We start from the raw sequence: 127,318 nt of genomic DNA on the forward strand, positions 1-127,318 counted from the left end.
TTTTGCGCTCCCCGGCTCTGCCGCTCGTCTTCTTGCGCTTCCTCCCATCGTCAAGAAAGTTGGCGGCAGCCTTCTCCTCGTCGGAGAGGAAAGGGATGAGATGGGCATCCATGAAGCCGGAGCGGATGAGGAGGCGGTTCTGCTGCCGGTTGAGGTCGGTCTTGGTGAGCTTTTCGGCCATGATGAAGCACGGCTCGGTGCCCTTTTCGTTCTCCGCCAAATCCATCACCCAGCAAGGAATGATGCGTGGGCAATGAATTGCATCGACCTTCTTCCCTTTGGACTGCGTCATCTTTCTTGTTTCTTGCGTGGTAGAAGAATTGATGAAGAAGAGCAACGCAAGAAAGAGAAGGGGAGAAAGAACCTTTTCAGAAGGAAAATCGTAAGAGAATATGGGAAGAAAGAGCTTCGCTGGTGTAATATATATATGGAAAGCTGCCACTTCTAGTTCTGTTCGAATTATGAATTCCAGTTGCTATCGAATGAGAGTTCTTTCCGACTCCTACGGGTTCGGAAATCATAAGAGAATATGGGAAGAAAGGCTCCGCTGGTGTAACATATATGGAAAGCTTCTGTTCGAATTATGAATTCGAGTTGCTATCGAAGGATACTTCATTAAATTTCCGAGTCCTACAAGTTCGGGTTATATCCCTCATGACCTCCTTTCGCAATGTCTGCCGTTGGTTTCATGCTATTGCGGCACGAGGAAACGAACTGTGGATGGCTGTGATACGCTGTTGACTTTATAGTATTAGCGGGATTTTCATTGATAGAAGCCTAGTTGCGTCCGCACATTATGGACCATTGACGCACCCAAAGCCCATATAGACCAAAAGTTGGTTGGTCTCAGAGGCAGGCTGGTTCATCTAAAAAGTGTATCGGGGTTGGATTAGGAACAAATCAGGATATTACTGAATCCGTTAAGGCTAAGGAAAGTCCAAGCTCAGCTTTTTCTCTTTGTTAGCCCAGTATTTACCGGATCATCACATTATGTCGTGGAGTTCATCCAATCCTGGCGGTTGTGCCCGTCATAGACGGCCGTGATTGCTAGACCGACCCTGTTCCACATCCTCCCATTATAGTATTATAGGTTTTTCCTGTGGCCTGTGGAGAAGCTCAAACTGGGTGGCCCATATTAGTAATGGAACGTGATGGGCCATCTGATATGAGCCATCTTGCAAGACCCAATTATGATGATCTTTTGGCCCAAGATTCAATTTGGCTTGCGGTTCATGCATAGAACTAAGGATCTTTTGCATGGATACCCTTCTAAATATCAAATTTTAGATGAATACCCTTCCAAAATTGATATTTGTATGTATACCCTCATAAAACTCTGTTATTGTATAAATGCCCCTAATATCACATTATTCTAACGGTATTAAGAAAAATTATATTTATATTAATTAAAAATAAAAAAATTAAAATTATGCTATTGTCTCTGTTTTTTTTTTTTTTTTTTTTAGCATTGAGGGTTTGATTTGTTGAAGTAGCTGAACAGTCTTTGCCTTTTATAGGTAATCCAAGTGGCAGATTTGAGATGGGTCATGCATCCAAGAATTTAGTGCACTTGGTGTGTATATTCCAAGGCAGAAGCTCCATAATTTACATGATCATCAATTCCCGATGCAATGTCTTCCTTGTATCTTTTACCTTTACCAAAGAAGTCCTTTTGCCATTATCATGTTAGATTGATGTCCGTGGGTGTCAAGTTGGATATGGCTTTATCCATGTTGATGCAGGAGGTTGCAGAACTTCAATGTTGGAATCTCTCCAGATAACTAGGTAAACATATATAGCCTTCATTCCATCCACATATTAGACTGAGCTGAATTGGATTCAAAAACAGATGCGAAGTGGACTAATAAAAGATGTAACTGTTTCAAGATGTTCATGAAATGCCTAGCTCTCTAAATGATTATCAAGCCAATCACGCATCAAGCGAAGGTACTGATGCTAGTAATTTAAATTGTCTCACTAAGTACCAAGAGAAGATTTAGTTGTTGCTCATCCAAAATTACCTGTCCTCCTTCGAGACTTTCTTCTATAATCAGCAACCATAGATTAGGTAGAGCACAAAAGAGAGCATGATATTCTATCATTACATTGTTTATTCGAGTTCTATTTACTTTTTAAAAGAAAAACCTAGGCATCAAAATAGTAGCCCATATAGTAAAACTGAGACTACGAATTTAATAAGCTAGTCACAAGGGATTAAAATGCCAACATATGAGATAATGTATTTGATTAATGTCTCCTTGGGGCAAAATATAATGATTGAACTATCAGAATATTGACCTATAAAGAAAAAACAAGATAACTATTTTTCATGTCGAAGTATATAATAAGCGAGTAAAGCTGGAATCATTTAATAAGCGAGTATCTAGATACTTGGATCTTCTTCAATGAGTGTGACATTGAGAACTGATAGCTACCTTTTTCCTGTGAAATATATTTCATGTCATTTCAAGGGGGAAGAAGATTTAGCATCTAGGAGGGAAGGAAGCATACATACCAAAAAATCCATTCTTATAAGTCTCACATGGAAGACCTGATCTTAGCCATTCATATGGTAAAGTGAAAATCTCAAAGTTCCTCATCACCAATCTGGTATATAGCAGCCTCCAGAGGTCGCTGCTAAATGCCACACAGATCTAAAACCTTGACGATGCCACCATGAATCCATGATGTGCTCATGTGCTGCAATACTCCCCGGTGTGTCCACATGGAATGCTAATTCCTAGACTGTATTTAACATCAAAGGAAAAAATTCTGCAAAGAATCCATCAGCTCAAGCCCTAAACGAGTACACTGTCTCACTGGTGATGCAATTGGTTTTTGATCAATGAATTATCAATCATAAGGTGTTAAAAATCTGGTGAACGATTTATCCATTCAACATCCAAAATTTACCCATTTTTAATAGAGTACACAACTACCAATAAACACAACCATAAATAAAACATGTTCAATGAAACTCCAGAATCCACACAAGGCTTATATGGGCAAGTGAAATATGGTTATACACAGAAAACCATCTCATATGACAGATTGGTTAATTTAAGTTGCATCATAATCTTGAGTTCAAGGCTTTCTGAGTCACTTGCATCATAAAGAATGAGTCTTTTGCAGCAAGATAATTTTGGATATTTAATGACCATAACCTGTCCTTTTCATCACCCTGATAAACTCATCAGCATCAACTTCTCCATCGCCTGCATAACAGATGAATATCTCAATTACCTCCAATAATTTACATGGATGAAAAAAATCCAATCAACTGTATAGGACTGGAATTCTACTTGTTACTTGCAGGGGCATTTGTTAGGGAGACCAGCCAATGAAAAGGTTGATCAACATATAAATATGGAGTCACGAGAAAACTTGTTAGTAAGCAAATTCATCAAACTAGAAGAGGAAGCTACAACAGTTTGATGGTGTCAGCCTGTGGCAATATTGAACGGAAGATTTAATTACATTTGCTGCAGGAAATGACATTATCCCCAAAACATTTGAACTAAGTATAATGGTACTGTTAGGGGAAAAACCCTAAGTCATATATCCACAGAGGCGCTCGGCCGAAGAGCGCCGACCGGAAAGCCGCTCGGCCGAAGAGCGCCGACCGGAAAGCTGCTCGGCCAAGGAGTGCCGACCGGAAAGCCGCTCGGCCGAAGAGCGCCGACCGGAAAGCTGCTCGGCCAAAGGATGCCGACCAGGAAGGCGCTCGACTAGAGGGCGTCGACCAGAGCGCGCGCCAAGAGGTGCCCCACCCAAAGCTGCTCGGTTAGAAAGTGCCGACCAAAGACAGCGCCAAGGCGCTCTGCTAGAAGGTGCTCGCCTAAAGGGCGCCGACCAGGAGTACTTGAAGCAACCCCGCCACAGGGCGCCCCATTGGGCGACCAGCTCGGCTCGGCACCCTTGCCGAGCCGATGCCTTAACCAAATGTTCAACCTCCGCCTAAAGTCCAAGGGACTGACAACTCCTACGGCTTGCGACCTGCCACTATCTCCAAGCCATCAAGGCATAAGATCTTCGCAGGTATTCGGCACGACCTGCCATTAATGCACGAGACTCTCTCAAGTCTCCGATGCACTCAGTCATTTAATGAACACGGCCCAAGACGATCTCCGGATCACTGAACCATCAAAACGTATGGCTCTCCCTGACCGCCGGTTCATTCGGTAATAAATGCACTTACCATCCACGGACCCCAGACCCACCACAGCCGGCGGTTCAACCACTCCAACAGGTCCGATCGACCGTGACAACTCCCTGATTCCGGTCTGATCCGGTCCCGTTCTCCATTACGCCATTAATGGGCCAAATCGTGCCCAATTATTACAAAACAGGACAAACCTCCTGTCACTTCCCAGGTAACAAAAATCCTCCTATAAAAGGAAACCTGGGGGGAAAAGGGAGGGAGGACCAAAAAACAAGAGAAAAAATCCGGAGCTGGAGAGAACCCTCCTAGACCGGGGAAAAAAGGAAGAAAACAGCACAGACACAATTGAACACAAGATTCTCTTTGTCTTCTCCACATACTCTCTCCCCTGCTCTCTCCACATACTTGCCCCCTCTGACTTAGGCATCGGAGGGCCGGCGCCGGGGAGCCCGGCCACCGGTTTTCTTTGCAGGACTTGCACACCCCCCCCGCAGCGGAGGACGCAGCCAGCCGGCGACCGCCGTCCGCCCCCTGCAGCAGCGGAGCTCCTCCTTCCCCGGCTTCGCGGCGGCCCCCGGGTCCAATTTCCAGCAACAGTTGGCGCTAGAGGAAGGGCCCGAGTTCGCTACCATGAAGCTAAGAAGCAAAGGGGCTTCCAACGCCTCCCGACGTCCTCCACCAAGCCCAGAATGTTCCGTTCGGAACTCACCACCCCCGGTTGAGCCAGCACCTCAAGTTCGACCGGAACAATTTGATGCCCTGGTGCAGCAAGTGCAGGCGTTGGCTACCGCCGTTCAAAGCTTGCAACCCAGGGGCATCCCAGCAGCACCGCCTCCCCCGGCTCCAGTTCAACCGGGGCCCCCTACAAGCGGGCTTCCTCTTCGAGGTCAGGACTCTCAAGTCCAGGCCTCCCTCTGGAGAGAGCACCCAGTCAGAGATCACGGAGGCTGGCCACAGCCTTCAGAAGCCGAGTCGGTTCCAGGGCAACCTGTATCCGAAGGAACCGCTGTAGCGATCCTCCAGAATGATGAACTCGACAAGAAGGTCGAAAAGCTGGAGCGCCAAATCCAGGCACTCCACGGGAGAAAATCGGGACGTAACGGCGACTTCGAGTTCAATACGAAGTCGCCCTTCTCCCAGGAGATTGAAGATGAACCGGTTCCCCTCCGGTTCAAAATGCCCCAGGTGGAGCCTTACAACGGCAAGGCTGATCCCTTTGACCACCTGGAGAGTTACCGGGTCTTGATGGCCCTACAAGGAGCCTCGGAAGCCATGATGTGCAAGGCTTTCCCGGCGACACTCCGAGGACCAGCCCGGCTTTGGTTCACCGGGCTGAAGCCAAGTACTGTCTCCTCCTTTGAGCAGCTCGGCAGACAGTTTGCCGGCAACTTCGCCGCTAGCCAGCCCCAGCGGCGGACATCCGACTCCCTCCTCGACATCAAACAAAAGGAGGGAGAGTCCTTCAAGGAATATCTGGACCGGTTCACCGCCGCAACATGGGAAGTCCGGGAGCTTGACCAGTCAATCGCCATGTCGGCGCTGAAGACTGGAGCCCGGTCCTACAGATTCCTCTTCTCGATTGAGAAGAATTTTCCAGCGGACCTCACCGAAATGTTCGCTCGGGCGCGGAAGTATGCCAAGGCAGAAGAGGCCGTGGCAGTTAGGCGGGGTGGAACCGAGCAGAATCCCAAGAAAAGACGCCGCGAGGAGCGCGGCCGACCCAGAAGCCCGTCTCCACGACGAGCTAAGAATCCGCCCTGCCCGAAGAGTCCACCCCGGTTGAGAGGACCGCCGCAGCAGAGGTCACTCCGCCCGAGGTTCCCACTGCAGGCCCGTGCACCTGAAGGGAGGTATGAAAAGTATACTCCCCTCAATGCTCCTCGGGCTGAAATCCTCATGGAGATTGAGAATCGGGATTGCATCCGGCTCCCCCCTCCAAAGCCAGACACCAGAATCCGGCGTGATCTCCGGAAGTATTGCCGTTTTCACCGGGATCACGGCCATGATACCGAGGATTGTTATCAGCTCCGAAATGAGATCGAAGCACTCATTCGCCGAGGGGTGCTCGATCGGTTTGTGCAAGGCCGGCGTGAAGGGAAGAAGCCAGCCGAAGGAGCAGCACAGCCTAAAGGTTCCAATGCCAACAGGCCCATCGCCGGCGTCATCAACACTATCCGAGGAGGGACCTCGGCTGGGGAAGCCTCAGGGGAAGGAGCCTCCCCGAAGCGCCCGCGCACCTTTGAAGCCATCTCCTTCTTGGATGACGATCTAGAAGGAGTCGAAACTCCCCATGATGATGCCATGGTCATCTCCATGATCATAAATAAATTTGATGTAAAACGCATCCTAGTTGATAATGGAAGCTCGGCGAATGTTTTGTATTTTGATGCTTATTGTAAAATGGGGATGACAAAAGAACAGCTACGGAGGATGAATGCTCCGCTGGTTGGATTCACTGGGGATTCAGTCCCAGTAGAGGGCGAGATCGACCTTCTGGTCACAGCCGGGCTCGCCCCTCGTGAAAGTACCGTGGGTATGAGCTTCCTTGTGATACGCCTGCCCTCGGTTTACAACGCCATCCTTGGAAGGCCAGGACTCAACGCCCTCCAAGCAGCGGTCTCAACTCACCACCTGCTGATGCGATTCCCCACCAGCCAGGGAGTCGGTGAAGTCCGAGGGGACCAAATGGTGGCAAGGCGATGCTACCTAGCGACCCACGAGGCAAAACGACCAGCCGAGGTGCCCGCCCCAACGACTGACCAGCCCTCAACTGAAGTTATGGAGGCACGGGTCAACCCCCAGAAAGAGCGGGTAGAGCCTGGTGAGTTGTTAATTCAAGTTCCCTTACGAGAGAACTTTCCCGAGCTAACCGTGCAGATCGGCTCTGGCCTTGGCGAAAACGAGAGGAGTCGCCTCGTCGACTTCCTACGGGACAATATGGATGTCTTCGCCTGGTCGCCTGTAGACATGCCGGGGATAGACCCGGAGGTCATGGTCCACCGGCTTCAGGTGAAGCCGACCTGCAAGCCCGTGCGACAAAAGAAGCGAGGCGCCGCCCTGAACGACAACGAGCAGCAGCCGAGGAGGTCGGCAAGCTCCTTGAAGCCGGCTTCATCCGGGAGATATCCTACCCGGAATGGCTCGCCAATGTGGTCCTCGTCAAAAAAGCTAGCGGAAAGTGGCGTATGTGCGTGGACTACACCGACCTGAATAAAGCCTGCCCGAAGGACAGCTTTCCACTTTCCAGCATCGACCAGCTCGTGGACTCTACTTCGGGTCACGAGCTGCTGGCATTCATGGACGCCTTTTCCGGATATAACCAGATCCGCATGGCGCCAGAAGACGAGGAAAAGACAGCCTTCATCACCGACGGGGGAACCTACTGCTACAAAGTGATGCCATTCGGTCTAAAAAATGCCGGGGCGACTTATCAAAGGCTGGTCAGCCGGATCTTCAAAGACCAAATAGGCCGAAACATGGAGGTCTACGTGGATGACATGCTGGTGAAAAGCAAGGCGGCGCAAGACTACATAGCCGACCTCAACGAAGCATTCTCCACACTCCGAAAGTACCAGATAAAGCTCAACCCAGCTAAATGTGCATTCGGGGTCACCTCCGACAAGTTCCTCGGCTTCATCATTACACAACGAGGAATCGAGGCCAATCCAGAGAAGATCCGAGCCCTCCAAAGGATGACGCCTCCCAGGACGGTCAAGGAGGTACAGCGGCTCACGGGCCGAGTGGCAGCCCTCGGGAGGTTTATCTCCCGCTCAGCCGAGCGCTGCCTTCCATTCTTTACAGTCCTCAAGAAGCCGAAGAACTTTTTGTGGTCGGACGAGTGCCAGCAATCTTTTGAAGACCTCAAGCACCTGCTGGCTTCCCCTCCCCTGCTCACGAAGCCTCAACAGGGTGAGCTCCTCTACTTGTATTTAGCTGTCTCCCCTGTTGCGGTAAGCTCGGTCTTGGTCCGAGAGGAGGGCAAACTTCAGAAACCGGTGTATTACACCAGCCGGGTCTTAAGGGATGCCGAGACCCGATACTCCAAGCTTGAGAAGACCGCCTATGCTCTGGTCATCTCGGCCCGGAGAATCCGACCCTACTTCCAAGCTCACACAGTGGCTGTGCTGACTGACCAGCCGATCAAGCAGATCCTGCAGAGATCAGATCGTGCGGGTCGGATCACTAAATGGGCCATTGAGCTCGGGGAATTCGACATTGAGTACCGGCCCAGATAGGCGATCAAAGCACAAGCACTCGCAGACTTTATGGCCGAGTGCACCATACCAGATGAGGTCGAGCCTGAACCCGAGCCACCGCTGGAGTGGACCCCGAGTTTTACATGGGCTCTACATGTCGATGGCTCTTCAAACTCGGGGGGTAGTGGAGCAGGATTTATTCTCACCAGCCCGGAGGGGGTGGTCGCCGAGCAGGCCCTGCGCCTCGAGTTTCCTGCTTCCAATAACATGGCGGAGTATGAAGCGCTCGTCGCCGGGCTTAAGCTAGCCAAAGAGCTAGGAGTGAAGGACTTGAAGGCCTTCAGTGATTCTCAGCTCGTCGTCAACCAAATTGTGGGCGACTTCGAAGCCAGAGACCCGACCATGCAGAAGTATCTCCAGAAGGTACGAGATCTCGCCTCGACCTTGGACTCTTTCCACATTCAACATATTGCCAGGTCGGAGAATCTCAGGGCCGACCAGCTATCAAAGCTGGCGTCCTCTCGCATGAGCGAGCTTCCCAAAGAGGCAGTCCTGGAATATCTCCAAAAGCCCAGCATAGACGAGCCCGAGCAGACCCTCTGCACCGAGCTCGAGCCAAGCTGGATGGATGGACTCATCAGCTATCTGCAAGACGAAACCCTCCCTGCTGATGTACGAGAGGCTCGCCGAATCAAGCGCCTCGCCACCCGGTACATACTATACGAGGGAAAGCTCTATCGGAAATCCTTCACCTCTCCCCTTCTCAGATGCCTTCGCCCAACGGAAGCTAATTATGCCCTGCGCGAAGTCCACGAAGGAATTTGTGGAAACCATCTGGGAGGACAAGCCTTGGCCCATAAAATTCTGCGCCAAGGATATTATTGGCCGACACTCCAGAAGGATGCTATGGATTTCGTCCAAAGATGCGACCGGTGCCAAAGGAACGCCAATGTTCAGCGCCGGCCCTCGGCTCCTTTGACTTCTATTAGCTCCCCTTGGCCTTTTGCCCAGTGAGGAATTGACATCCTCGGGCCATTTCCTTTGGCCACCGGGCAAAGGAAGTTCCTGGTCGTCTCCATCGACTACTTCACTAAGTGGGTGAAAGCTGAGCCCCTCGCCCGGATCACCGAGCAGAAGATGCGGGATTTTGTTTGGAAGTCCATCATTTGCAGATTTGGGCTCCCCCGCATCCTCATCTCTGACAACGGTCGCCAGTTCGACAACATCCATTTCAGAGAGTTCTGCTCCGAGCTTGGCATTGACCACCGCTTCACCTCGGTCGCGCATCCTCAGACAAACGGAGAAACCGAGGTAACAAATCGTACTATTTTGCAGGGTCTCAAAACCAGGCTCGACAAATCCAAAGGACAATGGGTCGAAGACCTATACAATGTCCTGTGGGCTTACCGGACTACGTTCCGCGTCCCCACCGGCGAGACTCCCTTCAACCTGACATATGGGACGGAGGCCGTCATTCCACTAGAGATTGGGCTCCCCTCTCCAAGAGTCGAGCACCACGATGCTAGCTCCAACTCTTCGCAGCTCAGAGGCAACCTCGACCTGATCGAGGAAACAAGGAAGGTCGCCCGAGTGCGTATGGCGAGGTACCAACAAAAGATAGCTCAGTACTACAACGCCAGGGTCAAAGTCAAATCTTTCAGACCAGGGGACCTTGTCCTAAGAAGAGCTGAAACCTCCCGACCAACTGAGCGAGGGAAGCTGGCCCCGAATTGGGAGGGACCATACCGAGTCACGCGCATTCGCCGACCCGGAGCTTATCAATTGGAGTCTCTAGATGGGACTCCTATTCCGCGGAGCTGGAGCTCTGAAAATCTCCGCGTGTACCACCAGTAGAACCCTAAGGGGTCCCTCATTATTCAACCATTAAATTTCATTCTATGAATTTCACTCTATGAATTTCATTTCACGATAAACTGATGGTTTGCGTACTTATTCCGAGCTCACCAATTTTCTTGATTATCTCATGGCATCAGGTTTATTCTTCTTCCCTAACCACGGTTGGGATGCCCTGATACCTCGGGATGATGGAGTACCTGCGTGGACTCCCTAAAGATGTCCATGAGTTTATGGTGCGCTCTCCATCAACGAGCTCGGCTCGTTCTCCTACCCTGGCCACGGTCAGGATGCCCCGAGACGTCGGGATGCCCCGGTTACCGGGAAGCTCGAGGCGTCGAAGACATGAGTAGCGGTCCTCTGACCGGACGAGCTCGGCTCGTGCTCCATCGACTATTGAGTAGCGGTCCTCTCTGACCGGACGAGCTCGGCTCGTGCTCCATCGACCATTGAGTAGCGGTCCTCTCTGACCGGACGAGCTCGGCTCGTGCTCCATCGACTATTGAGTAGCGGTCCTCTCTGACCGGACGAACTCGGCTCGTGCTCCATCGACCATTGAGTAGCGGTCCTCTGACCGGACGAGCTCGGCTCGTGCTCCATTTATTGAGTAGCGGTCCTCTGACCGGACGAGCTCGGCTCGTGCTCCATCGATTGTTGAATAGCGGTCCTCTGACCGGACGAGCTCGGCTCGTGCTCCTACCCCGACCTCGGCCGGGATGCCTCGAGACGTCGAGATGCCCCGGTTCATCGGGATGCCCCGATACGTTGGGATGTTGTCTTTATTGGCCAAACGAGCTCGGCTCATTCTTTACCAGCTTCAACCAACGAGCTCGGCTCGTTCCTTCATCGATGGATTTCTCTGTCGACGCCCTCCAAAAACGGAGTCCGAGCAGAGAAGCGTCTTCAGTCGCCTCGGCGCCAGGACGCACACGGTACAAGGTACCTATTTATTTAATGTCTTTACATTACCTATTATTGGATTTCTCTGTCGACGCTCTCCAAAAACGGAGTCCGAGCAGAGAAGCGTCTTCAGTCGCCTCGGCGCCAGGACGCACACGGTACAAGGTACCTATTTATTTAATATCTTTACATTACCTATTATTGGATTTCTCTGTCGACGCTCTCCAAAAATGGAGTCCGAGCAGAGAAGCGTCTTCAGTCGCCTCGGCGCCAGGACGCACACGGTACAAGGTACCTATTTATTTAATGTCTTTACATTATCTATTATTGGATTTCTCTGTCGACGCTCTCCAAAAACGGAGTCCGAGCAGAGAAGCGTCTTCAGTCGCCTCGGCGCCAGGACGCACACGGTACAAGGTACCTATTTATTTAATGTCTTTACATTACCTATTATTGGATTTCTCTGTCGACGCCCTCCAAAAACGGAGTCCGAGCAGAGAAGCGTCTTCAGTCGCCTCGGCGCCAGGACGCACACGGTACAAGGTACGTATTTATTTAATGTCTTTACATTACCTATTTATGGATTCCTCTGTCGACGCCCTCCAAAAACGGAGTCCGAGCAGAGAAGCGTCTTCAGCCGCCTCGGCGCAAGGACGCATATGGTACAAGATACCCATTCATTTAATGCTTCTACATTGTCTTGGATTTCTCTGCCGATGTCCTCAAAGAACGGACGCCGAGCAGAGGAGCGTCTTCAATCGCCTCGGCGAAGAAGTGCTCATGACACCGACACATTGTTGCAAGTCCGGTGAATCCCCGTCACGGGCTGACGGGTATGCAGTCCATTTGTAAGAAAAGAATCCGGTTCGCCCCGGCAACCCGAGGCTCGGATTCGAAATTCGTCGCATTAAGAAGTCCCAAGTCCTAACGACCGCCCTAGGGCTTAGTCGAATTCTGGACTAGGCTCGGAAAAACGTTCCGAGCCCAAACCCTTGGTATAAGCACAAGCGTTGCTATACCATTAGTCGAAGAACCGAGCAATGGAGCTCGGCAAGCCAAACTCTAACTCAAAACCCTGTGGCGGGAAAAGCTCAGGCCCTAGAGCCCATATCCTCGGAACCTAAAACAGATCCGAGCAGAGAAACTTAGACTACAATAGACGAGTTTCCACACAAATGAATGTTCATTTCAAAAAGCCCGGAGGCCTAGTACAAGAGCTCAGACCCGGCCTTAACAAAGTATAGAGGCCGCTCCGGCTTACAAAAAAGAAAAGAAGATAGGAAAAAGGGGAAAACTACACCAAGGGCTCAGGCCCGGCGACTTCAGGAACAGTTGGCTCCTCTGCGGCCGAGGCCCCCACGGTGGCTTTAGGAGCTGCCTCGGTGACCTCGAGAACGATCTCGCCTTCTTCAGCTTGACCCTCCTGGTCGGTCCCGCCAGAGGTTGGAACCTCTACCTCCGCCTCCGCTTCTGGGTTTTCGACCCCAGCGCCTGGTTGAAGCAGGCTAAGGTCGAAATCTGGGAGAAGTCGCCGCAACTGATTGCGGAAGTCCTTGAAGCCCTGGATGAGACCATTGACGCCTTCCTCTTCCATCAAGTTGCGAAACTCTTCCGATTCACGGAAGAGCTTGACGGCGTCCTGGGCCTGCTCCCGGGCCTCCTTCTCCCGAGCCTCATGGTAGGCGGCCTTCCGCTCCAAAATCTTTATTTCTCTTTCGCGATCCACGAGCAGAGATTGCACGTCAAGTAGACGGATCTCGAGATCTCGGACCTTTATTCGAGCCTCCCCCACCTCCTGCTCGCGTATAGCGAGCGACGATTCGGCCTCCGTCCGGCAGGCCTCCGCGGCGCGCACTTCGGACCTAGTCAAAGAGTGCGCGCCCTTCTCCTCTTCAAGTTCGGCGACCAGAGTCCGAACCTCGTCTTCGGCCGCCCCTAGCTTCGCTTGAAGCACTTTCTGCTCGGCCTCAGACGCGAGGAACTTTGTTTCGGCCTCCTCGCGCCCCCTTTGATGCCTTCGGGCCCGGTCCCGATAGTCCTGGATGATGTGAATCATCGTCTCGGTCTCGTGGAGGCGCTGCAAGAGGGACATGTAAGAAACAGTTTTAAGCCGAAACACAAATTTGCACAGAGATAAAAGCTGACTTACTCGGATGGAAGAGCAAATAGCGGAGTCCATGAACTCGCCGTAGTTCATGGACCGAATTTTGGCCTGGTCGGCCGGGAGCAGCGCGACCCGAAGAACTTCGCGCGCCACTTGTGCATTATCGAGGGCCGAGTCGCCCTCGAAAACAGCCCATCCAGGAGCGTAAGGCACCCGCTCCTGAGGACCCGAAGAACCCGCCAGACCGGCCTCAGCTGGCCTGGGTGCGGCCGACCCCGTTGCTTCTTGGCTATTCCCCGGCTCAGAGCTGGGGAATTGGGGTCGAGTAGACGGCTGACCGGACCGCTGCGTGGTAGAGGTGGGGCGTGCGAGCGCCAGATCTGTTGAGGTCCTCCCTCCCTGGTCGGAATTTGGAGCTTCCCGCCGACCAGGGACTTGCGAAATCGGCACCGGACACGGAAGTGCCATCGTGGCTCCGCCAGAGCCCACGCCCTCTCCCCGACCAGCCTCAGGGCGCACGGGGCGAGAAGCGCGCGCCTCAACTGTTGTGGTCGTCGAGGTCTTCGCCGAGGTCTTTGCTTTCTTCCTCGGCTCGGTCGGTTCTCCTGAGAGTTCGGCCGCCCTCTTCTGGAAGCGGGCGTAAAGGACTTCGCTCTTGGTCACCATTTTTGCGATGTCTGCAAAGATAAGCAAAACTAGAACATTAGAGCAATAAGGAAATAAGTTGCTGCTGTAACTATCCTTACCCTGAGGACGTGCCGAGCTCAAGCCCACGTTCACCAGGGCGTCCTCGCTAATGAGGCCGTTCAGCAAAATTCCGTCCCCAAGGCTGCGGATGGTATCGAAGATCTCCTGCTCACACGGAGAAAGCTGGGGGAGCCTGTTGATGGATTTAAGTTGGGCCGGCCTCCACCTGGGGTCAAACCCCCAGGACCGTTCAGAACCCAGGAAGAAGAATTTCTCCTTCCAACCATGAATGGATGAGGGGGCACCATGAAAAAGTGGCCGACCCACCCGGAGGGCGATGTAGAGCCACTCCCCGTCTCCCGAGTTCGACTTGAAAATAAAAAGTCGCCGGAAGACGTTGACAGAGGTAGGAATCCCCTGTAGTAAACACAGTGACAGGAAACCCATCACTGTCCTCCAAGCGTTTGGAGTGAGTTGCGCCGGAACCAACTGGCATACCGCCAGCAACTCATTCACAAAGCTGTGAAGAGGAAATCGGAGGCCGGCCCAGAGTGACTCCGAGTGCACTCCGATCCGGCCTACCGGAGGATCGGTTACCCGATCCCTTCGCCTGGCGGGTTCCAAACGGAACCCGTGAAGAGGGAAAAACCACTCTTCGGTCATCTCGACCTCCAGGACACTTATGGTGGATACTACTTCGCTAGGCAAAGAACCCATTACAGGAGAGGGAAATCAAAAAGAAGGGGGACCTGGGAAAGATGCCGGAGAAAAGGGACTTCGGTCTGAGGAAGGCTGGGAGAATAGGAAGCTGGAAGCAGAAAGCAATAGAGAGAGAACAGGGGATCGGGGGAGAGTTTATATAGACCTCCCCAACGGCTTGGATCAGCAAAGAAAGCGCTGCATCTTGGTTAGATGATAACACCTGTCGGCCTAAAAGACAGAACGACGCATTTAATTAGGGCTAGCGCTTCGAATGTCGAAGCGCCCCATCGGATCGTGCGGAAAGGCATCCGCAATCGAAGATCGTGCGGCCCCATCATGAGCCCACGACGCGAGGACGCTTCGCAAAAGGTGTCCCAATAATGAGGCTCTTCGGGAAAGAAGAGACGCCGCCTATTAAAGGCACCTCGAAGCGTTCGATAACTCAAAACGCACAGTAAATCAAAATTTTCGGAATTCGTGATGACCCAATTAAAGCTACTTCCCGCGCTCCAGCTGATAGCCAACTGGAGCTCGGAAGTCGGGGGGTAGTGTTAGGGAAAAAACCCTAAGTCATATATCCACAGAGGCGCTCGGCCGAAGAGCGCCGACCGGAAAGCCGCTCGGCCGAAGAGCGCCGACCGGAAAGCTGCTCGGCCAAGGAGTGCCGACCGGAAAGCCGCTCGGCCGAAGAGCACCGACCGGAAAGCTGCTCGGCCAAAGGATGCCGACCAGGAAGGCGCTCGACTAGAGGGCGTCGACCAGAGCGCGCGCCAAGAGGTGCCCCACCCAAAGCTGCTCGGTTAGAAAGTGCCGACCAAAGACAGCGCCAAGGCGCTCTGCTAGAAGGTGCTCGCCTAAAGGGCGCCGACCAGGAGTACTTGAAGCAACCCCGCCACAGGGCGCCCCATTGGGCGACCAGCTCGGCTCGGCACCCTTGCCGAGCCGATGCCTTAACCAAATGTTCAACCTCCGCCTAAAGTCCAAGGGACTGACAACTCCTACGGCTTGCGACCTGCCACTATCTCCAAGCCATCAAGGCATAAGATCTTCGCAGGTATTCGGCACGACCTGCCATTAATGCACGAGACTCTCTCAAGTCTCCGATGCACTCAGTCATTTAATGAACACGGCCCAAGACGATCTCCGGATCACTGAACCATCAGAACGTATGGCTCTCCCTGACCGCCGGTTCATTCGGTAATAAATGCACTTACCATCCACAGACCCCAGGCCCACCACAGCCGGCGGTTCAACCACTCCAACAGGTCCGATCGACCGTGACAACTCCCTGATTCCGGTCTGATCCGGTCCCGTTCTCCATTACGCCATTAATGGGCCAAATCGTGCCCAATTATTACAAAACAGGACAAACCTCCTGTCACTTCCCAGGTAACAAAAATCCTCCTATAAAAGGAAACCTGGGGGAAAAAGGGAGGGAGGACCAAAAAACAAGAGAAAAAATCCGGAGCTGGAGAGAACCCTCCTAGACCGGGGAAAAAAGGAAGAAAACAGCACAGACACAATTGAACACAAGATTCTCTTTGTCTTCTCCACATACTCTCTCCCCTGCTCTCTCCACATACTTGCCCCCTCTGACTTAGGCATCGGAGGGCCGGCGCCGGGGAGCCCGGCCACCGGTTTTCTTTGCAGGACTTGCACACCCCCCCCCGCAGCGGAGGACGCAGCCAGCCGGCGACCGCCGTCCGCCCCCTGCAGCAGCGGAGCTCCTCCTTCCCCGGCTTCGCGGCGGCCCCCGGGTCCAATTTCCAGCAACAGGTACAAACATCAAGATGAGACTCTGAAAATAACAGTAGAAAGGAAACCTTCTCCAAGGAGTTTACAACTAGTAATAATTAAGAAGGCGACAGAGTGGAGTCATTGCAGAAATGACTGCAAGAAACTGGAAGAGGATTTCGGAAATATGGTTAGAAAAGAAGAGATCCCAAAGTGGCAAAACTCAAAAATCTAAATATTTGCAGTAAAGGTGGAGGGCGGAGGGTGGAGGGACAAACTTATATTGAGCCATGTTCTTTCATCTGGATCCTATGTAAATACTGTATAAGTACTATGAAGTTTCCTATTCCCAAGTCAACTGGTGTGGGATGCAAGTGTTCCCAACTAACCACTGCAGTTCCTCTTAATTATACACAGACAGCTATAGAAACTAAAAGTAGAATTATTTTCTCCCCTGTCCATCAACTGGACTTCATCCTCTTAAATGGTGAAACTCTATGAAAGCCATAATAGGAAAAAAATAAGCTGCTGATTTCTAATTAGTTAAGAAAGATGAGATTCTAATAATTATCCCTAAATAAGAATTTCAAGTATCACCAGTATTTGTACAATTTTTCTGACACATTATCTTGGTTATACTTCCTAAAAGTTCCAGGAAATTATTGTATGTGAATATGTTGGTTGCCTGCATAAGAGAGAAATTATTCAATCAAATTTAGTAGGTTTAGAATGATTTAAAAAGATGATATATGAAAGCATGTTATTAACCCTGGAGAATATTCAAGAGTTCCACTGAAGATTCAAAAGGAGAGAGTTCTCACCATTGCGGTCTGCTTCTGTTATCATCTCTCTGATCTCTTCAAGAGTAAAGTTTTCCCCCAAATCTTTAGCAAGACGCTGGATATCAACGGCAGATATCTTTCCCTGGAATATGCCCCAAAAGAGTTACAATAGTCTTTAAAAAATCCCATATACATGTATCCATGCATATGTAGGGGGGGGGGGGTAGGTTGCGAGAGAGAGAGAGAGAGAGAATTTGATATAGCTATATAGATACAAGCAAGGCAGTCACAAACTTTACATTGCTATCTTGGTCAATAATGCAAAAAGCTTTCATCAACTGTTCCCTGAAATCCCTTTCTCCAATCTTGGATGTCATCATGTAAACGAATTCATCAAAATCAATTGAACCACTGCCATCTTTGTCTACATCAGCAATCATCTGACTAACTTGCTGCAATAAAATAAGGGTTCTGTGTCTTAGTTTCAAGTCAGATTTCACTTAGAAGTTCAGGTTTTGAAAGAATTGGAAAACATAAGCATTTAGCCCGAAGAAATTCTTGCAGAAACGATGATTCTCATTTTCTGTCATGCTAATATAATCAAACAACATCTGAATCTAGGGTGCCTCAAAGTTCAGGCTGTTAAGGCCAAGAGTGTTATATTGGGATAGCAATAGTTGACAAAAAGGGTTCAATAACATCTAGATTTTTTGGAGCAGTTGCAGCTTAACCATTGGACCAATAATAAAGCCAAGAATTTTCACATATTAACTTGAAGCATCATTATACTTGCTAATGCTTGACAAGGAGAAGCATGGATCTGGGTAATTTGAACTATACAAAGCTATGCAAGAAAACGAGGAGAGCTTTTTGCCCATTATGAAAGTATGTTTAGCATGTCCTTAAAATATGTCTAGAATCTTACACATCAATACCAATAAAATATTGGAAAGGCCTATATAGTGAACCCCAATTGATTTTAAAGCAGCATTTAGGATGACTTCAGCTTATTTAACATAATTTCGGTTCATTTTCCTCTTTTGACCATGATAAGCAATCACCTAGGAATCTTAAAACTTAAAAAAAGTGAAGCCTTTGAAGACTATAAAGCTCAACCAGGCATCCAGAAGCAAATTAGTACATTTTACAATTTAGGTTCATCAATCAGTAAGATCTATTTGAACTAGGAGTCAAAATTAAATTATATCCAGTATCCTGTCTAACAAGACAACACCTGGCACTTTTTTTCCTTTGCTTCAACCAATAAAGGTAAATGAGAATCATCTATCAAGATGCTATTGGTGGAAGATACGACATATTGTCTACTGTTACATAGTAATCTTCCTGGACATTACAGAGCCGTAGCAATTCGTAAGGTTCTAACTATATCTAATTATCTATCACTCTAATGTTGCTTAACAACTTAGTGGTGGATTCAATATCGCAACTCATCATAATAATCTAAGGAGACTGCAGCCCACAACCTCTCGCAAACACCCTCAGCTATGTACCACAGATCAGAAATGTATAACCTAAAGAGGGGCACGTCAGTAACATACCGAAAATACTAAACATACATCAAGATTGAGTAGCACATAACCATATTCCATTTACCAAATGAACAAGTAATATATCATAAGACAAAATCTGTTTTAACGAAGATATCATACATCGAAATCCTCAGTCCCGTAATTGAATATTGAGGAGATTCTAGGAACCCTTGTTGGTTATCATGTTCAAGATCTAGAAGTTATATAACTATTGTCAATATTGTAGGAAGCTTATATGCTGGGAGTATCATTTCTCATGAAGAGAAACTTTAATTATGATTGTTAAGATCACCTTCTGAAACACTAACAATGGCAAAATAATGATGATCATTTTTCTCTATTGTGATAACAATTTTTGCTGTTGACACTTGTAATTTGCACTTGCTATGTATATGCATCGTCTGAAGGTCCTCTGGACCTGGCTCTATTCCACCTCAACATGATGGCTTTTACTCTTTTAGTGTTTCTATTTTGTTGAATGTTGGTTTATGTATCGGAGGCTAAGCATCATTGCCCTTCCTTATTGAATACAAATCTAAGTTTACAAAGAAATTATATTATTGTGTTCCTTACACATCTCTCCTCAATATTAGGGGTGCATCAAGTGGGAAGACATGCCTTGATTAAGGAAAAGGTAGATCAATGTATTTCATAGGTTTCTGCTGGCACATTGTGAACCATGCACAATGCAGATTGATTTATTTCTCAAAGGGTTCAAGACGAGGTGGCTACCTCTCCCATTTAACAACGTTGCATGAAGTGCAGGCTAGGGTTATCTCTGCTTCTAGCAAAAACCTACTAAGCCACTTATAATTGGAGGTGATCTGAAGAGCATAATCAATTGGATCAAGGAACGGCTTCCTTTTCCACTAATACACATCCATTTAAAAATGGACGACAGATTTATAGAAAGGTGGTTCCTGTGCAAGATATAGAATGGAGGCTAATTGAAGAATAAACCAAAAAGTAATGGAACTTTAAGAAAGTCAAGACAATTGCTTCCTCTTCCCTGACTCTTACATCAAGTTTTCTAACCAAATGTATTTCGTGGTGTTTGCCACAAATATATTGTATTGGCCCACGAATGTCTCTAATTCATTTTTTCCACATGCCCTGAATTGGAACGCATTAGCATACAGTTTATAACTTCCTTTTGTATCTGACAGATTCTCCGCTGTGAATTGATATATCAATGGACAGATAAACGTAAACTAAAGAAAGTTAATTGTATGCCCACATTATAACTTTTTAAAACAACTTTGAACTTCAAGTACAACTTAAAAGGCAAAAAGGAAAAGAGATTTAATGACTTGAAATGAAGAGAAGACTTTTACCTCATCTATCATTTCAAAACCCAAGGCCCTGCAAATAAAATACTATATGAGTATTGTTGCATCACCCTATACAATGAGATAGCATGTAAATTAGTTCAAAAGAATGGGGCCTAAATAGAATAAGAAATTATTACCTCATGGCAACAGTCAGCTCTTTGGCATCAATAGTCCCTATAAAAAAGATCAGAAGGTTATATTACAGTGGACAAGAGAAAGAAGAATGGAAAACAAATTCACAATAATTTAAAGCAAAGTCCATACCAGAACCATCCGTATCAAAGAGTTCAAATGCTTCCCTTATCTCTTGCCTCTTTTGTTGGCTTAAACCATGATGACGTCCTCTTGACTTTTCTCTTCTCGATCCTACCCTAGGATGAACACTTGCCTACATGACCAAGAATCATAAATTTACATTTACTCAATTAAGACAAGGTAAACAAACAAGATCTGCAGATGTTTTAATAACAAAGCTTAACGAGCATTATATAAATCCAAAATCTTTATCTATGTACACAAAGTGTTACCTAGAAGGTGGCATGGGAGCCAAGCTTCCCAGTGTTCCAAGGTGCATGACATTTCAAATTTCAAAAAACCCCAACCTCCATGTGACAAGAATATTTAAAAAAATTATGTTATCAAATATCTAAGTATGTTGAATATGAGACTAAGTTAATTACTCTAGGGTATTTTTCAATAAATCTGCATTTCTCACCCTATCACACTAATGGAAAAGAGGAAAAATACGTGACACATCAATTGGAACACCTGACAAATTAAGCTAATACTGTTTAGCATCTAAATAGTTAAAAACTATAGAATTATAACTTAGATTAAGTTGCCTTTTATTGGAATATTCCAACAAAATGTGTCAAGTTGTCACACTTATGGCTGATGTAAATAGGGTACTCCATTTTTTGGGGTGTCAAGGAGTGTCTTGCTATGAATCATATCCAAAAAACTTGAGAACTGAAGTTTTTAGGTAATATTGTAATTAACATGCTAATATATAATGCAAACTCTCCCAGATGTCTGTTGGAAGCCCTAATTGGGTTCAACTGTACTATCACATGAAATCTCAAATGATTGCAAGGAAGGAGAAGAGGAAAGAAGATAACAGACAGTCTGCAGAAGTCCTGCCATCATGGTAGACAGAGAGAGAGAATTACAAAAGGGGGAAAATTACGGATGCTTCAACTACCTGTTTAATCGATAAGCTCCCTCTCACATTCATTGCACACGACGAAGATCTAATTGTTATAAATTTAAAAATAACCAAAGCATTTCCCAAAGGATATGTCAAAACATTAATATTCGACAAGTAAAATTCTTTTCCAGAAAGATATTTTAATTGACATGAATCAATGAATAGAAAACTTGTTCATCAGTTTTAATAAAGAGCACAATTTCGATTGCTATACATGCCCATCTTATTCTGACAACAAATACCAAATGGATGACTGCAATAGACTTTTAACATGGTTGAAATAGACAAATAGTCCATCGGATTGTAAATGGGGACTGCCATGATAAATTCACCATTTATGCTTCACAAAACATGTTTAAAAATTATTTCACAAAGTTCAATAAATGAGACATTAGTTTGAAAAAAGTTAACTATTCTATGAAGCATCTGCTATTGCTCATTGACATATGGTAGATGCTAAAGATAAAGCAGTCTATGCACTGCTAAATTGCAGAAAACACACCATGACTAGAAGTTCTTGAACACATAGAAGACCTAATATAACAAGTTTCATCGTCTATGGAGGACTTTCTTTTCCTATCTGACTGGTAAATGTAAAGTACTTAAGCAAAAAGGCCGAAATACTTCGTAGAAAAGATTCACATCATGCAATAAGAGGAGCCAGGGCCATCATGGCAGAGTCAGATAGGAGACTGATAACACCAACAGCAGTAGAATTTCATTCTACCCAAAGAAGGCAAGACCATAGAAATCATAAACTACCACAAGCCATTTGCAAAGGAGACAGGTCATAAGGTCTCCCAAATTTGCTGGCATATGTCCCTCGTCAAGAGGAGTGAAAGTCGCATTTTCACCATAGGCATCACGAAATTGGTAAAAAAAAAAAAAAAGTAATTTACTGCTCAAGCTTCCTTCATTGGGATAAGACTACGAAATCCCATGATCAAAAAGACCATCCACCTTGGAAGATAACGTCCAACCAATATTAAGAGATCTTAATGAACCTCCCCATACTTGGAAAGGTATAACACAGTGAAACAACCAGTAAGCATGCATTAGGATCATTTAACCCAAGCTTCTTTGATTGTTGCTGCGGATAAAGCATTAAAACAAGATATGAAGAATAGCACACATATGTAGCCAATACGAACATTTTCCATCAATGGAATTTAACTAAACCTGCAATTGTTATGCATAGGCATAGAATCAAATGTTTGCAGTCTTTATGAGGTTTCCTTGCAATTTTTGATAGTTAGGAAGCATTTATTTTCTCTATAATCATCTAAATTCTAGACAATGTGAACTTTCATATTTGTTTCCATAGTTTATTACTGTTTCTTTCCTTTCTCTGCATTTGATTACGAAGATTTGTTACATATACCAACGCGAAATGCATGAATTGCAACAAGTGAAAAAGAATTGAACTCATAAATACGAAGTATAATCAACTTGTTTTGTTAGGTATGAAGATTATGAACATATTAATCCACCACCCAATGAGCACATTAATCAGCATTACTCGCAGAATTAGCACTAATGGTATATATAAATCTGAGTCCGGACAGATCAAGAAAACTTGGAAACCATAGTTAATGGGTGGAAAGAAAAATAACTTATTAAACAAAATCACGCCTTCTGAATAAATTCAAATTTTATTCAAACCAAGGAAAACCCTAATCCAAAAATTTATACTTTTGTCGAGTAGCTAACATTATAAAATTTAAATACCGAGATCGGTCAAATTCCCAAAACCCAAATCCGGCTAAAAAGGAAAAAAGAATCAAAACATGAGGAAAAAGCAAGGTTAAAACGGAAAGAACGAATGAAAGAAGAGTGATTTGAAGGCGAAAAGGAACAAATGGAAACAACAATTGGACTCGTGGAGAAATCTGAATGTATGAGAAGTCGTGGAGAAACCATTGGAAGATACCATTGGATTGGATTGGATGGGACTCTAGAGATCGTCGACCGGGTTCGCAACTACAACCCAATGGCGTTTCTTCTTGAGATTTATAGCCTCATAGGTTCTTTTATTTTTTGGCACCTGCAGGGCTTGTTCTTTTAAAAGCTGGTTGTTTTCCTTAACGGATTCGGAAAAGGAAAACGGGTCGGGTCATGAAAAGTTGTACCCGTTTTCACATCATACACCCGGTCCACCCTTGAAAAGACCAGACCGGAGCTTACTCATTACCAATCCAAAACACCGTGATTTTAGAGAGCCATCTCGCAGGGTTTCACATAACAACCATTGGAACATTTTTTCGGAGGTCCCTGGTTATGCGAGCCGATCCGTAACTTTATGACTCTCATGCTTGGTTTGTGAAACTCCAATGCTTTTAAGATCCCTTGCAAAGTCTTGGATATCAAGCAGCACTGGAATGTAGGATACAACATCATTGTCATTGTTTGCAACCTAGTTGATTACCATCATTGAGTTATCTTTAAGATGGATCGAGCAACTACAAAACAACGGTATTTGCAGGCTCCCACCACCGCAAAATATAGGAAGGGTCAGATATATACAACCTAATATTTACATATGGACAGGCTGTTTCTATAGTTCAAAAATAGAAAAATAAAGTAGATACCTCTCCATGCTCCACGAAGCTTAGCCGCAGGAACAGAATTAACTAGTAAAGGAGAGGCCACTGAAGACACCATTTGCCTGGATGCCTCCTGCTATAAAGGATCCCAACCAATAAGAGGAGAGTAGGTGGCCTGAGCTATGTTGTAAACCCTAGAGGACCGAGGACCGAAGATATAGAAGAGGAGGTTTAGATGTGTAAGAGAACTCCTGACATGAGATAATAGGCCATCAAACAATCACCCTTGAAGGAGTAGTTCAAGAATTCATAGTGATGCCGGTTGCTGGTGAGCTGGATGGTAAGCTGGATACCACAAGCAACATAGCAGATTAGAGGAGGTAATTAAGTTTCTAATGGAGCTATAGCTTAACTGCAATGCATCAAGAAATGATCCCAGCCACTTCAGATCAAGCTACAACAGAACACTGCCTAATTCAGTCCAAGTGTCGTCTGAGTGAGAGGACATTCAATAAAAACATGTTGAAATATCTTAATCTTTCCACTATACTGACTGCAATAAGTATCAGCTTGCAACCCTGCATGCACAAAGCACAGCAGCAATGGGAAGGCAATCACAAAACAATTTTAAAAGAAAGACTTCGACTTAGGGGCTAACTGGCAGTTTCCAAATCCATAGATAGCCAGGTGAAGAAGAAATAGGAGGACATAGTTGGCAGTAAATTTCTTTAACAAGAACACGCTACAAATGATTAGTGCATTACATAAAAAAAAATTTGCAAGATAATCCACCACAGTATTGAGTTCCTTTTAGCATGTCTTACAGGTGCTTTTGCGTCTTCTTCTTCAAGATGTTACTGCCCGGATTGTTGTTGTCAACTGTCTAGAAGCTGAGACAGGTGTTTTTCTTCTCTCTCTCTTCTGGTGGTTAATTGTCATAGTTAATAGAAAGACTTGTGCCCATTCTGCCGCATTCATCAACTCGATGAACTTCTGCTCCATGGTGCCAGAAGCTGAAAGCATATAACCACAAACCACTAAATGTTCTGAGTTCTTGTTTCGAAGCAAAAGGAGATGGCATTCAGCTGAGAATCTGGATCAGAAATAAAGGCCAGACAGTCATCTGAAATCTTGGTGAATTAGCTAGGATCTCAGATGTAAAATAGTTGCTCTTTGCTTTGTAGACCTGAAAGGCCAGTTAGAGATGAAGCTAAACCAGCACCATGTGAAGATACAGGAAGAAACAAGCTAAATACAAGTCATAGCACAGATTGGCGACATTTTTTTCTCAAAAACATGACATAGATATTGCATATATACATTCTCAATATGCGACTTTTATTTGCCTACTCCGAATCACTCTGCTGTGGCTTCTAAGGTAGGATGAAGCAGGCGAATAACCCTTCAAATGATCAGATACTGATGAGTACATGATACAATAGGAAAACTTACACCCTTGTAAGACTAATGACATTTATTGTAACGAGCCAATATTGCAGCTGGATTTGCTAATGGTGATTGTTATCCATTCAGTATTTCTTCAGAAGCTGTCTTTTGCTAACCACATATTAATAGCCACCTTCACTGCCTGCTGTCTTATATCCTATAAGCTTTTTGAATTGCTTCCACCACTCGGTTTGCAACATCAGGGCCAAATAATCTAGGCAAGTTTGCAGCAAGATCAATTTCAACAGTCTTATTCTTGATCAAAGTGTCTCTTCTGAGCAAATCGGCCCTCTCGGTTTCTCCCAATTGTTTAATACTTCTGGCACATTTATCCAACCAGATTCTCATAATTTCCTTGGCAACACTGTCAAGCTGAACTCGCATAATCTCTTCCATAGCACTCTCTCCCTCTGCTCCACAATTGATTTGAACAGCAACTGCCGTTGGTGATAGGACACTGCGTATGTAAAGAGAGGATGAACGATACGGTAGCACCTGCGGCACATTCTCAAGTTCTTGCCTCACTTTATCCACATTGGTATTCTGGTAGAACTCATCAAGATAGTCAGGGTGTAGAACAAGATCTTTGCGAGGAAGCAAATCCATGAAGAGGATGAGAGAGGTTGGACTGCCTTGTATAAACTCCATAAGAAGGTGAGGTGCATCTGTTGAAGCCTTAAGGAAGGCAAATAGAGTAGTTATATTGAGAGAACCAGATGGGACCTTGCAGTGGAGCCATGATTCTAATATGAAATCAACCTGTACAAAAAGGACACAGTCTTAGCTCAATCCATTTTTTAGGTTCATAAAAAGTCGCTCGAGGTATGGTGACCGTAGTTTATCAAGCAAAGAAAAAATGTTTTCCTTTTAATTTCTTGCATATATGGTGGTGTCTAGAGGGTTCCTAATGAAAATAGAGTAATGTTTACATCCTCCCAGAATCAAATTTAAATTCAACTGTGTGTGTGATGTTAAAAACACAGAAACTCATTCTTCTCTCTGTTTCATACATGAAAATTTCATTCTACTAGGCCTTTGACCAACTTACAGACCACAGTTTAGAGATTTCCAATACCATTTCTTTTTAGAAGAAAATTTCCATTATCATTTCATTGTTAATTTCTTCATGAAAGAATCGTCCTTGGGAATGTGACTTTAATTAGCTACTCTTGTCTCGTGATTTCTGCTTCAGATATAAATGCAGTTCTCTTCATTTAGGAGTGCTCCTTTATCCATTTGTGGTGATGATTTACTTGAAATACATGTTGGATTCAAGGGGAAAAAAAAGATTAGAATGACATTACTATTGCTGCTTCTTTTGAAAGTCGTGTTGTTGCTTTCTCGGAAGGCTGGAAAGAAACACTATTTTTTTTTGGTTCCAGTAGCCTTTTGTTCAATTAACACTTCTCTATCCTTATCCATTAAATGCACTTCGGTTGAGCTAGGGCTTAGAAGTTTCAATTGTCAATTGTAGAAATATAAGGTGACCGAGTTTCATGTGGCCCTTCGCATTGCATATAGGCAAAAAGGAGAGATCCTATGGGCAACTCAACATGAGCGTTGATTGGGTATCTAATGGGTCCCACATGGCCAAATTGTTTCGGACAAATGGTTGTGATATGGTTCTGTCAAGGTTACTCTGGTGGTAAACTTTAAGCACAATATGAGATGGTCCTAAGGTCTGCTAGGTTTTCAATCAGGATTGCTGAACTCAATTATTGACATTCCTCAAGGCATAAGGACACTTAGGTGACTAACAAGGAGACCCACTTAGTCTTTCATGGACTAACAGAGGATTTTCAAGTTTTCATATACAGGTTATACTGGCCATATGTTGGGAGAACAAGATACGCAAGATTTGAAGGTGTATCTTGAAGCCCGCATTTATTAAAGATGGATTAAAAGAAGAAGCTTTTAAGAAAAAAAACTTTATTCGAATCATAGGTCACCCACAATATCAAGAAGAAAGGATCGAAACTTTTCACAAAAGTGTCATTGCTGAATGCAGGTATCTTCGTATTATAGTGTAGCTTGAAAATATTAATATCTTAAAATGAAAATTCTCAAAAGCTGGTTATCTACAGCTCAGTTCAAATTATCATGCGACTAATGGCATCTTTCAAGAGTATCAAATCCAATAAAAGAATGAAGTTGTTAAGCTCTAGTTTTTCACAAAAACTATGCATTTCAAACCACATTACCATTTTGTAAAATGACAACCTAATTAATCCAACGGAACACTTCTCTCACAATTCAGTTGTGTGAGATTGTCCTCCCTATCTAGCTTCAACCAGAATGAGCTTCAGCCTCATTGGGCTTTCTCAGCCACCACTTGTTGGACATTTTTTTACAAAATACAATTAAGAAACATTATGCTCTTCAATGGAGGAATATACCAAGGCAATTCACAATTATCGCTGCTAATTTTCTTCGACTCTTTCTCTTCATGAGCCTTATTATTACTATGCAGCTTCTTCAACCAACATTGGCTTCTACAAGCATACCAATACCCAGAATGTTGTTCATCTCCAGCATAAGAGAACAAATAGGTTGCAAATAACTTGTTGCTTCTTTTGGAGGTTGGAAATTGTATCAAAAGAGTGTCACATATGCATTTAATGCTTTTTTAGAATTTTTCTCAGTTAAAGTGGCTTTTTTTCCAGGTCCCTGATTAACTGATTTTTGATCAAATGGAATGAGTCTGATACTGTCCACCAACTCATGGCAACTTCATATTTGGTCAATAATAATAAGAAGAAGAAGAAGAAGAAGAAGAACGAACCGAGGAGTCCTGACCGCCGGATCGGATATCGAGGGCGCCCCTGGATGCTCCGCCTTGGCCCTGGAAGGAGAGGACGTCGGAAGGGACGACGGAGGGGAGGAGGTGGGGGCCCAGCCGGGCCTCGATCGTGGAGAGCAGATCCACCATCAGATCCCGATGGGGCGGCGGCAGATGCGGGAATCCCATCACCTGCGACGCAGCTGCCGGTTGGTCCATGGAGGCTCGGACCGCGCCGAATCTCTTGACAGAATTAGGAGTTAGAAAAGAAGGCAGGGAAGAAGAAGAAGAAGAAAGAGGGGGCGGGAGATGACGTAAAAAGGGATGGTGGGAAAGAGCCAACATGGATGGATGGATTACTAAAAGAGCGAGGTTCGGTCGTTGCTCGTTTGTGAAGAGATATATGCTAGTGCCGGTCATTCAATGTCGTGTACTACTTGATGGATGGTCATGATCTTGTGGATCATAATTATATGGGGTTGATAAACTAAATACATATTTTGTTTTTTTTGTTCTGCACTTAATTTATGTAATTTCAAAAGGTTTACATATGCTTTTCGCATACTAGATCATTCCCTTGGATCTGATAAATCATAGTCAATGCGTAGCTTTTACGCGTGGCAGCGACGTTCGGAGAGTGACACATATGTTGCAGCTAGATATTTTGAGATGCAAAAAGATCTCGAATGATATAATGATGATGTGGCAAGGCGCTTCATTTTTTTTCTTTTTCAGTCTTTGCTTTTGCTCCAACCTATCTCAGATTCTAAATATGGAATTGCAACCGTAATTTACAATGTCATGTACTTGAGCATTGTCTTAGCAAAAATTAATCATTAGTTGGGTTTGGGTGAAGGATTATGGCAGTTATTTAAGATCAGGATTTGAGTTATAGGATGGATTTTAATTCATATACTCGACAACATGATTCAATTTTATAAATTGTTGAAGATTCTTTTTCTTTTTTTCTTTTTATCAAATTTGTGCTAGCATCTTTTTTCTCTTTCTTAAATTTTTAATACTTTTTTTTTTCCCTTCCATGTATAGTATGCTTCAAGATAAGGGGATGGGGAAGAAATAGTATAAAGTTTTGAAGTTCCAAGAATATCATGTGTCGCCAAGATGAATGATGAGGATGACAATTACCAAAGGGAGTTTGTTCCATGAGAAGGGATAAGCGATTCAAAAAAAGTAAAGCTAATTCAAGTCCCAGAAATTCTATGTGACCCCACCAAAAAGAGTTATGTGGAGTTCAGTTCTAAACATGGTGGTATCAACTTGCTAATCTTGGTCCTTTATAAAGTGTGGTTGCTGTAAAAACAAAAGCATATACATCCTCTGAAAAGAGTATTAGTGCAGAAATTTGTTCCAGTTCTGCAATGTCAACACTTTTACCTTAGTTAACATAAATCTCTATTCTTGTCATATTTGTTAAATTGATTGTTAATTGAAAGGGCCATTCACTTTATACTTCTAGATAGATAACTTCTTAAGAAGGTTCCTGCTCGTTAGCATGAATTTTGACCTTCATGTCAAATTAAGTCCATATATGAAATTAAGCTTTTGGCCGACTGCATAGCCTGGTTAACTTGGAGAAAATATTGGACCAATACCACCATAATCTGTTGTCAGATGTACTCCAATATAACTCTTCAACCCGCAGCTTTAACCCTCTAACTAGATTATGTTTGCATTTTAGAAAGCCTATGCAATCATAAAATATCATACTTTTGCTAGAAAATTGAATCCATTGGCGCAACTTCGTAATCATATATATCATAGCATATCTAAAAGCTCGCACAAAAGAATATGCAGTGCGCAGGTTCCCACACAAGCTGAAAATAAGTTGTTTAGTTACATCCAATTAGTTGTCAAGATATATTCAGGATTACACTTCAGTTATTGGTCCTAGTATCGAAGTACAACGAACATTATAATACATGCATATGGTTCTCTAATGCCACACACACACACACACACAAAAAAAAAACAACTGGATCATCTTAAAATTCAAGAAGATTTATTTTTGTAGGTGTAATCTACAATTACTTGTAATCTACTGCAAACAATACACTAACCAAATCGAAGATGCATTCATTATTACTCGAACACCATCCAATAAAACCGATTAAAGAGTTATAAGTAGATCTGGTAATCCACAACCCGATCTTCCAATCTAATGTGCAACTAACTTGCAACAAGTACATGTTGGTTGATATTAAAGTTCGGAGTTCTGACCTATTTAATCCGGATCGACCCATTTAATAATTGAGTAGGGTTGATACAACTATGCCTATCTCATTTAAGACCTATTTATTTGTAAACATGTTTTTGACCTATCTTAAATACTTTTATTTATGGATTAATATGCATGTCAAATCAGGTTAACATATCATCATAGATCTAAGACAACTAGATCTGATTATCAAACAAGTTAGGCATGTCAGGCCATGTTGCCTTTTGATAGACAGGGCATGTCACATTTTTTCGTTTTTTTAACTCGTTCAAACGGTCAAGTTTGGATTGACGATGGATAAAACATATTATGGCAATGATTAATTATCGAATGCCATCAAGATGTTTGCTGCATGGAGTTTAATCCATCAACGACGCTAGGAATTGATAGATGTATTGGTTGCACAACATGCTTATGATGCTTTTCTTTCTCTTAATCAACTCATAAAGACAGAGTCCAGGAATTTAAAAAAAAAAAAAAAGTGTATTTGCAAACCTTGCCTATGTATATTAACTCCTAGAACAGAAGTTAAATAGTAATCCGTAGCTAACAAGTAGTCATATATCATAGACTAACTTGCACTATCATGTATGCGCGCTTGCTTAGTCACATATAAGGAGGAAAGAAGCATAGCAACCAAGAAACGAGTTTATTATGTTTGTTTATCTGGTTTACAGAGGAGGAGAGAAGAAAGGAAGGTCATTCTTTTCTTATATTCCTTCAAGTTTTGGGGGGGGGGGGGGGGGGCTTATGAGAATTCAGTAACATTGACGCAAGGAGCATGCAACCACTCGAGCCCATTGTCTCAACCTCTTCTTCACTCGTTCTGGGCTTGCACCTTCAAAACCAAAAAGTGCGATATCAGATCATAATCTAGACATCCTCAACACATCTTGCATAAGAATCGTTTGATTGTCGGTAATATTCTGCGGCACACCAAAATTGAAACGATATAAAGAGTTGAGACGTCTGAATAAAGAGATTTTGTTACAGGAAGTTTATATGGCATGCATACACAGGACGATCCATTAGGAGTTTAGTGGCAATATCGGAAAAGTGATGTTCTTGGATTCAACTTTGGTATCAAAAAAGAGTTATTATATGAGGCAAATGAAAGGAGTGGTGCAGCTCACAGGAAAAGTTTTGTTTACAGAGTTGGTTCTTTGTAGCACTTTTTACGAGAGACGTTCAAGAGCCCTCTTAAGGCCTACCATGCTACTCTCATGTCCTTATCTAAATAAATGAAAGAATGCCCGATGTCTCAATTAGATTTATCCATTCTCATAACACGAGTGGTATACTAGTATTCCATAGTCCTCAAAATACAAGAGGAACCCGCCGCAAGGTATAACACATACTTCTCCTCTTGGATATCTTTTTAAGGCTTGGGCTCGTTTATGTAAATTGTCCCTGGACTCTAGATGTTAGTCGTAGTGGAGAAGCTCTCCACTCACTGTAATATATTCCTTTCCGTAAGAGAAATTATAATGATCACCAACAATGCATTTCTCTAGATCGTCTCGGTAATTGGTTCATAAGAATATACTACGGTGATTGTCATGGTGCACGACTGTACTAATGCACGCAATGCAAGATATAGTTTCTGTTTCTCTAATCTCTCTTTATTTTTTTTTATTTTATTTTTATTTTTTTAACACACAGTTGGCATGGGAGTTGGGACCTACCCATCCTCCCCCTTTTCTATTCAAAAAAAAAAAAAAAGGTTATACAAAGATAAATTCTAAAATGCACCATCAATGGTATCAAAAATGCTAGCTAATCCAACAATTTAGATCATCCATGGAAGAGAATTTTAATTTTAACATTTCTTAATTTTAATTTGTACTGCGAATCCCGAATCCGAGATCTATACACCCACGGAGCTCATCGAGGTCCTCGTCCATGATGCTCCGGCCGACCCGGGTGCCCCTCGGATGGACGTGACGAAGGCTCCTCCGGCGAAGCCATGCCTCGTCGCGCTCCGAGTCTCGCGACCGGGATCTCTTCCTGAGAAACGGGAACTTGGGCTTGGGGTTGGCCAGAAGAGGAGGGCTGGGTCCCCCTCCCTCTTGGCCCTGGCGGCCTTGAGGGAGGCGGGAGCCAGGGAGATGGGAACGAGGCTTGGTTTCTATTTCGTTCTTTCTTGAGGGAGGTGGGGAGAGAGAGAGAGAGGGGGGGGGGGGGGGGGGGGGGGAGGGAGTTTTGGGCCGTGCTTTTAAAGGTAAGAGAGAACCTATCAAAAAAAAAAGGTAAGAGAGAAAAAGCTACGTTCATGGCTGGCTCCGTGGTTGGCCCTCGCTATGATCCGCTGTTCCTTCTATGTTCTTTTCCCCGGAGATTACTTAAATAATAACTATATTTGGATATTTATAGATCCCCAACCTGGTTAACCTCCCCACCAACCTTTCTTTACCTTCCACCGCGGAAACGTCATTACCGTAGATTTCTCTACAAATCGTGTTTTATGGAATAAATTTGGAGAAGATAGATACTAGTTTACATTAGACTTGGATAACATACTCACTTGTGAATCCCCGCCTTCTATTCATGCGTTAGCCTTGCTCGAAGATACAACGATTATCCAGATTAGCATGTCTTCTCATAAATCGAGCAAGAATTCAGCATTGGCTCTCTGATTTCAAGAAGTATCCAATATCCAGTGCTGATACAAAAGACACATGGGAGCAATTCACTTGGACTTCGGGGGGGGGGGGGGGGGCGCTAAGGCAGGTGGACCATACTTGACGAGTATGGATACACCCAATAAAATTAAAAAACAGAATACCTCGAAGTGCCTGAAGCAACTCCCCATCATTAGCCCATAAAGTGCTATGAAGTGGCTGGCTACATAAGCAACCACCCAATCCGCAGCCCCATTAGCTTCACGGAACACATGCTTGGCCTGAAAGGGCCTGTCATCCCTCATATAGCTCACATGTCTCGCAGCAAAGGGTGGCGCAACTGGCCTTTAGGGCTCTCCGGATCCAACTAATAACAGTGGTCGAGTCCCCCTCCAGGATAATGGAACTAGCTCGTAAGACACACCAGGCGTGACGAAGGCTCGTCCAAGCGGCCTGCAGTTCCGCACCCGAACCGATGTGTCGAAGAGTTGACTGCCCCTGCAGCTACAATTCTTGCAAACGGATTTCGAATAACAAAACCTGCACCACCCCACGTACCTCCATCTAAGACAGATCCGTCGAAATTGACCTTGAGAAAACTCGGAGATGGAGGCTCTCAGGTGAAAAACACCGTACAGGATACTGCCGAAGCAGAAAGGGAACCCCAGGTGCCCCAAGTTGTCAAGATCCCTTCAACATGTGTGATGAAACTGAGCTCCGCCGCCTGCAAGCGAGCACTCTCCATTACCAGTCTCGGCAACATACTATGCTCACTAAAGGTTCAAGCGTTTCTAGCCAACCAAAGGCTCTCCCCTGCCTCAACACAAACCATACTCGGCCAGAGCCGCAAAAAAAGGGCATCGACCCACGAGTCCACAGCCACGTCAATGCTGCGTCCATCGCCTATCAGCCATCGATATGTACCAACGCAGTAGGTAAATACCTTGCGATCTCTCTCCATAGGAAAAAGCATATGTGCCGGCCTCGGACCGGTACCTCAAGGCCCCCTCTCCCATAGCAGGCTGTCATGGTCTGGCTCCAGAGCCCCTACGGCTCCAAAAGGTACCGGATTGCATGTCAGGCAATGAGCACCTCTCGTCTCTTCTGAAGACATAGAAATCCTAATCCACCCTCACTGAATGGGCGGTAGATGCTCTTCCATGCCACCAAGTGCACCCTCCGACCACCTCCATGCAAGCCCCATAAGAAGAAGCTCCAAAGTAGCCGCTCAATCTTCAGTAGTACTGTCCTCGACACCACCGTGTTCACCATGAGATAGATGGGCATGGAGCCAAGTACAGATCTGATCAGCATCAATCTACTCATCATAAATAGAGACGTTGTTCGCCATCCCTCCAACCAACTCTAGACCAGTTGCACCAGCCCGGTGCACTCAGATACCGGTAGTCTCCTACTCGAGATCGGTACACCCAGGTAGGTCCAGGTCTCGTCCTACTCTAGCATCTCCAGAATCCTCTGGATCCCCCGTCGAACCCCAGACACTGTGCTAGGGCTGAAGGAGATGGTGGACTTTTTGGACGTTTACTTTTTGCCCCGACATAGTACAGTAGTCAGCCAGTACCCTCCTGAGGGCCCAAGTGTTCGCTACCCATGCTCTCATCAAGAGGAGACAGTTATCGGCAAAGAGTAAGTAAGATATCGGCTGGGCTCCTAGAGCTAAGACGTAAGCCTCCAGCTCTCCAATAGTGCCCGCAACAAGATATTAGACCAAATAATAAACAAGTATAGGGATAAAGGGCATCCCTGCCGAAGCCCCATAGTGGATTTGAAGAAGGGGGAGGGAGTGCCGTTGACCAGGATGGAAATCTCGATCCCCGAACGCACCCCATCACCCAAACAATCTAGGTCTCATGAAAACCGAGACTCTCCAAGCCTCGCCAAAGGAAGCTCTACCTAATTCTGTCATAAGCTCGTTCCATGTCCAGCTTGACAGCCATCAGGCTTCGCCGTTTCGGGGCCCGCTGAAGATCCCATATCATTTCTTGGGCCAACATGACATTATCGATGTCACGCCCCCACCTCTGCGAGGCACGTGAGGCACCTAGTGCCCACGTGGGGGCCACATGAGGGGGGAACACGGGGCTCCCCTGTTAGATATTGTCCGGTTCTGGGGCTTCACGCAAGCGTCCTTCACCCCTCCCCGATTTTGTTTTCCATCCAAAACGCGTCTGCAGGATTAGGAGACACCCGCCTCATATGCCCAGGCTCTAGAACAAGTCTTTCCGATGTGGGACTATTGGACCTCACACCCTTCCCACCATCGGACAAGAGCCGTCCTCGGCTCTGATACCAAATGTCACGCCCCCGCCTCTACGAGGCACGTGAAACACCTAGTGCCCACGTGGGGGCCACATGAGGGGGGAACACGGGGCTCCCCTGCCAGATATTGTCCGGTTCTGGGGCTTCACACAAGCGTCCTTCACCCCTCCCCGGTTTTGTTTTCCACCCAAAACGCGTCTGCAGGATTAGGAGACACCTGCCTCATATGCCCAGGCTCTAGAACGAGTCTTTCCAATGTGGGACTATTGGGCCTCACAATCGGAAATGCTCCTACCTCCCACAAAAGCTCCATACTCCTGGCAAATAATACTAGGCAGCAAGGGCTTCATCCGTTCCACTAGTATTCTTGTTACAACTTTACATAAAGTTGTGCATAAGCTGATGGGCCTAAAGTGGCTCGGTTCCGTCGCGTCCTGACACTTCGATATCAGCGTGACAAATGTGGCCTTCCAGTCGTCAGGCATCCCTGTCCAACTGAAGAAACATAGACCCGCCTTGACCACTGCTGTCCGGACGATACCCCAGTATCTTCAAAAAAAAAAGGGTGGAAACCCATCTGGACTAGGAGCTCTATCCTCTCCCAGGGCCCAGAGTGCCTTCCGCACCTCTCCCTCCGTCACCAATCGAACGGGCACAACCGCTAGTCATAGACCATCAATTAATTTTCAATTGAATTTTGAGGAAAAAAATTACTTTGTTACAATAAAAATAAAAAACTATAGAAAAAGATGCTAGCGTGCTTTCATCTACACAACATTAGGCAAAGACATAAATCATGATTCAGGATGGATGCTTATGAGCACTCTTTTCATGCTGTTGTGGCCATTCCCAGTCGGATGTGCATGGATATTATCCCACTTTGGACTTATCAGCACAACGTATAGAGGTAGTTGCCTTTTACGTAACTAGACAACAATAATTATAAGGAGACAGCCATTTTGAACGTGAATCACAAATCATTACTTCTATCACCGCTAGAAATATGAAATCAAACTCAGACAAATAAGTACTTCAAATAAGTATCAGCAAACAACAAAATATTCAAAATGCTTACATAGTAATAGTAACAAATAATAACTCCACCGTCCGCAAGATTACTTACAACTCTGTCATTGCAGAACAACACAACAAATAAATAACCTGATCAGAAACACATTTTGAACTCTAAAACCGATTCAAACTGAAATAACAAACAAAGTCGTGTTCAAAACTCATCCCAATCATCAATGGATAGGGAAGAAAAGATGATCAAAACCCAAAAGTCTTACAAGAAATAAACATCCTTTCAAGAATATCAAAACAAATAATACAACAGGAAGAACAATGAAGAAAATAAACCCAGCTTAATCTCCAAAAGAATATCTTAAAGAGACTACACACCTTTCCAACTCTAATCCTCACAAGACAGTCATAAGATTATGAGATAACATCCATTAACCACACCATTTCTTCTTAATCAATCACATGGATCATAAATTGAGTTCATGTAAAATCTAACTTTTCTGGAATAGTTTTTGGGTTCAAGTCTCCTTACTAAAAGGTATGGTTGCTTTAGGAAAAAAAAATATTTCCTTTCAAGATTTATAACATCTTTCTCCTTTTCGACATTTAAAAAATATAGTGCACTAGACATCCTCAATCAAACAAGAAGGGAAGCTAAATCAAACATTCTTGTTAACCTAATTACCTAAACATCAAATGATTCAAATCCTACGAAACATAGTACATTATACAAGAAAATTACAAAGAAATAACAATATGTTTAATTTAAATTTCATACGCATAATTGGGAGAAACAATCCAATCAAAGATTAAAACTACACAGACCACAACTCAGGGCAAAAACTGAAAAATAAAATGAGAAAAGAAAAACCAAACCTAATTTATGACAATCATAATCACCAAGAGTAGATAATGAAGATTTCAACTTTAGAGGAACAGAAAACAAAAGAAACCCAAAAATAGTAGAATTCGAAACACCAAAAATTACAAACAAAAGAATGACACAAACACCAAGAATTCAGAAAAAGACTGCAAGAATTCTAAAACCAGAAACTTCAGCGTGAAGTGGCAAAAGAAATTGATCGAATTCAGTCAAAACGGTTCAGTGAAAGAACCAAATTATGCAGACTAGAAGTCAGGGCAAAAATTGGAAAAGAACTGATATAAGGAAGACCAAATCGATTTTCTTTAACCCAATTCCTGAAAAACTAATCACAAACGACCATAATCTTGGAAAGAAGCTTGAAAAGATCTCAGCTTAGAGGAGTAACAAACAGAAGAACGCAAAAAAAAAAAATCATAAAATTCAAAACAACGATAACCAATAATCCATCACAAATTGAGATAAAAATCTAATTCGAAACAGATTTACCCAAAATCAATAAAGAAACCCAAGAAAATTCACAAAAGAAATGGAGACCTCAATGAAGTAGTTGCTTAGGTATATGGCGGCGTTCTCCCTAAGATCTTCGTCGAGGAACTCGATGATGGCCTGGGGCGTGGTCATTAGCCTCTTCATCCACTTTACCTTGTGCTTCTTGCCCAACTTTTTCCCCTCCTTCAGAGATGTCGGAGGGAAAGTGGGTAGTTGGGGGGGGGGGGGGGGGGCGGATAGAGAGAGAGAGATGTCCATAGGCCGGTATGAACCGGTACGTACCAGTTTGGGCCGCCATTGGTATGCATACCGGTATGGTGGGCCTTGGTTTAAATAGAAAGGATGGGATCAAGAGGTCAAGGGATTGAGGTCGGGAGCTTCCGCGATGGGAATTAGTACGTATTTGAATTTGGGCATGTTAGGTCTAAAAAAATTTAGGCTCAATTAGCGTTCGCGACAACTGGTTAGGTTGTTTGTTGGGCCTCTAAATGGAGGCTACAACCCAACCCACTGGCCCAATTAGGGGTTCGATCTTGTACCTGTGAGCTAGAAGCTGCCATAAATCATGGCAAAAATGAGGAGTCATACTCGCTGATGGAGAGAGAGAGAGAGAGAGAGAGAGAGAGAGAGAGAAGAAAAGATGGACTAAGGCTCAAGGCGGCAAGACTTAGGAGTAAGAAATAGTAACTAGTTAAAATAGTACCAAGTTTAACCTACATTTTTGAACATCTCATATTGTCTTCTGCTTGCAAGTATTCTTGACTTGACCTTTTTCCAACCCAAATTAGGCGAAACTTTTGCTTCCATGTGTGCACCTTGACCTCACCAGCTTGATCCCTAGCTGCGATCTCCGAAGTGTATCAATAATTGAGTCGAAACATACCAAAATTAGGATAAGATAATCAGTAATAATTAAAAGAAATAATTGAACCAAAGAGCATTTTAATTTACGATTTCTATCAAATTTGAGCTCTGATATCATGTAGTCTATACAATTATCTCCAAAAATTTAAACTAATAGAAAAGGTTCAACAATGTATATCAAATTTAATTGACTAGTCAAAAATATAAGACAAGTCTTGCTCTTATCTTTGAAACGAGACTCTTGTGTATTAATATTATGATTCAAATCACTGTTCTCCAACCATGTGACTTTTTTAAGTAAATAATTACCGATGAATATCTTTTTTTTAATAGGTACACAAGATTTAAATCATTGCTCTCCAATTATTTCCTCTCTCGGTGGGATACTACTAATACTTCATCAAATTTCTAACCTCTCTCAAATTAATGAGATTCCAACCACTTTCACCCAATGGAACTCTCACAATTTTAACTTGCTCTCAGAGGAAGGAAAATCATATTATAGAGGAGTGCTACTCGTACACTCTCATATAGATGGAAAAACTCCACATGTGCTATACATGTAAACATGTGGCATTGACCGGGCCAACAAAATTAATACTTTATATGGAAAGAATTTTAACTGGTTACTTTTTCTTACTCCTAATATTGCCGCCTTGAGCCCTCACCCATCTTTCCTTCTATCTCTCTCTTGAAGCTTCGCTCTATCATTGAGCACGACTCCTCATTTTTGCCATGGTTTATAGCAGCTCATAGTTCACAAGTACAACATCGAACCCTCTAATTGGGCTAGTGGGCTAAGTAACGTCCATTTAGAGGCCCAACAAACAACCTAATCAGTTGCTGCAGTATCGTAAGTTAATTGAGCCCAAATTTTTTAAACCTAACATGACCAAATCTAATTCTATAGCTCCAGGCCCAAAAACAAAGCTCCGGACCCAAATCGTACAAGCATATATGACAAATTAATACGAGCAGAGAGGATACGAGAATAATAGAAGATACAAAAAATTTCAATATATTGGTTAATCAAAGGTTTTTCAAACTATCTCTATCAACAAGTTAATCAAGAAGACTTGAATTATCACAAGTAAATTTTGCATGAAATATCAATTTAGATATTAATTTTGCAAGAAAAGATTGGATTAATATTTCTTCCAGGATATTGAATGTCACTGAATAATTTTGTCCCTAAATCTAATTATAAGATGGCTGATATATGTGTATTGAATTTAAAAAATATATTTATTGAATGTCCATATCTGTATATATTTGTTTAAATTACTGTTTGTCTAATATCTGAATGTCCAAACTTTCCTGAGAAGCAGCTATCCTACGTTCTTATCCGCATACAGTCGGATTAACGCATTTCTAGTTCCAACCAACGCGGCGTGCTGAAATAAACGAAACCACCCAAGCTCCCAAACGCTTTGGTTATCTCCAGACACCAAGTAAGAAGAGAGAGACATGCTTCGGGTTCTTGCCAGGCGATCATGGAGGGGACTCCAACAGCGTCAGAAGAGCATGGCCTTTTGCTCCGCCGCCGCCGTCCTTCCCGACGGCATCAATCGGAGCTCCGATGCCTTCGCCCGTAACTCCGCCGCCGTGCAGGACCTCATCTCCCAACTCCATTCCCACATCCATAAGGTCTCCCCAATTCTTTCTCCTTCTGTTCGATTTTGGAATCTGGGGCGGTTGGAATTCTTGGGGTTTGTTTTGATGCTTCTATTGCCAGGTGCTTGATGGTGGAGGTCCGGAAGCTGTGAGGAGGAACAGAAGTCGGAACAAGCTCCTCCCGAGGGAGCGGATTGATCGTATCATAGATCCCGGATCTTCATTTCTTGAACTATCTCAGGTTAGGGTACATTGATTATTTTTTTCTTCTACTTTATCTGGTGGAATTGATGTAGGAGCAGAAGAGCATCTAGAATTTCTCAACTTTGGATTGTTTCTAGCTATGATTCATTTGAAATTTTCCCTTTTTTGTATACACTGCAAACCTCTATTTAAGTTCAAAATGAGATGTTCACTGTCTAAATTGTCAAAAGATCATATCCTGATAATACCTTTCCTTTTTGTCTAAGTTGTTTCACTTGCTATTCTTCACTTCCATGACATCCATGTGGATGAGTCTTGTTGTACTGATTCAAGAATTACTATTCGAAATCGTTTCTTCCGAACACCATGAATTGGACAATTTTTTATCTTACAAGTTCTTTGTTGTATCATGCATGACAGTTTAAATTTCTTTATTATTTTATAAGTGGTATTGTATGAGTTTCTAGGGGCAACTTCAAATTGACTTTCTATGTTTCAATCACAGGCTCTAATTTGCATTTATTCATCCAACATCTTATTTTATAATTTCAAAAATATTATTTTGCTCTTTAGTAAATTTCAGCTTGACCTGATAAATTGTTATGCATGGCCATGCCCTTGACATTAGATATTAATTGGAGCGGGGAGCTCCATGTTGAAATTGGGGCATGGAGAATTTAATCTGTGGCACTTTTCCTTTTGTTATTTTAGCGTATGCTGGGAATAATGTATACACAAGGGGAAGGGCAACAAAGACAATCATTGAAAGATAAAAGAGATGTTACTGAATAGTTAATGATTGTAGCATGTCTGAAGGCACACTTTTAGAGATAGATTCACCCCGTTAGACGTTCGTGGGCCACTTCTTCAAGATATAGCTATCCTCCCTTGATTTGCCCTCATATATGTGATAGATGGAGAGCAAGTGTGACTTAGTAGTTACGCTAGGCCTCAATGAACATGAGATAGAGAGAGAATGGAGGAACAATATGTTGTGATTGCATGTTCTTGCAATAATCAAGCGTGTAGGAAAATAATGTGCATAAGATAAGAAAAGATGAAAGCAAGGCTTGATCTGTCAGACAAGACATTTGCAATGAGATAAGATGTTCATGAGATAAGATATTGACATGAGAGCAAATGGAAGCAAGACGTTCATGAGATAAGATAAGAAAAGATGAAAGCAAGTCTGATTTGTTAGACAAGACATTGACATGCATGTGCATAAGCACCTCTCGCTGTAGGTTCACCTATCTTGCTGTGTCATCATGGACACAAGTGGTATTCCAGAAAAAAAACCTACTCAAAATTGAGTAGGTTACAGGAAGAAGACCATATGATATTCAAGAGGACTATACCGATTAGCCCACATAACAATGTGTTCCAATATGGCGTGACCACTAATGCAGACTTTGAAAAGGAAAACTTGCATTAGATGAAGTAAAAGCTTAGAATCCCCCTCTCACCATCTGCCTCAAGATGAAGTAAAAGCTTAGAATCCCCCTCTCACCACCTGCCTCAGAGAGAGAGAGAGAGAGAAGGTGAATATATAAATCAATATTTTCTAACATGAAATTCCAGTACATCAAGGATGTAATTTATTTATCTATCTGTTAATTGGCACATAGATGCAGAGTTCGATGTTATGCATGCCATCAGATTTTCTTATATAATCCTCAAAATAAATTTCATAACAGGCTTCAGTAGTAATAAATGTTTTATCTGCTTGAATATCACTGTTTGTGTCTATTGTGTGCATGCCTTAACTTGTTTCTTCTTCTAATGGAATTATATGTCACCGAAGCTTGCAGGTTACAACCTTTATGAGGAACCATTACCGTCCGGAGGGATTATAACTGGAATAGGGCCTGTACATGGGCGTCTGTGTATGTTTGTGGCTAATGACCCCACTGTAAAGGGGGGCACATATTATCCTATCACTGTCAAGAAACATCTGAGGGCACAAGAAGTTGCTGCTGAGTGCAAGTTGCCGTGCATATATCTTGTTGACAGTGGAGGTGCTAATCTTCCAAGACAGGCTGAAGTCTTTCCTGATCGTGATAATTTTGGTAGAATATTTTACAACCAAGCGAAAATGTCTGCTGAGGGTATTCCTCAGATTGCGCTGGTTTTAGGCTCTTGTACCGCCGGGGGTGCTTATATACCTGCAATGGCTGATGAAAGCATTATGGTCAAAGGAAATGGTACAATATTTCTAGCTGGTCCTCCCCTTGTGAAGGTCAGTGTCAATGTCAGTTCTTCTGCATGCTGCTGCTTGCAGTGGCATATCAATTTTTTCCCTTTTTTTTGTGATGAAACTCCAAGAACTATATTTCTTTCAAACTCTAGGTTGATTATGAGGAGCAATTTTGATAGGCTGCTACAGGAGAAGAGGTCTCTGCTGAGGATTTGGGAGGGGCATCCATGCATTGTAAGATATCAGGAGTTTCAGATCACTTTGCAGAAGGTATCTCTTTTATTTTTGATCAACTGCTACACCCTCACCATCTTTTGCCGCAAATTCTGTTATGAATCTGTGTATGCTAGGTTGTTTCGAATCAATCACGATGCAATTTATAATAGGCTGTATGCCTAACAGCATCCTGGATTTTGCTAAGAAGCTATCGTTTCACTTGAATCTTTCAGGCATATTGCATTCTTTTGTTTTTGAACATGACAGCATGTTTAATACATGAATAGTAATTATAATGTTGCCTTTAGAAGTTCCAGATTCTTGGCAAATCTGAATCCTGCCTAAGTTATCTTCTTCATTTATCATATCTTGGTTATAACTAAAGCAGTAACTAAAACACAGTAATGGTTTGCAGAGATATGAGAGACTCCCTTGTGGGACTCAAAAGCATGATTACGGTTAAGGTAGTCTTTTTACCATCAAAAATCATTTAGAATCATCAATTTATCCCATATTTAAAGTTGGGTTGCTCTAAAGTTGAAGCTACTTGACTAATTTTTGATATGTCTATGGTAGAAAGTATCCAGGGAAGGACAGTGGGCGTTTCCAAGTATCACAAATCCCATAAGATGGTTCAAATACTTCTCATTATTATCATAACAGTCAAACCCTATCCCAACAATCAATTAAACTCGATTATTGATGGTGAACATCATCTAGAGGAGGAAAAGGGGTGTTTTCAAATATTGGCAATTATATCAAATGGTTTGAGTTTATTTTGTTACTTTAACCTATCTAAATTTTCAGAGATAACAAATTCCATAGTTGTTGATCTGTAACTAATGGTTAGACTTACAAAATTAATACATTATGACAACTGCAACATTATTATAGCAGGAATCCTTTTGACACATCTTTTCCCTTGCCCTTCAATGGGCATGTAATATGCCTCATAGACATTGACCATACCGACTCTTCACTTTGTTCCCTTTCCACAACATATGCTTTAAATTGTAATATATGACTTGCGATGTATACAACTATATTGGTTCATATTGGTTATTATTTATGAGATTAAGTGTTCTGTGTAGCTATACACATATCTTGTTTCCAACACCACAGATTTGTTCAGTTGCAAACTCTGAGAAATACTTGCACCAATTATTGCACTGGATAGGATGGTTAAAATGGTTTTAGTTTGGATGATGATTTATGGCATTTGAGTCATTTCTTTCAGGCTCAAGTTTCTTACTTTTCCTGCTATACCAAAAACTCATATTGGCTTTAAACATGTTATATTCCACTTATTGTGCAGTACTGACTTACTTTAAAAGAAGGCCTTTTTTTCTTTACCATCACCTCTGTCATCTCTTATTTTGTTTCACTCCTGTTCTTTTCTTTCAGTCTTTCCTTTGTTTTTGACAAGATACAAACAATCATTTTTTTCTATATTCCTGATTATCGATGTAAAATACAACTTGATATAGATGAACTTCATGGTCTGGCGATTGGGAGAAATGTCATTAAGAACTTATACATGGCCGGGAAAGGGGCAGTTAGTTCAACAAGTTTTTCTTCTAATTACGAAGAACCATTATATGATGTCAAGGATCTTCGTTCGATTGCACCAAGTGATCAGAAGCAGCCCTTCGACATTCGATCTGTAATTGCTCATATTGTAGATGGTAGTGAATTTGATGAATTTAAAAAGTTATATGGCACTGTAAGATCCTTTAATTTTTTGAAGTTTAGATTGCGTTCATTGCATTTCTGGTTTTAACTCTGCAAATATGGGAATGTTGACTTGACTTTGTATATGTATAGACACTTGTAACAGGTTTTGCAAGGATTCATGGACAACCAGTTGGAATAATAGGAAACAATGGCATATTATTTACTGAATCTGCTTTGAAAGGGTCTCACTTCATTGAGTTGTGTGCACAACGTAACATTCCTTTGATCTTTCTTCAGAACATCACTGGATTTATGGTACAGTTTTGGCATTGAGCTTATTCCATGCATTTATGTCGTATAATATACTAGATGACTCACTTATCAATTTGTTAGTGGTACCCATTTGTTAAGTTCACGTCCGAAGATAGACTTTAGGATTTTGTTACTTGTTTGTTGATTTATAGTTTAAAGCCATACTTGATGCTTCTCAACAATTGTCCAGCCAAGTAATTCAGACAAGGACATAACCATTTTGAGGAATTTGTGATGATGCTTTTCTTCCCATATTTCTGCTATTTAGGAAGAAAATTGGTTACTGTTTCGTATAGAATTTTAGGAAAAATGTTTTTTTATTCGCTAATTCTTAGACCGACCATCTTTTCTCAATGAAGTTATCTTCCAGATTCCCTTTAACGCTTTAGGCCGCCCTGTTTGTGCACATAATTTAAGATCAGATTTTTTTTTTTTATTTTGAGAGAGAAACTTTACAATCAGATTATTGAATCTTTCTTGGCTATATATTTCTTTTGCGGGTTACACTTACTGCCAGTCCCCACTTTCCCAATTTGTTTCTCTTAAGTTTCATCTGTATTAACTGGTAAAAAGTCTTCTTATAAATGGCCTCGCATGAATGAATTGTGCTGAACTTGATTTGTTAAGGCTCTGAAGGTTCATGTTAATGTTTGCAGCAAGTTCTGCCGGAAATAAGCAAATGCTGGATTTTGGACATTTAAATGAGATTTCCGATGCTTAAAGTTTGTGCAAAGTTCTATTGGTGATGGAATTTATGAATGCATTTACTATTGAAAATCTGCTTTGCTGTATAGGTTGGGTCAAAATCTGAGGCAACTGGTATTGCCAAAGCTGGAGCAAAAATGGTGATGGCAGTTTCCTGTGCAAAGGTCATGCTTTTATCTTCTTCTATTTTAAACTTTTCTCCAGAAAGCTTTATTTACCTTTCCACAGACTCCATATTTATTAATATGACCATGCTTGTCTAATTCAAAGGGGAGGGCTTGTAGAAATATCAACCACCTCTGTTAAAATATACAGTAATCAGCTTTTTGACAGTTGGATTCTAGAGATTGTCTTGTTGTTAGATTCATGTTACTTGACAGAGTAGCCATTAAATCTATCCTCCTATCTTGTTCTTGTTCATTGCTTACTGTTCTCCATGGCAACATTCTTGTCATTGTCTAAATTGCTGTTTATAAAACATTGTTAAAAATGACATTTGGTAAGGATAGCTTGAACAGGTAAAATGGATTCAATAACTGTGAAGGTTTCAGCCACTATCTAGTAGAACCAATCGGCAACCACAGAATTTTTAAGAAAAGGGTCCACTTGTGTAAATGAACCTAAGACTTCCATCATTAGAGGACACCTTTTTGTTCTTGGTTCCAAGTGCATAGGTAGTAAGAGTACCATTACTAATTACTACATATGTGAAGAACTGGAGTCTGGAACTGACAGGATTTGCTAATATTTGTGTGGAAAAGTCTACTATTTAACATCGGTGCATTTCCTAAAATGCACTAAGTCTTGGTATCAACAGTGATTATTACCTGGTTTGATGCTAATATTCCGAACCCTGTTTTTCAACAACTTGGCTTTAAGCCATTGTTCCATCTTGAGTAGAGTTTGAGTATAAAAATTTTGAGTTTCATTTATGTTGGCAAATGTGTATCATATTTGGCTTCCTTTACAATATCACACTTGTATCACCAAGTCATATTTGGAAAATGGTTGGTCATCACCTGTCATATGAAGTCATAATCCGCCTTTGGTCATCTCATAGGAACTCCATTTTTTTATTCCTGTATCACTGTTTTGTGATCCCAGTGAATCATGTTAATCAGATAGTTCATCTTATTGAAACATTCTGCAGGTTCCAAAAATAACTCTAATTGTTGGTGGAAGTTTTGGTGCTGGAAATTATGGAATGTGCGGGCGTGCATACAGTCCCAATTTCTTGTTTCTCTGGCCTACTGCCAAAATATCTGTGATGGGTGGCATACAGGTAGCACTGTTATTCCATTTAGCATGATATAGAGACCCATTTATTGAGTAGGTGTAAAACTTTGGAGTATGTTGCCTCCTTTCAGGTGGCTTGTAAAGCTCAACTTATAGGCAGGAAAGTGCATATGCTCAATCAATGTTATAGCTATAAGACTTGATTAACATCACATTCATCCATTTCTTATAATTTTCCTGTGTTAGATGACTTGGCAAAATGACAGCTCATTGACCAAAGTTTGTTGATTAACATCACATTCATCCATTTCTTATTATTTTCCTGTGTTAGATGACTCGGCAAAATGACAGCTCCTTGACCAAATTTTGAGGGGTCAGCGACCTGACGTGATTTTATAAACTAAAGCTTTTCAGTCATTCCTTTATCTAAGTTGTGGTAGCAGAATGAAGTCTTGTTTTGGTTATGGCCTTCATGTCTCTCATTTTACTCTTCTTTACCTTTACAGGCTGCTGGTGTACTCGCCCAAATTGAAAGAAGCAACAAGAAAAGGCAAGGAATTGAGGTACTAATGTAACTTTCATATCTCAATATAACGAACCATCATATTGCAACTAATTGCAAAAATTGCTTCAATCCATGACAAAAGAGTGCATGTCATGTTGGTTTGCCAAAATTATACAGTGCCCTGAGACAAGTCGTGTGTTGCTTCTCTCTTCTGAGTTCTGCATGGACTGAATCAGTTGACAATGTAGTGTAGTGGCTGCAATAGAATTGCACCTATACACCTAGTTTTTTCCACCAAGTATCTTTCTCTTTGATTCAGCATAAGATTAATCCATAACATGCACAGATCTTGTGATGTTAATGCAGTGGACAAAGGAGGAAGAAGAAAAATTTAAAAGCAGAGTTGTGGAAGCTTATGAGATAGAAGGAAGCCCTTACTACTCCACAGCAAGACTCTGGGATGATGGAATCATAGATCCTGCGGACACTAGGAAAGTTCTAGGCCTGTGTCTTTCAGCTTCCATGAAGCATGTTCCAGAGGAAACCAAGTATGGTGTCTTTAGAATGTAAGCCAGTATATGAGATATACAAGGTATCATCCTTCTATTTGTTTGTCTCATGTGGCTGCCTGGGAAAATTGGACCAACTTTTATAAACCATCAGCATTTTGAAAATAAAGTTTCATCTGTAAATGTGAACGGCGGGGGATATGCTCATGACATTCTTGTGTTGTATTGGTAAATGCTGCTGACATCCTTGTTCTCATGACCCTCTAGACTAGAACTTTGAACTGGCAGCATGTCACTTGTTCAGTTGCTGCTTCTAAATATTATTTTGCTGAAAGCCTGCCTATGTACCATATTTAACTGATTATTAGAGTACCATTCCATTCTGTCATGCATCTGTTGAAAAGGTTTATATTCTGGTGTTTAGAAGTTTAAGGTGCAGGATATCACACTCTTCACTAGTTCGGCTCACCTCCTGCTAAGAAGCTTCATCACCATGTCCTCCTTAATTGTCTTCCCTCCTACCTTTCCTCTTAACTGAGTGACATTTGGCAGTTCCGTACTCTTCTCCTTGTAACTTCATTTTCCTCAGCCAAGCAGGTGGAACCCTGACATGCCTTTCTCAAAAGAAATAGGTATAGTGACAAAAAAATGAAGTTAGGCCATTGACTTATCCAAAAATAAAGGTTGTTTGATGCTTAAAAAATGTAATATTGGAAAAAAGTTTGTGTTTGGTAATGCTATCTGAAAAGTGCTTCTATAGGAAGTAGAAAGTGCTTTTGGAAGATGGGAAAAATCTAGCCTCAGCTTCTTTTGTTGAGATTGCTTTTATCTTTTAAATATGGTAAATCTAGATATGCAAAGTACTTTAAAATACCTTTTTACTAAATATTAAATATATCAAAAAGTAATTTTTATTTCGAAAACTTAAATGAATTGATTTTTACAAGTGACTTTTTGTAAAAGTAGAATCAACAGCAAACATGTCTCCGGTAAAGGAAAAGTTGAGGAATGCTGTATAAAAGTTCTCAAATGTTAGTATGGTTTTGCTTGATCCCATGCAAACATTGACTGGAGTTCATACAAAGAGAGATGGGTAAGTTATAGCATTTGTAGGTGGTTTAGCTTGAAATGCATGAATAAATCAAGGCACTTCCAGAAGCACCTCTAGAAAATCACATGTGGTAAGATAATTGGAAAGTAATGCTCATAGACCCGTTTGGCATTAATACAGATGGTAGAGCTTTTGTTTGAAGAGTTTTTAGAAGCAAAAACTTTTGTCCATAAAGTTTTTAATATAAAGCTATTTATTGTTTTGGTAACTATATTTTTTGAAATGCTATAGAACTTTAGCCCTATTTGGTAACCAAATTGAGAAAATACTTTTATTACCAAAAATGATAATAAAGAATGTTGGATGGTACTTTCAATCATCTAATTGTTTGCCCTATCACAAACTCTTACTTTGTAAGTTATTTATTTTATTATTTTAATCTAAATAATATAGTAAGTAAATTTTCTATATTTATTATAAAATATAATAACATTTTTATGATATTATGATAATAAAAATATTATATTATTATATTATAACACAATATAAGATTGCTATATTATATGGTATTGTGCTAGCAAAAACCATAATTATAAAATAGTTAGGTTATAAATTATTTTTATATTTTAATATATTTTTGGGGAGATTAATAAGCGACAAAGAAAATCCTAATAACAAACTAGGTAGTTCTTGATTATAATAGCAATATAAATGTTTGAGTTAGTTTACTCAAAATGCCAATTTGTTCATGCACCCAAAATTATGATAGCAACATAAATATTCACTGACATTTCTCAATGTATATTAAGAATAAGTCAATAACTCATAAAAAAGGTGTAGTATGACCATGCAAAACATCCATTTTGAGGTTATTCAATGTTTAACTCTATTCTTTGCTCATTTATTCTTGTGGTTTTTCAACTTTTAATAATGAGGGAGTAGCCCTACTCATCATCATAAGGTTAAACTTAAAGTCCTTAATTAAATGATTATGATAATAGAAAGACACCAATTTAAGTGGATACGATAATTAGATACATCTTAAATATTTTTTAAAAAAACTCTACTGTCGATACTCAAACCTGAGTCTCTTGGAGAAACTTCTGCCTAAAAAAATAGCTTTGCGTTGCATCTTGAGTAAGGCTTTCACCCAAAAGCACCAAATTGGAGGTTTTCTTGGTTCATTTTTTTAAGCTTTTGAAAGCTATCTAAAAAGTGATAGTTATTGTCACTTTGCGATAGTAGTAAGATTATGCCATAATTATGACTCATTTTCATTGAAGAAAAGAAAAAGAAACGACAATACCTAGACAGAGAAAAAAATGAGTCAACACACACAAGTAAAAAGATCCTCACGGAAAAAGAAACAATTAATGAGAACTTTTAAACACTTGCTTATAAATTAATTATATATTACACACAAAAAATGCTTCAACACGCTCAATATGTGCGCATGAAAAGTTCATTAGCTGGTTTAGCAATTCCAAAATCAATCAACTCTCCATGTTTGGCGGCCAATCCTTTGAGCTGCACTAATCTCCTCTTATCATGGTGCGAGCGACAAGAAAAGTATTCATGTACATTACATGAGAGCCCTATAGCATTAGTCATATTATACTTAATATAAAAATAGCAATGGTGCATGATTTCTAATGCTCCAAGATATAGAAATCTAGTAGAAAATTTAAAGTTAGGTTTATGTGTCCCTACCTCATAAATTGTGTTTAATTGAATTAGTCGAAGACCGGTAAAATCTGGTGCCAATGGCTAGGTAGGAGACTCTGGAGATTTTCATATGGTGAACAAATATTCTTAAAATTTGAACACTATATCATATGCATGGCTTGGGGAAAGGCTGTAGTTTTGATTTTTTTTGTACAATTTGTGTGCAAGCCTAAATGCCATAAAGATAATCCGGATTACAGTTCAGGCTTCCAATGGATTGGAGAGACCAAAAACAAATATCTCTATGATCAAGGCCCATTGGTGGTCTGATGGTGATCTCCACGATGGACCACAAGATATAGATGTAATGCATCATCAAAATGGACGGTTAGGATGCTCTAAACTGATCACTGGTCGGATCGACGATTCCCTAACGCCTTCTCCTCTCCGCCCTACCCGCTACCCCAAATAAAACCCTCATCCAACGAGAGGAACCCAGACAAAACCAAGAAGAGAAGCAGCGAGCGAGCGAGCGGCGCCACGGCCACCACCGGCGAACGTCAGAGGCCCGAGATCGAGAAGAGGAAGAGAGCGAGAGCGATAGCGAGGGAGCGATCGATCTGAGCTGCGAGGAGGAGGTAAGAGCGTTTGCGAGCGCGCGATCCCTATGCCCAATTTCTTCTTCCCCTTTCTCTTCTTCTCCGCCTTCGGTCGCGAACCCAGGAGGAGAAAGAAAAGAAACCCTACCCTTTTAGCGGCATAAACGAATTGTGTGGTCCTATGCAGGAGAGTGAGAGACTGAGAGAGTGCGGGAGAGAAAGAGAACGAGAGATAGAGGGTGATTGAGATCGATTACCTTCTTGATTGAGAGAGAGGTTCGGGGAGGAAGGAAGGGAGGAGAGAGTGATTTCCTTTTGGTTTTGGAGAAAGAGAGAGAGAGATCGAGAGTTTGTTTCTCTTCCAGATTTCGGCTCTCGAGGATTATGGCGGCCAAGCTCGTGGTTAGTACCGAATCTTTCTGTCTTTGTGTTCTTTCTCGGGTTATTTTCTTGATTTTATAGTTGGTTGAATCGTTTTGGTGGTGTTTTTAAGGTTCTTGGAATCCCTTGGGATGTGGATACGGAAGGATTGAGGCAGTACATGAGCAAGTTCGGGCCTTTAGATGATTGCATTGTGATGAAGGTTGAAACTTTTGTTCTAATGGCACAAAATTTTGATTCATCTCAGTTTAATATGATACTATTGATCTAAATGCTAGGGTTTGATTTTTTTTCCTGTTAGCTTGAAGCGCTATTTTTGCTGGTACTGTTCGCATTATTTTTCTTTTATTTTCTTTTTTATTGGATCTTTTTTTAATAGCTCGAAGGATGGCAGGAATCCATTTCTTGTTCTTTATTCTCCCTTTCCTCTCTTTTCTTTTTCCCTTTTATAGAAAAATTTACTTGCTCCAAGTTGGATTTTTCACAATATTTAACTGTTTATCCCCTTTTAGTGCTGTTTCCTGTTGTCTTAACTTTGTCAGCCTTGGAATGAAAATATGCCCGTTTTACTCCGCGAATCCTTGGTGGAGTCGAAATCTTGAGGGATAACACCACTCAAGACTCGAAATATGACTTTTTTTGAATATTATCAAATAAGTACTGATGTTCTAGTTAAAGATATTGGAGTGAGCACCAGCGTTTTGAATAAGTTGGAATCTTCTTTGTGCTCTTAGTGAGAAAGATTATAATGCAGTTATGTTCTTTTTCTTCTGGTAAATAAGGGGTAAAAACCTGTTTGTTGCGGAATGTAAATTTTTATAATTGTATTGGTTAATATTAAGTGGGAAGGAAAGAATGATATTTTGAAAAATGTTTTCTGGCATTGTTAAGGTAGTTGAATGGTCTGCTTTGCATCTAACTTGCCTTTAGCTCTTTGCATCTATTCAACGAGTAACAGGTTGCTGGACTGCAAATACCTAGGAAAACCAAATAACAAAATGATTTTGGCTGATGGGATTATAATAAGTTTCCATTAGATTTTGTTGATCTTGCTTTGGTGCCCTCTATTTTTCTCTTATTTAAGTCATTCTTGAGTTTTGGTTCAAGCGCTGCAACCAAAAGTAAGAACCAGTTGGTATACCCCCTCCAATATGGGCCCTCATTTATTACAGGAATCACAAGTTTCTCCTTATTTGTATAGGATTCAAATTTGAAATCTAATCCAACAGTCTTCTTTTTCTCTTCTTGTTGTTGTTTGACATAATCTTATTGAAAGAGTTCCAACGGGTTAGGATTTTTTTCTTTTTCTTTCTGCAGACACTAACCCAAAACTTTCCACCACCGACACCCTGTGTGCTCTTCTCTTCTTTGCTTCGATGCATATGCCTTTATTTCAATCTCTTTTTTCTTTCTCTTGTTTCTCTTCTCTGTTCGAGGAACCTATCTCCTCAGCATCTCTATCACTATCTCTATCTTTCTCTCCTAAAATGGGTAACTGGCTGAACCAGCTAACAAGCAAATCACATTTGCTTCTCTTTAGTTGGACAGTGAGGATGTTTTTTTTTTCCAAAAGTGCCTAAGTAAAAAAGAGTACCGAAGCCAATCTGTAATTTTGTTCATCATTTGGTCTATTGCTGTACTTGGTTAGGCTAACAAAAATTGCAGAAGCGAGAAAAACTAGAATAGGCATATATCGAAGATGGTAGATACAAGGTTTATCATCAACATTGTTATCATCGTTGTTGTTATCTTGACATGTTGATACTTAGGAACATGATTTCATGAATTATGGGTAAAGAAGAAGATCACTAATTGATTAAAAGACAGAAAAAATGGATTAAGATGTCAACCTCTTGAAATTCTTTGATTTAAATGTGCAAAAATCTTCTAGATTGCATTTTCGATCGTTTTGCTTTAGAATTGCCCCAAGGGGAAAGAGAATCACTTAACCGTTACATTTTTCAGACCTCAAGTTGTCTTTCATGATGGACTGGTTTTCATGTCTCTCATGTACATGCGTTATGGAGGTTGATTGTTTACTTAATATGCTAGCCTACAAACACATTTTTAAATCACATTTCTTATTTTAATTAACTCTGTGAATAATAGGAACGTTTCACTGGTCGTTCTCGCGGGTTTGGTTATGTAACTTTCTCATCAACAGAGGATGCAAAGGTGATTATACCTTGTTTTAATTTCTTTTTGAAGATTTATGCCCGTGATATTTAACCTGTAACATGTACTTTTAGGAACTCTTTATTTAGATATCTTCTTCGTATTGCTTCTTTCTCCGTGGAAGTTGTCAATTTTTTGTTATATATTTACATCAATGGTTATACATGATATCTGCTTAATGTTATTATCTGATCTTTTTATTAGGGAAAAAAATCCATGTGGAACCTCTGTAGGTTCTTTTTCTTCTATTTGTAGATGCATGATTATGATAGATTTACTTAGTGAGAGCAAAACATCTAATAAACAAGCGATTACTTTCTACTTATCTAACAACTTTATGAATGATGGCCGTCATGATATCTATAATTGATAACACATATTAAATTTCTATATAATATTATCAGAGGAAAAACCCCTGCGCAATTCCAAGTACGTTTCTTGTATCTGTGGATTCTGGATTATGAAAACTTGTTCACAATAGAACACTTTATAAACAAGTGACAACTTGTCCATAATTGGTAACGCGTATAAAATTGGTGTCATGTTTCTTATAATGCACCATTCTTTACCAATTATGAAGGTTGAAGGAGTCAACATTCCCTATTTTGGAGCTTTTATGATCTAGTCAAAGAACTATTTTGTTATGTAATATATGAATTAATAACAGATAGTTCTGTTGGATTAATTGTCATTCATGCCACTCAATTGAATTACATTAGTTCCATTTTATCACTTTACTATTTTCACTCAGCCTATAAGAAAGTCAAAACATATGTTGCGTTGCAAGTCACATGCTAGCATAGAAGTGTTTTCACTTGCACTTGGAATATTAATATTGACTCAATCTGGGCACCAAGATAGCATCTATGTTGAAACCCTTGGGAGAGTGACTGCTTGAATAAATTAGGGCTTCTTAGATTGTATATGTAAATGCCTATGGCCTGTGATGAATATAGGGTTTCTTATGACTTTTGCCTTATAGGAAGAAAAACATATTTGGTTCTTGTTGATCATCTAGTTGACTCTTGTTTTGAGCCTCATGACCAGATTGCAGGGTTTTACTATTTTGGTTGTTTAGGCATTTGAAAGTTAGATGCAGTTTGAGAAATGCTCTAGACTAATTATGGTGTTGTCATTGAAATATTGGAGTTCTCTTCCACCTCCCCCCTTTGTGTTGAGAAAACTCAGGTTTAATATGACTAATTTCAAAGGGAGTAATTTATGTTCTCTTGTGGTCATACTTATCCTTGGTTATGTAGTAGTGAGTCTGTATATGGAAATAGAATTATGTATTATTTATGATTTTTTTTTGCATGGTGGGTTTAGCGTTCCACCCTATTGGATTCATTATTTTGCACTTCTTTCTTTTAGCTACCAGTTATATTGGTCCATCATCTTGCAACCCTGCTCTTGTAGCAGGTTGTATCAATTAATATCACATCTGAATCTCCTAGCATATATCTGGATGTCTTTCAATGAATTCCATGATAGTCATAGTCAGATTTGGTGGAAATAAAGGATAAACCAAGCACCATAGCAAAGAGTCAAGAAGATTATTACCGTAATGGGAAATGGACTAACAGACAGCATTAATGGACCAATCTCCTTTCACTTCTTTAATGGTTTGTTGGGTTGCAAGTGAGGCACCAGTATAACAATATTATTGCTTTTATTTGGAGTATGAGACTGGTTCAATCAAGGAATCAAGCTAGCACATATCTTGGATTGCTTTGGAGAGAGAGCACTTGAAGGAATTATGGGCTCTCAAGTTTTATATATATATATATATATATATATATATGCTTATATGTCATGACGAACCACAAAATATTCATTTTTTGGGGTTTCTTATGACTTTTGCCTTCTAAAAGCGTTTGCTTATATTGGTTACTCATTGACCATCTAGTGATGCTTATTTTTTTGACTTCATGACTCGCTCGTGTTCTTTTTCTTTTTTTGTGAATTCTTGATTTTTTGCTTATCTTCCTTCCTGCTTCCATTATTATTGGTGCGTCGCCTTGCAATTCTACTCTCATAGCACCTTATATCAATGAATGTTGCATGTGAAACTCCAGTTAGACTGCTTTTAACATGGATCTGAATGTTCTGCAATGAATTCCATGACAACCATATTGGGATTTGATACATTTTCATCATAAGAAGGCACAACCAAATTTCATGACTTGCCAAAATCACTGAGAAGATGATCACCATAATGGGATGATGGATTAGACAAATTGCATTAATGGACCTGTTTCCTTCAACTTCTTTGACCTTACCTTTGTCTTATCCATCTTTTCCTTTTAGATTGATGAGAACTTGCATCCAGAAGGCGGATTTACCACATTAAGGCTTTCTCAAGATAATCCAGTGTGGTAATATGAGGAAAATATAACAAGAAAAATATTTATATGTTCAACACTGCTTACATCCTCCTTAACCAAATTTCATTTCTCAATGACAATTGTTTTAGGCAACTTCAAAATTACAATCATGATTTTGAATTTGACCACATTGATAAAGTATTCTTTTGGTTGGCTTTTTGGCACTTTAGCATCACTTTAGATAAAAATAATAAAAATCCAAAAAAATGAAAACAAGAAATATATAAGAACATAGACTAGGTTTTATTCTATAAGTACTTGAAAGATTTTGTTTTCAATCAAAAATATGATTGTAAATCAGCATTGGTAGTGTGCATTAGTGGTTGTACATATGATCATTGTAATTCCAGGCAATACTCACATGAAAACAATGAACATGTGATTTTCAAGCTCATGGAGTTGCTTGTCTAAGAATTGGGGCAACCATGCATTGGAAGGGGAATTCAAAATAATAAGCCAAGCAATGACACCAATCCTTCTATCAAGATGAGATCTTCTGTTGAGCTCTGTTGTCAAGGAAACTTCACAAATAGACTGCACAGAATTTCGTGGCTAACTGTTACCATCTCAGTGGTTAAGCCAGAAGTCTTTGGCAGCTTGCCTAAACATGGAGATGAAGGTAGATTTAGTTATACAGAAGTCTGCTTCTGCAAACAGCATTCGAAATTTATTTGTATAAAGAATATCGTAAAGACCTACATTTTTTAAAAGCAAAATTTTTAAATATGAAAAAAATCTTTCTTTTGCCAATCATTCCTCTTCTCCACTTCAAGTGAGAGGGACCATGGATGCTGAATTAACCCTCTCTGTTGCAGCCCATCCCCACCTTTCTATGGAATGTTCTGGAAAAAAAACAAAAGAACAATAAGAGAAAAACACTTCAGAAAGAACCCTAACCCATCTTCAGTCATAAAAACTTTGCAGAGCTATCTGAGGTTTTATGTCTGTAAGTATGCATGGTTTTGCTACACTTTGGAATTTTGTCAGCTGGGCACTTGTTATCTATTGTGAACTGTGAGCCTATTTTATGGGATTTATTAAAAGAGACCATTTTCATTACTCCTACCTCGTTAATGGTACATGGTCATAATTTTGTCGATTAACTTTACACATGTGGTAGGTTTCCAAGATTAGATTTTTGTTGTATCTGCCAACATAGTGGATGACCTTTTGTCAACAAGCTTTTAAATATTCACATAGACTACTGGTTGCAGGAAGCACATTTTGCATCATCTCACAATTGAGTTGTTGCAGTTCAGATGTAAATTGAAAGTCTGAAAATTGAAGGCAACTTCTGATTTGGCCCATCTTTCACTAGTTTACATGTACCATTAAATGATTTATATGAATTTAGTTGATCAATTGCAACACATCTCTTGGATTAGATGTTTATGCCTACTACAAACTTAATTGTCTGACCTCACAGTAGCAAGCCTTCTTTTATTTGACTAAGTCAGTAGTTGCAAGGAACAGATTGTTCATTATCTCGTGATTGGAAATATTGGTGGAGTTACACTGTTGATTGAAACAGTTTATTACTTTAATAGCTTAAGGCTGCTGAAGGAACATTTTTATAGTATGCCTTTGTCAGGATTTATTTGTATGGTATGTCGATGAAGTGGCATAAGTTTAGTCTGACAAACGGCAGTTCCATAGACTGTTTTATTGTTTTCCATTTCAGGTGACTATCTAAAGAATTGGGTTTTTATTTTAAAGTGTTACGATGCAGAAGTCTGGTCTATCTTGGCAAACTTGGATTTGCTAAATTTTGGTCATTTAGGATCGGCTGTTGTATTGGAACAAGATTGGTCGATTTGGGTTTGATTAGATCTAGTCAGGCTAAGATTGGATAAAAGGGGCCTGCTTAAACTATCTATTTCCCAATTATTACTTCAGTCTCTCCAGACCATAGCCAAATTTACATAGTGGTGGGGTTTTGGAAGTACAATTTGGCACTTGGCCCCCTGTTACAATTTAGCAGGTACTTTGAAACGTTTTGCTTCAATGACCCTGGTTTGGCACCTTAAGTTTTGCTAAAATAATCGGTCTTGCTGAAAATACATGTTATGCAAGTTATATAAAAAATAATCCTATTGGTTTTGACCCCCTTAAGTCGTGCATCCTTTTTCATTGCTACTTAATCAAGAGCAATCTTTGAATAAACTTCTAAATGAACTTTGCATATAGTTATCATTGTTACATGGTGACTGACATGATGTAAGATGGTTGTTATGATATTTGCTCTGAATCCAAAATTTGCAGGTCCTTTTTTCAACCCTCAAACCAATAATATATACTTGCTACAATCTTTGAATTTATGTATGTTTATTACTTGCTTTAAAGTTTTTTGATCTTTCTTACATGCTCTTATCCAGACTGCACTTGAAAGTGAGCATGTTCTTGGAAACCGAACCCTTGAGGTGAAGATAGCAACACCAAAGGTAGCTTAGTTAACCAAGTTTTGCATTCCTTTGCCATTTAATTTCAGCTTATCAATTTTTATGAAGTCTCTTGAACAGTGTTCTAGAAAATTGCTGGGTCAACTAAGATTGTACTTTTGTATCTTTCTGAAACAGTTTATAAATGTCTATTTGCATATTTTTCTTTTTTTAGGAAGAAATGAGGGCACCAGCGAAGAAAGCTACTCGGATATTTGTAGCCAGGATCCCTCATTCTGTCACCGAATCAATGTTTCGAAGGTAATTGTTTCCTTGCCTATTGTGGGTACATTGCTTTGTTGGGTAACAGTTATTTGATATTGTACTTTCACTGCTATAAAGAACTTTATTTGGTCATTGGTGTCTTTTGCAGCTATTTTGAAGCTTTTGGAGATATTACAGATCTCTACATGCCAAAGGTGATAGTGTGCCTTAGAACATATGTGCGAGTGAGAGGATGTGTTAGTTATTTGTTTCTTTGTTTGATTAATTCTCACAACAACATTGAATGGAAATAGCTCAGGCCATAAACTAACAGAATGACTGCCAGAAAAGCTTGTGAATTCGTCAAGATGAATGCCTTTTCAATCTAGCTTTAAATTTCTGCTATTTGTTGAGACTACTTATTTCTTGGGATTTAACATTAGATTTGATTCCTGATTTGTCTTATGGTTGACAAATCATTCCATTGGTTGTTGAAAGGTTTTAAATCTCATGAGGGGGCTGTCCCAGTTTTCCTATGGAATGGGACATGCCGTTGTCCTGCTATGTCTCGACATTTGGGAGATGGGATGTCTCTAAGACGTGCTGATCGGGATGCTAGGACAATGGTGGGACGGTCCTATCTTGATACTTGGGATGGTGCCTCGTCCTGTCAGTCCTTGGGTAGTTGCATAATATCTTGACGATGACGGTAAGATTCTAGGGGACATTTTAGTACCCAGACTAGATTGCCTTACTAAACTGATAATCACAAAATCCCACTAGTGTTTCTATTTGCTCCAATAACCTGAGCTTGAGCCCGGAAACAGTTCAACCTGGATTGCTTGGCCATTGAAACAGGCTGGACTGCTCTAGCCTCAAGTTGTCTGGCTTGATGGAACTTACCATGTCAGAATTATAAGATAAATAAAGATCGATGTAAAAAAGGAGTATGTGCTTTCAATCATCAAGCTATATGAGTTGATCTGTAATGTAGTTAAATGTTTCGAGTCATCAGCTATTTTTAGGGGCCACTTAAAAACTTTAAAGTTCTAACTGAAATGAAGAAAGTAGTGATTGAACCCAGGTAACATTTGATGATAAAACATCGCTCTGGCATTGTACGTTTGCCAAAACATTGTTAGAGGACTAGGGATTCAAGATATAAAATTTCAAGAATAAAGTTTCAGCTTGTTGGCCCTGTTGAAATGCCAGTTGAAGAGTATGTATACATTTTCAATTTTCCATTTACCCATGTCCCGAAACTGATAATTGATGTGCAACTGGAAAGATTCTAAGGAATAGAATAGCTACTTTAAGGTGGGGTTGTTCGTGGGATTGGCATTGTTGGGCCTCTTTGAGCACAACTACTATGCTTAATGCAAACCATAATGGGGTCTAAATTTTAATTTCTGATCGAAGTACGGGCTTCGTAGCTTTAGGCCTGATCTGAACATAACCTGATTTGAAACCTGAACTCATGTTGCATCTACTGATCTACTCCTTTAAAACTTTTCCTGCCTCTTCAACATATGTATAGCATATTCTTAGATCTCGTGTGCGTACGTTTGGTATTTGATTGGACATGTGTTAGGTCAAAACTTGGAACATGTCCATGCTTACAAGGTTTGCATGATGCCTTGGGCTGGCCTGATATGGCCTAAACCTAATAGGCCTCGAACTGAGCTTAGGACATTGATAGCCCTATAAGGGTATTGTCTAGGGATAATATATTTCTTGTAGGTTATCTTGATCTTTCTTTGCTTATTATAAGATAACAACTCTATAGGGCTGATGAATGATCTCCTAAAATATGTTGCTTCCGACATACACTCTTGAGTGGTTAAATGTGACATGGTAACTTGGATGAAGTCCACCATAAAGGTCAAAATATCAGATGAGCCATAACTTGGATCCACCATATGCTACGGAATACAGAACTGACTATAGTCCACTGCTAGATTTACAGAAGTCTTCAGATCAAGGGCTAGTCTAGGTTATCCAACACCTACATGACATCATTTTCACCCACAAAGATAAGGCACTTTAATAGAATATTGGATATACAGGAGACTTGTTAGAGGGGGTGTGGACTCATTAACCTTGTGCGCACCGGACATGAATACAAATGCCTTGGATATTCATGCCATATGAGTGCATGTGATAACTTCAAAACTTCATGCGTTTGTGTAAAGACTAATAATCAAATGAAATAGAGTTAGCTGTGCATGTTGCTCGTGGTTGGAGATAAAAATTTCATGATAATGGATTTATCTCGTATCACTTGAATTAGTTGTATAGCTTTGTTTAATCCTATGTTAAACCTGTTGGCATGACTAGATCAAGTTCTATTCGATAATTATATGCAGGATCAAGTCTCAAAAGGGCATCGTGGAATTGGATTTATCACTTTTGGTAGTGCAGGTATAAACATCCTTCATTTCCCATCCTGATATCATATGATCCTTGCTTCTACCGTTTTTCCTCTTTTACATTTCATTGATGAAATTAGCAAACTGAGGCATTATATTGGTGGATCAATATCTCTAGTTCTCAACTTGCGCATTTCTCATGAGATTAATTTTTTGTTTATAAGAAAATGACCAATTAGATCACCTTTTTTTTGCTAAACTGTTTTCAATAAACTATCTGCAAGTGGTTTGAGAAGGTAGAGTTGGGTTCAGGAGTTTTCGGAATATTACACTGTTTGGTTGGTAGGTAGGGATTGGGAGGTTAATGTTGCTTAAGGCAACTCTTCTCCTGTTACCCTTTGAATATGTCTATAATTGGCACCCTGTAAAGATAGGTATTAATTAAACCTCATGGAAAGCATTTTTCTTGGATGATGGGGTGATAACTCGGAAATTTTAAATTATAAGTTGGGAGGTGTTGCCCAAAAAATTTGGGTTTTCTTCGATTGAAGAAGGTGATGGCATTTAGTGTGTGGTATTGCTAGGCAAGTATGGTTGACATATGAGGGTATTGTGAGATGGCTACTGGCTAATTTTTGGTAGGCAGAAATTGAAGTCTAAGAATGCATCGAAATGGTTAGGCTTGGAGTCTTTGCCTTGTTAAAATATATGCTGGGGGAAAAACCTCTCAATATGTCTTTAGTCTTGGGTGGTAATTGAATCCCAAGTCTATTTTTATTGAATATCTGTTTGGAATGTCAGCTAAATGATTGCATTGAAAGGGTTCCAAAATAAGTGATACATTGTGGAAAATTTCATTAGAAGTTTATCAGTCTTGGAGGCTGGGTGACTTACTGTGACGTTGCCTTGGTATATTTGTTTGTAGCAAGGACTTTGATGGAGCTGACCCCAAATGGTTGAGATTAGGCTTGATGGTTATGGATAATAAGGACTTTGGTAGGTGGATTTGGTCTTTTGGAGTGTGTATTATTAAGCTTGAAACTGTCCTTCTTTATTGCTCCCAACCAGCAAAGATTTGGTTTTTTAAGAAGAATTTGAACTTGTTTGACCCAACTGATTTCATCTTTTATTGCTTGCAAACTAGAACACAAAATGTTTTACAGATGACTGACCACAGGCAAAGTTATCATGTACAAGATACTAGCAACTGCTTCTTTTTGGTAGATAGGGCTGCATCAGAATTCAAGGGGGCCTTCCCCAGCATGGCATGGGCCCAATCCTGCCTTTCTGCAGACTCGCCTCCCATGCAGTAGGGTCTTTCATCCAGCCCACTCCAAAGTGTGAGCATCCTTGGTACTGCTTGGGAACCCCCTTAACACCATCATTTAGGGCCTGTTTGGATGGCCGCATCCACTATACTCGGATAAAGTATGTGAAGTGGTTTAAAACGAGTAAATTATTCATGATGTAGAAGAAATTGGATGTTTGGCAGATTTGTGGAGCACATAATCTAGGAAAATTTGGACTATGTAAACCACCTTTTAGGTGGAATGCATGATCCCTATTTTCTCAGATTGTGCGCTCCAGAAGACTTCCGATCGCACATTGCTCTTCCTACCCCTATGCCTTTTCTTCCTAAACTCTCCTTGATCTTCTTTCGATCTTATCTGTCCAACAACCTATCCGGTCAACCAAACAAGCCCTCAATAACATTGATAGCTCTTTGTTAGGTTGCTATTTAAAGGTGGTATTTTTGAAAGGTAGAAGATTTATTTGGTTTTTCTGTGGAAGGAATAATGGAATACATCGTTGATCAATTTTTTTTGGGCACTGGAAAAATGTGTTTAAAGAAACGGAGGCATTGCCATTGTTCATGAAAACTATGTAGCTGCCTTCTGAAAGAGAGGTTAAAGTTAGTATTGATGAATTAGGTTATTCTGTAATTCTGTTTTCTTGATCATTGTGGCATACTTGAAATCTCTTGGTTTAATAGAATATAGTGAAGTTGAGATGTTATCTGCTCTTTGGATATGAATTCTTAGTAGATTGCAATTCAGTGAGTCATTTTTGAAAGTGCACGAATGGTCAATTAGGTTAAATATCGATCCTTAGCATTTGATGTGATTTTGCTGCTAGAATTTTTGTCCTCTCTCTCTAGATTTATTTTCAGGTTTTTTTTTTTTTTGGGGGGGGGACTTGTATTTAAATCTTCTAGTGAAGAACTGGTAACATATATGCTTTTGTGATTGCTATTAATATTATCTAATCCCTGATATTAAAGAACTTGTAGAATATATTTAACAATCAAACAATTTGTAATAGTCTAGTAAGATATGAAGCAAATAATTGGATCTGCTCTCTCTCTCTCTCACACACAGACACACACGTGCGCATGCACATGAAGCTGCATGTTCATACTGTAACCTGGTGACCCTGTTGTATAGGATTCTATGGTTGGTATTTGTCAGATACATATGTGCACAAGATTTCAATCACTAACATCAGCAATCATCATATCGATTGCATCTCTCTTACATTTTTATGTGATCAATTTGGTATATTTTTCTTAAAGTTCCAATCTGATTTCTCGTTGGCTCATTCAAGTATCCTTTATTCATCAGTTACCTCTTCTGTTTTGCTTCAGTTTGCTTTTAAACTGATTTTTATATTTCTTTTTCACTTGAACAGATTCTGTTGATGCCATAATGGCAGAAGCTCATGAACTTGGTGGTTCTACTATAGTTGTTGACCGAGCAACTCCAAAGGCAACTCTCTGTGCCTATACTTCTATTCTTATTAGAACTTATCCAATTCTTTCAGTTGCAAAGGAAAAACTCTGCATGTTGGATGTTTGAGACTGTTCATTTCTACTTGCTATTAAGTTATGCATGCACCTCATACTTTTACATTTGGTGCCTGTAAGACTTGTAACTAAGTTTGACTATCGTATGGATTTAGGATGAAGATATGAGGTACCCGAGCAGAGTAGCACAGGGTGGCTATGGTGCATACAATGCTTATATTACAGCGGCTACTCGGTATGCTGCTCTAGGTGCTCCTACACTGTATGACCACCCTGCTTCAGTTTACGGAAGTAAGCATTACAATTTTGACAGTACATATTCACAGTACACATTAGAAATACAAATGCAAAATTAATTTGCTTCTGCTGTTTGTGGTTAAGGAGGGTATTTTGGACCTCCTCGTGGAATGGGCAGAAAGATATTTGTTGGCAGACTTCCACAGGAGGCAAGTGCTGATGATCTGCGGCAATACTTCAGCAGATTTGGCCGTATCTTAGATGTCTATGTCCCAAAGGTAAAATTATTTGTTTCAGTATGTTTCATCTTAAGCTATTCAAGATGCCTAATCCTGATAATGGTTGCATCATTTTGACCAGGATCCTAAAAGAACTGGACATAGGGGCTTTGGTTTTGTGACTTTTGCTGAGGATGGTGTTGCAGATCGTGTATCTCGTAGAACTCATGAAATTCTTGGACATGAGGTATGAGATAGGGTAATGGATGTTTTTTTTGGGTACTCCAAGGCATTGAAAACCCAAAGCATATTATAAGTTACACCGTGATCCGTACTTGTTATGCTTAAATTATCTTGCTCTTTTTTTGCTTGAAGTATATGTAAGAAGCCTAGAAATGAAACCAATTGTTTGTAATCATGGGATTGAATAGTCAACAGGAACGGTAAAACACCATCATAGAGATTAAATATACCATAGAAAATAAAAACAAAAGATATGCAAATCTGGTCAATCAGTTTAGTGCAAGACATGCAATCAAGTCTCTTAACAACAGAAGTTGAATATATTCAAAAGAGTAGGAACAATCTGAGTTTTTTTAGATATTTTACTAAATAAAGATGCCTATAGGAGAAGGATAACATATGTACCAATGACAGGTAGTCCGTGAAATAAAATGAGGTTCATGTTTCCTGATAGAAATTTATTCCGATTTTCGCATTTGCTCTTGATCATTATAGGTCTAATTTTAACTTCTTAATGAAAATTCGGGATGCTAATAAAATTTGGTGCTGGCACAGTTAGAGCAGAAAGAGCTGCGACCAGAGGGAAAATAAATAAATAAAAATCCAGATTCGTGTCATGACTGATCTAAAGCTATAACCAGTCGGCATGTCAGAACTGTTCGCATGTTGGTTTTGTCTTGTTGAGTCATTGTTATATCAGTTATTATTTAAATTTGGGCTAGTTTAATCCATTTGAAGCGCTAGGTAGGTGCTGAGGGAAAAAGGTTATTTTCTGGTATCCTACATGCCAGTAGGCATATCGGAAAAGTATCTATAGGAGCAAGATCATCTTTACCATTAGGGGCCTAAACTTGTGTCCTTGTTTAATGCTATTGGATTTTATAATGTTAGTTGATCGGTATGCTTGATATCTAAAAGTTATGGAGTAATGCCTTTTGAGAATCACGGTCTAAATCTAAAATTTAAAATCAACATTATAAAATTAACATTATTCAGGATGGAGGCAGCGCTGGTGGTATATGTATGATAATAAGGTCATATAAAAATCAATTCCAGTTCAATTCATTTGAAGTGAGCGAGCTAACAGGGATGTTTTCAATCAAAATAGAGTGGTCTTAGGTAGCTATAGATGTACTTCATTAGTTGCATGATTATCGCATTTTGCTTGAGATTTTTTGAAGTACTTTTAAAGATAGGTAAATAATGTTTAAGATTCATGTGCTTTTAAGGGGAAGGTAATGAAAAACTGGAGACTGTACAGGATCACAGTTGAGGAGGTTTCTCAGGTGAATGAGGGAATGATTTAAAACTGTAAACAAAGGCAGATTTTGTATGTTGCTGATGTGTTATGAAATCTTGAGACTTAGTGATGTGACGTTTGGTGCGTAGAGTTTGGAAGTATCAATGTCCAAAAGATGGTCTCTGTGGGGGATCATTGTAGGTCTAATTGTCTGAATCGTGCATGTAGAGACCTCAAAAGTTACAGGGTTTGAATTGACTAGGATGCGTAGGTATAACATGGCAAAGTTGGGACTTACTAACATTCACTCCAAAAAGTCATAATATTCATTTTTGGAGTATGTGTAACTTGTGATATTAGGGTTTTTTTTGCTGAAGAAAAAGGGAGCTATTTTTTTGATCTCTGTGGTCTCAGAAATATTCATAATTACACGCATATATTACATTCTGTAGATGCTGAGATTTTATTTAAAATTCTACTTTGATTTGGAATTTCTGTGCAGGTTGCTATAGACTCGGCAACGCCACTTGATGATGCTGGTCCTAGTGGTGGTTACAGGGATGCTGCTGAAGCCTATGGAGGGTACGGTCCAATGCGAAACTACGGCAGGCTTTATGGGAGCCTGGATTTTGATGATGTGAGCAAACATTTCACCTTAAGCCTATGAGCACGCATAAGTTTTTACTGACTGTATTTAATTTATACTGGTTATTTATTTTTTTCCCTTACCTTTTACAGTATGGTTATGGTGCCACCGGGAGCAGCAGGCCTTCAAGAATGGATTGGAGGTACAGGCCCTATTAGGGCTCAGTGCTGGGACCTGCAACTCGTGGAATCTGAATGTGGGCCGCTTCAGTTTGTGTAGAATTCCAGGTAGATCTTTTAATTGGGACAACTTTTCTGGGACTATTTATTCGGTGATGTACTAAGCTGGAATCGAGTCAGCGGAGTGTATCAGCTGAAATTAAACTAGTTTCCTGGTGTTTCCTTCTACATGTAGACGGAATTGGATGTGCCTGTACTGCTCCGACCCTTTGTACTTGCAAGTTCCTTACGAATTTTTCAAAATTTGTCCAAAACCATTCCTCCATTCTGATCAGTTTCAGCTAAAGCTCAGTTTTAAAGACTGCAGAAACCAATTTGGTTATATATGCATATAGAGAGAGACAAAAGGAAGCGCATCGGAAGTAGGGTGTTGCATCCTATTTCAAACTCGGCACATGGAAGAGCTAAAAAATTCCAACTAGAGTTAGGCCATGCACCTCCTATCGGCTTTCTTCTACAAAGGACAATAACAGCTTTGGCAACAAATGGAGTAGTTTCTCTCGGAAACAAATAGAAGTCCCCTAGTTCTATCTCCTGCGTATCAAGCTGAAAAACTCATAAGAGAACTTAAAAATGAGTCACATCAAGTGTTATTTTAATGTACATGGCAGTTGAATGCTGGTTATTTAAACACGGGCAACTTCGCCCCTTTCATGAGAGCAATCAAATTAAGGCAAAGATTTGAAACTGCGCAACCAATCAAATGATGGTAGAAATTTAAAAGTGTATCATGTAATGCATATTGGGCTGTCTATAGCTTGCTTGTCTCCTCCCCCAACATACATGTTACATGTGCTGGGCTAAAATGTCATTGAGCTTGGTAGAGCTTGGGCTTGAAAATCTCACACGGCCTAAATGCGGACCAAACTCATCCCAATAATCCATGAGCTAGAGGCTAAATTAAACTCAAATATATATAGGTATGCATTCTATTCTGCAAGTTCTTTTGTATCTACGTAATAACCATAGATTATAGCATAAAAAATGAGGAATATTGGTCATTCTAGTACCCATGCTGTCATTTAAAAAGAAAACAATCCAATAATCAATTTGGTAATGATAAGATTGGAAAGTTTTAAACCATTTTGAACTCGACTCAGCTATGGCCAAGCCATCTAGTGATAGCCAAACTTAATACCACATCCGGCCCATACCAACCAACCACATATGCAACTACGATCTAGGCTCCAACTTATATATGTTCAAAGGCACTACTATGTCAAGTTCCACGAATGTGAGTAGGTGGGAGTAATCGTATGTCGCATACCATATACGCTATACCATGTACCTTGTACCGTATATCCTATATCGTATACCATATACCCTATACTGTGTACCTTGTACCCTATACCCTATACTGTATACTGTATACCATAAACCCTATACCGTATATCCTATACCGTAAACCCTATACCGTATAAGTAAACCCTATACTGTATAAGTAAACCCTATACCATATAACTAATACCCTATAACGTATACCCTATACAGTTTATCCTATACCAGTTACCCTATACCGTATACTGTATATCCTATACCGTATACTATATATCCTATACCGCATACTGTATATTGTGTAACGTATTGTATACCGTACCATATACCCTATACCATCTACCCTATACCATTTATCGTGTACCGTATATTGTATACTGTCTACCCTATACCGTATATCGTAAACCCTATACCATATATGGTACACCATATACCGTATACCCTATGCCCTATACTATATACCGTATACTCTATATCGTATACCATATACCGTCTACCGTACACCGTATACCCTATATCATTTACGGTACACTGAATACCCTATACTGTCTACTGTATACCGTATGACATGTACCGTATACCCTATACCGTATAGCATACATTGTAGATTGTAAACCATATATTCTATACCGTATACCATATACTCTATACCCTATACTGTATACCGTATACCCTCTACCATACACCATATACTCTATACCCTATACTGTATACCATATATTCTATACCGTATACCATATACTCTATACCCTATACTGTACATGGTATACCATATACCCTATATCGTTTACCGTATACCATATATGCTATACCATGTACCATATACTATATACCCTATACCGTATATCGTAAATTCTATACCATATATCCTATACTATATACCAGGTACCATATACCCTATCCATATACCGTAAACCCTATACCGTATACCCTATTCCGTATACGGCACACAGTATAGGGTATACAGTATATGGTACAATATATGTTATATGGTCTATGGTATATAGGTGTCCTGCGGATGTCTCCACTATAGTAAAAGGGGGAAACGCCGACGCTTAAATGCCGACGCTATTGAAAAGCGTCGGTAAATTCTTCTCCCGCGCTAAATTTTACCGACGCTTTTAGTGGGTGTGGAAAAATTGAGGGATTAGACGATGCTTAAAAGGGTCGTCGTAGACTGAAGCCAAACGACGCTTTAAAGCGTCGTTGTTGATGGCCTAAGACGACGCGTATATGCGTGGGTAATCCAAACGGTAGACGCTTATAAGCGTCGCCGAAGCCACCTTAAGACCCACCGTCCCGCAGACTTGCCCTAGCTACTCCCGAGCCCCCTCTTTCTCCTCCTCTCCGGCGCTGAAGCCACCGAACCCAGCGGCCTTCGTCTTCCTCCTCTCGGCGTTGCCTTAGCCCCCATCTTCCTCCTCTCCGGTGCGGATCGTCCGACTCCTAGCTCCTCCTCCTCCCTCCTCTCCGGCGTCGACCGACCGACCCCAACCCGCTCCGCCCGCCCGAGGTAGTTTTCTTCTCCTCCCTCCTCTCCCTCCTTCTCGCTTGTTCTGCTCCCCACCGTTTCTGTTCAACCGTTTCCCTCCCGCTTTCGGCAAGTAAAACGCTAGCCCTCGTGTTCCGTTCCTTCCACCGTCTCTCCCTCTTCAGTCCCACTCGTCGTGACCTCTCTCTCTCTCGGCTTCCATCTTTCTTCGCGAAATCCCTAAGAGAATTTTTAGGGTTTCGTTGCGCCCGATCCGGCCCGGCGTATGAGGAGGGGCTTCCATCCCGATCACCGCCCGGGGCGGCTGCCATTCCGGCCGGTGCTGGGCCACTTCGCTAGGGAATGCCCTAACGTGAAGTGAGATCTACCGTTGCTAATCCTTCCATCCTTTTTCGGCCTTTTAATTTTGATCTTTTTTCCCATCTAATATATGTGTTCTTGGTTGCTGATGATGGGGTTTATCCTTTTTTTTACATTTCTTTCTTTAAAAATGGATTCTGGAAATGGTTTTCCTTTCTCGTGTTTTGCTTTGGTTTCAATAGATTGTGGCTTATATTGGGCTTTTGTGCTGAGCTTCGAGGGAAAACAGAAATCAAATGGTCTATGTATACACTCTTTGAGGGTCTATCTCTTACACCCCTCTCTCTCTCTCTCTTCTCCGCGACCCACATATGCCTTCTGTTTGATTGTTTTGTTTCGTGTAGTTTGATCTTTGGTGTATTAGTTCTTCGTAATCTTTCTGGTATTTTGTTTTGTGGCTATTAATTAATCAGTTATGTTCTTGTTTTTTTTTTGTCTATTTTGGGGTAAATTTTGTGCAGTAAGAATTCCCCTTATTTTTTTTGTTCAAGTGAAGTGGATTGTTTTATGCGTGCCTTCTGTCTGATAGTTGTGATGAGATTGGCTCAAGTTTAGGATTTTTTTTAATGGAAATACGTAGTTAGTTGATTACATGCATATGCTGAAGGTGATGCCTTGCTTTGATTGTGGCTTGTGTCTTTGTGTTCTGCTACCTTTTCATGAAGTGCTATTATTTTTTAATATTGGAAAGTTGGGGCATGGTGTTCTTTTGGGTCACTTGTCGACATGAGTGCTGTAAACCTGAGTACTGTTAAGTTGGCTATGGGAGAATTCTCTGAAGCCAAACATAATTGATATCAGTCGTGGATGCCTTTTATGCTAGTATTCTCTGTTCTTCAGTTTATTTACTTGTTCTTCTTCCTGTTGGGAAAGATAAAATCCTTTTGAAGTTTATTGTATTGTTTTTATTGACCACATCATTTGAGCACTACAGGAAAATTGGGAAAAGGCGACCCTTTTTTGCCGACGCTATCCACAAGCGTCGGGAAAAAATACCCCAGGCGTCACATATCCTCACGCTTCAAAGAAGCGGCGGTGGCTACATGTGTATAAAGCATTTCTGTTGTCCCACCTACACATGTGAAAATTTATGTGTATAAATTGGATATATATACATGTGTATGCATGCATTTATGTTCATAACTCACATGGATGCTCTCAGATAAGCATATAGAGGTGCCATGGATCAGGAAATCACCATATATTGAAAGGTATGCTTAACTGTTCATGTTGATATGATTTTGTCTTGTACAACTCTATTCAGATGAAAATTGAGATTGCTCAAAAATTCAGCCGGTGTCCATCTAATTGTATATAATCGTTCCTTTTGTTCTCCCAAAGTTTATTCTGCTTATTAGGTTTATCCCAAGTTTAGAAGCACATATAAATGTATCTAATATCATCTATCATGGAAGAAGCCAATGGTATATAATTATGTTTGGATGAATTTACTTGGTGTTAATTGTCTCTATCTGTATTAGTTCCTTTTTGACAGCCAATCCTTCCCATTAGGAAACAAGATGGAAATCTTGAACTCTTGATTGAATCTTGGGTGAAAATATTTTGTATTTTAATCTCGTTTATAATTTAGATAGTCTGCTAATTAATTATTTAGTTGTGGATTCTGCTGAATAGAAGCTACTGCTGACTTGTTATTCTTCTGCTCAGATTGGTAGATGAGCTTGTTCTTTTGTGCAAAGAATCTGCAGTAAGAAAGAGCCGTGAAGTTATCCGCAATCACATTTTACAATTACTGTCGTTGATTCAGAAGTAAGAAAAAAATGCCCTATTTATTAATTGTTTCATTTTACAAAGCATTTCTTTATACATTTACTTTATACACATGTGAAAATATACATTTACTTTATACATTTACATGGTTTCAGGACAGGCAGTCCGGCTGGACAACTTGACTCCCACGAACTAGATGAGGTAACTGGAATACATCTTCTTCATGCAAGTAAACTGTTCATTCTATTTATCCACGGCTTGATAAGATACTTTTTCTTGATGATGATGTTGTTGTTCAAAAGGATTTGACACTACTCTTGTCTTTAGATTTGAAGGGGATGGTGAATGGAGCAGTTGAGACGTGCAAAGAGAGCTTTCATAGGTTTGATACTTACCTCAATTTCTCAAACCCAAAAATCTCTGAAAATTTTGATCCACAAGCTTGCCGATGGGCATTTGGGATGAACATCGTTGACTTGAAGGAATGGAAGAAGCGAAGTATCCCTGGAATATATCATTATAGGCAACACTTGGTAAGAAAAAATAGTTGTTGTTATTTTCTGTTCGGTAGATTTCCTATATGACTTCTATATTGATTACAATAACAATTGCCTAAATCTATCACATGTTCAATTCTTTATATAGTATACCGGATATTTTATCTTTGTATAATATCTATATGTGTATGTTCAATTCTATATATATTATAGCAATTGTAAGTTTCTAAAATTCATTTACTTCAAAATTTTTCATATAGAAACATTTCATATAGTATTTATAATGTGCATGTTAGGTAGGGCCAGCACCTTCATAAACTACTATAGCTGAGTTTGGAATGACTACGGGTCTTCTCTCTATTGATTTGTTATATCAACGCTAATGCGGTACTTCACAATCTTGTCTGACTCTATGTATTACTTGAATTTATACTGTCTCGTGCAATCTTGTATGGTGATGCTCCTTTCTGCCACCCTCATGATTATCTCTGGTCTGGTGCAGCTGGCAGCAGCATGTAAGAAACCACCAGTCTTTTGTGTAATTACTGAATATCTTTCTGGAGGATCCCTCAGGGCATTTTTACACAAGCTTGAACACAAATCCCTTCCTCTACAGAAACTTATTGCAATTGCCCTTGATATTGCTCGAGGAATGGAATATATTGTGATGTGTTAGCTGAGGACCCTGGAACATTTCGTTGGATGGCACCTGAGATGATCAAACACAAGCATTATGTACCGAAGGTAGATGTTTACAGCTTTGGACTAGTATTATGGGAGATGTTAACAGGAAGAATCCCATATGAGGATATGACACCCATCCAGGCTGCTTTTGCCGTGGTCGATAAGGTATGCTCTTCAGTTATGGTGGATGCTCCTTGTCTCTTTATATCTTTCAGTTCTTTAACCTTTTTCTTATACATACATACATAGCATTTTGCATATATTGCCTTCAAGCATCTTTATTGATTACTGTAATTTATTGATGCATCAATATTTGACATGAATCTTTCACGTGTTTCAAAGGCCTGCTGTCAAACACTTTATTGATTTCTTAACACAATTTTCTGGCTTGTTTTGCAGCCGAGTTATTGTTTGCATGTATTCAATGGGCACAACTCCCAGGTGACATCTCTTGATTTTCTCGGATGTAAAAGATGCCCCGATGATGTGGTTTCTGTTGCTTTTGCAGGTGCTCGTCGGGAGTTTCTTACCAAACACTTTTAAGGAGCATAAAAGGAAGGCTATCCAGGAACCGACCTACTCACCAATTCCAACATCTACTGGAGTATTGACAACAGCAAGGCCCCTTTCTCAGGCAAATCCTGATGATGAATGTGAAGCCGGTCACTTGACAGCTAGGAGTGATGTCTACAGCTTCGGGGTTGTCCTTTTTGAGCTCTTAATAGGACGCCGGTCTGTGGACAAGACTCGCCCGAGCAAGCAGCAGAGCTTGGTTGACTGGGCTCGCCCCAAGCTTAATGACAATATTGTAGAGATGATGATGCCGACCCTTGATACATATTGTAGATTGTGTACTTAGGAATTTGACTTGTATGTTTTTAGAATGTTTTTGAAGTACAATGTAATCAAATATGATAATATGAATGCAATCAAAGTTCTTGTTTGTGACTCATATTTTGTTATATATGTGATTCAGTGTATTTGTTTCTATTGTTTTGTAAGAATTTAATGTACACATAGTATTTAAAAATTACTTTTACAAATTTTTTTTTTAAAAAAAAATTTAATGCCGACGCTTATAAGCGTCGGGAAATGCAACACGAATGCAAACGTAATGGCACGCCTTTAACGACGCTTTTAAGCGTCGGCATAGATAGAAAAAACGACGCTTAAAAGCGTCGGGAAAAGCAACAGGAACGTAAACTTTAACGACGCTTTTAAGCGTCGGCCTAAAACCATAGTAACCAACCCTTCTCGCCGACGCTTATAAGCGTCGGAGTATGATAAACGGAACGACGCTTAAAAGCGTCGGCATAGACCAACGACGCTTTTTTGACGCGTCGGGTTAAACCCGACCCACGCCCACCTGCCCGACGTCTGACCCACGCTTTGCGGTGCGTGGGCTGGGAATTCGCCGACGCTAAAAAGCGTCGGTAGAGACCACAAAAAGCGCCGGCAGATATCCTTTCTTTTGTAGTGCTCACTGGGACTTCAGTCTTTCGATGGTTGCATAATATCTTGAGGATGACAGTAAGATTCTAGGGGACAATTTAGGACCTAGGCTGGATTGCCTTAATAAATTGATAATCACAAAAATCCCACTAGTGTTTTTATTTGCTCGAGTAACATGAGCCTGAGCCCGAAAACAGTTCAACCTGGATTAATTGCTTGGCCATTGAAACAGGATGGACTGCTCAAGTTGTCCGGCTCGATGGAACTTAACATGTCCGAATTATAAGATAAATAAAGATCGATGTAAAAAAGGAGCACGTTGCTTTCAATCATCATGTAGTTAAAATGTTTCGAGTCATCAGCTGACAAAATTTCCTTTCGGTATGAGTTACTTGGGTTGATCTTGAGATAGAGCTTAGAACTTGGGTCGTCACCCATTACACTGCAACCCGGCCGAGAAAATAATGAGCACGGTGACCAGCCAAGCAGGTGTCCTGGAGATGGCGGGCATAATTGCATGCATGCAGACGGTAAGAACATGGGGCACGTGTAAATACTACTGCTAGTAGCTTGCCTTGTCATTGGTGGCAAAGTGTCATTTCGTGTAAAGTGTGATACATATGCGCTATCTCGAGTAGTCTTGCCGTCACCCATATGATAAACATGGGGCGTGTTCATCACGCCCGCGTGCTCCATGCGACACAATCGCCATCAGTGGCAACGCAAACCCATTCTCAATCATGAGAGGATAAAATATTTGCAGTCAGCTAGGTTTGATATATAACCAATTAAACAGCTGATCATCTCGTATATATCAACTCATGGTTCGTTATATCTTTAATTTTTTTATTTTATTTTAGCTCATTTTATCGAATAGGATGATAGCTTTTTTAGTTGCTGCAAAATGTCTTAAATAATTTTTTAAAATAAAATTAATAAATCATAATATTTTTTTTTGAAATATTGGTTTACTTGATAACTAATTCAATCCGAGCTTGGCTGGTCCTGTTTGGTTCTGAGATCGACTAGTTTTATTCTCGTTCCAAAAATTCGAGAATCAGTTGAGATTATATTTGTTTTGAGTTGAAGCCTGCACTCAGCCAAAGTGTACCCTTATTGGACCAAATGAAGTCCTATGAATTCGTTCTGAATGCATATTTAATGAACGATATTCTTAGGAATTCTTAGTGTCTAAGATTGCTAGGCTCACGTTTTCTCGTATTGCTATCATTGACACTTTTTTTTGGAGTATCTTCTCGTTCAATTCCAAGGCCAGTGTCCACGCTACATCGCGGTGGTTGGAGCATTATGGTTAAAGATATGGTTGGCTATCTATTTTAGTATTTCTGCTTTAGAGTCATTAGTAAGGTTCCAACAAGTTGCAGTACTCTTCGTGCTTACCTCGGTTGAGACATTTGCATTAGCTTCTCTTCTTTAAATTTCCATGACAAGCGATTCTGCTATGCATATCCCTATAATGGATTACATATATACAACAATTATAGAAATAATAACCAATATTTGTCTAAATAATAGAAAAACTAGCAAAGTTATTTGCTCAAGCCGCTGCTCAGTGTGCTCATAGAATATCATAAATTTTTAGCTTCTATGCAAATTTGTATGTCAGAAATCTTAATTTTATTTAATAAATGGATCAGATATTAGCTACTTTTTTTTTTTGCATATTTATTGCTTTGTCAGGATAGAATAAACAAAGGTTGTTCTTCAAATTTTATGATATTTATATGTTCGGGCTCTCAAGGAGGGCTCTGGAGTCAAATATTGTCCATTATAAATACTATTTTGGTCCCATTTGGACTTCACTTAATTCATTTCAACGTTGAAGCAACACATAAGGTTGGCATGGGCACAAAGGAGGTGCTGCTGCTAATGCAAATTGAAGTAAACGATGAACGATGCACTTTGGGCAGCAGCACCCTGGACACTCGTCATTTGGGCTAAGCGCACTGCATGGTGAGCCTCAGCACTCAACACCCAATTCATCTCCACCAGGCTCATCATCTGGAGAGCAGCAGTTTACAGAGTGCTCGATGCCCGGGCCTGGCTCAAAATTTGATGAATGTCTGCACTCAGCATCCCAGACTGATGAGCCACCGTCTAAAAACTTTTCCCAATAGGTGTGGATTGTTCTCATCTTTTGATGAACTGGACTCGAACAAACATATCCGAGCAGAACCCGAACCGAACTTAAATTTTTTTTAAGTTGAATTCGAGTTATACATGGATCCGATCCGACCCGAATGACTCCTTGACCTGATCCTATTTTTTATTGGATTGGGTTTGAGTTCAAAATTAGAACCTAAATAAGGATTCAGATTAGATCGGGAATACTCATGATCCGGTTCGATCCGACCTATTCTCACTCCTAAATCTCATTCTAATCTCGAGATCCTAAGAAAATATATTTCTAAAACCATTCTTCCTAATGTTCAATCCTTTCTTTAATAAAAATGTACTTTCAATATATTGGATCAATTTTTTATTTTAAATGAACAAAGAGAGTGAAACAATCAAAAGCGTAAACACGATCCCAAGAGAATCACAATCATGAATACTTTTTTTTTTTATTGCCCCTTTCAAGTGCATCCCACCCTCCCCAGCACTAGTGTATAAAAAATATTATAAAACACAAGCAAGGTGCGTGCCCTCTGGGCACAAAAGCAGCAGCAACAGTATCATCATGACATCACGGGTTCCATCTTATTATTCCCGCGAGAATCCAATTCATCGACCCCTCGGATTATCTTCACGTGGCGGGCGCGGAAACCGCCGACGTCACCTTCACCCTCGTGCTCACATCGCTGAGTCCAGCCGCACGTCAGACGTTCACGTGGAAACGCCATGCATCCTATGACGTGGAAATCTCCCCGTGAGTCTTGCACACGGGATGGTTGGTACCAGGGCAATGGTCGCTTTGCGATGGCTTTGGAAATTGGAATTGGAATTGGAGAAGGCAATTTAATGCAGTGGTCTGTTGTTGGTATGGAAGACTCACACGGTAGCATTATTAAGTAGGTGGAGGGAATAATAGAGGACGGCTCTACCTCCGCGACCAGGGTCAGATCCGCTACCCCTGGCCCTGCTCTAAGATCTCTAGTCTGCGGAAGGGATTTATAAGGCACGAGGTCGTCTCCTTTCCATTACGAGGGAGAGAGACCGAGAGGAAAACAATTGGGAGAGGCGACATAAGGGAAAAATCCAGAAGGTTAAGAACCAACAAATCAATCGGTCGGGCTTAGGATAACATAAAAAACTTGTTTCAGTAGAGAAAGATAGAGAGAGAGAGGAGGACGAGGAGGAGATGGTGGTGCTGGTGGAAAGAGAAAGTGCAATAATTAATTTTAGCAGAATGTATTATATATTATAGTAACAAACACATCATTCTCAGGAAAAAAAAATTCTACAAGATTTCTAGGGAATAGGCAATCATGCAACAAAAATGAGCACGCACACACAGATATATATATATATATATATATATATATATATATATATATATATAGAGAGAGAGAGAGAGAGAGAGAGAGAGAGAGAGAGAGAGAGAGAGAGAGATTGTTACTCTTTTTATAAGCGGCTCAAATATTAATTTGTTTCTAACAAGCTCACTAGCAGGCATTATGTATGTTGAACAAGAAGGACAAAAGGAGGCAGAGAGAGAGAGAGAGACTGATTTTCAGTTCAAACTTAACTCCCTTCGGCACTCTTGAAACATCAACGTTCCACATGCAATTTATCATTAACACAAATACCAGTTTTTATCCATCCATACCATTGCAAGTCGATCGGCATATGAACCCCTGATCTGGTTTCTCGCACCTCTTGTCGAAGCAGAAGTAGCTCCCACTCGAGAAACCTGTGACAGCCGGGGAAAACGCCGAACTGGTGGTACCGATCCCGAGGGTCCGCCGGTTCGCGGCTGCCGCGAGCTCCAGCGACTGGACCTGGTCCTTGAGGAATTTCATGTAGCGGATGGCCTCATCGAGCATGGAGGCAGTGTCCATCCTGGTCCCTCCAGGGACAAGCCGCTGCAGTATCCTAATCCGCTCGCTGATCCTCTCCCTCCGGTGCCTCGCCGCCACGCTTTGCGGGTCCTTGGATATCTTGACGTTGCGCCGCTTGGGCGGCTTCACGGACTCGGGGTCGATGTGGATGGGCTGCATCGCGGCTATGCGGAACATCATCTCCCTCACCGCCTCCGCGGACGCCCGCTTGCTCAACTCGGAGGGGCTGGTTCCTGCCGCCAGGGTGTTCGACGCCATAATAATGGGGTTACTGCAGGGTACAGAAGACGGCGCGCCGACGAGTAGCGACGAGGGTGGAGTGTTGTTGTTAGGCGCGTTGCAGAAAGCTGCCGGGGGACCACTCGCAAACTCGGCCAATGGTTGTGGAGGTTTCGAGAAGTCGGCCAGCTTCTCCATCTCCATCATCATGGCCATCAGGTCCATTTGGACATCTGGAGGAGAATCTATGAAGTCCAGATCCATTGGTTCCTAATGTCTCTTTCAGAAGAGAGAGAATAAGATAAATTGATAGAAGAGAGGAGTTAGAAAGATGAGGGACTGGAGGGCGGAGGGATGGGGGAAGTGAGGAGAAGAGGCCGGGGTGGACTTTGCAGTGGAAGCAGAGGCTCTTGCAGAGGAGGAGGGGGGGCCGGGGGACCTAAAGAGACGGGAAAAGGAAAAGGAAAAGGAAAAGAGAAGATTAACGCTGTCTTTCTTATCGTTCTTATGTTCCTATCTCTATATATCTCGCTAACCCAACAACAGTCCAGGCTCCAGCAGTGAGGCTTTATATAGCCATTCATCTGGTGTACCTTATTTTAAAATAATATAGAATATATATCCATGCGTACAGTAATTAAGCAAAGCAGAATGATATAGATTAGAATTTCCACTTTCTATTTTTAGAAATAATATTTTATTTCTTTTATTTATCTATCTGTTAATTTATTTACTCCTAAAATTGGTGGGCTCTTAAGTTTTTCATCCTTTGTTCATGAAATAGCTTGGATGCGGTCAATTTTGTTTTTCAGCTCGACCATCCAAAAAATTCTACAGCGTCAGCAGAAAGCCGGGAGTGGCAGCAGAGAGACCAGATCGAAAGCCGAGTAGAGAACTTGCTGCAATTGTTTGTGGGTCAACAATTAAATGGTTTAAATCAAGAAATGTTGCAATCACAAGTATATGTTTCATTCTTCGATCTCCCAGCATCAGTTGAAAAGGTTTGACACAAAAGGACGCTGGATCTCATCCTGCACTTCTCCTTCTAGCATCCTCAAGGACCGGGGATCCTTAAGGATTGAAGAGGATCCTAATCCTAGTTCATGTTTGATTAGGGGATAAATTAACTTGCAATAAATGCATGCGTTAGTTTACACCCTATCCCTCCTTGCTCCGGGATAAATTACTTTATCATATAAGATGGAGTAGTTTATTCCGGGTTGAATAAAAAATGTAGCTTTACTTAATTTTTGAAACCTCAACTTTATTCCTCGAATAAATACACCAACTCTTTAGTATTTGATTGATTAAAATAAAATAAGTGGAGTCAAACAGCCTCCGTTACATTTCACACTCCATTTATAACCTGCAAGGCTGTTAGTGATTGGACAATTGATGCCCTCGCTCAAGCCAGATTTGGAGCTATGCAACAAGTTTGGATAGAGATAACAATTTACATTTTGTAAAAATATTTTTGTTAATTAAAATTTATTGTGTATATTTATTTATATGAAAAGAAGCACAACATAGGTAAAAAGACAGACAAACAATAGCAAAAACAACCCATCAATAACAACATGCAACATCACAATTTGTAGTTCATAATTTTTTATGAATAAATTGTAAATATCATGAATAAACACAGAATAGTGGAATCATTTTTGACTAATTTATTCACCTAAAATAGTTACAAGAATTATTAATTCAACCAAGGAAAAAATGAGAATAATTTATATTTTTTGTGACTTAGAAAATATTGATACTATTCCTATGATATAAAGGGTTTACTCAGAGATACTCTTGAACATAGTATTGAAAATTTAACAGATTTTAGTAGAGGACAAGAAGCAGGTGTAATAGGTGATGAGCGTACATTTACTAATTCCATGTATGTTGAGGAACCTATATATTTATCTAATGATGACACAGCTCGGTATCGTAACTTGGTGAAAGATTGTGATCAAGAACTATATCCGGATTGTAAAAAATTAAGAAGATTTCTTTTCTTGTGCATTCATTTTATTTAAAATATTTGAATGGGTAGTCTAACAAGTCTTTCACTATGCCGCTTTAATTATTAAAGGATGCATTTCTGCAAGGTATTACTTTGCCATCATCTTCTTATGAAGCCAAGAAAGTAGTAAAAGAATTGGATCTTGGATACGAGAAGATACACAGTTATCCGATGACTGTATTTTATACCGTGGTAAAAATGTTAACCAAGAGTTGTGCCGAATATGTGGATCTTCATGATGGAAAAAATACAAAGAAGACGAGCATGAATTGTTGAATGAAGTGGATGCTGCATAAACTAAAAAAAGGGGGCCAAAATTTGGTCATGTGTTTCTCTCATAACTAGATTGAAAAGAATGTATGCATCACTGAAGATAGCTTTCTCGATGAGATGGTATGATGAAGGTCATACAAAGGATGAAATGTTAAAAAACCCAACAAATAGTTTTGCATGGAAAATATTTGATGATAGACATCACGAATTTGCTCGTTCGCAGTGTTAGGCTGGGTTTAGATACTAATAGGTTCAATCTATTCCGAACGATGAGTTCTACATACAATCTTTGGTTGGTTATTTTAATTCCATATAATTTGCTACCATGGATGTGTATGAAACAATCTTCACTCATTTTGTCAATGTTATCCAGGTTAGAAAGGCCTACGTAATGATATTAATATTTTTCTGCAGCCTTTAATAGAGAAATTAAAATATTTATGAGAGGGAATCGATGCATTTGATGTTTTTGTAGGCAAAATATTCAAATTGCAGGTAGCTTTTATCTGGACTATCAAATGATTTTTAAGCACGTGCTAAATTATTTGGTTGGAGCACTAAGGGACATATTGCATGTCTTTTTTGTGAGGAGCATTTTCTTTGATTTACCTTATGAAAAAAAAGCTCATATGCTCACCGAATTGATAGGCCCAGAGCGTTATAATCGAGTGAAAGATTATGGTGTTGGAGTTACCCCCACTTAGTTGTCTGTGGTGAGCTGCAGATATATCCAAGATGCCAGACAAAATAGTAGCACTGTAGAGTTTTATAATCTGAAGACGACGATGGAGGAGATGGGGCAGAGCCATCAAACAGAGATATAATCTTTGAGGGCTCAACTTGACTGGATTGCATCTATGTTGCATAGGTTTGTCCCTCTTAAGATAAGTAACTACATCCATTTGAGTATTTTTACATAATTATCATGTATTTTTGTATTAGCATAATGATATTCATATTCTTAACTTCTAAAATTTTTATCTTTTTCTTGTAGGTTTCTGATACTTTCTCTATTCGTAGAGATGATGATGAAGCCATCAACGCCAAATAGCTCTTAGACTATTTATTTCGGAGTTTTATATGTATATTTTTTATGTTTTTCAAAGCACATTGTAAATGTAAATTGACAATATAAATGTAATCATATTTGACAATATGAATATTTCGAATAATCTATTTGATTACGACATATATAATAATATGACTTTTGTTACGTATGTGTTTGGTGTATATATGTGTACAGAGTTTTAAATTTTTTAAAATAATTTTTTCAAAAAAAAACTCTTACGACGCTTAAAGCATCGTTATAATAAATATTAGCGACGCTTTTTAGCGTCGCTAATTAGGGACGCTTATAAGCATTGCTAAAAAAAGCGTCGCTAATTAGCGACGCTTATAAGCATTGCTAATGGCATCGGCGATTAGTGTCGGCAAATTAATTTTCAACGCACATATTGCTGATGCTTTTGCAATGTTTTATAAAGTGTTGGGAATAAAACTAACGATGCTTATAAGTATTGGTATATACAATAAAAAGTATCGGCACTGACTGATTTTCTTGTACTGCATGTTCCCATGTTCTTTCTATTTTTGTGAAGAAGAATTTTGCTTTCATTTCCTATATATGGACAATGTTAGCATTATGCCTTGCAATGAATTGTAGAATATTGTTCATATGCTATGCAATGTATACGCTTTAAGCCAGCATGACAGAGACTATGGATGTAAGAGATAAGACAGATCGAAATCCAATTTACGTCGAAGATTTATGGCTAAAAGAAATTTCCTGCTCTCTCTCTCTCTCTCTCTCTCTCTCTCTCTCTCTCTCTCTCTCTCTCTCTCTCTCTCTCTCTCTCTCTCTCTCATTTTGAAGACTGGATAGAAGAGAAGAACAATCTAAGAGGCAAATCAAATCCATAAAGAGACTTTTCGTTTTATTTTAGAATAATGGAAGGAGACTTTTCGATCACTCAAACGGAAATGATGGACGAATAACATATGTCAAACACTTCAGGGAGCACCTCCCAAGCTTCAAACATGCACGGATCCTCCTCCCAAACGAAGAGGGGTGACACCACGGGCTCTAGCTATTTTGTTTATCATCATTGGAGAATTTGTTCCTGCAGCTTACATTTCATAATTTAACGGGGGTAACTTCTGTCTGATTATCATCGTAAGTTTGTTGTTGTGTATCGGTAATCTGCTCCTTTAAATGACTTCACGATGCAAGAATAAAGGAAATGAGGTATCACAAATTGATGATCCATTATTTATCCTATAGTGAGAAGGAAACTAGGCAAACTTAAGGAATAAATCATTTAATTTTTGATGGTTAAAATGATTTGAATTTTCCACTCATTAAAAGAAGAAAACAGAGAAAATGACTTTCTCATGGTGTTTCCTATTGCAGATAATATATTTAACATTTCCATCGACCTAAGGATAGTCTGATGAGATTGTGAGTGGTCAAGTGCAATTATGCATTCATGCGTTCATCCATGCAAGTGCTCCCATGCATGTCAATTTTAAGTCTCTTTCCGAGAGAGAGAGAGAGAGAGAGAGAGAGAGAGAGAGAGAGTTGTCTCTTTCTTTCCGTGTAATGTAGTAATAATATCGATGAAACGTAGCACTAAATTACAAAGAGCAAGGAGTGGACTAGTAAGCTTGGTGCAGCATCCAATGCGTAGCAGTTGTTAGGTAGGACGATGGTGCTGTTGCTGCGCTTTTCTCCACACTTCAATCCCAAAGAGAAACCCTTGATCCTCCCGGCCTTCAGACAGACACCTATTTCCCCTCTTGATGAGCCTCTTCTCCTATCCATTAATTGATCGAATGGGTAACATGGCATCCATAAAGAGACATGTTCTCTGCTACCCAGAACCACGGATTGGATGGATTCATGGATTCCAACTTCGCCCTTGCCCTTACTTAATTTATTCATTTTCTTCCCCCTCCCCATCACTTTCACAGCTTATCCTCTCCTCCTCCACCCCATATAATATACACGCCTGAAAAGGAAATAAAAGAAAGCCATAAAGTAACTGTAACCCTAGGAAGTAAGCTGCAAAAGAAAAATACTGTGTGGCCTGTTCTCTTTCCCTCCTCCCATCGGGACTTGAAGTAGCCAAGGCTGAAGTTGGTCCCCCACCTCTCTCCCTCCCTCCCCAACCCACCCCCCTCTTCATTTATATCATCTTTTTGGATTTATAAAAGCTTTTACATTTTTGTTGCATGCTATGCATCAACCTCTGAAGGCATCTTTTTTCATGTTACCCAGCGGCATGAGGAACAGTGGCACCAAAAGGCCGCGGTTCTTTGGGATGCTGGCTTCAATCCTTCGTGTTGCTCTTGTCACCAAGTACACCGCCAGCTTTTTTTTTTCTTCTGGTTGCATCTCTTTTCCTGTAAGCTATTACTGCTCTCTGTCGACTTCTGCTTTCCATAAAACCATTTGGTATTGGTTCTGTGACCATTGCAGCATAGTTTAATCATTCAATAGTTTGCTAGTAGTCTGGAGATATACTGTGTGCCATATAGTTTCCATATGATATCCGATTGCCACCTTTTGGTTTCACACCACATAAAAAATATAATATGTTCCCTCTCACTTTGTGCATGCATGCACATGCATGCAGATGTTTTCATGTCTTCATGCTGTTTGTCATGGCCGGCACACCTGCTCGATATGTCGATACCTGATCATATGGTCTAGATGCAAGGAGACAAAGCATCGTTTCAGCTTGAGCAATCGTTGTTACAGTGCCATCGGTGCCATCGGCTTGCAAGCAGGAGGAATACAGGTTCAAAGAGTATGGAAGTGAGTCCGAAGTCATGGAAGATAAGTGCACATGCTTTAATTTACATTCTAAGAGCATGTAGTTGTCGAAGATCAGATCTTATGCCAACATGTCTGATTAGCAACTCAATATCCTTGTAAACGATATGTCTGTTCACGTAGATCAGCTCTTTTCTTTCCTTCCTTTGTTTAGCGCACAGTCGTAGTAATTCTAGTGCTTGAGAATGACTAAAATATATTAAGGTGACTACTGTTACTCTGTAATTCTCAAAATGTTTAATTACAAAATCATTCTAAAGTTCTATTTGTATATGATTTATTACTTTGGATTAGTGCGTGCAAGTTGATTTTTGTATGCTCAAACTAATATCGGTTGTTGTGGATTCCTTGACGGTAATGTTGCATGTAGACATTAGAGTTTAGGTCCCTTGGCACGCCAAGGCTTGGGCATCAAGCACAAGGTGTCAATCCCAAAACTTTTTCATGAGGGCCTTGTTGGCTGTTCTAGTTCAGTAGAACAGGCTGTTTGTTTTTCTATATAGCAAGACCCTGTTGTGAAGTATGGACGGTTTCATTTTGCTAGTTTTCTATGTTGAGCATTGCTGGAAATCTTGATGTTTGATGTCATTTAGTGTGCACACATTCAGTAACTTCGCTGGAATGAAATTGCAGTAAAGAAACCTAACGATGTCGGAATATGAGGGGTCAAGGGAAGAAAATACTTCATAAGATTTTGATAATGCTGTTAGTTTTTTCTTGCTTTGTGGATGGCAGCTGCTAGAGCAATTAAAACAAGAATTGAATAAAAAAATGACAGTGAGCAATGGAAGGTTTTGCTTAAGTGCTTATTAACGCTATTAATGATAAGTTTCTTAAATGTTTGTGTCAGATACTTATCATACACCTGTATACTTATGAAGTTCTATTATTGTCACTTATGAGATTTATGGAGAGTTGAACTTTTCTATTAATGAGTTTAATCCTCTATTTTCATATTAAAGTGGGTATTTATTCTTTTTAGTGATTCGTCAAGGATGTTGCTATTGAAATTAGTCTGCAGAATATTACTTTTTTTTCTCATATCCTTAAGTTAATTAGGAAGTATCAGTGAAAAACATGTATCCTTAAGTTAATTAGGAAGTATCTTAAAATATAATTTTTCTTACTTATTCTCGTATCTCCTTTTCCCCCTCCTGCCGAGTTAGATACTTGGATACGAGTTTGACTACGATTCTCATATCCATATCCATGTCGGGAGAATATGTAGGGCTGATCTTATTAATGATGCTAAACAAGTTTCTTTTGGAAAGTTGGTTCCACTACAAGAACTTACTTTGGGAAAGCAATTAGGTTGAATAAAATAAGCATGGCTAGTAAGTACGATGTAAATAAGTTTACATCAGTGTGAAGGTCACTCAAGAGTGCATGTGGTGCCTAATACCAATAGTAGCATTTTATAAACTTGTTTGATTCATCACACATATGACCTTCATCTATCATGGCGCCGATTAATTGTTGCTCATATATTGGTTGCTTCACCGAATAAATTTGCATGTAAACTTGAAAAGAAATTTTCTGCAGTGGCACGTTGTGCAACTAAGATGGGTATCGCGATTTTGATGTGCCGACCTAATTTCAAATGAATCTGCTTTTTTTTTTAGCTAGTCATATACATTATTTTATTGGTAAGCAGTCTTATACATTATTTACATATATACAAGCATGCATAAAGATTTATGAAGTACAAATATGCCACGATTGTCCGGTTTATCAAGGATTTCCATGTCATTCTTCCCAAATTTGGCACATGTATCATGGGTAGGTGACAATGCTACACAAAGAGCTACTTTTTGCTGGTAGCATAGAAGGCAAGTTGTTATGGTATATGGTTAAGCTTTGGGTTGGAAGATGACTAGGTTGCTTTTAGAAGATGGGGTCAGTGGGAGAATTTATTTCAGATTCCTCCACTTTCTGGTTGGCTAACTAATCAAATTTCTCAGATTTTGTTGAATTTGTGGCAGATGAGGGGATGATGTCATCTTGCTCTTTCACCAGCTAGTCTGCAAGATTTGTTTTAGGTGGGCGATGGGAAGGAAAACTAGCTAGTAGGTGAGAGTCAAGGGGCTTGACACCATTTCATAAGTTTCGTGAGAGATTAGCATTTGCAGATTTGTTCGGTGACCAACTGAACTTGATGGAATTTTGTTGCTTGGCAACATCATTTCCAGTACCATTGCTTGGCGCAAGATGGAATTTTGTTGGTCTCAAGATTCAAAAACAAATACTTTACGCTACCTAAGGTGGCACTATGCTAGAGGGAACTCGGCCACGGCCATCAGTTGGATCCGAAGGGCTCAAGAGGTAATGGTTGCGTCCACCCTTTGCTCCGAGACATCTCGGTATTGGTGAGAGACGGAGGAGCCTTGCAGGCCAAGCATATTTTCCGTGAAGCCAATAAAGCTGCAGACTGGATGGCTGATTATGTAGCCAATCACTTTGGCAATACTCTGTAAGCTCAAGATGGGGAGCTGCCCGTGGCACTCCGAAGTTTTTTATTTTTTGATTTTATTAGGTGCATCCATAGTCATCTAGTATGATCTACCCGTCTTAGTAGCCAAAAATTATAAAATAAAAAAATAAAATAAAATGGTGGCACTATGCTCTCTGTCTCTTAAAATTTTATGCAGTACTTTGGGCCTCATGGGGCAACTATAGTATTGACATGCAACAAAGCTAGGATTAGGTAAAGGATGCTTCAAATATACATGAGTTTGGACCCATGATAGCAGGTATATGTAAACATTTTTTCGAATATAGAATTTCAAACTAAAACAGAAAGCGAAGGCTTGAAAATAATTATTGGAAGCCAAAATGAAACAAACAGATTATGTGAAAGTTGGACTACAATGGCACATCAAAAACACATTACAGTATGGCATTGAAGTCCAAGAATGGTGAATGTATTGCATATTCATTGAAAGTTCTTTAATTTAAGTCTCAGAGATATTCACAGCAACCAGTCAATGATGATTAAGGGTAAAGCTAATGGATGAAATGGAGTTCCATCACAACAATATATCATTACATATAAATCTCCATGCCTAGAAGCTTTGAGGACTGACACAGAGGGCAGAAACTGAGCCTACTCTCGCACTCCTTGCACAGGCAAAGATGTCGGCAGGGCAACAAAAGCATGCATGCTTCATTGCCTTTGCATATCTTACAAGCCATCGACTCCTTCAAATCCTTGTTCTCCTTGCACATAAGCTGAAAATTGACGACCCGACCATTGCAGCAAGAGGCTGTGTCATCTACCTCACTATCGCCGCACCCTTCTTTGTTATCCCTGCTCTGGGCATACACCTGATCGAGACTATACTTGAGGTGAGAAATCGTATTCTCGTTGTACTTAGCACGATGCTGCCATGTGCCAATTTCCATGGCTAACTGTTTCATCTGTTCCTCAAGCTCCATGTTCCTCTTATTAATCTCCTCGACTTCTGCTTCTTTTTCGCGTATTTTCCTGAGGATGTTGTCCTCAACATTAGCCAATGACTGGAATTGTTTTGCCTGAAGCTTTTCCAATATCAATTGCCTCAGACGTTCAACCTATGCCACATATGAGAAAAATAAGTACCAGTTTCTTCTGTCCATGTTTAAGAACTACCTCTGCAGGAAAACTATTTCCAAGAACAAGATATAGTGAAAGTTGGGATGATTACTGTACGCAGCAGCAGGAAAATGGTATGCCCTTTCAAGATAGCATAAAATTATAGAAAATTTTATCCCCAACATAGGTAGGAACGGAAACAATAAAAACAAGGAGTTTTTTACTTTTTTTCATCAAATCCTTAGCAAGCAAGACTAACAAATCAGTTTAGCCTAAGAAAATGAATGCAAATAATGTCGGTGTGCAAGAAAAGGCAAATTGTTCACTAAATGCCCTCTAAAAGAAGCTTTAATTACAGAAAATTTATCTCCATCTTAAGCAGAATTGAGAACAATAAAATCAAGGAGTTCAATTTATTACATCCTAGTCATGCATTAACAAATGAATCTAGCACAATAAACTAGACATGAATAATGTCAGTATACAAGAAAAGACCAATAGTTCATTAATTTTTCAGAAAACAAATTTTACTCAATGCAGACAACTTGGATGGGCTGAGTGGTTCAGGGATTCCGGGTTTAAACATGACCTTTGTATTATGCGTTGGGTGACAAGTTGGGCAGGTTGACCCTTTGACCTGCCTCTCTGAACACTATTTTTGCAATTACAGCAGCACCTGGGGGGGGGGGAAGAGGGGGGTTATTTAATGGTAGTTCATGCAAGGAATGTCAGCTAGCTGACTCATGACTATGATTATTATTATTCTGGGTTAGGATGATGAGTTGGGCCCCTTGAAAAAATTGACAAGCTTGTCTGCAAGGCGTTGACATCCTTAGGCAGGGCTTGAAGCATCTTAGTGTGGGTAGTGCGCTGCTGGAAGTTAAATTGCGTTAATTGATTTTTCTATATGTTTCTAGCCCTAATTGCTTTCGAACCAGAAGAGAAGAGGAGGAAGAGAACAAGAAAGCATTAATCTACTTCCATTCTCCTTCAATTTACCGCCTTAGATCTACATTCCTCCTCCCTCAACCCATGTTGTCTGGTGGCTGGCACTCTCCAATGCCCAGCAGACATATGGATATGAAATGAAAGGGCTGTAGCCATGAGAGTATCATTGTCATGACTCCAATGAGCTGGCTGCTTTTTGAGATAGCAACAGGCATTGCAAGCAGAGCATCACCAAAGCAGATGGCTCAAGAGAAAATGCCATAATGAATCAATGGAAGAAGTATGAGCAAAAAGCTATGGGGAAAGTGGGGTTTTTCTAGAGTTTATTTTTATTTTTTTAACCCAACCAGGAGTTGAACTGAAACTATTTGACTGGTTTGACTGATCAAATTGTCTAATTCAACGATGTAGAATGGGTTTTGTAATGTTTTGGAACCAAACCTCACCTAACCCATGATTATTGATAGGTGATGCTTTGAATGGGCTGACTTGTTCAACCCAAGATACACACACACACACACCAGCTATACTACTGTCATACTTTGAGAAAAAAAAGTTTGAATGGGATCTATTCCATGATCCAAAGTAAATCCACAAGCCCCAAAATAAAACAAAAGGGGAAGAGTATAGATATAAAATAATAAGTTATTAATTTTTCTTTTTCGTGTATATATGACCTGTTGCAGACTTGCAGATGTCCCTACCCCTTCATATAGAAGTCTAGTGATTTATGCTCTAAGAAAACTAGACCTAATCTTTAGCATTCACTTAGCAAAACTATCCACAGCCATTAAAACAAAATTATGACTAGACGACAATAAAGACATCCCCGAACCCATTTTAGCCCTTTCAAATCATGATAATTTATAAAAAATAAATCCATATGTTGCACCTTACAATTGCAAAGTTGCATGGGTAAAGAGTAAAGTTAAAACGCGTTTAAGAGTATTGTCCCAAATGTTTTTCATGCAAAACCAACAACAGCCTTTTAAAATGGAAATATGAAATCTACTTGACCATGGCCTAAAATGTAGAAATGATACATTTTGGTAATCTCCCACCTATACATCAAGGGGACACAGAAAGCTATCAAAATTATCCATCAATGTTCCTACATCTTGGATCAATTGCATGAGCCACTTATCAAATACTCTTTGTCACCATTGACAATGAGGAAGCAACAGAGGCTCTCAAGACACATGAGATAGGGTAGATGGGAGAGGGCAAACAAAAGAGAGAGTGCGTATCAATTATTGACCACAATATTCCTCCTTTTTTTTTTTTTTTGGAAATCATGATGATCAACCTCCAGGAAGAAAGGTAAGACCATTTCTTTATACTCCAGGTCTATCCTTTGTTTTACTTTTGTTTTCTCCAACTTCATACTCTGCCTCTTATTCTTTTCTTTTCCCTTAAGAATTCATCTTCCTCCGAGTTGTTCTCCTTATCCAAAAGCTCTTCTTTGAATTTATATGTGAAGCTAAACATTACAATAAGTTATTACATAATTTTAACTCTAACTACCCACCTAAATACCTAGGCATTTCTTCTACATGGACACCTAGCCAGTTTGACAACAAAATTCGATAGTGCACTATGATAAATGCGACACCCTTACCAAATTCCAAGTAACATACATGTTTAGCAACCATGGACCACATTACTTGCAAACTCGTCTAAGTACTCAACACATCAAAATAACCCTTAACTGTAGGGGCCAACAGATATGACTTTTTCCCGATCCCCCACACATAACATTATCGCATGCACACAATCACATTCTATATCTTGTTGTTTACTAAGCATCTTGTGCATGAGATCAAATATTAAATTCATGGAATTCTTTTATGTAATCATCCATCTATACATTCCACTCTTTTTTTTTTTTTTTTTGCTAAATCGAAAAGGGAAGGGGGAAGGAAGGGACGAGCCCACCCCCGCATAGCAGCCCCCATTGAGCTCCCACCCCGCCAGGAGAATGTTTGATGTGGGCAGAAATGACCGTGTGTTGGGCACCCCGGCCGGTTTTACTCATACCCTCCCCACCCGTGGGCCCAGCTCGGATACCCCTCTGGGCTCCGGCACGAATCCTCTGTGTGAGTACGTCACACCTGGCACTACCGAGGCTACCAGCAGATCAGTAGCCCTTCCAAACCCTGTGTCCGAGCAGGGAACATCCGATCTCCATAATTTAATCGACGCCCGCGCGTTTCGAACTCGGAACCACTTGGTTGGAAGTAAGGCCCCGTTCCACTGAGCTACCACCTCAGTGGCTACATTCCATTCTTGAAGGGAAAAAAACTTGTAAGAGGTTTTCTCGTAATTAGGGTTGGGTCGGGCCAAACTGGGTCATGTTTCTATGTAGCTCGAGCTGAGCCTGAAATAATTATTCAGGCTGCGAACTAGGCAAAGGCCAGAAAACCTTTTCCAAAATTAGGTTCGAGCTTAAATTCAAGCTTGGCTGGAAGCCCAAACGAGCCTAACTTGAATTGGACCCGAGCTCGAACCTGATAAAGAGGATCCAATCCTAGCTAAGAAATTCGAAGACGGGGTTGGCCTTGATAATAGAGGCTGAAGCCCTTGGGGGGGTGTCAAGGCGAGCGGCAATGAAGAGGTAGGAGAGGAAGAGAAGGGTGAGTAGGGGTAGAGAATGGACAGGAAGCGGGAGAGGGTGGGGGAGTAAAGGCAGATGGGACCAACATTGACAATGTGGGGAATGGGTGGAACTGCGAAGGTAAGGGGAGAGAGAGAGAACTTGAGATCGAGAGAGGCGAGAGAGAAAGATCGGGAGATCGAGAGAGAGGATATATAGAGGATCGAGAGATTAGGAGAGAGGAAGAGAAAGAGAGAAAGGTGAGAGAAAGAGATTAGGAGATTGAGAGAAGGGAATGGACAAAGGTAAGGAGAGAGAAGATAGGAATCGGCTGGCTCGAGCCGAGCCTAGGCAGGGACAAGTGATGACTTGAGCCTAGCCAAAAATTCGATCAGTTTTTAGGCTCAAACTCAACTTGAACTTCCTCGAGCCAGACCCAAAGCCCAATTGGAGACCAACCTAGCTTGACCCAAGGTGGGCCCAACCCGACAGGCCTTAGGCTGGCCCAAGTACATTTCCAGTCTATTTGTAATAGACAAAGAGAACTATGTTCTTTCTTGGACATTTTTGTACATTGACATCTCAATTGGTGCTTGTCCCATTTCATGCTACTATTTCTTCACTACACCAATAGGCATTTTGCTTCCTTCAACTTAGTCTTGACAGATTTCACCATTTTAATTTAGCCATGTATTACCTATTAAAATAATCCATCACTTCCATTATCTAATCAAAGGTTATCGATGGAATCAACCCCTTATCGAACTTGGCAACCTCCAATTGCACTGTTTTGGATTATACTATTTACTATCCCATATATGTATCTACTTCTCTGCAATGCCCTTATAAAATAGTCGACCATTGTAGGTTGATCATACCATACTTCTAATGATACCATTAAAGATTATTATTTGGAGAGCAAGATTTTGAAGAATTGAAAAGATCTTCTTGAAAGCCATGATCCATTTGAGTTATCAATGTATAGAGCAGGCTCTGAATATCTTCCACCCTTTTAAGTAGGTTTGAGAGATTATAATTTCATTAATCTAATCAACAATGTTTGTGATCCTTGTATTTGTCTAACTTATGTTGCCACCTTACGATAATTAACTTTGTTGTCTAAACAAACTTCAACCACTTCCTCAAGAGGATCTCAAATCACAAAAGACTTGCTGACACTCTTAAATATGACCAAAGATGATGGGATCTTAAATTGAAGGCATGTGTCCCCTTGTCATTCCACTTCTCCATTGGATGATCAGTCTTGGATTTCCATCAGCAATAACATTAATGTCATTCACAATTAAAAGTGGAATGAAGAACAAAAGTAGGAGAAGCAAGACCGCAATTTGGAAATGGTCTAAAGAAAACATTTGGCTACCCCCAAAGCAAAGTGTAAACATAATCAAGCCTGACAAAGAGGATTAGCATCTTAAATAGAATGTATAAAACATCTCAAATAGAATGCATAAAACATATCTAATGATGGTTAGAAGGAGAATGATTTGATGCTTATAGATAAAACAACATGCTGGAAGAAGTTTCCCACATACAAGTCTTTCAATACCTGTTCAAGGAGAAAGTTTGTCATGCATGTTTGGTACAGAACAAGACCAGAGCCTTATCTTAATCGCATTCATTATGGGTTTGGCCCAAGAAGGTTCACTTTCCCTTTTGTACTTGATTCTTGCATGAAGAGCATAGTAATATTCCAAGTTCATGGGATAAACAATACAGATTTGTTTTCTCAGTTTTCCTCATTCTGTTGTGGGTTTTATTGCTTAAGACATCACAGTTTTGGACCCACTACTCCTATTAGACCACCTTTTGTGTTTTGTATGTACTCAAAGTAAGCATACAAACAACACAAAGTGGACAGCACATCCAATAAGCAAGAAAGAATACTTGGAAGAAAATAATATGTAATCATAATAACTGGATAGAGGCGATTGAATCAACTTTCTCCCAATTCTCTCAAAAAGAAGCAAGCTTTTCCCTCCTAGTATTCGAAAAAGGGGGAGGGGGGGGCGGGGGGGTTGTAAAGAAGAAGCAAACTTTATGTCAAACCACAGCAAACAAAACATATAAATTTAACTTAAGAGAGGAAGCCCATCACAACACAAGACAATATCCTTCAGTTTAGTTTTATCTTCATAAGTGTTAATGAAAAAATAGCAACAGAAAACTAGAGAGGACTTTCAATATCACAAAGCCGTAGAAGCACGCTAACCTCGATCTTGATGAAGCGGTCCATCTCGGCGTCCACCCTCTCAATCTCTCGATTAATGTCCTCATCAATCATAGGAAGGAGCAGCGGTGAATCCCCAGAGGAAGCCGCCACCCTCCGATCATCCAATGACAACCCCAACCCAGTGGACACCGACCCGGTCTGCAGGAAATCGATGGACGATATCTGCGAGTTCTCCAGGAGGTCCTGCTCCTTGACCTTTTTCCTCCTCGGCTCCCACCAGTTCGATCCCCCATCAGCCGTCGGAACGGAGCCCGGGGCGAGTCCCATGACATGAACGACTACAAAAATAAGATTTTTAAGAAAGACTCAGGCCAGTAGGAAAACGTGGATGAATCGAAACCCTAGCGATTGGGGGAAATGGCGGGATCAGGGGAGAGACATTACAGGGAGGTTGGGATTGATCGGGGCGGCTCGTGGGGCACAAGAAGGCGATCGGTGCGGTGGTCTGGCCATCGGCAGGCGCAAAATTCCTGCTTTATTCCACGGATTGGTTAGGTTTCTTGAGAAAAAGAGAGGGAACGGCAGAATAGAAAGAGAAAAGGGGAGGAAGCGAGATGGGAGAGGAGATAGAGTTTTGAAATTTGAGAGGATTACATTATACCTGTAGGGATTGGGCGGCGGCTGCTGGAGGTGATGCTGCTGGGTGAAGAAAGCCATGGCCAGAGAACGCGGAGAGCCGCGGAGGGGGTAGGGGAGGGGCGGGGGTGAGAGAGAGAGAGAGAGAGAGAGAGTGAGGAATTGGAATCTAAATAGGATGAGGAAGGAGCTGTATGGTTCGGACAGCAAACATGCGGTGTTCGTAAGCGCGTTGTGCGTGATTGCGGGGTGAAAAGTAGGGGTGGCAATCGGATCGGATCAGGCATAAACAAGTCGGGTCAAATACAGGTCGGGTCAGAAAGCTATAAATCTGAATCCGACCTATTTATTAAACGGGTCAGGAATTGCAAACCTGAACCTGACCTGTTTATTAAACAGGTAACCCGACCCGACCCGTTTAACCTGTTTAATAAACAGGTAACCTGTTTACCCAACCCGATCCGACCTGTTTAACCTGTTTGCCCAACCTGACCCGTTTAACATGTTTAGACCTGTTTAATTTGTCCAACCCAACCTGTTTAACCTGCCCAACCCGACCTGTTTAGACCTGTTTAGACTCGTTTAACCTGTTTAGACCTGTTTAACCCGTTTAATCTGTTTAACCCGTTTAACCTGTTTAGACCTGTTTAACCTGCCCAACAGTTAAACGGGTTAAACAGTTTAAACGGGTCAGACATCTAAAACCCGTATCCGACCCAATTAATAAACAGGTTAAACGGGTCGACCTGTTTACGACCCGAACCTGTTTAGGCCAAACCCAAACCTGTTTATGGCGGGTCGAACACGGGTCGGGTTGGCGGGTCGGATCATATTTTGCCACCCCTAGTGAAAAGGCTGCAGATGTGGGGCCCACGTATCCAATTTGGACGGCTGACAAGCATCTGGATGCTTAATTTGTATGGGGAAGCCGTGGGGGCAATCCTTAGTTTGTCGTATATTTTGACGCTTTCATCTAATAATTCATTTTACCTAGCTTTCATTATAGGAACAACATTTGCCAAAAAAAAAAAAAATTATCGTCACATTTTCCTTGCATAATTGATTCTCTAAATTTCTCTCCACAAACAAATCAATTAAGAATACTCCAAATATCTAAAAAAATTTCAATATTAATATATTACAATATTTCTTGACAAAATGTTTGCAACTATTTAAAGAAATTTCATGCTGTTACAAAGGGTGTTCTTTTTTTCTTTTTTTTTTTTTTTGCTGTTTTCGTTACTTGCTTCTTCCATACTTGTTTTAACATGAATTTATATATAAATACTTCAAAAAACTTTAGTTTAAAAGATATTAGTTTGAGTTCTTTGGGCTATCCGGCGAACTGTCCTATTTTTTTTTTCTGAATTTGGGATCTGTAATAATCCCAAAATTTTTTTTATATAAAAAGGGATAGAATAGTCCTTTAAAATTGATATAAGGGGTAAAATGGGAAGGAATCAAAAGTTAATGGCATAACTGTAGATCCGTTGAAGTGGCAGGGACAAATTGGGAATTTAATAATATTAAAAAAGGGTGAATAGTGTTTTGATGTGATTTAATTGGAGGGTTTGAGCTACGGAATGAAGCAGAGAAAGAAAGAGGGAGGGGGTTCACAGACGGCAACAGAGAGGAAGAAAAAGAAGGAGAGGAAATGAAAGGAAGAAAGGAAGAGGAAGAAGAAGAAGAAAAAGAAAAGGAAGGAGATCCCGGTTGCGCTGCCAGCTGAAGGGAAAAACATAGATCTTCTTCCCCTCTACGCAAGGACCTCGATTTCCAAAAAGAAAAAGGTAAATATCCATCCCTATCTAGTCTTTTGATGACATTAGGCTATACAAAGGGTGGATATAGTCTAGAGGGGTCGGATAAGGGTTGTAGAGGTGGTTAAAAGAGGAAGAATCGGATTTTAACAAATTTTTCCGGCACTACGGAAAAACTGTGTCGAAGTACCAACTTCGGCGAATTATTTAGGGGGTCAAACGGCCTCCGATGATGATGCATGTTACCTCTTTGGAATCCCCTATGAGTGTAGAATGTTAGGTAAAAATTTCATCAAATTTGGAGTTTGGAAAGTAGATCAAAACCAGGATAAAGTAACTCACTATCAGTCCGAGTTACTGTTCATCCGAGTGAAAAATAAGGGATTTCATGCTATAATAGAGTATTAAGCCTAGATCAAGCTAAAAGGGACCTTGTACTCATGCAAAGGAGTCCCTAATACACATAAATGGTGAGTTAATTAATGAAAAAGAAAAAGAGAAAGAAAAGAAAAGATTTAGGGAACGGGGGAGTTGAATCAATTAAAGTTCCCTATATTATAATTGGCACGTAGATTATGACCTTGATACAAGACTAAATGTATGGTAAATGCATGTCACAGTTGGGCAAGAAGCTAGGGAACGAGAGGAAGAAGTTCCCCACTGTCTGCTGTAGAATTCTAGAGGCGTATCGAGGCCGTGCCGGATTGACAGGTGAGTGGGAGTCATGTACTTTGCACCATGAGCACATTCCTTAATTCATTTTCATGAATGTCGCCTGGTGTGAATTGATTCCACCTGAGCCTATTGATTAATTGTTGTTGTATATTCCTCTATATTTTGATTCTCCATGCTTGATTATTCTGTACATGCATTTGAGGGAACATTTAGAGGAATTACGAGGGGTTGATGAGTAATCAAATTGATTCCGAATTGTGAAATGATTTCTTTTGTAAATTGATTTCATTTCCTCTATTTTAAAGACTTGTGAGTCGTAGCTTGATTATACTCTTTTATGAGTAATTAAATTGGTTCCAAATTGTGAAATCACTTCTTTTGTAAATTGATTTCATTTCCTCCATTTCAAAGATTTGTAGAGCCTTTTTAGTGGTATATTGAGTTGTATTGCACTTCCTTGACCCTCACTCCTAACCCTGATGTTAGTTTATGATTGGGTCATGATCGAGTGAGTGGTAATCTTGATTATACTCCTTTTTAGTAGAGTATTGGGAGGGTGCATTATGGCATTTATGCATGGCTTGGCAGTATCTGCAGGACACCTATAGTCGAAGGGGTTGAACATCGGCCTTTGTGCACATAGTAGCCTTCTGGGTGGGCGGAGCCCAGTCCCTTCCTAGGGGGGACACGGCCCTAGGCGTAGGATCGGCCGGTCCTACGACTTATATTCTGCTTGCCACCGGGCATAGTAAGACCCCGCGAGGTGCAGTATGGCTTTCCGCGGATGTAGAATTCCCGCGAGGTGCCGTTTAGTATGTAGATGTGAGATGGATTTCTGTCCTGGATACTGGCCGGCATTTATATGATCAGTGTAGTGTCTTATCCTGCATATGCATGTGACAGTAGGGAGTTGTTGCTGGTTCGCCTGGGGCGTAAAACCCACCTCCTGATAGCTGTCTAGCATTTATGTTATCGGTATGGTATCTTATCCTGCATATGCATGTGACAGTAGGGAGTTGTTGCTGGTTCGCCTGGGGCGTAAAACCCACCTCCCGATAGCTGTCTAGCATTTATGTTATCGGTATGGTGTCTTATCCTGCATATACATGTGACAGTAGGGAGTTGTTGCTGGTTCGCCTGGGGCGTAAAACCCATCTCCCGATAGCTGTCTAGCATTTATGTTATCGGTATGGTGTCTTATCCTGCATATGCATGTGACAGTAGGGAGTTGTTGCTGGTTCGCCTGGGGCGTAAAACCCACCTCCCGACAGCTGTCTAGCATTTATGTTATCGGTATGGTGTCTTATCCTGCATATGCATGTGACAGTAGGGAGTTGTTGCTGGTTCGCCTGGGGCGTAAAACCCACCTCCCGACAGCTGTCTAGTGATGATTTACATATTGGTGTGGTGTCATATTCGATGTATGCATATGACAGTAGAGAGTTGTTGCTGGTTCGCCTGGGGCGTAAAACCCACCTCCCGATAGCTGTCTTGTTGATGATTCAGCCTATTGACACCTGATTTATATGATTCAGTACTATGACATGTTGAGCATATTCATGAGTAGCATATATGTTTACTTGATTATTCCATATATGCTTCAGATGAGTTGATATTGATTGTGGTGATATTGATGATTTACTCCATATTCTCTATGTTGAGATCATGTTCATCTTGTTATTGCTCTTGAGATTTCATCTCGAGCCATGATTATATTTTGTCTCATGTGCATAGTACTCTCTACTCCACTCACTGAGTATTTATATACTCACTCCCCAGTTTGATGTTTTTGATTGCAGGAAAGGTATTGTATAGAGAGGAGCAGGATTAGTGGTTGCCTGCTAGCTGTGCCGCTCCATAGTATAGTATAGTATAATGTAAATAGAGGTTTATACCTTTTGGTGTATTATAAACCTTCTATTGTATATAGTGCATAGTTACAGTCATAGATCCTGTTGTGGATATGGGTTTGACCATGGATGGAATGGGAACCAGATTTTTATACAGATGAGTTATATGCCTGAGATAATGTATTGATATATATTGTCCAGGTTCATTATGTGACGGATTATGTGATTGCTGCTCTGACAGGTAGTGTGTTGTATGTATTGAGATAATCCTGACAGGTCACTATAGGAAAAGTGATCATTTTGTGCATGCATCATGCCAAATTTTTTTCAAGATTTATTGATGATTGATAGGTAGTAGGGTTCTACGCGGTGGCTGGTGGCCTTATGCCTACCCGCACCCTAGGACCGTCGCGGCGGCCCGCCGGGAATGGGGCGGGGGTCGTGACAAAGCTTGGTATCAGAGCAAAGGTTAAGAAGAGTCCTGTCAGAGCAATAGAGTGAGTCAGGATTAAGTATAGGATTATACTATGGAGCATAAGGTTTTTCTGTATGTTAATTTATGAGTCATTTACAATTCAGTAAAATATATTATGACTCAGTGTGTAACGACTGCCCTCTCTTTTTAACTCTTTTAGAGACATATAAAGAATACCTCCAAGGAGAGGATCTGCTCGTCCTGGAAGGAGGATGGAGCCAGATATAGCATTGGATGCGGGTTCCACACATATCGAGCCCCAAAGAGAAAAATCTCCTCCTGCAGACAGGCGGAGAGTTGATGATCAAGGGGAGGTAGGAAATAGAGATGCATTGATGGAACAGTTACTGGCGGAGAATCAGGCTCTGAGGGAGCAGATTGCTCGGGGGAAATCTCCTGCCCCGTCAGTAGTATCCATCCCACCTCCTATAGTTGTGCCAAGAAGTTTGGCCAGGCGGGCTCTAGATGATGAGGGGATTACTGTACAGGAATTTCTTAGGCTCAGAACCCCGGAGTTTAAGGGGGAAGAAGGTGAAGATCCTCAGAGATTTCTGGAGGAGACTGAAAAGATGATACGGAGACTGCCCTGTTCTGATGCAAGAGCTATAGAACTTGTAGGGCTTACAATGAAGGAAGATGCCTGGGGCCGGTACCAGAGGCACGTGGAGGACAGATTGTACAGTAGGAATCCTCCAACCTGGGAAGAGTTCAGGCAAGCAGTGATGGCTGAGTTCTTGTCTCCAGCTGAGAGGCAGAATCGGGCTCTTCAGTTTGAGAGGCTGAAGCAGATGCCCGGAATGAGCGTATCTGAGTACGCTCGTGAGTTCACTAGATTGGGGAAGTATGCTCCTTACATCATCCCCATTGAAGCTGCCAGGATAGAAAGATTCAGGCGGGGTCTGATTTCCCCGCTTTATAATGCAGTACTGGCAGTAGAGGTCCCCACCTTATCTAGGCTGATTGATAAAGCAAAACAGTGGGAGACCAGAAACAAAGAGGAAAGAGCTGAAAGAGAACAGAGGAAAATGAGTATGGGGAAAGGGCAAAGCAGTAGAGATAGATCTGAGGGAGTAGATCTCTCGGAGGGCCCGATGGAGCAGTCTGTACGCTCAGCTCCACCTGCCCCACGTAAGAGGAAATGGAGGGAAAGAGGTCAATCACAAGATACTTTTCTACCATCAATACCTCGTCCTCCAGTCACTATGGCCAGAACTGAATCTAGGTTCCAATCATGGCCAGTATGTAGCATATGTGGGAAGCAGCACCCTGGCAGATGCAGAATGGGTCAGGGAGTGTGCTACAGATGTGGACAGCCGGGTCATTTTGTCAGAGAATGCCCGCAGGGTGCCACCCAGCAGTTTGTGCCTTTAACATCCTATCCTTCTGTGCAGATGGACAGGCCTAGTAGTAGGGAGCCTGTAGGCAGAGGTAGAGGTCAAGCACAAACATCACAGCAGAGTGCTGGACCATCTCAACTGTCAGCTCCAGTAGGCAGAGGGCAAGGAAGGGTGTTCACGGTAAATCCACAGGAGGCACAGGCATCAAATGCAGCTGTGACAGGTATGCTCCTCATTGATAAGATTAAAGCTAGAGTGTTATTTGATTCTGGAGCTACCCATTCATTTGTGTCCCCTTATTTTGCTAAAAAGTTAGCTAAGGATAAGATATTGATGCATATTCCCTTAGCTATTAATACACCTGTAGGGGATAGTATAGAAGCGAAGTATGTATATCCTACCTATGTGGTAGAGATAGAAGGTAAAACACTCCTAATTTATTTGATTCCCAATACCACACCGAGCAGAATATGAAGACCAGATACACTCACCCCTTTGAGTAATCAGGTAATTTACTCTTTTAAATTCGAGGACGAATTTTATATAAGGAGGGGAGGATGTAATAACCCCAAAATTTTTTTTATATAAAAAGGGATAGAATAGTCCTTTAAAATTGATATAAGGGGTAAAATGGGAAGGAATCAAAAGTTAATGGCATAACTGTAGATCCGTTGAAGTGGCAGGGGCAAATTGGGAATTTAATAATATTAAAAAAGGGTGAATAGTGTTTTGATGTGATTTAATTGGAGGGTTTGAGCTACGGAATGAAGCAGAGAAAGAAAGAGGGAGGGGGTTCACAGACGGCAACAGAGAGGAAGAAAAAGAAGGAGAGGAAATGAAAGGAAGAAAGGAAGAGGAAGAAGAAGAAGAAAAAGAAAAGGAAGGAGATCCCGGTTGCGCTGCCAGCTGAAGGGAAAAACATAGATCTCCTTCCCCTCTACGCAAGGACCTCGATTTCCAAAAAGAAAAAGGTAAATATCCATCCCTATCTAGTCTTTTGATGACATTAGGCTATACAAAGGGTGGATATAGTCTAGAGGGGTCGGATAAGGGTTGTAGAGGTGGTTAAAAGAGGAAGAATCGGATTTTAACAAATTTTTCCGGCACTACGGAAAAACTGTGTCGAAGTCCCAACTTTGGCGAATTATTTAGGGGGTCAAACGGCCTCCGATGATGATGCATGTTACCTCTTTGGAATCCCCTATGAGTGTAGAATGTTAGGTAAAAATTTCATCAAATTTGGAGTTTGGAAAGTGGATCAAAACCAGGATAAAGTAACTCACTGTCAGTCCGGGTTACTGTTCATCCGAGTGGAAAATAAGGGATTTCATGCTATAATAGAGTATTAAGCCTAGATCAAGCTAAAAGGGACCTTGTACTCATGCAAAGGAGTCCCTAATACACATAAATGGTGAGTTAATTAATGAAAAAGAAAAAGAGAAAGAAAAGAAAAGATTTAGGGAACGGGGGAGTTGAATCAATTAAAGTTCCCTATATTATAATTGGCACGTAGATTATGACCTTGATACAAGACTAAATGTATGGTAAATGCATGTCACAGTTGGGCAAGAAGCTAGGGAACGAGAGGAAGAAGTTCCCCACTGCCTGCTGTAGAATTCTAGAGGCGTATCGAGGCCGTGCCGGATTGACAGGTGAGTGGGAGTCATGTACTTTGCACCATGAGCATATTCCTTAATTCATTTTCATGAATGTCGCCTGGTATGAATTGATTCCACCTGAGCCTATTGATTAATTGTTGTTGTATATTCCTCTATATTTTGATTCTCCATGCTTGATTATTCTGTACATGCATTTAAGGGAACATTAAGAGGAATTACGAGGGGTTGATGAGTAATCAAATTGATTCCGAATTGTGAAATGATTTCTTTTGTAAATTGATTTCATTTCCTCTATTTTAAAGACTTGTGAGTCGTAGCTTGATTATACTCTTTTATGAGTAATTAAATTGGTTCCAAATTGTGAAATAACTTCTTTTGTAAATTGATTTCATTTCCTCCATTTCAAAGATTTGTAAAGCCTTTTTAGTGGTATATTGAGTTGTATTGCACTTCCTTGACCCTCACTCCTAACCCTGATGTTAGTTTATGATTGGGTCATGATCGAGTGAGTGGTAATCTTGATTATACTCCTTTTTAGTAGAGTATTGGGAGGGTGCATTATGGCATTTATGCATGGCTTGGCAGTATCTGCAGGACACCTATAGTCGATGGGGTTGAACATCGGCCTTTGTGCACATAGTAGCCTTCTGGGTGGGCGGAGCCCAGTCCCTTCCTAGGGGGGGACACGGCCCTAGGCGTAGGATCGGCCGGTCCTACGACTTATATTCTGCTTGCCGCCGGGCATAGTAAGACCCCGCGAGGTGCAGTATGGCTTTCCGCGGATGTAGAATTCCCGCGAGGTGCCGTTTAGTATGTAGATGTGAGATGGATTTCTGTCCTGGATACTGGCCGGCATTTATATGATCAGTGTGGTGTCTTATCCTGCATATGCATGTGACAGTAGGGAGTTGTTGCTGGTTCGCCTGGGGCGTAAAACCCACCTCCTGATAGCTGTCTAGCATTTATGTTATCGGTATGGTATCTTATCCTGCATATGCATGTGACAGTAGGGAGTTGTTGCTGGTTCGCCTGGGGCGTAAAACCCACCTCCCGATAGCTGTCTAGCATTTATGTTATCGGTATGGTGTCTTATCCTGCATATGCATGTGACAGTAGGGAGTTGTTGCTGGTTCGCCTGGGGCGTAAAACCCACCTCCCGATAGCTGTCTAGCATTTATGTTATCGGTATGGTGTCTTATCCTGCATATGCATGTGACAGTAGGGAGTTGTTGCTGGTTCGCCTGGGGCGTAAAACCCACCTCCCGACAGCTGTCTAGTATTTATGTTATCGGTATGGTGTCTTATCCTGCATATGCATGTGACAGTAGGGAGTTGTTGCTGGTTCGCCTGGGGCGTAAAACCCACCTTCCGACAGCTGTCTAGTGATGATTTACATATTGGTGTGGTGTCATATTCGATGTATGCATATGACAGTAGAGAGTTGTTGCTGGTTCGCCTGGGGCGTAAAACCAACCTCCCGATAGCTGTCTTGTTGATGATTCAGCCTATTGACACCTGATTTATATGATTCAGTACTATGACATGTTGAGCATATTCATGAGTAGCATATATGTTTACTTGATTATTCCATATATGCTTCAGATGAGTTGATATTGATTGTGGTGATATTGATGATTTACTCCATATTCTCTATGTTGAGATCATGTTCATCTTGTTATTGCTCTTGAGATTTCATCTCGAGCCATGATTATATTTTGTCTCATGTGCATAGTACTCTCTACTCCACTCACTGAGTATTTATATACTCACTCCCCAGTTTGATGTTTTTGATTGCAGGAAAGGTATTGTATAGAGAGGAGCAGGATTAGTGGTTGTCTGCTAGCTGTGCCGCTCCATAGTATAGTATAGTATAATGTAAATAAAGGTTTATACCTTTTGGTGTATTATAAACCTTCTATTGTATATAGTGCATAGTTACAGTCATAGATCCTGTTGTGGATATGGGTTTGACCATGGATGGAATGGGAACCAGATTTTTATACAGATGAGTTATATGCCTGAGATAATGTATTGATATATATTGTCCAGGTTCATTATGTGACGGATTATGTGATTGCTGCTCTGACAGGTAGTGTGTTGTATGTATTGAGATAATCCTGACAGGTCACTATAGGAAAAGTGATCATTTTGTGCATGCATCATGCCAAATTTTTTTCAAGATTTATTGATGATTGATAGGTAGTAGGGTTCTACGCGGTGGCTGGTGGCCTTATGCCTACCCGCACCCTAGGACCGTCGCGGCGGTCCGCCGGGAATGGGGCGGGGGTCGTGACAGGATCACTCCCAAATTGTCGAATTTTTCAATGGTTTCAATTCTTTCACACTGCTTTTTCCTTGTGTGCCCCAACAATCTCATCAATCTCTGTCAGTTATTGAACTGATGAGTTTATGGCCATACAAAGTACTGCAGGCAGTTTCAATCAAGCAGGCATAAACTAGCTGCAAATATTGAAACGCCTAAGCATATAATCAGAACAAGAACAAAGACATCCATCACATAAAAAACTCACCCAATGATCGAGGAAAGAATGCTGCCATGCATACTTCAACTTAATAATTCATCTTTTAGAAAGGGGTGATGAAGTTGTTAAATAGTTGACGTATAATCGTAGCTGGGGAGGAACAAAAGATAATAAACAGACACAAATAACTATAAACAGCTCACATTCCTAAGAAACAATGGATGATTCGAACAACTCGAGCTATCATGGAGTATTTCTTGAACGCTTTTCCTATCACAGCCTTGAATCTGAAGACTTCCAGTTGATAACAAAATCAATGACCCATCCTGATATCAAATATTATTACCAATGTCCAACTATTGATTCTGTTGCGGGGACGGCATTCTGCCGGAGCCTCACACAACAGCCTAGCCCACATTAAGCTAGCAGAGAAAGAGGACCGCGTTCCTCCCGAGGTATTGTCCGCTTTGGGGGTCGAGCGTACCCGGAGCCCTCCTCACGGTTTTGTCCCACAAAAGGGCCCTCGAGAGGAAAGGATAACCATCCCCAATTTAAGGCACGGAACCTTTCCGCTACTAGCCGATGTGGGACTAAATTCAAGGCCCCTCCTCTAGCGCCACAACATAGCCCCCCCAGCGGGAAGGTTCCGGCCAGGTTTTACCCCAACGGGCCCCCACAGTCCTGAAGGGTAGTCAATGGCGAGAGGAGGCGCCCCTACCTGGCGCGCCATCTGTTGCGGGGACGGCATTCTGCCGGAGCCTCACACAACAGCCTAGCCCACATTAAGCTAGCAGAGAAAGAGGACCGCGTTCCTCCCAAGGTATTATCCGCTTTGGGGGTCGAGCGTACCCGGAGCCCTCCTCACGGTTTTGTCCCACAAAAGGGCCCTCAAGAGGAAAGAATAACCATCCCCCATTTAAGGCACGGAACCTTTCCGCTACTAGCCGATGTGGGACTAAATTCAAGGCCCCTCCTCTAGCGCCACAACAGAGCCTCATCCACTATTAGGTGAAAGATAAATGCTAGTAATTTACCTCCTCAGGGCTGAGTTGAATTCAGTACCAGTTAATTGTTAACTAAATTAAAAATTAAAACAATTGATACCATTAAGGAATCTGTTGGACAATGAATGTATGATGTGGGAAACCTAACACGTTAGAATCCCTCTGTAACAGAATGGACCAGCTGATCGTTCACAACAAGAAGTAGCATTCACAACCTCCGGGGGAAAAATTGGGCAGTTGGAAAGCTAGCTTCTATTCCACACATCATTAGTGCTTTTCAGGGAATCTCCAGATGAATGTAGAATTGGATTGTAGAAATACTCCAGACAAGGTCAAATTTTCCACACATCAATCTTGTTTTGCGTGATCTGAGTTGTATTAGAATTTTACACTAGAAATACTCCATATAAAACCAAAAACCATAACATGCTACATAACCACAGCCTGAATTACAAGTTGCCGTGACAAGCAGAGCCATTTCGAACATATTGTCTTGATACAGAGCAAAGCAGAAAGTCTATTTCAGCAGGTGACATATGAACCAGAAAGGGGTACTCTTGTATTTAGCCTCCACAGCAGGATCCACATGCAGGAAGAGAACCTGAAATTCAAAGTTGATGATCACATAGTTTGAATTACAAGCACAAAAAATTACTAGTAAACAATAACAACAATCGGCTCACTATGATCATTTGATCTGAGATCAGCCAATGTACGTGGCCCACGAGGACCACCACCACCACCATATGGACCCCTTCCATGGCTACCTCCAGGGCCTCCACCAGGGCCACCATCCCATTTCTTACTAGAGCCTGACCCTTTCTTGTATTCATTTGATTTTTCCATCTGCAAGACCAGAAGCATCCGTATCAGAAAAAGCTAAAGCCGAACCAGACATTGAAGAGGGAAGATTTCCAACAATCATGATTCTAATTCTGAGTCTTTTGACTTGTTAAGGAAGAAGGGCTTTTTTTGGTCAATTTTTGGATGAAAATTCAATTCGAGAGGATCAAGATTTGCCATACTGGCCGGTCCCACATTGATACCAAACCAGTACACAGTCTCATATCATCCCAGTATTTGGTACGCCTCATCGTCTTGTACCGTACCGCATGCTAGCACTCGGTACGCCTTGCCGTCTTGTACCGTACTGTGTACCGACACTATAATAGGATGGTACTAGTATAGGATCCGGCATCGAGATGGCAAACCTTAGAGAGGATGGTCTATTTAATGACTCGAACGATAGAAGAACCATGAACCAAGGCTTATCAAGCACATACCGAGAACATTGTGACAAAGAATACACCAATGAAATTCACAATAGCCCAGAAGAAATCTGATATTATGCTCAACCTCCAAACAGTCCGCTTTTGTTTCACAACACCTGTAGTACATGTGCAAAACAATCTGAGGCTATATAACAATGACCAGCAATGCATATTTTAAAAACTTTTCACATCATCATCAGTTTTTTTTTTTAAAAAAAATATTTACTACACACTTCAAGAGGCTAGAATCTTCCCATGTTTTGGTAAAATATTTACACAGATCATATCAATATCATTCGAAAAGATAGTTCACAGTTGAACATAATGGTTACAGAAAAGTGATGTTATATGACAATACAAAATAATTAATTACTGTCAAAAGTGTCTTGTTCACAAATAATTGTTCATAAAATAACAAAAAAATCCATGCCTCCACCATTCTAATATTTTAATTGGCTCAACAATACGAGTTGGATTAACTAAATGCAAGCCCTGATAAGAAAATTGAAATCAAGAGGTAATTCACCATATTCAAACATTGCTTTTCAATGATAAGGATACAAACACTCAACTCTTACAAATCATAGTTGTCAAATAGCCGAGGCGACTATAGGCGATAGACTAGCCTATAGCCTAGGCGGTCACCTAGGCACCTAGGTGATCGCCTAGGCATGGACTCAGCACAAATTCACTCAATCATTCTATGATCAAGTACTTCATTTTCACAATTGGATTTTTAAATATACCTTAAATTATACTGTTGTAAACATAAACAATTAAGTCTCTAGCAAAAAATACTAGAATTTGACTTTTACTCGATTTATTATAAATATAAAAGAAATAATAACATATATTTTTGTTGTTTTAGCTCAGCTGGTGGAGTTTCGTGAGCTTCCTGAGCCATCTGTCTTGCTCGAGATTGGAGTTAGAAGTTGCAATTGTTGAATGAAAGGTCTTTTTGTGATTACTTTAATTTATTATTTTAACATTATAATTTTTCTTGAAGCCTAGTCTAAGTTTCTTGCTCCCTTATCACTATACATGTGTCATACAAGAAAAAGATTGCAAGAGAATATTTTATATGGTATATGTTTTCGTATACATATTTAGTTACATATATGTATGAATTCTAGTTATATATACACAAAAATATGTATATAGGTGCGTGGATGTTTTTTGTTTTAACCTATACTTTATTTATATATACAAATTATCATTAAATTTGTTCATATGCATTCATCCACAGTACATAGTCACACATGTATATATAATGTCGATATAGTTACATTTATATAAGCAATCTAATTCATTTAAGTTTATAGATTGAACCAGTACAATGTGTGCCCAGATCTCACAAACCTATTCAACACTGACATTCCTGGAAACTAAACCATCTTTAATTTATAAAGAATATACCTGTATAACATAGCAAAAATCATCTATACTGAAATCTAAAGGTAAATTTTCCCGTGAAGAAATCAGTTCCCATTATGTAGTCATGTTCTGGGCCAAAATTGAAATATTTTAGGTCTAACTATGTTGGCAGGAGGGTGACAACTAGTGCACTTGATGAAGTCTTTGGCAGTTGGTACCAAGGACCCGCATGCAAACCCCACCCTCACCCCAATTTTGGCTAGGATTACTCCCGTCCTGGTTCTTAATTAAAAAATAAACAAATAAATGAATTACTCCTTACTTAAAAGCCTTCTTAGATGCCTCATCTCTGAATGGCCAGCCAATCCAAGAGATTCAGTGTGCTTTATTTCATTGTCCACATCACCAGTTTTCTATAGATTGGTCATCCAGAACTAGTACTCTATCAAACTGATGACAATTTAACTTACTTAAAAGATCCACAAACCAGACTAACCTATTTCATCCTATACAGAAACCTAGAGGAAAATCAGACCCCATGTATAAAGCTAGAAGCAAAACAGATGCATCAATGAAGATGGAACTTGGTCTAGGTTGGGCTACAGATTTGTTGTATTCTGAATCAGAAGGGCTGACGTATAAAATCAAACAACGGGCATTATGGTTGTCTTCTACATGATATGCACCATTCACCAACTTTCACCTTTCCAAGGTGGATAGCTTGCCCTAGGAGTACCACTTCTCTCAACCAAGACAGCTATTCAAAGACATTCCAATGACCAAAGATAAAGCCACCACTGTGGGACCCGAATGCACATTAGATTATTTTTTGGCAACTTTGGGCTTCAGAGTAATTTAGAGGAAGTACTTTTTGACATTGGCTTGGCAACCCTAGAGCTTAGATTTATAAAGTATTTAGATTTATGTATGCTAAATTGTCATGGAGGATGATGTAAAATATAATTCTTTTATGCTAGGAAAAAAAATAGAAACATATGTACATGCACATGTTCATCCTATACATATATTGTTTCAACAAGAAACCACCAAAACAATAGGCCTACAAGATCCCAGACAATGCAATATATTTTAAATGAAATTTGATTTAATATGTTTAGTTGTTTGTTTTGCAATTTCTTGTTTTACTTATCTTTAAATTTTTGGATTTTTTCTTGTATGAAACTATTGAAACTAGAGCTCAGATTACCCAGAATGCTGAAATTACCCAAATTGAAACCCACTTGACTCTTTGAAACTGAAAGCAAAACTGAATCTTCAAATCTTGAAGCGATCATTATCATCAAACCACTTCTAGGAACAAAATGCAACTAAATTATACGATACATAAATGAAAAAATAAATAACTCGAAGAATGATTAAGCATATGATATAGCTGACTGAAAAGCAATCAAAGAGGTGGTTCCATGATACCTCATTATGGAAAGAAATTGCTAGTAGTATATCCTTTTCTTGCCACCCAGTTTAGTAAGACCATTTGCATAATCATTGAATCCCCCATAAGCATACTCGGAGAAGAATAGAGTTCACAATACTTGCAAGATTAATATATGAATTAAATTTCAATTTGGACCCTTGGAAAACCTTTATTTCCTCGATGATAAATGTAGTTCCCTATATCGTACCATACTTTCTTTCTTCCATGTAGACTCTTCATATGTCCAGGGGGATCTTGATGGCTGCTCCACATTACATTTGCTTACACTACATGACCAATAATGGAAGGTTCTAAATGGCTCAAAGTTGCCTGTTAAGAATTTAAAATGATGATGCCAGAATGAAACTAGGCTGTAAAATGTCCCGAGCTTTGATAGCAACCTCTATCCACTAAGCTGACACCCCGCCGATGAAATAACTCATCTCAGTTTTTTGGTTTGCTAACAATTACAGGACAGAATTCCTTGACAACATCCACAGACCATCCAATTACAAATTAATCACAATTTCACCATTTAATTTATCCGATATAATGGTAAATCGCTTATTGTATTAAGAAATTGACGAGAACGAATAAACTTCACAGCTTCACATTTCCTTAACTCTCACTGGCACAGGGAACAAGTTCCTTACATGTAAGGATGACTTCTAAAACCAGACAAATGCCTACAGGTCCTAAGTTGCCAAAGGAGCAGAAACCATCTTTCAACACTAATTATTCATATCACCTTGTAATTTAATATGCAATGAAACTATAAATGCAAATCCGCATCTGCATGCATATACATGTGGGAAAAACATCAGTAAATCTTTTGTCTGGCTCGAGCATGATGATACCACTATATAGCATGGGAGGCTAACAAGACATCAACAATGTACCAAAAAAATAGATCTACAATCTCTTTTTTACAACGATCGCACGTTCCCTTGGAAAGTGGAATTAAAATCAATGAAAGAATCAAATAGCATATCTTCAAGATGGGGTTTTCTAACTTTCTATTACCATAACCTTTTCCATCATTCTCCGTCCATATTTAGAGGGAACAAATTTTTCAATAATAACGCAATACGAGCAAAAACGACCATCACTAACTCCGTGCAGATTTATGATCATAACGATTAGAGGCACCAGCAATGGACGGATAAGAAGCATCATCACCAAAAACTTAGAAAAGAAAACATATATATAAATCCACAAAAATCAAGTCTCCGAATCGCAAACATCGGTCTCAAACCCTAACAAAGATGTTGATCAACAAAAGAATTAAGCAATTCGCGAACAATTATCCCAATCAAAACGAAAGAAACCCAAATTTACATCAGGAACAAGATTTCCTATGGAAATCGATGATTGTAGTGGCAATCCGTAGGGAATCACAAGTCAGATTCGATTTTCCGAAAACCAATTTGGCCAAAAATGAAGCTTTTTGAAGAAACAAACCATACCATTCTCGACGTAAGCCATGGTTGGCTCTCCCCAAGGTCTCCGGATAAGTCTTTTCGGCGGAAGAAACGAAGAATTTAGCGGAAGGGTCGATCTCCGAGGCCCTTTTAATTACCGACGACTTCGCAAAACTTCAACGCCCGGGAAGGGGGAAAACTTAGGAAAGGCCAGCTCGGTCCGGCCAAACTGACCCGGGTTCGCCGAGAGTTCTCCTTCCCCTGATTTGTTTTATTATTAGACTGTTGACTTATTTTTCTGATTATTTTATACCCCACACTGTTTGATACCTATCAATGGAGAAATTGAAAGTAAAACATGATCAAATTATAAATTCTCACCATAAGCCAATCTATATCTTCACTTCTTTTTTTTTGGGTACACTATCTCCACTTTTTTGCATGTGTGCAAATAACCCATCTTTAGACTTCAGCACTTTTTCTCCAAAAAAAAAAAAAAATCAACATAATGATATGCACTTTGGAGGAAATATAGAAGGTTGAGATGGTCTTTTTTTTTTCCCCCCTTAAAAAATGATATGATTTGTCATTTAAATAGTTATTATGTTATGTATGTAAACTTATCTTAGTCTTGATTTGGGGTTTCGCATGCATACGACCTTCTTGTGTACAAGGGTTTTTGCTAACTCAGCTAATAAACTGTGTGATGTTGCTAATCAAAATTGAGTTTTGTTTTTTGCTCCAAAATAGCCTCTAATGTAGAATCTTTTTCATCGACAATGCACTACCTTGATTACAATCTAATTTGTTGTTTGTGGAGTGATTGATTAAAACCCCATTTGATTTTGATAAGCTCAAAGCATTTGAGTATATCTTTTGATTACTAATGAATTCAATTGAGTGTTTCAGTGAAAATCCTGTCTAAGTGTCCCAAGACTTGGTTCATAATTTTTGGATAAGTTAAGGAGTCTGTTTGAACCAATGTCTGAGACTCGAGTCGACTCCCGAGTATCACGAGTCGACTCCAAGCGTATCAAGTTCACTGGCACGAGCTCGAGTCGACTCCAGATAAGTACGAGTCGACTCCGACTGAGAACAGACAGAAGGACAGAAAGCTTCAACTCAGAACCTATCAGCGAGTCGACTCCCGAAGTGCGCGAGTCGACTCCGATGTTCACCGAGTCGACTCCAAGGAAGTAAGAGTCGACTCCAAGCAGTCACAGGCAGAAAAGTCAGAGAACAGTTTTCGGGTCTGAGATTCGAGTCGACTCCAGTGGAACGCGAGTCGACTCCGATAGGTGGCAAGTCGACTCCAGAGAAAGCAAGAGTCGACTCTTAGCGGTACACAAAGAAAAAGTTAGAGAGCATTTTATGGACTCTGAGATTCGAGTCGACTCCCGCAATACGCGAGTCGACTCCAAGACACCGCGACCCCAAGACAGACAGAAAACCAAGTTACTGCCTCTGAGATTCGAGTCGACTCCCAGACAGCTCGAGTCGACTCCAAGACAGCTTCACGTCAAAAGGCAGAAGACCATCTTTCGAAAACTGAGAGCCGAGTCGACTCCAAGGAAGTTCGAGTCGACTCCAAGACTGGACGAGCCAAAAGACAGAGGATCGGGAGTTCGGGCTCTGAGATTCGAGTCGACTCCCAGGACAGTCGAGTCGACTCGAGTGGACAAAATTCAAAATTGGATCCACGGACTTCAGTGGATGAGCTGACTCCAAAATTGCCAAGTCAGCTCCAGAAGTTGACGAGTCGACTCCAGGTCAAGACGAGTCGACTCCCAGTCGTGAAGGCAACTTTAATTCAAATTTGGAACAGTTGCCGAGTCGACTCCGGAAAAGCTTGAGTCGACTCCCGCTACAGCCGAGTCGACTCCTGATCGCGCGAGTCGACTCCAACCCACCAACGGTCATATTGTCAGGCTGCGCAGAGTATTCAGAACGGGCAGAAAAAGCACTCTAACGGCTAGTTTCCGTGGGGGTTGGCTTAAATAGCCACAGAGGACTGTAGCAAGGCAGAGAACAACCATTCCACTCCAACTAATCAAGCATTCAAGCTCTGCAACGTGCTCTTCAACGAAAAAGAGGAAGATCTGCATTTACTGCTTCCAACTACATCTTCCCAGCAATTAAAGCCTCCTTCTCCTGCATTCAAGTCGACTACTCTTTCTAGAGGAGACCAGAAGTTTAAGAAGCCATTCCTCATCTCCAATCTAAAAGCGTTTGAGGCTTCTTAACTTCATTTATTGTTCATATTGTTTTCATCTGCTTTTTGAGAAGCTCATTTTCTGTTTTCTTTCTACAACTTGTATTTACTTGGTTCAATCGGGGATTGAATCAAGGGGATTGTGGTTGGTTGGTGAGCCGAGTTAAAACCAACGTGTGTAAGGGTTTGATTGTGATCCCGGAAAAACAATCGGGGCGGTTCTAGTCGGTGAGCCTGGAAAAACCGACCGAGTTCGTTGTGAGCTCGTAAAACAACAAGTTTGGTTGTGAGCTTGGAAAACAACCGGCTGTAATCCAAGGGGGTTATAGTGAATTCCCAAGTGAGACTTGGGGAGTGGACGTAGGAGCAAGGGTTAGCTCCGAACCACTATAAAACCTTGTGTTTGTGTTGGATTGTCTCTCTTCTTCTTCCCCTCACATCACTCACAGCACTTAGCATTAATTAAATAACTTGCAATAGTTTTTAATTAATCAACCACATCGTTTTAATTACTCAAATTATTTTAAAATCCAATTCACCCCCCCCCCCTCTTGGGTTGTCTATCTGGGCAACAAGTGGTATCAGAGCCTAAAACTCTTCCACCCAAGAGTTAAAAGATCAAAATGACAACCCCATTTGGATCTTCCCACATTGAGGGTCAGTCCACCCAAAGACCCCCTTTCTTTAATGGATCCGACTACTCATACTGGAAGGCTAGGATGAGAATATTCATCCAAGCCCAAGACTATGAGATGTGGACCATTGTAGTAAATGGCCCATACATCCCATCCATATATGTAGAGGGTGTCAAGGTACCCAAACTAGAAAAGGATTGGGATGAACATGACATGAGGAAGGCACAACTTAATTCTAAAGCTATGAATGTACTTTATTGTGCCTTAGATAGAAATGAATTTAATAGGGTCTCTACTTGCAACTCTGCAAAAGAGATCTGGGATAGACTTGAAGTGACCCATGAGGGCACAAATCAAGTTAAAGAATCCAAAATTAATATATTGGTTCATAAATATGAACTATTTAAAATGGATTCTAATGAAACAATTACATGCATGTTCACTAGGTTTACTGATATTGTCAATGGCCTAAAAAGCCTTGGCAAGAACTATACTAACAGTGAGCTTGTCAGGAAAATCCTTCGGTGTCTACCAAGGTCTTGGGAAGCTAAAGTGACGGCAATCCAAGAAGCCAAGGACTTGAACAAATTACCACTCGAGGAGCTCCTTGGATCCTTGATGACGCACGAGCTAACCATGAAGCAACACAACGAGGAAGAGTCCTCTCATAAGAAAAAGGTATTAGCACTAAAATCTACTTCATCTAACAAAGACTTATCTTGCAGCAGCAGCAGTGAAAAAGAAGAAGATGAGGAAGATGATGGTGAGGCACTTCTTGTGCGCAAGTTCAAAAAATTTATCAACCACAAGAAGGCGTATCATCAAAGGAGAGGCCCCTCAAATTCCTACCGCAAGGACAAAGGTAAGGAAAGGGAAAATGAGGGGATTGGGTGTTACGAGTGCAAGAAGCCGGGTCACATAAGAGCAGAGTGCCCCTTACTGAAGAAGGGGAGTAAGTACAAGAAGAAGAAGGCTCTTGTCACTACACTATCCGACTCCGACTCATCATCCTCCTCATCAGATGATGAACAAGAAGAGAAGGCCAATTTCTGCTTCATGGCCAACGAAAACGAGGTAACTTCCGATACGCATCTTGATTTTTCTTTTGATGAACTTTATGATGCATTTAATGAATTAATGGTAGAATATAAGGCCATAAATCTTAAGAATAAAGAACTAAAAATAGCTAATCAATCATACCTACATAAATACGATAAATTAGTTAAGGATAAGGATTTAATCATTAAAGAAAATATAGAACTTAAGACAAGCAACCAACTTTTAACTCAAAAGAATAGTACCTTAACTAAAGATAATCAAACTCTAACTAAAGAACTTAACAAATACAAATCCTTAGTTGAAAAATTTACATATAGTTCTGAAAAATTAAACATGATACTAAATAGTCAACGAGCCGTATTTAATAAAGCGGGTTTAGGATATAAACCAAGAAATAAACAAAAACTTCTTAGTAACTTCTTTGTTAAAGCTGGGAAAACTAAAACTAAGAAAATAACTTGCTTTTGCTGTGGTACTATAGGTCATAAAGCAAATGTGTGTAATTTTAGGAAAAATAAAACAAAAAGGAAAATTAAAAGGGTATGGGTTCCAAAAGGAACCAACTTGACTAACCATGAAGGACCCAAGAAAACTTGGGTACCTAAGATGACATGATTTGCTTGTGTAGGAGTGTCTTGCAGCCAAGGTCAACAAAAACTGCTGGTACTTGGATAGTGGCTGCTCAAGGCACATGACGGGTGACAAAGATCAATTTTTCACCCTTGAAGCTAAGAAGGGAGGTGCTGTGACTTTTGGAGACAACAACCAAGGTCACATAATTGGTATTGGTAAAGTTCAAATCACTCCTTCTACTTTTATTGATAATGTTAGATATGTTGATGGTCTTAAGCATAACTTATTAAGCATTAGTCAATTATGTGATAAAGGGTATGATGTTATGTTTAAGCCATCACTATGCATTATAACAAACCCTAATGATAATAGTTTAGTTTTTAAAGGGATTAGACGTGGAAATGTATATGTTGTAGACCTAGAAGATCTTGCAAAACATAACCAATGTTTAGTTGTAAATGAAACTAAAGATAATGATGCTAGTTGGTTATGGCACCGTAAGTTAGGTCATGCAAGCATGGACACAATAACTAAACTAGTTAAAAGAGACTCCATGATAGGTTTGCCAAAATTAAAATTTGAAAAGAACAAAATATGTGAAGCATGTCAATTTGGCAAACAATCTAGGAACTCTTTTAAATCCATAAAATGTGTCTCTACCTCTAGGCCTCTAGAATTATTACACATGGACCTATTTGGTCCAACTAGAACAACAAGCCTAGGTGAAAATAAATATGGTCTAGTTATAGTAGATGATTACTCTAGGTACACATGGGTCATGTTCCTAGTGCATAAGGATCAAGCATTTTCTATGTTTAAGAAGTTCCATAAGGAAGTAACAAATGCTAGAGAGTCTTCAGTCATAGCCATTAGAAGTGACCATGGTACCGAATTCGAAAATCAGTCATTTAATGAATTTTGTAGTAAGAAAGGGATAACCCATAATTTCTCAGCACCTAGGACACCACAACAAAATGGAGTGGTGGAAAGGAAGAATAGAACACTAGAAGAAATGGCTAGAACTATGTTATGTGAAAGTAACCTCCCTAAGTACTTTTGGGGAGAAGCCATTAATACCTCTTGTCACATACTAAATAGAGTTCTATTGAGACCCATTATAAAGAAAACACCTTATGAACTGTGGAAAAACAGAAAACCAAAGGTTAATTATTTTCATGTTTTTGGATGTAGGTGTTTTGTGCATAATAATGGGAAAGATAATCTAGGAAAATTTGACCCTAAATCTGATGAAGGAATATTCTTAGGTTATTCTACAACTAGTAAAGCCTATAGAGTCTTTAATAAAAGAACCTTAGTTATAGAAGAATCTATACATGTTGTTTTTGATGACTCTAGTGACATCTCGTCTAGTAAGAAGGTTAATTTTGATGATGATTTTGAAATACTTGAAGAAAAGATAGATAAGATGGGATTACAAGATGATAATCAAAAGTTGATTGAAGGAGAATCATCAAGCCAAGAGGCTATTATGGATCATGGGCTAACTAAAGCTTGGAGGTATGCTCATGGGCATCTTAAGGAACTAATTCTAGATGATCCATCTCAACCCGTTAGGACTAGAGCATCCCTTAGGAATTTGAATAACCATCTAGCTTTTGTTTCACACTTTGAGCCCAAACATATAGAAGAAGCCGAAAATGATGTAAATTGGATAAATGCAATGCAAGAAGAACTAAACCAATTTACTAGAAACAAAGTGTGGAATCTAGTAGAGAGACCTTCTGAATATCCAATTATTGGTACTAAATGGATTTATAAAAATAAACTTGATGAAAATAGAATTATTATAAGGAATAAGGCTAGACTAGTAGCAAAGGGGTATAATCAAGAAGAAGGTATAGATTTTGATGAAACCTTTGCTCCCGTAGCTAGACTTGAGGCGATTAGACTACTATTAGCATATGCATGCTCTAAGGACTTCAAACTATTTCAAATGGATGTAAAAAGTGCATTTTTAAATGGGTATATTAATGAGGAAGTATATGTAGAACAACCTCCTGGTTTTGAAAATCATCAATACCCTAATCATGTATATAAACTGAACAAAGCACTTTATGGCTTAAAACAAGCACCTAGAGCATGGTATGAGAGGCTTAGCAAATTTCTATTAGAACATGAATTCTCTAGGGGAAATGTAGACACAACATTATTTCTGAAAAAGTAAAATAAAGATATGTTATTAGTACAGATTTATGTTGATGATATCATTTTCGGTGCTACTAACAATCGCCTCTGCGAGGAATTTGCTGATTTGATGCAGAGTGAGTTTGAGATGAGCATGATGGGAGAGCTGAACTACTTTCTCGGGCTTCAAATCAAACAGTCTGAAGGAGGCATCTTCATCAATCAAGCCAAATATATCAAGGAGATGCTCAAGAAGTTTGACATGGAGGGAAACAAGTCAATCAGCACCCCCATGAGCTCATCATGCAGGTTAGACCAAGATGAATCAGGTAAATCTGTAGATCAAAAACTTTATAGAGGTATGATAGGATCTTTACTGTATCTTACTGCAAGTAGACCTGATATTATGTTTAGTGTGTGCATGTGTGCTAGATATCAGGCTAATCCTAAAGAATCACATCTAGTTGCAGTTAAGAGAATTTTTAAATACTTAATAGGAACTAAGAATATAGGGCTATGGTACTCTAAAGAATCTAGCCTAAACTTAATAGGGTACACAGATTCAGACTTCGCTGGATGTAAGCTTGATAGAAAAAGTACCAGCGGGTCGTGTCAATTTCTAGGAGAAAACCTTATCTCATGGTTTAGCAAGAAACAAAACTCGGTTGCATTATCCACTGCAGAAGCTGAATATGTTGCAGCCGGGAGTTGTTGTGCTCAAATCTTATGGATTAAACAACAATTAGAAGATTATGGCATTAAACAAGATAAAATTCCCATTAATTGTGATAATACAAGTGCCATAAACCTAACTAAAAATCCAATTCAACATTCAAGAACTAAACACATTGAGATAAGACATCACTTCATAAGAGATCATGTATTGAATGGTGATGTGACACTCCAATTTGTTTGTACTGATAATCAATTAGCAGATATTTTTACAAAACCCCTAAGTGAAGAGAGGTTTAGTGTGCTTAGGAGGGGATTAGGAGTGATTGATCCATCCTAGTGGTTCCACTAGATACATTGATTTTGATGATTACAATGTGGTTAAAAATAGAGTTTCTTTCCAATGATCATCAAATCAGATCTTAATTAAGTGATTTTCCGTCATTCGGCACGATTATAGCATGAGTTTTAGGTGCGTGCCAAAGTTAGAGACGACTTGAGTAAGTTTCAGAGCCGGCTCCTAAGGGGGAGTCGACTCGCGCATTGGCGGGAGTCGACTCGCAAAGATGGCAGCAGAGGGGGAGTCGACTCGCATACTGTCAGGAGTCGACTCGAGGTCCACAGGCGCATAAGGAGAGTCGACTCGCGCATATTCTGGAGTCGACTCGAGGTCGAGTCGACTCGCGACTCAATGGAGTCGACTCGCAGTCGGGATCCGACTTTTTAACCCTAGATTTGTCGTTTCGAAAACACTTTTCTTTCAAGCCGCCACTGTTCAAAAAGCCCTAGAGCCGACTTCTAGGTCGTCCCCGATCGTCTCCAAGCCATTTTCCCGTCGATTCTTCGCCGGACATTGAGTTCTCCTCCCTTCCTAGGTCATTCCCGGTCGGTTCCGAGTCTTTTCCGTCGGTCCTTCACCGTCCTCTAGTTTTCTTTTTTCTCTCAGTTTAGGTCAAAATGCCGCGTAAGACCGTAGTTAGGAAGAGGCCCCGACCCGAGGCCGGTCCCGAGCAGCGCTCCAAGGCGCGGCACGATCCCGCGAGGCAACCACCTCCGGCTCGTTCCCCGCCTAGGGCGGTTCCCGCGAGGCCATTGGCCGGGAAGGTCGTCTCCACCGGGAGGTATGTCGATTTCGACTTCCTCTCCCGGGAAGGGTTCACCATAGGTGATAGACTTAGGGCCCAGGGCCTAGAGTACTTCCTTACACTGGACCTCCCCACTTACCCGGGCCTTATTAGAGAGTTCTATGGTACCGTCCATCGGGGAGATGGAGGTATCGAGGGCACAGTAGCCGGTGTCCCTTTGCGTGTCACGGAGGATCTTATTGCCCACATCCTCCACCTTCCATTAGCAGGGGTGGCTCCCGCACACCCTGAGGATAGGGTTGAGGCCCTTACGGCCGTTCTAGGACATCCACCCTAGTCACCTCTAGACGAGGTATCCGCAAGCTCACTACCGATTGAGGTGCGGATCCTCTTGAGTATTTTGTCTAGGTCCATCTTCCCTAAGACAGGGAGATTTGATTTTGTAAATGAGAGAGACCTAGCTCTTATGTTCTATATCCTTCAGGACACCCCAATCAACTTCCCTAAGCTCATCTATAGGTATATGTGTGAGCCCCTAGATAGACCTAGGCTCACCCTCCCATACGGCATGATTTTCACCCTTCTTTTTAGGGAGTACGAGGTTCCCATTTCTGAGGGAGAGCCCTTTCGCGCTTTGCAATGGACTGATCGCACGCGTGTGGGGACCCTACACAGGATGGGGTTTCGGAAGAGAGAGGGGGTATGGGTTAGGAAGTCTACCCTCACCGCTCAGACCACCAGACCTTCACCCAGTCCTGAGCCCGATTCAGACTACCCAGACCATCCAGACCATCCAGACCTTCCATCCACTCCTCCTGCTCCTACCACCTCCGCCGGACCTTCCTCCTCGGCTCCACCATCCATGGAGGTCCGGATTGATCCTGAGCAGCTCCGGGAGCTGCGACAGGAGATAGTCAGAGATGTGAGGGATGAGCTGCTTCGGGAGCTCCGAGGTGCGGTGCCTGCTCCCACTCCTGCACCCGTATCTTCTCAGTTGGTCCCTTCCTTGACAGCCGTGACTGACATGACGGCTCATGTACGGAAAGAGATCTACAATGTCCGGAGTTTGGTCCAGGCCCAGTTCCACAGCATGAGTGAGGTCACGAGCACCACTCGACAGATGCGAGAGGACATAGGTCGTGACATGCACACCACCACCGAGGGGGCCGAGCGCTTGTCGAATGTACTCATCGACAAGCTGGACGCACTTCAGACGTCGGTGACTGGGCTTCAGACGTCGGTGACTGAGCTCTCCACTACACATAGCAGAGCCACTACGTCTATTATCACGCAGCTTGGCCATGTTACAGATGCAGTCACCCTCCTCATGGAGCAGAGCCGATTGAGAGGAGGAGCCACATCCACGAGAGGAGGACCCACATCCTCGAGAGGAGGTGCCTCATCCTCGAGGAGGCCATAGATGTTTTTGTGTTTTGTTTTGTTTTACTTTACTTATTGTATTCTCACATGTATTCACATTCATATCAATACAATGAGTAGACATTTTATCTTCAATTATGTGCCATTTGATGATTGGTTGTGCCATTGATTGTGTGTGATTACCTCCTTTTTGATATGATGACAAAAAGGGGGAGAAATAAAATATGTAAAAAAAAGGGGAGAAATATGTATAAAGTATGTAAAAGGGGCGAAATATGTAAAAGAAATCAATGAAAATCAATAAAAACATAAAACTCTTTAAAACACACAAATTTGTTCTAAGTGGATTCGGTACCTCGAGGCTCATTATCTCTCTTTTGGGGCTCCTAATGGAGTAATCTCCAGAATCTATTCAAGGGATATTCGGAGATTAGCTGAATCCTACACAAGAACAAATTGACAGATTTTCCCTCTAAATACAAAAAATTCAGTTCAAAAACTTCAAAGCATTAAAAGGAAATTCAGAGAATCAAAACATAGTTGAATGCATATGTTGAGGGGGAGAATCTGAATTTTAATCAAACTAAATCATTAATGACATATAAGCCAAACAATTGATTGCATAATATGAAGGCTTATATAATTCTAAATGAAAGGGGGAGCTTTAACTCCGAAATTTATTGTTTCACTCCTTTCAAGCTTGGATAAACTGAATTACCAGACATTTGAATTCATTTATGGATTTTATTTCATTATTTATTGAGCAATTCATTTTACATATACTCAAAGTTTTGTCATCATCAAAAAGGGGGAGATTGTGGAGTGATTGATTAAAATCCCATTTGATTTTGATGAGCTCAAAGCATTTGAGTATATCTTTTGATTACTAATGAATTCAATTGAGTGTTTCAGTGAAAATCCTGTCTAAGTGTCCCAAGACTTGGTTCATAATTTTTGGATAAGTTAAGGAGTCTGTTTGAACCAATGTCTGAGACTCGAGTCGACTCCCGAGTATCACGAGTCGACTCCAAGCGTATCAAGTTCACTGGCACGAGCTCGAGTCGACTCCAGATAAGTACGAGTCGACTCCGACTGAGAACAGACAGAAGGACAGAAAGCTTCAACTCAGAACCTATCAGCGAGTCGACTCCCGAAGTGCGCGAGTCGACTCCGATGTTCACCGAGTCGACTCCAAGCAGTCACAGGCAGAAAAGTCAGAGAACAGTTTTCGGGTCTGAGATTCGAGTCGACTCTAGTGGAACGCGAGTCGACTCCGATAGGTGGCAAGTCGACTCCAGAGAAAGCAAGAGTCGACTCTCAGCGGTACACAAAGAAAAAGTCAGAGAGCATTTTATGGACTCTGAGATTCGAGTCGACTCCCGCAATACGCGAGTCGACTCCAAGACACCGCGACCCCAAGACAGACAGAAAATCAAGTTACTGCCTCTGAGATTCGAGTCGACTCCCGGACAGCTCGAGTCGACTCCAAGACAGCTTCACGTCAAAAGGCAGAAGACCATCTTTCGGAAACTGAGAGCCGAGTCGACTCCAAGGAAGTTCGAGTCGACTCCAAGACTGGACGAGCCAAAAGACAGAGGATCGGGAGTTCGGGCTCTGAGATTCGAGTCGACTCCCAGGACAGTCGAGTCGACTCGAGTGGACAAAATTCAAAATTGGATCCACGGACTTCAGTGGATGAGCCGACTCCAAAATTGCCAAGTCAGCTCCAGAAGTTGACGAGTCGACTCCAGGTCAAGACGAGTCGACTCCCAGTCGTGAAGGCAACTTTAATTCAAATTTGGAACAGTTGCCGAGTCGACTCCGGAAAAGCTTGAGTCGACTCCCGCTACAGCCGAGTCGACTCCTGATCGCGCGAGTCGACTCCAACCCACCAACGGTCATATTGTCAGGCTGCGCAGAGTGTTCAGAACGGGCAGAAAAAGCACTCTAACGGCTAGTTTCCGTGGGGGTTGGCTTAAATAGCCACAGAGGACTGTAGCAAGGCAGAGAACAACCATTCCACTCCAACTAATCAAGCATTCAAGCTCTGCAACGTGCTCTTCAACGAAAAAGAGGAAGATCTGCATTTACTGCTTCCAACTACATCTTCCCAGCAATTAAAGCCTCCTTCTCCTGCATTCAAGTCGACTACTCTTTCTAGAGGAGACCAGAAGTTTAAGAAGCCATTCCTCATCTCCAATCTAAAAGCGTTTGAGGCTTCTTAACTTCATTTATTGTTCATATTGTTTTCATCTGCTTTTTGAGAAGCTCATTTTCTGTTTTCTTTCTACAACTTGTATTTACTTAGTTCAATCGGGGATTGAATCAAGGGGATTGTGGTTGGTTGGTGAGCCGAGTTAAAACCAACGTGTGTAAGGGTTTGATTGTGATCCCGGGAAAACAATCGGGGCGGTTCTAGTCGGTGAGCCTGGGAAAACCGACCGAGTTCGTTGTGAGCTCGTAAAACAACAAGTTTGGTTGTGAGCTTGGAAAACAACCAGCTGTAATCCAAGGGGGTTATAGTGAATTCCCAAGTGAGACTTGGGGAGTGGACGTAGGAGCAAGGGTTAGCTCCGAACCACTATAAAACCTTGTGTTTGTGTTGGATTGTCTCTCTTCTTCTTCCCCTCACATCACTCACAGCACTTAGCATTAATTAAATAACTTGCAATAGTTTTTAATTAATCAACCACATCGTTTTAATTACTCAAATTATTTTAAAACCCAATTCACCCCCCCCCCCTCTTGGGTTTGTCTATCTGGGAGGGCAACACAACCGATTGTTTTCACAGGCTCACAATCCAACCCAGTTGGTTTTCCCAAAGGCTCACCAACCACAACCTTACAACGATTGTTTTCCGGGTTCACATCAACCCAGTTGTTTCCCAAAGGCTCACCAACCACAACCTTACAACGTTGGTTTTCCCTTTGGCTCACCAACAAACCTTAACCCCTTGATTCAATCCCTTGATTGAATCAAGTTACAAGATATTAGAACAAGAGTTTAAATCAAATACAAGCTTCTCATATAAGCAAATATAGCAAATATAAATAAGTAAGTAAAGAGAAGAAGCCTTCAAACTAGTTTGTAGATGGAGGAACTCGGCTTCTTCTTTCCTTAACCCTCTTCTGATTTTGCACGAAGTAGAGGATCACCGAGGCAGCACACGGATGGAGAGGAAGCTTTGGGATTCACTTGGATGCTCTTCTTCTCTCTATTTTACTTTGAATGGCCCTTTTATGCTTATGGGAGATTTCCCTTGTAATCTCTTTGAAATCTCTTCCCTAAATGTTCTCTCCCACTTCCATACGTTCTCCCCTTGCTCTCCTCTTGATTTTATAGCTTTAGATGTCGTGGAAACAGAAATCTAGCCGTTAGAGACAAAAATAGAGCCGTTGTGCACAGTCTGCAACTCCTGACAATGTGTCCGTTGGGATCGGAGTCGACTCGCGCGATCTGGAGTCGACTCATGCTTTTCTGGAGTCGGCTCGGCAACTGTTCCAGATTTGAATTAAAGTGGTCTTCTCGACTGGGAGTCGACTCGACTTAACCCGGAGTCGACTCGCCAAAATCTGGAGCTGACCTTGCACTTTTGGAGTCGGCTCATCCAAGGAATCCATAGATGTATTCTTCAACTTGGCTCACTCGAGTCAACTCGTGAATTCTGGGAGTCGACTCGGCGCTCAGAGGCCGAACTCCCGATCTTCTGGTCTTTTGGCTCGTGCAGTCTTGGAGTCGACTCGAACTGTTCCGGAGTCGACTCGGCTCTCAGTATCCGAAAAACAGTCTTCTGTCTTTTTGAAGTAGCGCTGCCTTGGAGGTCGACTCGAATTGTCTTGGAGTCGACTTCGCATCTCAGAGACAACAATACTGTCTTCTGTCTTTTTTGGGGTCGCGCTGTCTCGGAGTCGACTCGGGCTTTGCGGGAGTCGACTCGCTTCTCAGTGCCCGAAAGTTGGTCTCTGACTTTTGCCTTGTATAATACTGAGAGTCGACTCTGCGCTTTCTTTGGAGTCGACCCTGCCAACCATCGGAGTCGACTCGAGTTCTCTTCAGGAGTCGACTCGGGGACTATTCTTTTGAATTTTCCTTTGAATTTGCTCCTTCCAACTTGAATCCTTTGAAACTTGAAAACTTAGGCCAAATAAATTGTAGCTTTTCTTCCAACTTTTTCTTGAGAGGCTTTGGAGGCCTTCTTGTGTTCTTCCAACTTGCTATGTTCCTTGCAAAATAAATATCTTTCTCCTTGCAACACAAACATTAGTATTTATACTTCAAGGTTTTTGTGATCATCAAAATCAATCTTTAAATCAATCTTTGGGTCATCACTCACAATAGGGACGATCCCATGGAGCCATACAACATAGAAAAATCCGACTATCCTCTAGGAATTGGGGACAAGCTGTCTTGGGACTATTTGTTATTGAGCCAATAACATGGTGATAATTAGAGGAGTAGGGAGTCTCAGCCTCGCCTTCAAAGGATTCCTCATACAAGGCAATTGAATTCTCCTCCGGCGATGTCCACCCAGTCCGAAGGACCAAGCAACTCTAGCGTGAAATTTTGAGGAATAAAGATTCAGTCAAGGTTGGACTCCCCCAGAGTACTACTATTTAATATTTAGACCCAAAACTACCTTAGGATGGGTCCCCATTAAGTCTAGAAGCCCGGCAAAGAGAACCCTGATCTATCACCTTGGCATTTGTGGACCAACCTCTAGTGGATGAATCCATAGGTGACAAACAAAAGAAAAATAAAGGGAAGTAAAAGAAAGAAAGGAGACTCAGGGTGAGTCGAAAAGCACAGTCTTAGGAAAGCTACCCACCAAAGACTTAGAGAAGGCCCTGGCAAGTGGCGTAGAAGGTAAACCTCGATGAGGGAGTATGGAAGAAATGGTTGTGGAAGGACGGCTAGTAACTGCATCGTTTGGCTTGACTTTATAGGTTACCTCGGCTGCTTGGCCTTATCGAGAAAACTACTTCTGCCACCTGAGCTGACAGACCTAGCTCGGCAATGAAAATTGAGGGCAAGTGAAATGCCTCGGAGCTAATTATAGCACACACAAAAGCCTAGCTAATTAAAACCCTCCACGAAGTCCTCTAGTTTGCCAAGCAAGATCTATCACATGGCAAGCCTAAGAAGCACATAGGCCGGCCTTTCGAATTTCAAATCTCTCACAGCTGGCAATGCCCTCGGCCACAAATCCAGGATAGCTTCCTAAACTGCACCTGCGAGACATACGAAGCGTGATGCGCCATGCGAAACATTCTCATAATCCTTGAAATGTGCGTTGGCCTACCAATGACCCACGTGCCTGAATTCTTGGGCGATGAGCGTTGGCCCTTGTCTATATAATCTACTCTTTGGAGAATTTTCCAAATACTTTAGTGCTCTGGCAGACGATTATACTGTCACTTTCAAAAAATCTTCTCTATTTTCTGAGTATCCTTGTGACTTAGGCATTGGAAAAAGAATTCCTTGCTGGATACTATCCGACAAGAGGACTTCTTTATCTTGGATCAAACTTGATTACGAATTGAAATCCCCGAACACAATCAAAATTTCTCAAAAAAATTTCAGATAAATTGCAGCTCTCAAGTAGCTCACTGTCGAATCCTCCAGCATCCTAAGCATCCTCCTTTTGCTCGGCATCTGGGTCATCAATCTTTAATGGTAACAGACCCTATATTCAAGTTGGTCCAAGGTAAATTGGTTCATTAAACAAGACTAGAAATGGCATAGGACATAAGGAGTTAGCCCTTGCCCCTCATCTAAATTTTTGAGAAGTTTTGCATCTAAATTTGAAAAGATATCTATTTAGCGGAAATCGAAATCCCAATATTGTTAACCGATAACATTGTAAATTAATGGGACCTCAAGTAATTGGATGGGGTGGAACTTGCAAGATATTACATTGTTGAGCTAGAAGCAGGTCCATGCGACAATTTTAGTAGGAATCTCAGCTTTACAACAGAGCAACGATGGAGAGAGGAGGACTGGAAAAAAAAAAAAAATCTGAGATGGGCAATGCAGAGAAGGTGGGCGAGGGCTTTTCCCCACGGAGCGTTTCGGTCCCAAATAACTAAGTGCAAAGGATCTAGCATAGCTCCAGAACTGTAATTCATAAAGTAGTAACATAACATTGCTTAGCTAGATCTGCTGCCAGATACGGCAGATGGATTACGGAATGCGATTTTGACCCGTTGGAAAAATTTAACTACAGTATTCCACCATTACAAATGCCAGTTTCTATCAATCAACCCATCAACAATGCTTTACAAAGCTGTGCAAGCCAACCAATCTTATGGAAGAGAGGCCAATGGCATCAAGAAGAATTGTAGAGGTCCTCTCACAGCGAGATTCCTCTTTCCTTTCCCGCAATAAAGAAGAGAGAACCAACCAAAGAATGCGGGTGGGTTTGAGTACAGTGGGTGCTACCTCCTCTGCAGCCAAGCTTTCCTAAGCTGCAGCTCGAAGGGTTTCTCCAAAGCACTTGGCTCTGACCAGGCAGAAGTGGGTGCAGAACCCCATCGACGACCGAACCCGGCTGGTGGTTCAGAATGTAGCACGAGGCGCAGTCCATCCCTCGGCCCTGCCACCACCAGCCCCCACGTCCTGGGACCGGAAGGGGTGGAGGTGGCTCTGCCCTCCTCCCCGGCTCCCGTCTCCTCCGCGTCCG

At 41.0% G+C, this 127,318-nt stretch overlaps 7 protein-coding genes across 8 annotated transcripts; 2 read left to right on the forward strand and 5 right to left on the reverse strand.

Annotated features, from left to right (window-relative positions):
• Positions 1 to 2,867: 2,867 nt before the first annotated feature.
• LOC103701814 (caltractin) lies at positions 2,868 to 23,255 on the reverse strand. Its single transcript, XM_008784000.4, has 7 exons — positions 23,140 to 23,255; positions 20,267 to 20,390; positions 20,140 to 20,176; positions 20,006 to 20,033; positions 17,421 to 17,573; positions 17,161 to 17,263; positions 2,868 to 3,215 (listed from the first exon to the last, which is right to left on the reverse strand). Exons 1-7 carry the CDS (start codon positions 23,140 to 23,142, stop codon positions 3,151 to 3,153), a joined length of 513 nt encoding a protein of 170 aa, XP_008782222.2. The 5' UTR covers positions 23,143 to 23,255; the 3' UTR covers positions 2,868 to 3,150.
• Positions 23,256 to 24,398: 1,143 nt separating this feature from the next.
• LOC103701815 (red chlorophyll catabolite reductase) lies at positions 24,399 to 28,359 on the reverse strand. Its single transcript, XM_008784001.4, has 2 exons — positions 27,981 to 28,359; positions 24,399 to 25,957 (listed from the first exon to the last, which is right to left on the reverse strand). The coding sequence occupies exons 1-2, from the start codon at positions 28,320 to 28,322 to the stop codon at positions 25,349 to 25,351; spliced, it is 951 nt and encodes a 316-aa protein (XP_008782223.2). The 5' UTR covers positions 28,323 to 28,359; the 3' UTR covers positions 24,399 to 25,348.
• An 11,392-nt stretch (positions 28,360 to 39,751) lies between these two features.
• On the forward strand, positions 39,752 to 47,936 carry LOC103701816 (methylcrotonoyl-CoA carboxylase beta chain, mitochondrial). Of its 2 annotated transcripts, none has more exons than XM_008784005.3 (10): positions 39,752 to 40,023; positions 40,112 to 40,231; positions 41,999 to 42,433; positions 42,571 to 42,661; positions 44,095 to 44,330; positions 44,432 to 44,596; positions 45,388 to 45,462; positions 46,449 to 46,580; positions 47,041 to 47,097; positions 47,386 to 47,936. In XM_008784005.3, exons 1-10 carry the CDS (start codon positions 39,844 to 39,846, stop codon positions 47,392 to 47,394), a joined length of 1,500 nt encoding a protein of 499 aa, XP_008782227.2. In that variant the 5' UTR covers positions 39,752 to 39,843; the 3' UTR covers positions 47,395 to 47,936. The 2 variants fall into 2 exon arrangements, with proteins under 2 accessions (XP_008782227.2, XP_008782224.2); XM_008784002.3 differs by having other exon boundaries at positions 39,756 to 40,023; positions 47,406 to 47,936.
• Positions 47,937 to 50,724: 2,788 nt separating this feature from the next.
• Positions 50,725 to 66,645, forward strand: LOC103701818 (DAZ-associated protein 1). The gene is made up of 14 exons (XM_008784007.4): positions 50,725 to 50,902; positions 51,051 to 51,265; positions 51,357 to 51,446; positions 53,354 to 53,419; positions 58,179 to 58,244; positions 58,417 to 58,502; positions 58,615 to 58,660; positions 60,812 to 60,866; positions 63,503 to 63,579; positions 63,773 to 63,908; positions 63,999 to 64,132; positions 64,215 to 64,319; positions 66,058 to 66,192; positions 66,294 to 66,645. The coding sequence occupies exons 2-14, from the start codon at positions 51,248 to 51,250 to the stop codon at positions 66,357 to 66,359; spliced, it is 1,080 nt and encodes a 359-aa protein (XP_008782229.1). The 5' UTR covers positions 50,725 to 50,902; positions 51,051 to 51,247; the 3' UTR covers positions 66,360 to 66,645.
• A 10,814-nt stretch (positions 66,646 to 77,459) lies between these two features.
• Positions 77,460 to 78,599, reverse strand: LOC103701902 (transcription factor HEC2-like). Its single transcript, XM_008784120.4, has one exon. The coding sequence runs from the start codon at positions 78,374 to 78,376 to the stop codon at positions 77,648 to 77,650; it is 729 nt and encodes a 242-aa protein (XP_008782342.1). The 5' UTR covers positions 78,377 to 78,599; the 3' UTR covers positions 77,460 to 77,647.
• An 8,534-nt stretch (positions 78,600 to 87,133) lies between these two features.
• On the reverse strand, positions 87,134 to 94,344 carry LOC103701819 (probable BOI-related E3 ubiquitin-protein ligase 2). Its single transcript, XM_008784008.4, has 4 exons — positions 94,199 to 94,344; positions 93,982 to 94,067; positions 93,577 to 93,875; positions 87,134 to 87,804 (listed from the first exon to the last, which is right to left on the reverse strand). Exons 1-4 carry the CDS (start codon positions 94,252 to 94,254, stop codon positions 87,277 to 87,279), a joined length of 969 nt encoding a protein of 322 aa, XP_008782230.2. The 5' UTR covers positions 94,255 to 94,344; the 3' UTR covers positions 87,134 to 87,276.
• Positions 94,345 to 105,663: 11,319 nt separating this feature from the next.
• On the reverse strand, positions 105,664 to 111,119 carry LOC120111896 (selenoprotein K-like). The gene is made up of 4 exons (XM_039130072.1): positions 110,923 to 111,119; positions 106,660 to 106,763; positions 106,060 to 106,222; positions 105,664 to 105,977 (listed from the first exon to the last, which is right to left on the reverse strand). The coding sequence occupies exons 1-4, from the start codon at positions 110,939 to 110,941 to the stop codon at positions 105,940 to 105,942; spliced, it is 324 nt and encodes a 107-aa protein (XP_038986000.1). The 5' UTR covers positions 110,942 to 111,119; the 3' UTR covers positions 105,664 to 105,939.
• Positions 111,120 to 127,318: the final 16,199 nt, after the last annotated feature.

Source organism: Phoenix dactylifera, chromosome 9, assembly GCF_009389715.1.
Source record: "Phoenix dactylifera cultivar Barhee BC4 chromosome 9, palm_55x_up_171113_PBpolish2nd_filt_p, whole genome shotgun sequence".
Taxonomy (NCBI): Eukaryota; Viridiplantae; Streptophyta; class Magnoliopsida; order Arecales; family Arecaceae; genus Phoenix; species Phoenix dactylifera.

Excerpts from the sequence above, each read along its gene's own strand:
- LOC103701815 (XM_008784001.4), bottom strand. The coding sequence starts at position 28,322 with ATGTTGGCTCTTTCCCACCATCCCTTTTTACGTCATCTCCCGCCCCCT. Across the intron at positions 25,958-27,980 it reads CCGGCGGTCAGGACTCCTCG|GTTGATTTCATATTAGAATC; the intron begins GTTCGTTCTTCT and ends CTTTTTGTACAG.
- LOC103701902 (XM_008784120.4), bottom strand. The coding sequence starts at position 78,376 with ATGGATCTGGACTTCATAGATTCTCCTCCAGATGTCCAAATGGACCTG.
- LOC103701819 (XM_008784008.4), bottom strand. The coding sequence starts at position 94,254 with ATGGCTTTCTTCACCCAGCAGCATCACCTCCAGCAGCCGCCGCCCAAT. Across the intron at positions 93,876-93,981 it reads CGATCAATCCCAACCTCCCT|TCGTTCATGTCATGGGACTC; the intron begins GTAATGTCTCTC and ends TTATTTTTGTAG. Across the intron at positions 87,805-93,576 it reads ACCGCTTCATCAAGATCGAG|GTTGAACGTCTGAGGCAATT; the intron begins GTTAGCGTGCTT and ends TATGTGGCATAG.
- LOC103701818 (XM_008784007.4), top strand. Across the intron at positions 53,420-58,178 it reads CATCAACAGAGGATGCAAAG|ACTGCACTTGAAAGTGAGCA; the intron begins GTGATTATACCT and ends GCTCTTATCCAG. Across the intron at positions 66,193-66,293 it reads GGAGCCTGGATTTTGATGAT|TATGGTTATGGTGCCACCGG; the intron begins GTGAGCAAACAT and ends TACCTTTTACAG.
- LOC120111896 (XM_039130072.1), bottom strand. Across the intron at positions 106,223-106,659 it reads TCTTTGTCACAATGTTCTCG|ATGGAAAAATCAAATGAATA; the intron begins GTATGTGCTTGA and ends CTGGTCTTGCAG. Across the intron at positions 105,978-106,059 it reads TCTCAGATCAAATGATCATA|GTTCTCTTCCTGCATGTGGA; the intron begins GTGAGCCGATTG and ends TTTGAATTTCAG.
- LOC103701816 (XM_008784002.3), top strand. The coding sequence starts at position 39,844 with ATGCTTCGGGTTCTTGCCAGGCGATCATGGAGGGGACTCCAACAGCGT. Across the intron at positions 44,331-44,431 it reads TTAAAAAGTTATATGGCACT|ACACTTGTAACAGGTTTTGC; the intron begins GTAAGATCCTTT and ends GTATATGTATAG. Across the intron at positions 44,597-45,387 it reads AGAACATCACTGGATTTATG|GTTGGGTCAAAATCTGAGGC; the intron begins GTACAGTTTTGG and ends TTTGCTGTATAG.
- LOC103701814 (XM_008784000.4), bottom strand. Across the intron at positions 20,034-20,139 it reads GAGCTGACTGTTGCCATGAG|GGCCTTGGGTTTTGAAATGA; the intron begins GTAATAATTTCT and ends TTTTATTTGCAG. Across the intron at positions 17,574-20,005 it reads GTTTTGAAATGATAGATGAG|CAAGTTAGTCAGATGATTGC; the intron begins GTAAAAGTCTTC and ends ATTTTATTGCAG.